The following is a 144,179-nucleotide window of genomic DNA, read 5'->3' as shown; positions in this document are numbered from 1 at the left end:
TTCTTTTATAACAATTCTAGAATAGAAAATAAGTATTTCTACTTCAAAAATCCTACAAACAAAGATAAAAAGGTGCAATGAAACAACATCCCAAATAATTATGTCATGAGATATCTTGAAAAAAGTCTTTTCATTCATTCTATATAGTGGCTAAAATAACTTCTTCTCAACCCTCTATCTGGAGAGGTGGAATTAGATCCACCAATATTCCTAATCCAAAAATGATGGAACTATGCAACATGAAACAAACTCCATCCTTTGTGCTAGCATCATAACATATTATGTAACAACAGAAGAGGTAAAATCCATATTACAATGTCAAAATGCATTGTCACTTCCCACCCCATCCCTTGCTGGAGACATTACTGTTCAGATACCTCAGCACATAACTGTGGCTAATGTTCCAGAGATTACTTATTTGATTCACATACCTACTAATCAAGCCTTCAGCAATTGCCAAATGAAAGTTCACATAATTGCTTTCCCTCTCATTAGTGTCAACGTGAAAGACTTTTATTGAGAAGAAAATGCCACAGATGCTGGAACTCCTCACCCTGAACATTATGAGTCAGCAGATTAGGAAATAGCATATAAATTCTTTTTTTTCTATTTGGAATTGCTTTCTTGGCATTTCATGAGAGTTTATTTTACAATTCCAACTGTTATAAAACTGTGAATTATTTTTTTAAGAAAAGAAAGTAAACACACACTTCTCAAGAATGTACACAATATTGAATATCTGAGCCTTGAAGGCCATCCAAAAAGCATGTAGGGTCACAGCAACATGAATTGGGGGGAGGGAATTCTCTTCTAAAGGGTAGGCACAGTGAGAGAAAAGACATTCTCCTAAGTCCACTGTTTAAATGAAGTGAAGCAAAACAGATTCACTCTGTCTGATCCTTTTGCAATCAGTTGTTGTACAAATAACCAAGCCCTGCACCATGAATGGCTTTATAGGCTTTATAGGTCAAACCTTGAATTTCACCAGGACTACCAATTCATAAGCAGCAGTGTTATATCAATATATTAACATATGCCCATATTTATTGATGCCACTGCATTCTGGATCAACTGTAATTCCCAAGTGGCCTTTAAGGACAGCCCCTGTAGACCATAATGTGAAATGCAAATGAGAGAAAATCAAGTTGTAAAGCTAAAATTGGGGTGCAAGTTGGATTTGACAAAGACCGTCTAAGTCGCAGTGACTACCCGCTCTCTGAAAGGAGTCATGTGTCCAAGCAGACTCTCTGAGTCTGTCTGGGCAATGTGACCTGATCCAGAATCAAAGATGGAAATTCCCTGGTTCTAGGTTGATCCCAAATCACATTCATTCTTGCTAAGGTTGAAACTGAGCTTACTCTCACTAAAACCCCACAGCCTTCAGACACCAAGTTAGAGCTTGGTGCCATCATCAGGCTTGGATTTTGCAGCAAACTCCAAGACCAATAAACACAGACCAAGACTCCCAACCAATCAGGATGAAGAAAAAACCATTCTGGCACAGCAGTAGGCTGCCCCAAATTAAAACTGAAACGGCTGTGAAAGTCGGACTCACAGACGAACACAATATAGAAGCCTGATGATGGCAGATGAGATTCTGTCGAAACGTTGTTCGGGTATTTTCCCACGTCATTATAGTTGTGCTTTTAAAGTTGTAGCAACGTTTCGGCAGAATCTCATCTGCCATCATCAGGCTTCTGTATTGTGTTCATCTGTAAGTCAGACTTTCACAACCGTTTCTATTTTAAATTTGGGGCTAGCCTACTGCTGTGCCAGAATGTTTTTTTCTTCATCCTGATTGGTTGGGAGTCTTGGTCTGTGTTTATTGGTCTTGGAGTTTGCTGTGTTCTGCTTGATTGGTGTTTCTAATATCTTCTGTCTGTTTTGTGGCTTTTTTTGTCTTGATTGGCTGGCAACATTGAGTTTCCTGTATTGGAGGCTTTTCGTGCAGCTTGATTCCGAGTAAATGGACGGCTATCATTTATTAGGAAGCTAGGTTTCATCTGGGTGCCTGGTTGGGGTGTGTTTGAGCTGGAGGTATCAGGGGAGATCTGTTTGTGCCCAGGTGTTTGCCTGGCTTGTGGTATGGAGATTTTTTTTTGTTTGTGAGTGAAGGCTTCTAAATAATTGACAGTCTGGTGGAATCATCTCTTCTATTCATGCTTTCAGGTCTTTTTTAAATCTCTATGGCTTATTTTCAATCTCTATTGACCTGGAAAACTAAGGCATATATGAAGTCCCCTGTGCATCATGCCCTGCCACATACATTGGACAGATCAATACATTGGACAGACCAATAGAAGAATAAGTACCCACCTAGATGAACACAAAAATGCCGTAAAAATGCTGGAACACACTTCCTCACTAGTCCAACACATGAAAGCAACAGGTCATAGCATCAACTTCAATGGCACCCAAACCCTAGTCACTATAGAAAACCCCATATATTTTCTTAAGTTTTCACGGGTACTTACATGTATGGTATTCAGCTTTGTTCGGGTATTTTCCCACGTCATTATAGTTGTGCTTTTAAAGTTGTAGCAACGTTTCGGCAGAATGATGAACACAATTCAGAAGCCTGATGATGGCAGATGAGATTCTGCCGAAACGTTGCTCCACACCACAAGCCAGGCAAACACCTGGGCACAAACAGATCCCCCCTGATACCTCCAGCTCAAACACCAGGCACCCAGATGAAACCCAGCTTCCTAACTAATGATAGCCATCCATTTACCCGAAGCCAAGCTGCACTAAAGGCCTCCAATAAAGTAACACAATGCTGCCAGCCAATCAAGATACAAAAAGAGCCAAAAAACAAACAGAAGATATTAGAGACACCAATCAAGCAGAACACAGCAAACTCCGAGACCAATAAACACAGACCAAGACTCCCAACCAATCAGGATGAAGAAAAAAACATTCTGGCACAGCAATAGGCTGCCCCAAATTTAAATCTGAAACCACTGTAAAAGTCTGACTCACAGACGGACACAATGCAGAATCCTGATGATGGCAGATGAGATTCTGCTGAAACGTTGCTACAACTTTAAAAGAACAACTACAATGACGTGGGAAAATACCCGAACAAAGCCGAAGGCATATATATATATATATATGGCATTCAGCTTTGTTGGTATTTTCCCATCATCATACACACACACTGTATTTGCCGGCGTATAAGATGACTTTTTGCCCTGAAAAACATGCCTCCAAGTGGGGGTCGTCTTATACGCCGGTAAATACGTTGTTGTCACTTGGTGCAAGAGCGACGGGGTGGAGCTCCGCAACTTGCGAAGCCCCTTCAAGCCCAGCCGGAGTCTCTTCCTCCTCCTCCCCCCAACCCACCCTCCGCCCGGCTCGGGCGCTATGCGGAGGCCAATCTGGAGGTGGGGTGGGGGGTGGAGCGGGAGGGTCTCTGGCGGGGCCGCTTCTCGCCCAGCCAGCCCGAGCCGCGTAATGGCCCGGGAGTGGGGAGAGAAGGTGGTGGGGGTGGACTGTGGCGCCCCTCCTTCTGGGCAGTGGGGCGGGGGCGGCAATTTGCTCCTCCCGCTTCTCCCTCCCTCTTTGAAAGACTGGGAGGGCTGTGCTTGGGGCGGGGGTGTCCTCGGGAAGTTCCTGATGGGACCCCGCTGGGCAGGGCCACCCGGGTCCCGAGCTGCCGCTTAAGAGAGAAAGATCCGCCTCCCCGGCACCGAGCTGCCACCCAGCGCCGCGTCTCCCGGCCAGCGCGCATTTGCAACTTGGGAACCGGCCAAGCGACTTTAAAACTGAGCGGAGGCCAGAGATAGCCGGAATTACCCTCCACACCACACACACACACACACACACACACACACACAGAGAGAGTTGGCAGCTGTCCATCCCCCACCCTTGGAGTCCCGATGGCATGCACGCGGGGGCTGTCACAAAGAAAGGGAGAGGAATTGAGTGCCAGCCTGAGAAAGGCGAAGCTGCCTGTCTAAAGCATTTTGGTGGCTTTGTAAGTTTGGGGGAAAGGGGCGGGGGTGTCAATCAAGAATTATATCCAGAATACCCCAAGTGTTACAATTTACCGTATTTGCCGGCGTATGAGATGACTTTTTTGCCCTGAAAAACATGCCTCCAAGTAGGGGGGGGTCATCTTATATGGCGTGTATATAACAAACTCTATATTTTGAGTGGAAATGTTGGGGGCTCGTCTTATACGCCCAGTCGTCTTATACGCTGGCAAATATGGTATATGTTGTGGCTCCGAGTCCTGAGTCTGCATTCTTAGAGGAAGAGGACTCAGAAGATGAGGAGGTGGAATTGGGAATGCCTTCCTCCCCAGGACCTTCCTCTTCGGCAATGCCTTCCTCCCCAGGACCTTCCTCTTCGGCAATGCCTTCCTCCCCAGGACCTTCCTCTTCGGCAATGCCTTCCTCCTTGATTATGCCTCAGGTTTTGGCAGATAACCGAGAGGGACAGCCTGAGGCTAATCAGAAGGAGGAGGGCATATTGGAGCAGCCTTTGACAGAGAATCAAGCAGAGGAATGCTGGCTCGATGCTAGGCAGCGTCGCAGGAAAAAGTGTGAGCTGCAACGCAGGAGACGTGGACGAATCAGAGACTGAGCTGAGTTAGTGACACACCCCACAGGGAATAAAAGTGGGTGTGTTTTCTCTAGGAACTCTGTACGGGACAAAGTGTGAATTTTACTGTGGAGCTTCGATGTATCTTGTTTCCTGAAAGCGTTCGTGACTAATGTTTCTGTTATCTTGTCAGACTTGGCAGGCATCATGTGTGATACTGCCAAGAACATTGCCTGCTGCTAAGAATTAACTCTGTAAATACTGAATCTTCTTGCCTGCTTGTATTTGGTTGGAGTTTTGGACTTGTCATCTTCTTTGTAAAAGTGAGACATAACATTTTTGTCCTGTACCCCACACGTAAACCATCTTTTGACCAAGATGGATCAGCAGCAGCAGCAGCAATTTCACCAACAGCTGCAGAATGAAAACCAAGCTTTGCAACAACAGGTGGCCCAGCTGACTAATCAACTTGCTCTGCTGCAGGCTCATGCTGCTCCTCCTGCCCCTCCCCATCGGAAATGCCTGGTGGCTGTGCCGGATAAGTTTTCTGGGCACCCTGAGATGTTCCCGGCTTTCATGGGACAGTGCCAATTGTTTATGGCTCTGAGGCCGGAGGATTTCCCAGATGACCGGGCTGGGGTGGGTTTTGTAATAAGCCTCCTTTCGGGCTCGGCTGCCAGATGGGCCACTCCTTTGTTACTCCAGAACAGCCCTTTGTTAACGGATTATCAGGGGTTTTGGGAACACATGCGCCACATGTATGAGGACCCCATATGGGTGCAGACGGCAGCCAGATGTCTGAAGGAACTTCGCCAAGGGAATCGCCCCCTGCAGGAATTCATTTCGGAATTTCGACTGATATGTCTGGATTCCAATTGGAACGATGCAGCCTTGATGGATGCTTTTCAGGATGGCCTGTCGGATGAGCTGCAGGATGAGTTGGTTCGAGTGGAACCGGCCCCCACCCTCGACGCTCTGGTGGTGCAGTGCTTGTGCATCGACGCCTGACTTCAACGGCACAAGACTTGAAGCACCGTCCAGGAGCAGCCATCCACATCTCTGCCACAGTGCCGTGTGCAACCAGTGCCTCGGGTAACCCAATGTGTCGTGGCAATGGATGAGGAGCCAATGGAGTTGGGAGCGGTCAGACTTCGCCTGACGGCCCAGGAGCGAACACGGAGATTCCAAGGAGGTTTGTGTTTGTATTGTGGGGGGCCAGGACATTTTACTATTTCTTGTCCTATAAAGCACAGGGGGGTTCGCACGCCTGTGCCGGAATCTTGGCCTGACCAGTCAGGGAACCAAGGCAGGCCCGACCTAAGGGAAACCCTAGGCTGGGCACGTATCAAACACCCACCTGAAGTAGCGGAGGTTGACTCTGGGCCCCCTCGGCATCTGCTTCTTGACACTTGGGTTTTCTTGGCAACCCAGTCGAAAGGGATTCCCGCGATTGCGCTGGTGGACTCGGGGGCCACGACTAACTTTATGGACTGGGCCTTCGCGGCCCATTTTGATGTCCCCTTCGTTCTGGTAGACCCTCCGATGAGGGTCGAGACTATTGATGGGTGGGAACTTCTTGCTGGACCCATTCAATTCGCTTCCCAGCCTTTGCGCCTGGTCATTGGAGACCATGAGGAGGCAATCCGTTTTTATGTTACTGCGGACCTCCATTTCCCATTAGTCCTCGGCATGGCCTGGCTTCGGATTCATTATCCTCAGGTGGCATGGTCGCGGAACGCCATTTCTTTTCTGAGTTTGCAGTGCATAGACCATTTATGCCACACCTGTGCTGGCCAGGACATCGCCACCTCTGCCGTCTCCATACCTCCTGAACTGTCGGACTTCTCAGATGTGTTTAGTGAGATGGAGGCGGACCGGTTACCCCCGCATTGGTCCTATGATTGCCCGGTGGACTTTCTGCCCAATGTACCACTGCCCAAGGGATGTTTGTATTCTATGTCCGAGCCCGAGCTGGCTGCCCTACATGACTTTTTGGACAAGAACTTGGCCCAAGGGTTCATCCGGCCATCGTTGTCCCCTCTCTCAGCTCCCGTTCTTTTCATCAAGAAGATGGGAGACTTATGCTTGTGCTGCGATTACCGCTGGTTGAATGCCATTACAGTGCGGAATAGCTACCCCTTGCCGCTCATTCCGGAGTTGTTGGAGAGGTTGCGGGAGGCCACTGTTTTCACCAAGCTCGATCTTTGAGGGGCCTACAACCTGGAGTGGATGCGAGAGGGGGACGAATGGAAGATGGCATTTGCACCCGGTACGGCCATTTTGAGTACACCGTGATGCCGTTTGGGTTGACCAACGCCCCCGCGGTCTTCCAGCACCTGATGAACGACGTGTTTCGGGACATGTTAGATTGGTTCGTGGTGGTGTATCTGGGCGATATTATGATTTATTCCAGGTTCAGGGACAGCCACCTTCAACACGTTCGTCTGGTCTTGCAACATCTTCGGGAGCATCAACTCTATGCGAAGCTGGAGAAATGCCTCTTCTTCCAGACTTCCATAGAGTTCCTGGGACATATCATCTCTCCCGAAGGCATCGCCATGGACCCGCATAAAGTGGAGGCCTTGTGTAGTTGGGAACCCCCTTGTCGCGTGAAGGATGTTCAACATCTCTTGGGGTTCGCTAACTATTACTGGACCTTCATCCCAGGTTTTGCCAAGCTGACGGGTCCAATAACCCAGCTCCTTCGAAAGAAGGTCCCGTTCCAGTGGAGGCCCCCGCAGCAACAGGCTTTTGAGGCCCTCCAGAAGGCCTTCATTGCAGAACCTGTCCTGAGGCATCCTGATCCGCATCGTCCTTTTGTGGTGGAGACGGATGCATCCAACATGGCTATTGGGGCTGTGTTGTTGCAAGCCCTGGCGGATAGCGCAACTCTTTTTCCCTGCGCTTACTATTCCCGGAAACTCACTCCCTTCCGAACGCAATTACACCATCTGGGAAAACGAGTTGCTGGCTATCAAGGCTGCGTTTGAGACTTGGCGACATCATCTTGAGGGGGCCCAACACAAGGTGGAGGTCTGGATGGACCATCGGAATTTGGAACATTTATCCACGGCGAGAAAGTTGAATCAGCGGCAGATCCGGTGGTCGTTGTTTTTTGCCCAGTTCAACTTTTCTGTGACCTATATTCCCAGTGGTCACAATGGGAGGGCGGATGCCCTGTCTTGCAAACCTGAGTACCTTTGCCCCAAGGACCCCCTTCCTCCATGTACGGTGCTGCCAGCAGAATCTTTGGCCGTAATTCCAGGAACTGGTGGATTTGCGGACTCAGGTACAAGAGGTGCAGCGCCTAGACGCTTGGTCACAGCAGAGGATGGGGGAGGTTGGACCCGACTCCCCATGGACTTCGGAGGAGGGTTTACTCAAGTATCGGGGCTGGTTGTATGTGCCCACGGGGCTGCTTCGAGCCCTTATTATGACTCAGTGTCACAACAACCCTGCAGCCGGTCATTTTGGGGGTTTTAAGACCCTTCATCTTGTCACGCTGACTTTTTGGTGGCCTCGAGTCTGGCATGATGTCCACGCTTATGTCACATCCTGTGTACCATGCAGGCAAGTGAAAGTCACGACGGGTGTGCCTCCTGGTCTTCTTCAATCTCTGCCGACTCCAGAAAGACCATGGGGAGTGATTTCCATGGACTTCTTGACTCATTTGCCATCTTCATCAGGATTTATGACTGTACTTGTGGTGGTCGACATGTTAACCAAAATGGCCCACTTTATTCCATGTCGTAAATTGCCTTCGGCCTGTACTACTGCCTGGTTGTTCTTGCAGTATGTGTTTCGTCTCCATGGTCTGCCGGACAAGGTAGTTTCGGATCGCGGTGTCCAATTTACTGCTCAATTTTGGAAGAGCCTGATGACCGCATTGCAGGCGCAGGTGTGCTTATCGTCGGCGCACCATCCAGAGACTGATGATGGGATGGAGAAGGTGATTTGCATTCTCGAACAATATTTACGGTGTTTTGTCAACCAATGACAGAACAATTGGGTTGCTTATCTCCCTCTGGAGGAGTTTGCCTTCAACAACTCCCAGCACACCTCCACCCAAATGACACCTTTTTATGTGAATATGGGCTTCCATCCACGGCTTTTTCCATTGATGCTCTTAGATTCCCCGGTTCCTGAGATGCAGGAATTGTTCGACGAACATAATACAGAAGCCTGATGATGGCAGATGAGATTCTGCCGAAACGTTGCTACAACTTTAAAAGGACAACTATAATGACATGGGAAAATACCCGAACAAAGCTGAATACCATACATGTAAGTACCTGCGAAAGCTTAAGAAAACATATATATCTGTGTATATATGTATAACAATAGTAAATGGAATAATTATTCTAGTACAGCTCTGCCATTAATATTAATAACAATCTTTTACATTTCTATTTCTTTTAACAAACATTACCTAGTAACATCAGTTGTCTTTCACTTTAATCATCTATATTTCATATTTTACTTATTACTTTCTTTAAATAAAAAACAAAACAATAGGTATTAATAGTAATCAATGAAATTATTATTCTTATTCAAATTCATCTTGTCAACTGATAAAAATCTTCCATGTTTCTTTTCATTTTTTTAAACTTTCTTTTTAAATCATTGAGAGCCTTATTCTCTTTACAAACAAATATTCCATTACACATCAATACAAATGTTTTCTATCACTTTAATAATCTAAACATATTTTCTAACCCTTTCTAACCCGATGAAAAATCGATACATTGTCAGAAAGCAACAGAAAAGAGAAACACAACAGAGAGAGAAGATTAAGAGAGTGGGATTTGAGAGGTGGGGGGGGGTAAAAAGATTAGAACTGATAAGAAAGGAAGAGGAAAAGGAAAGAGAAGTCATAAAGGTTTAAAACAAGATGCTAAAAAACAGATTTTTTTCAGAGATAAAGGGTAAGAGTTATTAAAAAAATATATGATTTTGCAAAAGTACATAAGATTGTATTGTAGATATTAGCATTTGAAATTGAGTTAGAAAATTGAATTATTATATGAGCTAATAATGCACTAAAGGGAATGTATAAAATGTTTAAGAGTTAACGATAGAGTTTAATATTTTATCAAATATTGTTTTTATTATATTATAAACTCAATTTCTTTTCTATTTTTGTTTTATTATTCTAAAATGTATTACTTAGAATGTACCAAGCAAAATCAGTGTGGAAAGTATGTACTATTTCAAGTGTTAAATTTAGGGGAAAGATAGAAAGTTGTCACGGTTCAACCAGTGATTACAGGAGAAATATTGTATTAGAAAGAAAAGATAAATAGATGATTGAAAGAGAATGGACAAAGGATACAAGTATAATTATTATTTAAATTGAGACGAAATAAACATGATAGAATTAAGAGAGTTAATAGAGGAGAGAAAATATATAGAAAATACAGAATGCTAAATAAGATATGAAATAGTACACTAAGCGAGCATGAATTTGATTTGTGTCTGTACAAAAAGAGGTAACCAGAGTAAGCCGCTTTCCAAAAAGGAGTTTTATGTATTTATGTTTTGTGTTTTGTTTGTCTATGTCGGAATTAATCAAATTTTAGAAGAATGTAAGAAGAACATTGGAAGAGAATAATGAAATTGTAAATAAGACAGATGGACATAAAGAATATATATAATCCAAGGCAAAAGAAATATAATTGAATAGTAGAAGGAAAGGGATAAAGAGAAGTTGGGATAAGATATGAAGTTGAATAGATAAGATAAATATATATATTAAATTCTGTTTGTATGGAAATGTGATAATTTGGAATTATTCTGTCTTTAAATAAGATGTCTTATTGGTTTTTCAGAAAAGATGCCTTATGTTATTACATTCTACGTTTAGTTTGTTTATGTATTGTCTTTGTAAAAAATTAATAAAATTTGTTTTTAAAAATAATAATAATAATCTAAACATATTTTATAACCCTTTTCTTTTTCTAATATAACAATGCTATCCCATGCACCCTTGCAGAATCCTCTCCTTAAGTTAAATCTTAACCATTGTCTCTGTGTCTTTTAAATAGGTTTATACCTTTAATTCTTGTACGCTTTTCCTGCACCTTTATATCTTGTTTCTGTCCTTTGTAGCTTCTTTTCCTTTCCCTCTTCCCTCTCTTCTTCTCCCTCCCCTTTTTATTCCTTTTTCTATCTGATTCTCCCTTCTGTGATCCTCCCTTCTGCTTCTTCCTGATGTTAAGATTGCTTTTCAAATTACTCTTTTTTTTGGTTGTTACTTCAAATGCTTCAGTTTTTAACCTTTCTCCCCTTTCCCTTTTTTACCCCGCTTAAAGTTGCTTGGTCATTAAAGATGGCTTCTTCTTTATCCCGCCCTTCTTGTTCTGCCAGCGTTTCTTGTTGTTTTTCATAGTTTAAAATCTCCATTTCTAAAGATTGAAATACGAAGCCAAAAAATCCTCTTCCCTCTTGTGCTTCTTCTTTTTGTTCTTTAAGTCTCATTTTTAACTCTTCAAGGAGTGATGCCATTAAAAAAAAATTAAACAACCCCCAATTGATTTTATTTTGTTTCATTAGGGTCCTCCATACAAAGTTCCAGGAATCATCCAATAATCCAAAACTGTTTCTTGATTCTTTTCTCACTTTCTCTTTCCAAGGGCTTTGTTATCTTGTTACAAAGTTTCAGCTACAATGTATCTTTTGCAAACCTTGTTAAAATTCCACTATAGATTTTTTTAAGTTCCAGGTGGTCTCCTCCATTTTCCAGATTCCTTCTCTTGTTTCCTTTTTCCCTCCTCTGCTTTCTTTCTTTTTTTAAGAAAAATTTTAAATTATCCAAGAATCTTTATCCCTTTGACACTTTATTTTCAGCTAGAAATAGCCTATTAATGTCAAAGTGGATTAGTATCAATTTCTTATTCGAATCTCTTCTTCTTAACATTCCAAGTCAATTAAAACTGTCAATGTGAGAGGAAAAAAAGCCAATTCTGTTTCCTTTCCCTTTCTCTTTCGCTGCTTAAGGTCATTTTTAGGAATACTATTAGTCTTTAAAATTCAGGTTCCAGGTACCTTAAATAGATGTTCTCCATTCAACCCGGTCAGTCAAACTTTCTCCTTTAAACTTCCTCCTGCACAATCTTGTCCAGTCAGGTTCTTCTTTGAGGTGGCCATTTCTGACCACCGCTGCAACTGCCTTTGGGAAAAGGAGTAATGGCCAGCCAAGGAGGGGAGATGTGGCTCTCCTCAACCCCGCTGATGGCTCCCCTTTCTTCACCACCTCTATGGGGTGGCTTCAGCCCGAATCCGGGCGGCTCGGGGTACTCCAGCAGTGAGCAGGGATCAAAATCGCGCACGATCACGGATTTCGGTCCATCACCGAAGAAGCTGAATTGGAAGTGGAATTGAGGATGATTTGATGCTTATGTAATTTAATAGTTAAATATAGGTTAAATATATTACCTATGTGTTTTACTTCTAATCTGTTTCAAATGTTTAAAATCCAAACTACTGTACTACTATGTCAGTCTAAAGAATGATCACAGAATTATAACAAAATAATGTGATACATCCAATTCTCAAATTTCTGTTCAAACAAAATTGTATTCTCAATAACCCCACATCTTCTAATTTACATTGAACAAGATGTTTAGATATTTTTATTCATTAAAAGCTTCATGATATTGTGTCCTATTTCATTACATTGCATTATCTGTCCTCAATAACCAAAATAATGTCAGTATGAACAATTGCTGAATTTAACTTTAGGTCATATTATTAAAAATTGATTCAAATATACAACATAAAAGGGAAAAAAGACCAATAATATACCAAGTAACCCATAAAATGAGAAGTAATTTTTAAAAAGAATGGGAAATGCCACCATGTGATAATTTTTGTATCTCAAATTATTGTAAAATGATTCCAAATGAAATTAAATCAGAAATTATATATCTGTAGAAGGCATAGAAAATGGCTAGAAAGGCAGGAAGAAGAACAAATATCAAGGTACTCAGATAAGAGGGGATCTGAGCCTGGGCCCAGAAAATGAGAAACACATCAGACAAATCCTTCCCTATTTCATATGAAAATAAAGAGAGTGAGAGGCAAAGTACATTCAGACTTGCAATATTTTCTTACTTTAGTGGTTACAACTAAACAGTCTTGACCTATATGGCCTACTCTACAAGTTGGACTGATGCTATCTGAATATCTCTTTATGGTTAATTTATATCAAGTCTATAAAGTCAAATAACTTTGTAAATAATTGAAAAAAGTATGCTTTGCTTTGGAGTCAGGCAGCACTAATCTGCAAAGTAATTTCCAATTTTCCACTAATAGAGGTATACATACAAACTCATACAGATAGGAGGGAGAGAGAGATCATACTTTGCAGATAGCTATTTTTTTTTAATAAAATGTAACATTAAATGGCATGCTTTTCCTTTATTAAAATTTGGATGGAATATCAGTATGTTTTTTTAACTGCAAGAATGAAAAGAGTAAAATTAAGATCTATTTTTTAATGTAACGTAAAGACATATTTTAAATAGATGTTTACCATGGACTTCTCAACATATTTTCATGGAATATGGGCTCCCTCCGGTGGAGAAGTTAACACCCACAGAATTGCACAGCAGTTCACTTTAAAACTGCGTAATGTAATGAAGACATTGTAAGACATCTTTTCTGAAATGCTCTGAATTCAAAGAATAATACTGCATTGGTTATTTTAATTCAATAAAAGAATATATTTCGCTCAAGAGCTATTTACATCCAGCAGTTTATGGAACCTGATACTAGTAGGCAGAGCATGCTTTTGTAGGTTGTTTGTGTGGAAAGACTGTGTGTTCCTTTCAGGAGATTTGCCTACATGCTTTCTTTTTTTAATTTGAATGGTTTCTGAAATGTTTGCTACCCATATGTCCAATTGAAGAGAATTTAGGTAGCTCAGGGATGTACTGTGGAACTCTCCCTAGCTTAGTGGTTTGCTTGCAGACATTTCGTTACTTGACTAGGTAACATTATCAGTGCTAATGAATGCGGGATTTGCCCCTGATGCTCTCTGCATTAAAACATTTCTGACTAATCAACATACTACAGCACAACCAATCCAAGCTATGAAAAGGACAACACTGCCATACATCAAAAACATCTCAGAAACAACAAAAAACTATTACGATTTCATAGTATCACTGTATCATAGTAGCACACAAACCAATTAAAGCCATTTAATACATCCTAGTAGCCCAAGAAGAAGAAAAATAGTCATCTACAATATACAATGTAAGGACTGCAACAGCTATTATTTAAGATAGATGGCAGAAGACTAACTTATTGGTGGTCCATGAACACCAACCAGTAATCAGCAGACCCAAAGAAAACTACTTAATCTCAAAATCTCTCAATCTAGAATTGACCAGAGTTTCAACTAAGAAACTGTAAGCATCCCAAACCAAGCTAAATCAAAAAACGCTTGGGAGTTCTGGAAGCTTGGCATTCAGACAATTTGCCATTAATAGACATATAGGGATATATCACATGTATACACCATTCAAAAGAACAATGAAAAGGCTAAAAAGGAAAAAAAAAAAAAGGCCAGATCACATGCCTTCCAGAAACCAAAATTCAGATAAGCAGGGATAAACACCAGGTAACACTAGGTAACAATGAAGTACTAAGGAGAAAACCAGATAAAGTTTTTCCACCACCAACCTTGGCAGATAAAGCTGCTATATAAAAACAAGTAACAAATTTCACACTCAGTCACACTGATAGTATTACCTAGTCGAGTAATGAAACCTTGGCATAATTTTAATTTAATAGGATATGTTTATTACAATGTTCTTTGTTAATAACTCACTTTGTATAAATGTATGAAAAGGCTTCAGTGTTACATTTTCAGGCTAATTAAGTTTTTTAAATGTGATGTGCATTATGATTTGAATTCAAGAGCTCAGTTCTACACATTGTGCTGTATTTATAAAGTAGCATTTTCAGAAAAATATCTAATTTGGACTGAAATATCAGAATATACATAATATATCTGAGATTCCTAAATATTTCCTGGTAATTGAACAGTACACATGTAGGTAACATGTCTTTTGATTACAATTTCTGTTGTTAAATGAGATATTTGTTAAGTGAATTTTGCACCACTTTATGACCTTTCTTGCCATAGATTATTAAATGAATCATTGCAGTTGTTAAGTTATTAACAAAGTTGTTAAGTGAATCTTGTTTCCTCATGGATGTTGCTTGGTAGAAGGTCACAAAAGGTGATCATATGACCCTGGGACAACACAACCATCATAAATATGGACCAATTGCCAAGCATCTGAATTTTGATCATGTGACCATGGGGATCTGCAACAGTCATAAATATAAAAAAAATGTCATGTCATTTTTTAGTGCTGTTGTAACTTTGAATTGAATGAACTGATGAAAGTCTAGGACTACCTGTATTATGTTTATAGAATTACGTAATTGATGCCATTTAATTCCTTCCTTTAAATTACACCTTGTTTTTAAACAATCATAAGAACTGTTGTTATTCTGTATATGTAATCAATGCAGAGTACAATGTGTGAACAAAGCATAAATTTTTGTTAGCAATGGCTCCATTTTAGGCCACTGTATTTTCTAAAAGCTCTTTGCTAATGCTGGAATTTAGTCATCAATTTTCTAGCAACTAATATTTAATTAAGAACATGGGACACATCCCCATTTCTAGGTTATTCCAGCATAATTACAACCATCTATACTTTCTGAAGGGCAGTAATGCATGACTCTTACCCCAATAACAAACTACAGCTCTACCTATATCGTTAATTTTTATCTGAAAATCTGTGATTTTTAAAATCTTGTGCTATCTTAGCAGTGCTGTCTACTTTGTCCCTCTTCAATTTCTTGCAAGAAAACTCCTCCAGTCCAATTGACAACTGTAATAGAAATGCCTCCTCTTCTCTTGTCATTTTTAACTATCCTCTTTTTCCTTTTTGTCCAAGTTCACCAGCAGAAAGAAAAGAAGGATAAATCTTCATGGATTGGACAATGCCACTATAGATTTTTTTTAAAAATAATAATAATAATAATCAGATGAAAATGATATCAATTCTGCAATTTTCCCTAATTCAAGAAAACCTCCTCGGTTCTCACCCTCCTCAGGCTATAAAAGGAGGGAAGTCAATTAGATGATTAGTATCAGCTTTATAGGAATCCTGATTAGTTCTAACATCTTTCTCTGCACACAATACATATTTATGAACATGAAATACCCTTATACCGCTATCTTCACTGAAGATTTAGATCAAGAAACATGTCTCTTTTTCTAGAAACTATGTCAATTTAATATTCTCATTAATTAGACCTGGTCTTTGACAAACAGGAGGAACACACAAGTTCTAAGGAAATAACATTTGTTTCAAGTACAGAGGTATCTGACTAGATAAGAAGTGACAGGTACATACCTATGAACTGTATAATGTTAAACTTCACCTAAATCAGCAGATCTATAAATAGATGTGACAGAATATTCTCTTGCTCATATAATTCCACAGTTGTTTCATATTCATACAAGTTTGTGGATAAGCTTCAGTATGATATTTTCTGTGTTTTACTTTTCTTTGCCCTGGGGCTTCTTATATCCCATTCCAAATTAAACTGTCCTCAAGTCGTCAGTTCTTCAAACAAATTCAAAGACTTCACTTACTCAGACCTAGACAACCTGCAAATATAACTATAATTCCCAGCGTCCTTTTATACTGGAAAAGAAACTGTGTGTTAAGAAATTCTTTTATGTTCTTAAATGCCTTGGAAGTTCAATAAACTTCAGAACAGAATGATGTTATGCTCTGCATCATGCTGTATTCTTTTATGTTCTCTTGAGAGTGTGAAAGAAATATCTAAGTTGGCAATCTAAAGGCAGCATCAGAGCAGAAATACAATTAGAATAGGCAGAAGGAGGGGTAGGAATAAGAGAGATTGCTAATCAAATAAGTAGAGAGAAAGCTGGTAAACAATATGGTATGAAATAGAAAAGAAAGAAAAGGCAGTGCTTATTGATATAAGAAACTGGTGAGAGGAAACATGAATAACTTTTTCTGTTTCTATCATTTTAACATGCATTGGCTCAGTTGCTCTCTTGTTTGTTTTCTGGGGAATTAAAAGATGTACATTTTATTTGTTTAGAGTGGTGACATCGGATCCAGCTGCATATTTTAGGAGAAAAGTTAAAATTAATTCTGTTTAGAAAGCACCTAACTTTTCCTTTAGATTTAAAATTTAAATTGCCCCAATTAGCATTAATGTCTTTCTAATTCTTCTGTTGCTAAGGAACACTGCCATAGGAGATGTTAAAATTACCTGCTATTAAGGTAATCAAGGAAGCTAAAGCTGGACAAAAGAATCAAACCTATTAAATCCTATAAATACTTAACCAAATGCAAATGCGCATGCCAAATGTTGTGGAATCTTTTTTATTTTATTTTTTATTTATTTTGATTTGTCAATCACTTACAAGATAATAGGTATAAGTATATACATAGTTATGGATACATGAAATGGGTATATATAAGAAAAATAAAAGAAACAATAGGACAGGGATGGTAGGCACATTGGTGTGCTTAGGCACTCCCCCTACAGACCTCTTAGGAAAGGGGTGAGGTCAATAGTAGACAGTCTAAGTTTAAAGTTTTGGGGGTTTGGGGAAGAAACCACAGAGTCAGGTAGAGTATTCCAGACATTGACCACTCTGTTGCTGAAGTTGTATTTCCTGCAATCAAGTTTGGTGCTTGAGTTTGTATCTATTGTGTGCTCTTGTGTTGTTATGGTTGAAGCTGAAGTATTCATTGACAGGTAAGTCATTGCAATGTATGATTTTATATACCATACTTAGATCGGACTGAAGACAGTATAATTCAAGGTTTTCTAGGTCTAGAATTTCAAGTCTGGTGGCATAAGGTATTCTACAATGAGTAGAGGAGTGGAGAACTCTTCTTGTGAAATATTTCTGGACTTTCTCAACTGTGCTAATATCAGATACGTAATATGGGTTCCAGACTTGTATTCGAGTATTGGTCTAGCAAATGTTTTGCTCTAGTTAGTAGTGTAATATTACCAGAGAAAAAGCTACATAAGATTAGGTTAACAACTCTTAACGCCTTTTTGGCTATGTAGTTACAGTGGGCTCTAGCATTTAGATCATTAGAGATGAGTATTCCAAGGTCCTTTACAGAGCTTGGATCATCAACAAGGTCTTGACTATTCAGCTTGTATTTTATTTTCTGATTTTTTTTGCCAATATGTAAGACAGAGCAATTATTTGTTGAGATTTGAAGTTGCCATTTGTTTGACCATTCTGATACATAGTCAAGATCTTTTTGAAGGGTAGCAGTATTGTCTGGGGTATTGAACAGCTTTACATCATCAGTGAAGAGAACGCAGTTGCTCTTTAAAAAAAATTTTTTTTATTGGTTTTTAAAACAAACATAAACAAACAAAACATAAAAACATCAAATCATCTTCCATATATGTACATACAGTGTGCCGGTTGGTTTACAAATTGTTTTGTGCTTCCATTTCATAGTCTTCAATTATAATTACGTTGTATATAATCTTCTATTTTCAATCAATATATTAAATACATTAATATCATTATTAATCAATCATTTGACTATACTTTTATTCATTCATGTTTTCCAAAATGATCATATTTTACTTAATTTGTTTTATAACAATTCGTATCATCATCCCTGATCTATCCTAGAATCATTTTGTAGATATAATTAGAAAAGAATACATCTTTATATATTTATTATTTTCTAAAAGTCTACATAATTCATTACTGTATTTTATTGTCTAACCATTGATAGAATAGATCCCAAATTTTGTAAAATTGTTTATCCTCTTGTTCTCTAATTTCAAATGTCAATGTACTCATTTCAGCACATTCCAATATTTTCTTAATGATTTCCTCCTGTATTTTCTTAATGATTTCCTCTTGTATTTTCTCATTTTTCCAGTTTTTGGCAAATACAATCCTAGCCGCAGTCAATACATTTACAATCAGGTATTTCAAGTCTTTACTATATATTTCAGGTAAAATTCCCAATAAAAATATCTCTGGTTTCAAATCTATATGCTTTTTTGTCATTTTTTCCAACCACGTGTGGATTTTAGTCCAGTATTTTTTAGCATCCGCACAAGTCCACCACATATGGTAATATGAGCCGGGTATCTGATGACATTTCCAGCATTTTTTGGATTTATTCTTGAACATTCTTACTATTCTTGTCGGGGGAAAGTGCCACCTGTAAAACATCTTATATAAATTTCCTTTATATGCTGTTGACATTGTCATTTTATAATTTTGAGACCACAATTTTTGCCATTTCTCTAAATCAATCCCATATCCAAAATTCTTCCCCCAAGCAATCATAATTTCTTTAACTTGTTCTTCCCCTAGTTTAATTTCCAATAAATAACCATACAATTTTTTAATCACCTTTTCATCAGTACCTGTCAAAATCTTATCTAAGTCAGTCAATTTATTATAAAATCCTTCTGTTTTGAGATCTTCATCATACCTTGAATGTATTTGCGCATATGAAAACCAATTCATCTTTATACCTTGTTCCTCTAGTTTTTGTATAGATTTAAGTTCACCCTTTTCATTCAATATTTCACCATATCTAACTGTTTGTTCCTTTTTGTATATTATAGGATAAGAAAATGCTTCAATAGTCGATAACCAGACTGGAATTTTCAAATAACATTGTCTTTTAATCTTCTCCCAATTTAACCACAGAGACTCCCATATATAATGTCTTCTAAAGTACCCCTGTGTTTTAGTTCCTTTACACCATAAAAAAGCATGCCACCCCAACAACAGGTCATGTCCTTCTAATGTCAACAATCTAGTATTTCTAGATGTTATCCATTCCTTAACCCACATCAAATTTGTAGCTTGGTAATACAACTCCCAATTAGGCAAACCAAATCCTCCTCTTATTCTTGAATACCCCGGATTCTTCTTGGCAATCAGAAGGGACATGAGCAGTAAGATATTGAAGATACTTAACACTTAACTGGGAGAGCATGGAACGTCATTTGCCTAAATTTGATTCAGTAATGTAACATTTCCTGAAGAAGTAATTGAGACATCTGTGCTAATTTTTCTGGTCCCTAACCTTCTCTTTCTTGGGAAACTTGTTGAGGAGACAGTAGCAAATCATTTAGATAATCGTAGAAAAACTAAAGCATTTTTAATAACATTGTCAAGTTTGTTCATAAAACAGAAAATTGTCATTTTTTTTGTATGATCTTGTCAGAATCTTGAGAAATGCATCCTTGTCAGTCATATTGGACCTCTGATAAATATTTGATACCATTAACCATTGTATATTTATAGCTTTTATACAAGAATTGGGAGCTGAATGCCATGTTATGATGGTTCAGATCCTGTTTGAGTGGGTGGTCACAGTCAGGGATCATATATAAAGTGCTCAAACCCATGTATACTGCAGAATATAGTTCTTCTTAGTTCACTATTCTTTTTCATTCTTTATACCGTAATACTTATATCAAACTGCTGAAAAGTTTGGGTGAATTGTCAATAATATGCCAGTTATACAGTGCGCTATAACTGGGTCAAAGTAGAGGTGCCATAGGAAGTATTAATTTGTTGCCTGGAGATTATGAGGCAAGGCAAAATAAGATTATAATATAACCAAGAAAGAATTGCTACTTATCCATAAATGCCTGAGCACAATAATATTTTCACCTCTGCTAATGACTTTAGACAGGGATTCATTTTCCCTAAGGGAAGATGCTTGTGATTTGTGTGTCTTCTCGGGCTTGAAGACTTCTAGGATCTGAATCTGCCAGAATTGAGAGCTCAACTCAAAAACTGTCAAATTATAACAATACTAATATTAAAAATCACTGCACTTGTTAGCAGTAGGATTCTGGACTGGTTATCATCCCTAAACCCTATGCATTGGTATATATCAAGCAATACTTTGCAGAATGGAATCTACTATCCACTTGGAGAATGCAGAGAGGGTCTGTTGAGAATTCCTGCTTTTTGAGAAAATCATGTGCAAGGAGTAGGAAATTGATCCCAATATTCCCTAAATAGCTCCTATCTTGCTTGTGTGTAGGAAACTCTTCCATTGAGCCCTTCATTCTAGCTGATTATTTATTGCTATCAGAGAGAGTATGGTTTATGCTGGCATTTGCATTGATTTTCCCCAATGTCAGGCTTATTGTTTTGATTTAACTTTATGCTCAATGCTTTTATAAATTGGAACAGATTATATATAGTTTAAGTACATGCTGGAGTAATAAGGAATGTGCAACTATTAAGATGTTAAGGGAAACCATTCTGAGAGGATCATTTTAACCTGTGGGGACCCTCATAGGGAAAATAATTTTATCTGTCAGTGGCTCCTTAAAGAAGCACAGTAACTAATCATAGTAGCTGTGTGGTTCTAAGAAAATATGTATCTGAATTTATTTGTTCAAATTATGTGATCATCCACTCACCTGGCAGAATTAAGACATTAAGAATTAATGTGAAATATCAATGAAACAAACCTGAAAAAAATCTATTTGTGAACAATAATGTTTAACATTGAATACTTAAATTGAAAATAAAGCATTTGGGGTTCAATGTATTGAAGACATTGCTATTTTCCTTTTAAAGATGTCAGTCTTCAGTATAAAATTAACAAATTCTTCTAATACAATTAAATATGCATGCACACAAAAGAGGATCTCTCTATTATATAGTTTCTCTATTAATTTAATGTTAACTTCTTAACTGTTTGGCTTTTGACATTGAGTTTAAAAATCTTAATTCATGGGTATTGCTACTGTGGACTTTTCCCCTTATGATCATGGTATCATTCATAACTCACATTTCATAATGATACACCTGTTAAGATTTTTCCCATCAGTGGTTGTTGAAATTAGACTTGCTATTGCATTATTTCTATTCTCAAGCACATTAATTCAAGTCCAGAAATAATCAGTTTGCATTATATGACCTTTCGTGCAATTTGAACAGATTTAAAGCTTGGTTGCTTCTCTTAGTCTCATGATTGTAAGACAGCTTCTAAGCATTTAGCTAATATTACTATACACAATCACTGCTTATATATGTGTGTGTTTGTCTTCGTATTTCATAAAATTGTGATAATAAACTTATTAAAAATATGTCATAACTTATCCAAGGCAACTCACTATCACAAATGTTACACAATACCCATTATAAATACAAATGAAAGTAAACTTCATGTTAATGCTTAATCACAAGATAGTTTTAAAAATTACATTATTGCCCAACTTAGGCAAACTAGGTAAAATTAGGTTGAATAAATATATTTTACAATTGTATAATCCTACATTATCTTTTCTAAGAATACATGTAAGTATTCTTAGCATCATGTTTTTTCATTATTCCTTATATGTAGGAATAAGTATTCTTAGTATCATGTTTTTTCATTATTCCTCATATGCACTGATAAAGGTTGTACCATTAAATAAAGATACAGTTTAAAATTTCCTAATTGGACTGAGCCTCTACCAAACAATATTATATTAATAATAATACTATTCTGGTCTCTAATACAAAATCCCATTACGGGAAAATCTAATTGCAATTTACTGTAAATGTATTTCCACAGAAAGTTACATTTAATGTGAAACACCCAAAAAGTAAAAAAAAATGTTTATTTTAAAATCTGCTTTAAAATTTACAAATTTATTTTTGTAAAAGTAAAATTTATAAAGGAATACTCTATTTATATTTTGATGAATGCATTATTTCATAATTTAACAGAAACAAGTGCAGTTTTTCAGTTAGGAAACAAAAGTTAAATGCACAGGTATGGGATGTAGGGCTTCTGAGTTGTAATGATACAAATATGAAATGGCAATAAGAGTTGATTAGAAACTAAATTAACAATGTGATGTTACTGCAATAATTACCAATGCAATATTAATAGTTTGCTATCCAAAGGACCCTTCAAATGAAGAAGAGAAAGAATTAAGTACTGATTCTCACACAAGAATTATGATTAGATAGAAAATACAATCAATGTTAGCTTGCTGATGAAACATTTTTAATTTTAACATCCTTTTGCCAAAGATCAATGAAGATTAATACTATGATTAAAAGAGCAAGCTATATTTTAATTTTCTAATTCAGAAACAAAAAATTATAAAACATCCTTACATCTAAAAATATCCAAGTTACCCAGGAGCTTGCCCTTCCTGAAACCATCATCTGTGAACTATCCTTAAATATCACAATTCGATTCTTACTATGTTACAGAGCACCTGATTATGACATCGAACATGTAAACAAGCTAAATACATTACTAACATGGGCTGCATCCTGCCCATACCCTTTTATCCTTCTTGGTGATTTCAATCTACCTCATATTGACTGGACCCTAAATGATTGTACAACTGAAATCATACACACAACCTTCTACAATGCTATTACAAATCTGGGACTGGAACAACTAGTAATCAACAACACTAGACTAAACAACTGCCTCGATATCATCTTCTGCAACAGTTTGAATTTAATTTACGGAATACAAACTAAAGAACCCTTTTCCAGTAGTGACCACAATATGATTGACTTTTGTCTCAACATACGTCCACACAAAAATCACCACAATGATGCAATCCCCTATTGTAACTTCAAAAAGGCAACTATGATCTTATAGACAACGATCTCTCATCCCTTGATTGGCAATCTCTATTCACTGGATGCAATACCGTTGAAGACCATTACAACATATTTTTACTTGAAGTCAAAAGAGTCATCAAACTATATGTTCCAACAACAACTCCCAAAACAAAACAAAAAGCAGATTACCCATATCAATAAGGAAACTTCAATCCAAAAAGAGATCACTCTGGCGGAAAAACAAATCTGTTGCCAATTTCAAAAACCGATACAAAAATTTATGCCACCAGATAAAGACCGAATGCACCAATTATCACATTAAACAAGCACCAATTCCACCCGTGCTTTTTACAATTTTGTAAACAACAAACTAAAAGACTCAAGGTCCATCCCTCCCTTGATAGGACCTGATGGTAAAGACTGCAACGACGACACCATTAAAGCCAACGTCTTTAACACATTCTTCGCTCAGTATTTGTAAACAGCAATGGATCATGCCCAGTATTTCCTAGCCGTACCACAGATAACAACAATGATCTAATACATATCGATTTCACAGAAGACAATGTTGAAAAATCACTACGCAATCTAAAACCATCTCTATCTATTGGACCGGATGGAATATGTGCCTACTTCTTAAGAAAGCTATCCACTGCCATAGCCAAACCTCTAAGCATAATCTTTGAAAAATCTTTCAGGACCAGCTCCTTGCCTAACCTATGGTCACAAGCCACAGTCATCCCCATCTTCAAAAAGGGAGACCCAAGCCTAGTTGAAAATTACAGGCCAATCTCCTTATGCTGCGTCACCTGTAAAGTCATGGAATCAATTATTAACCAATCCATCATCCTCCACTTAGAGACAAACAACCTACTCTCCAATAAACAATTTGGTTTCAGAAAAAAACTATCCTGTAATCTGCAACTCTTACACTGCAAAAACATATGGACGACACAACTCGACCAGGGCAAAGCAATAGACGCAATCTACATAGACTTCTGTAAAGCCTTTGATTCAGTGGTACACGACAAACTACTCCTAAAAATAAAATCCTATGGTATCTCTGGACAACTGAATAACTGGATAGAAGCATTCCTGTCAAACAGACAACAAATGGTCAAAATCGAGGCGTCCTATCAAATCCAGTACCTGTCAATAGTGGTGTCCCCCAGGGCAGTGTTCTAGGACCAACTCTCTTCATACTCTACATAAACGACCTCTGTGATCATATTAAGAGCAATTGCGTTCTCTTCGCTGATGATGTAAAGCTGTTCAATACCACAGACAATACTGCTACCCTACAAAAAGATCTTGACTATGTATCTGAATGGTCAAACAAATGGCAACTTCAAATCTCAACAAATAAATGCTCTGTCTTACATATTGGCAAAAAAATCAGAAAATAAAATACAAGCTGAATAGTCAAGATCTTGTTGATGACCCAAGCTCTGTAAAGGACCTTGGAATACTCTACCTCTAATGATCTAAGTGCTAGAGCCCACTGCAACTACATAGCCAAAAAGGCATTAAGAGTTGTTAACCTAATCCTACGTAGCTTTTTCTCTGGTAATATCACACTACTAACCAGAGCATATAAAACATTTGCTAGACCAATACTCGAATACAGTTCATCAGTCTGGAACCCTCATTATGTATCTGATATTAGCACAATTGAGAAAGTCCAGAAATATTTCACAAGAAGAATTCTCCACTCTTCTACTCGTTGTAGAATACCTTATGCCACCAGACTTGAAATTCTAGAACTAGAAAACCTTGAATTACGCCGTCTTCGGTCTGACTTAAGCATGGTATATAAAATCATACATTGCAATGTCCTACCTGTCAATGAATACTTCAGCTTCAACCATAACAACACAAGAGCACACAATAGATACAAACTCAAAGTAAACCGCACCAAACTTGATTGCAGGAAATACGACTTCAGCAATAGAGTGGTCAATGTCTGGAATACTCTACCCGACTCTGTAGTCTCTTCCCAAACCCCAAAAACTTTAACCTTAGACTGTCTACTATTGACCTCACCCCTTTCCTAAGAGGTCTGTAGGGGCGTGCATAAGCGCACCAACGTGCCTACCGTCCCTGTCCTATTGTTTCTCTTATTCTTTTATTTTTCTTATATGTACCCATTTCATGTATTCACAACTATGTATACACTTATACTTATTATCTTGTAAACAATTGGCAAATCAAATAAATAAATAAATAAATAAATCTTATATTGTTTTATTTTATCATGATGAACTATAAAAATATTTTAAAAACAACCAAAGAAGGAAAAATATTAAAAATTTCATGATCTTACACTTTTTATTATAATAGATACAAGTTATCTCAAGAGCAGTCTAATTTCTGATAATGAAAAGAAAACCAGCAATGAAAATCTTGTTAAGTATCTTATGACATGGAAACTATTACAGAAAAAAGCTGGAGAAAATTTCCTAAGCCTGTATTTACTGATTATTTTACAAAGAAAACCCCCAAACCACTAGGATGACACTGAGAAATGACAAACCTAAATAAGCCACTAACAATTGGCAATACAGTCTCAGATAGTCATTCAGAAAAAATATTCAATTTTGTCCAAAATAATACAACGATGTGCAATATAACACTGTAGATTCTGCCAGAGATAATAGCTTATGACATGTTATCATCATAGTTATGCGGACAGAAGTAATGAACGTAGTAAAATTCATTCCCCCCACTGTGAATGCCTGGCTTCAGTCTCTTAAACACTCATCTTTCTTCTGTCTGCCTAGCTTTGTAAACTTGATTTTCTTGTGTGCTTACTCTGGAGGAAGTTCCACTTAAAAGATATTTAAGGCACATAAGAACTGCAATTATGCATTGCAATACAATTTTCCTTATTAATTCCCATACAGCTCAATAGGATTTGTATTAAATAGGTATACACAGCATCATTAAAGACACCTCTTGAGAATATCCATTTGTACACACACTAGGGTGGGATTCAGCCGGTTCGGGCGAACTGAATGTTAATTTTACATCCAGTTTGACGAACCAGTAGTTCTGAAGACCAGCTGGCACTACCCCACCCCACCACTCCCAGGAGTCCCCATGCACCTGATTCTGGTTTCCAGGTAAGTGCAGAGTGGCTTCCTAGACCCAAAACATGGTGGGGGGTGCGGTGGCACCCCATGCCCCATTTTGACTCTCTTGAGGCTCTGGGGAGGCTTGCTAGGCCCAAAATGGAAAGAAAGAGAGAGAGAGAGAGAGAGAGAGAGAGAGAGAGAGAGAGAGAGAGAGAGAGAGAGAGAAGAAAGAAAGAAAGAAAGAAAGAAAGAAAGAAAGAAAGAAAGAAAGAAAGAAAGAAAGAAAGAAAGAAAGAAAGAAAGAGGAAAGGAGGCAGGGATTGGAGAAAGAAAGGGAGGGAAAGGAGAAAGAAAGAAAGAAAGAAAGAAAGAAAGAAAGAAAGAAAGAAAGAAAGAAAGAAAGAAAGAAAGAAAGAAAGAAAGAAGAGAAAGAAAGAAAGAAGAAAGAAAGAAAGAAAGAAAGAAAGAAAGAAAGAAAGAAAGAAAGAAAGAAAGAAAGAAAGAAAGAAAGAAAGAAAGAGGAAGGCAAGGGAGAAAGGAAAAGAAAGAAAGAGGGAGTGAGGGAAGGGAGAAAGAAAGAAAGGGAAGGAAGGAAGGAAGGAAGGAAGGAAGGAAGGAAGGAAGGAAGGAAGGAAGGAAGGAAGGAAGGAAGAAGGAGGGGAGAATGAAAGAAAGAGGGAGGGAGGGAGGAAAGGGAGAAAGAAAGGAAAGGAAGATAGAAAGAAATAGAGAGGGAGCGGGAAAAGAAAGAGAAAGAAATAAAGTGGGGAAGGAACAAAGAAAGAAAGGGAGGGAAGGGAGAAAGGGAAGGCAAGGGAAAGTGAATGAGATATGAATGGATGGATGGATGGATGGATGGATGGATGGATAGAGGGAGGGAGGGACAGAAAATAAAAAGGAAGGAAGGACCACAAATCCTGGCACTAGACGCAGCTTCAGAGAATGCTTTGAAACAGCACAGCAATCCAGGGCTGGAGAACCTCAAAGGTCATCTAGTCCAACTCCCTGCTCCAAGAACATTGTTAAAGTGAGTTTCTCTCTTTTAGCCCACCCAGTCACATGACCACCTAGCATGCTCATCCAGTCACATGACTACTTAGCCAAGCCCGCCAAGCCAAGCCCACCAAGCCATGCCCACAGAACCGGTTGTTTAAAAAATTGAATCCTACCCTCTGACACACATATATGCTATCTATAGCAGGAAAATAAAGACAGAAGAGCTCACCGTGAATTACAAATACTATGGAAGTTGGGAGGCAGACAGGGGTTGGGTTTAGTGCATATGCATATGGCAAGGAAAAAACAATTAACAAACAAATGAGTAGTGATAGCTAGATGCATACTCAGGGAATTTTTTCCCTTAGTCCCTCATAGAGAGACTATTTACCCTCCTCCCCTCTGCCACCATGGACCCTTATTGTGACAGTATTCAATCAAGTCCCAATGGAACTGTAAGTAACCCAGGTTGAAAAATTCTGATATGGAGACTGAATTAGGATCAAATCACATGCAGAAAAAGTGAATGGTTAAGATGAAAGGAAAGATCAGGAGAATTGTAGTTGACTTGCACTGATGTAATCATTAAATAGGAAACAGTGATAATTTTGAAAAATAAATACAAAATTATGAATCAGTATAGGGACATGTAAACTAGATTTTCTATAATCATACTCATTTTCATGTTCTTTTCTGTACTTTTGATCCTGGCTAATTAAAAGTTTTTTCTTACATTGCCACTAGAGCAAGCAGACGGTTGTTATTCCTAGTTTTTAACAATATTATATGAGAAAGGCCACTTGATCTTTTGTATGTATGTTTATATTTATATTTCTTTTCATATCATTTTTTAGTTTTATGTAAAATTGTATGTCTGTAGAATCAACTCAAAGCCGACACCATAGCAGAATAATTTCTATTAACTATGGCTCACAATTAGTAAACTTAGAGATAATTCTTTCCAAATATGTTCAGGTTTTAAAGCCATTTGTGTTGACTAGTCTTCTAATCCAGGGGTCCCCAACCACCGGTCCGCGGACCGGTACCGGTCCGTGGAACAAGTCCTACCGGGCAGCTGGCTTGCTGGGCGCCGCCATCTTGTTTTGATGAAAAAGTGCTTCCGGTGAGCTTTTCCGGTAGAAAGCTCACCGGAAGCACTTTTCATCAAAACAAGATGGCGCGCCTCAGCTGATGTCGTACCGGGCGCGCCATAAAAAAGGTTGGGGATACCGGGCCGCGGCGTAAAAAAGGTTGGGGATCACTGTTCTAATCCATATTATTGGTATAGAGGCAGATATCATTCAAAGAAAAATCCCTTTCTTTCAGTCTAAGACAAAAGAGAATGATTGCTATATTATATCCAGTTTGCATAAATGTATACAATAGCACATAAGAAGTATAAAAGTGTATAAAATGCACATAAGACATTAATCAGAGAATAATCAGAGAAGCCATAGAGATAGAAAAACGCCCACACAGCATGAATAAAAGAGATGACACCTCCCGCTTACCAGCCATTTGGAAACCCGCCCTCATGAACAGACGAGTACCCAACATGATAAATGACACCAGACCCACACCCATGAGGGCCACACAAGATGCCACCACCACAATTCCACGTAAAAATCAGACTCACACCCACACAGAAGATGAGACACGACCACAGACCAGAAGCCGCACTGCAGCTGCATCACTACCCACTTCAAACTCCTCTGAACCATACATGAAGCGAACTGACCCCTCACCATGAAGATGTGGCACGACCACGAACTCGAAGCCAAACGAACACAGACCCAGACCCCAAACTCAAAGCCATATTAAAAACCCAAAATGCTACATCACAGCCACCCGCTCAGGACATCACATCAGAAAACTCAAGAAATTACACCTCAAGAACTCAAGAAGTCACAACACAGCAAATGACCCAGGATATCACAGCACAAGACCAAGGATACCACAGCAATAAATCTCACAAGGTCATCACACAACCCATTACCCAAGCTGTTACTACACAGGAGGCTAATCGAAAAGAGATCAAAACACAAACGACCCAGGAGATTACAACGCAAGACCCAGGATACCACAACAAAAGAACTCACAAGCCCATCACACAACCCATTACCCAAGCCGTTAAAACACAAGAGACTAACGACCCAGGAGATGACAGCACAAGATCCAGGATATCTCTACAACAAAAGGCCATTACACAGCCCATTATACCAACATCAACTCCATCAACCAATCAAGAGGCTGCAGCACAGCCAACCAGCCCAGCACACCATCCCCCACCACTTGTATATATAGAGAGATGGCAGCTCCGGTCACACACTGCTTGCACTGGCACTAAGCCGAAAGCACCAGCCTGAAGATGGCGAGTGGGACCTCGCCAAGCGTTGCCTAGATACTTTGAATCTTACGCGGGAGAAAACCTGAATAACCAAAGATCCACATACAAATACCGCAGAACCTCAGAAAACAAATATATATATATATATATATATATATATATATATATATATATATATATATATATATATATATATATATATATATATATATATATATATATATATATATATAACATATAAGATATATATAACATTTAAGATATATATATTCTTAAAATATTCTATCATTAATCAATTCTATCATTAATATTAGTTACAATCTTAACGTCTTTAACATTTCTTTTCAATTGAATATCATAGTTCCTTGGGAACACTTATAAACTTTCCATAATTAATTCTTTTTTTTTTCCATATTTCTCTTCACTTATATTTTTATAAATCATTAATAATAATTAAAATATTCCCATCCTTTCCTAATTTCATTCTCTCATTCTCTTTATTTCATTTATTTATTAACAAACATTCCACTGCATTACAATAAGTATTTTATCCATCATTTTAATCATACATTGTTTCATATTTTCTAAAATTATTTCTATTTCTAATATAACAATACTATCTTATGTACCTTTGCAGAATCCCTTTTTCAATTAAATTTTCACCTGTAATCTCTAAATAGGCTTATACTTTCAATCCTTATACATTTTCCCTGTTTCTCTATATCTTGTTTCTGTCTTTTATAACTTCTTTTCCTTTCCTTCTTCCCCCTCTTCTTTTCCCTTCCATTTTTACTTATTTTATTTATTTATTTATTTATTTGATTTGCCAATTGTTTACAAGATAATAAGTATAAGTGTATACATAGTTGTGAATACATGAAATGGGTACATATAAGAAAAATAAAAGAAGAATAAGAGAAACAATAGCCTTGTCTCTCTACTTCTAATTCTCTCTTCTGTAATCCTCTCTTCTGTTGCTTCCTAATATTGTAATTATTTTTCAAACTATTCTTTTTTATAGTTTTTTCAAATCTTAAACTTTTCACTCTCTTTCCCCCTTTTCCTTCCCCCCACATAAAATTACTTGACCTTCTTGTTCTACAAGCGTTTCTTGTTGTTTCTCATAGTTCCAAATCTTCATTTCTAAAAATTGAAATACGAAGCCAAAAGAACCTCTTCTTCCTTTTGCATCTTCTTTTGTTTTTTAAGTTCCATTTTCAGTTCTTCTAAAAGTGATGCCATTTTAAACAACCACCCAATTGATTTTAGTCATTTAAATCCTTTAGCCAAAAATCCAAAAATTGCTAAGTAATCCAAATAATCCAAAGCTGTTTCTTCTTGTTTCTTTTTTCCAGTTTCTCTTCCTGGGGTTCTATTATTTTGTTACAAAGTTTCAGTTAGAATGTATCTTTTAGGAATCTTGTTAAAGTGTCACTGTAGGTTCCTTTTAGTTCCAGGCAGTCTCCTCCATTTTTCCAGATCCTGCCCTTTCGTTCTTTCCTTTTCTCTCCTTTCCTGGTTTAAAGATTTTTGAGTATCCAAAAGTCTTTATTATCCCTTCGACATTTTATTTTCAGCTTAAAAGCCTATTGATGTCAAAGTGGATTTTTGTCAATTTCTTACTTCAATCTCTTAGCTGTCATTATAAGGAAGGGAAGAAAAAAAACACCAAATCCTTACCCTTCCCTCTCTCCTTCGCTGCTTCAAAATCTTCTTTGGGAACAATGTTATTTTTTATAGTTCAAATTCCAGGGTACCCTACATTGTTGCTTTTTCAGTTCAACCTGGTCAACCAAAACTTTCTCTTCTTATCTTCCTCCTGCACATTATTTTCCGGTCGAGTTCTTCTAAGAGATGGCCATTTCTGACCACTGCTGCAACCCCCTTCAGGAAAGGGAGTAATGGCCAGCTGAGGAGGAGAGATGTGGCTCTCCTTGACCCTGCTGGTGGTCTCCCCCCTCTTCACCACCTCCACAGGATGGCTTAGCCCTGAATCCAGCCGGCTTGGGGCACTCCGGTGGCGAGCACAGATCGAAACCGCGCACGATCGCGGATTTCGGCCCGTCGCCGAAGAAGCTCAAACCAGAAGCCACTGCTAGAATAATTTAATCAAATGTTTTGGTTGCCTACATATTCTAGAAGTTCACCAGGCATTCAATTGAGCTATTTATTAGTAGCTGGAAATTCTGAATGGTGCTGAATATTTTGAATCAATATCAGAATGCTTGCAACATATGAATAATATTGCTCAATGTCACTATATCATATACAGGTTCTTACAGACAACTACTTCTGCAGCCTTGATCCTCATGAAAAAATATCCCTGAAATTAGAACATTGGGAAAAACTATGGGGAAAAAAACTATACATTAACAATTTCAGCAGCCTAGAAAGAAAATTTGTATAAAATGTTTTATCATTGGCATTTACCCCAGCTAGATTGGCAGAAATGTTCCCAAAAAGATCTGTAGACTGTTGGAAATGTAAACACAGCCAAGCACATTTTTTCATATGTGATGGTCTTGTCCAGAGGCTAGGAAATACTGAACCAAAATAAGAAAATAACTGGAGGAAATCACAAGTCAACGAATTGAGTTAAAACCCAAACTATTTCTACTAGGGATAATAAGAGGAAACTATAGTAAGAAAAATCAATATATTCTATTGCAGATAATGACTGCAGCCAAAATTGCATATTCACAATACTGGAAACAGGACAGCATGCCCTCTGAAGGAATGGTGACAAAAAAGGTGTTAGATTGTGCGGAGATGGACAGGCTAACATTAGAATTAAAAGAAAGAGGGGGAAACAGAATATTATTTGGTCTGGGACATGTGATATAAATGGTTAGAAAATAGAAATAAAGATTTAATATAAAGGTAATTTAACAGATATATTAAATTTAATGGCAATGTATATAGTTAAAGGAAGAAAAAGAAATGTAATTGATATGTATATATAGGTATTATTGATGCTGGAGTGCTGTAAAGATTGTAAATGATGAAATATGTTTAATAAAAATATTTATAAAAAAGAAAAGAAAAAAATCTCCCTAAAAATCATTCCCACTTTTTTTCCCTTCATGTTGCAATGAATAAAAGACCTACAACCACAAGGATATATTTCCAAGAAGTGACATCATTATTATCTCTCAACTAGACTTCCATAATACATCCTAGCTCCATTCATGCCAAGACTGTCCTATAAAAATGCATGTGTTGATTACTAGCAAAAGTCTGAAATTCTACATCCAGGCAGCTGAACTTGAATTCATTGTCATAAACTAACTTTTTTAAAAAATAGTGACTAAAATGTTTGATTATGGGAATGCGATAGACATAATTCCTTTGATATTATTAAAGCATTCAACTAAAATTCTCATGAGATTAGGTAGAAAATACTAATTTGGGCCGGACCCATGCTATCATTAGATGAAAAAGTGGATTGCTTTGATTATTGAAACACATTCTACATGAAATTGCCCTTAAAGACCATCCAAAAGTTTCTGGTCCAGAAATAATGGGCATACACTATGCCCACATAACATTCTGCTGTGCTAGTTGTCAATTTGGGTTTGATTCAAGGCATTGGTTGAGTATACCAGAGAGCTATATCTGGCATAGGGCCTAATTACATAAAGCATTGCCTTGTTTGCCAACTCAGCTGGTTCTTTTTTAATAGGTTTGATGCACTGGGATTTCTTTAATCAAGCAATTACTCCAACCTCACCTCACCTATCCACCCATCCCACACATATATTGTTTTGTTGTTCTTTTTCATGCTGTGAGCCATCCAGGGTCTATGTGAGTTAAGTATTGTCTAATTCAAAGTTACAAATAGCAATATCTATCTTTTAATAAAAGGCAACACTGCTCTGGTGTTATTCGTAAGTGATGTAACATATGGATCAAGACCATTTATTGAACTCCAGTATTATACTAGTTAGTCTAATGTCAGCCCCCATCCATCTTGAATCAGATTTGGAGCTGCCACAAGGGAGGATAGGTAACCATGGAATGAAAGTAAAGTGAGAAGGGAGGATAGCCACAACAACATTCTTTTGTCAGAGTCACTGGAGTATGGAGGGGAGTGACTGAACTTGGTAAGAGTTCAGAATGAAAGTGGAGACTGTGACTTGAGGGTCACCAGAAAAGAGTGCTGGGTATGAGTTTAATATAGCAGGGAAAAATGCGAGAATTCAGATTTGGGTTTTCCCAGATGTGCCAATATAACGTCTCTAATAAATTCTTTCTTGGATGGACTCTAGGTGCTGAATTGAGATGGAGAGTTTGGTTGGAACACTGACATCTAAAATGTTCTTACCAATGTGCAGCATTCACATCTGTCTTTTAAAAAACCCTTTTGAAACATAATACATTTGAAAAAGCTTTGTACAAAGCTAAGTTTTGCTATTTGTATAGATCTGCTTGTGCTTCACTAACTTTTGAATTTATTTCAGTCAACTTCATTATACACTTGCTCTCAGTTGAAGTATTTCCACTCATATTCTCTTTATCAAGACATTTTCAGGAAACAATTACTATCTTCTTTTTGTATGTGAATTTTTAAGGCTTAAGGTTAGATTTACTAAGTGTGCATTATGCAAAAGCTTGGCAACTTGATCATAATGAGCATGTTAGATTAACATGATCAAGGAATTAAAACTTGAAAAAAATATTTTTATTATAAAAACTTTTATTTAAAAAATTCACAGCACTGAAAAATTTAAACGTTCTTCACAAAATAATAACCACTATTATTTTGTAAATGGTTATTATTTGTATTTGTAAAAAAAATCATAGAATTTATTTAAGAGTTAGGTAGGACCTTGAAAATATTCCAGTTTAAGATCCATTCAAGGCAGGAATCCACAAGTAGTCCTCCATTTACAATGACTATTTAATGACTATTCAAAGTTATAACACACACATACACAAACAAACACACACACACAAATTACTTATAACCTGTCTTTGAAGATATGACTACCATTCCTTCCTGCTGTTATGCAATTGCATTTTGGTCACTTGGCAAGCAGCTCAGATTTACAACTGGTTACAGTGTCTCAGAGTCATGTGGCCACAATGCAGGACAGTTTTGCCAATTTCTGGTGGTTTTCTTTTTTTCTCCTTTTTTTTTTGCTGTTTTCTGGTTATAAAAACAGTTGTAAAATCAAATCTGATCATGTGGTGCCTTGACTTACAGCCTTGATTTACATTCAAATTCTGGGCTCCATTATGATTGTAAGACAAGGGCTACTTATATTGCATCAACTAGACAAATGACCACCTGGCTTCTGTTTAAATAGTCCAATAAAGGAGTCCAGTCTGTTACATTGTTGAATGGTTTTTTAATCATTTGGAACTTTTTCTCTAATGTCCCATAACCCTGTGATGTAGGCTGACAATGAATTAGAACCTAGATTTCCATGCTTGTAGTCCAATATCTTAACAATAACAGCCTGCAGGCTCACTAGTGTTTTTATTATTTTTATTATAAGATTTATGTCACAGTGCTTGCACATCAGGAAATCACATTCAATTCCCTTTCCATTGCATTAAAAGATACAATTAACACAGCATGTTTAATTCAATTGGCATGGCAGGAAAGAGTATCATGCAAACATAATAACTCAATCAGTGGTGGAATAATAAGGACTAGTTTTAGTGAAAAAGAGCTCCAGAGCTATTTTGAGTAAATGGTATAATAGGCAGACCTGTTATATCATTTAGCTCAATCATTTTGGTGGCCTGGTTATCAAGATTATGCTTATATTTTATTTAAAATAGAAATAGTTTAATTATTTTAATTATTGAAACTTCTGCAAAATGACTGAGACAGATCACTCAATCTCAGCCGAACAACCAAGTCTTTTCCAGGCTAGACATGTGTTCCTTCTTTGTTTCTGCAGCCATAACCTTCACCTTACCAGATGTGAAATCTCTTTCTTTTCTTTTTCCATTTAAGCCTCAGCTCCTTTCAGCTCCTCCAATCCCAGTCAAGAGTTGTGCTTTACAACTGTCCTGCAGCCGTTTCCCTTGGCTTTTGGGCATATACTACCAACCAATCTCTTCTTGGTGCCCATTTTCCTATTTCAGAAGACAGGAGAAGGCCTGATAAACAAGATGCTGCAAGGTGAAAAAAACTCAGTTTCTGTCCTTCCACCGCTTTTCTTACTCCTAATTATTTGTCCTTTTCTCCTGCTACAGAGATAGAAAACATGTCACAAGTTATTGGCTTCCTAAACTCTTTCTTAACTTCTTTAAACTATTTTTCCTAAGTTTCCCTTCTTTACCTGATTCTTCCTGCTCATGGTTTTCCATCAGTATTTCTGCTTATCCTCTTTAGTCTAAGCCGTATCTCTGCTTATCCTCTACTATTTTTGTACCTGAAGAAAACCTGCCATTTTATAATATTGTGCTTAAATGTGTTCACTTTTTTCTGTGTGCAGCTTTTCTAGGCTACCTTACTACCAAAGAATTCTGAATAACAAATAGAAAAACAATAACAATACAATTCAAACCAAATAATTAATACAAAAGGAGATCTTATAGTAGGGTTCAAGAAAAGTCAAAATAGTCCCCGCAAGCACACAAAGTATGTCTTTTTATGTATGTTGCTTTGCTTTCATGTGGATTTCATTTGTATTGTTCCTTCTAGCCTTTACAATTTGGACAACCTGTGGCTTCCAGGATATCTCCAAATCAGCCCTTCAAAGAACACATGGTCTGGTTCAGTTCTTATTAAGGTATGGATTATTATCAGCAGGGCCTCATTGAAGGTATTCATTTCTCTTTCCTTTCAGTCATTTCTTTATTTTTATTGCTTTGGCAAATCACCCAATTTAATTTATTTATTTTATTTCCAAAGCCACCATCTCAAGAAGCACTCTAGCCCATTTCTTCTGACTGGAATAACATTTTATCTCTTCTTTCCTCCTTTACTCATCAGTTACTTTTCCATATCTCTGAGATTCCTATTTCTACAACAAAAGCATTTTGTTGTACCATAGAGGTGCATGAAATTAATATTCAATTATTGCAGTTTTATATACTTAGTTTTCTTTAAAATATGGATTGTGGTATAGGAAACTATGCAAAATACTTCATCGAGATTAATGCAAAATAGCTTTCAATTAAAACTAATCTTAAAAAAACACAACTAATCTGTCTTTTAAATGTTTTGCAAATTAAGGTAAATATCTATATACACACACACACATATAGACACAAATACATTCTTATATTTGACATAAAAATAGATATAGTTTCATAGCTAGGGAAAAGGAAATAATAATGTAGATATAAAATATAGGGTATAGAGACAGAATAGCAATAAAAATAAATATAATTATATGACAAGCAACTTCTGTTATCAACAGTATTATGTTGTGCAAGACTCCTGTTACTGTACTGTCTTGCTGAAGAATTATTAGAAATATAAACCAATTTAAATATTGTTTCAATTTCATCAAATATTATTTTTTTTCAAAAACCAGAAGGAAACTGCCATTTTTCTGCAAACTAAAAAAAATTCAGCTCCATAATTTGTATTTGCTATCAGTTCCAGTGATTAACCAAGGAAATATTTAATATATGAGTAAAGATTTATTCAGTTAATAATACTGATTAATTAATTGAAGCTTGTAATCCTAGTTTTCAACTGAACAGCGTGTGGCTTATTACTGCATAACTTAAATGCATGAATCTGTAGACCAGTTCATATTTAATAATTTCAGTATTGTGTAATATTTTATTTCAGTCAGACTATGCTGATTTTCAGTTTGCTTCAGTTCAGAATAATCTGGAAATATTTACATTGATTTAAAGGCACCACTTGACCTGAAGTTTATTTTAAGAAAGTAGTTGACCTTATTACAGAACTGCATTGCAGTATTGAATATACCAATAGACATGCCAAAGTCAAATAAACAATTAACACATCATTCAGAAAAATCTCTTATCTCATGTGTCTACATTTATAACTTCTTAGTGACCATAGCAGAACCCCTAAGAATAATATATGAGATATCATTCAGAACCAGCTCCTTACCAAACCTATGGTCTTTAGCAATGGTCATCCCATCTTCAAAAAAGGTGACCCCTGCCTGGTTGAAAACTACAGACCAATCTCATTGTGTTGTGTCACGTGCAAAGTTATGGAATCAATTATTAATCAATGTATTACCTTCCACTTAGAGTCAAACAACTTATTCTCCAACAAACAATTTGGTTTCAGAAAAAAAAATGCCTGCAATTTGCAACTTCTACACTGCAAAAATATATGGATTACATCACTTGACCAGAGCAAAGCAATAGATGTAATTTATATAGACTTCTGCAAAGCCTTTGACTCAGTGGTACATAACAAACTACTATTAAAAATTAACATTTTACGGCATTTCCAGATCCCTTCATAAGTGGATTACTGCCTTCCTGTCAAGCAGACAACAATGCTAAAAATAGGAAATGCCTTATCAAACCTGCACCAGTTAACAGCAATGTCCCCCAAGGGAGCATTCTAGGACCCACACTCTTTACACTCTATATAAATGACCTTTTTGATCACCTTATAAGTAACTGCATCCTCTTCACTGATAATGTAAAAATATTCAACACCACTGACAATGCTACCATCCTTCAAAGCGACCTTGATTATGTGTCTGAATGGTCAAACAGTTGGCAACTCTAAATCTTGACCAACAAATGCTCTGTCCTACACATTGGCAAAAAAATAATAATACACCAAATACAAGCTAGGCGGATATGACCTCGTTGACAACCTTCAGTCTGTCAAAGTCCTTGGAGTTGTCATATCAAATGACCTAAGCACCAGAGTTCACTGCAGCAACATTGCAAAAATAGCTTTAAGAGTTGTAAATCTGATCTTACGAAGCTTCTCCTCTGGTAATACTGATTTGCAAACTAGGGCATACACAACCTTTGCTAGACCAATACTTGATACAGCTCTGCTGCCTGGAATCTGCACTGTATATCAGACATTAATACAATTGAGCAAGTCCAGAAGTATTTTACCAGAAGAGTACTACACTCCTCTGTTTGCAACAGAATACCACCAGACTTGAGATTCTAGGCTTAGACAACCTTGAACTATGCCGGCTAAGATTGGACTTAAGTACATAAAATCATAGGTTACAATGTCTTACCAGTTAATGAATATTTCAGCTTTAACCACAACAACACAAGAGCACAAAACAGATAGAAACTTAATATAAACCATTCCAAACTTCATTGCAGGAAGTACGATTTCAGCAACAGAGTGGTCAATATCTGGAACTCACTACCTGATTCTGTTGTAACATGCTCAAAGTCCCACTCCTTTACCCTCAAATTAACCTCTATTGACCTCACCCCATTCCTAAGAGATCTGTAAGGGGCGTGCATAAGCGCACAATCCTACCATATCTGTCCTATTGTCCCCAATTATAAGTTCCTATTTAATGTATTTAAACTTATGTTTATTCTTATTTTTATTATATTGTGTTTGACAAAATAAATAAATAAATAAACAAATAAATAAATAAACAAACAATATGTATAATCTGTGCAAAACACTCTTCACTCATCATACTTGCTTCTATTGCTGCCAAAGCAGCATTTCCAGTTTTAACCAAGGTTTTGCCAAACCAAATGTCAGTTCCTCCACTCATTATGACAAATTGCTTTACACATATTTTACCAAAGCAGCATTGATTATAATAAATACAAAATAGATTTTTATTTTAGGAATATATAAAACTTTATTTTTGATATTACTAAAAAATGGAAAAAATATTTTACTGTGATCTCAATGCAACATGATTATTACAAATGTTTAAGTGCATGACTCACCTCTACAATAATATAGATACCTTTAAAATATGTTTTCTTCTGATAAATTAGAATTTAAGAATTAGAATTAGAATTCTTATTGGCCAAGTGTGATTAGACACACAAGGAATTTGATTCCAGTACGAAAGCTCTCAATGTACATACAACAATACTGATAACAACAAAGTTATAGTCACATCATAAGGATATAGATAATAGGGAAGGTGAGAATAATAATGGTGATACTGCCTTTTTAGATAGTGTGACAATGTTGTGGGAATTAGTTGTTTAGTGATGGCATGGGGGTTTAAACAATTTAAATGAAATTGTTAGGTATTTATATAATACGAAAATAAGGTAAAATGCAACAGCAAATTATAAATTTTAAATTCTTTTCGTGAAACTAGAAAAAAAATCAACTGTCATCACATAACATATGTTGATATCTTTATTACATTATACCGAAAATAAATAAAGTAGCTAAATGAAGTAGTGAAATGCCCAGCATACTTCTGATCATAGCGTATATATCTGATCAAATTCATGCATCTAAGACTTACAACAGACAGTGGAAAATATTTCTATTATTATATTACTATTTTATTGATTATTTTATTTTATACATAATTTTATAAATACAATTTTACCATATTATATTTATTATTTATATTATTTTGTAATATTGTATGGTTATGTATGAATATCTGATGTATGTTGACTCTAATCTCAAGCAAATTATTCCTGTTTCAGAGACCACAGATTGAAAAGGAAATGAGAAAGTAATTATCAATCTGAACAGTAAACATTGTGAAAGAATAGTAGGGGAAAGGGGTGAAGCAGTAAGTATTGTGTTTATGCTTAAAGAATGTAAGAAATCTAATACTTATTTCTTCCAGTAATAGTACTAAACATTCATGGACATGATTTTCCACATTTTTATGGTTAGATTTCTATGGTTTTAGCAGACATATAACAAACAGCAAATTTTTCTGGATGAAGAAGCTGAGATTTTTTAAAAAGTGGTGCAGCTGTCCAGTAACAAAGTAAAAGCAAAGTTGCTGTAGCAAGATAAAAGTGAAATTGCTTTGACTATTGTAAAATTGCATTGTAGTTGATTTTGCATCTGACAGTGAAAAAAACTAATACATGTACTAGTATGAATCAGCAAAACTAATATGTTAATCAATTAATGCAGTGACAGCTCACCAAAAGCAAAGTGCTGATTTAAGACTTCGGCCCAGAAAGAATTGACACCACATCGATATACTATAAAAAAAAGTTAGATTTGCCAGCACTGACATAAAAAGGCTTGATTGCTACATTATCTATTGATTAGTGTGTTTAAAATATCAAAATCTCAGTCAAGGCTAAAAAATAAACAGAGACTTACAAAATGTCATTCTTAGCAGCACCTTTCTCTCTAATTTCTGACATGCTATATGCAGGGAAAAATATTGTATGCAGTTTTTCCCTAACCAAGTAAAAATTGTGCAATATAATATAAGGATTACATATGAGAAAACAGATCCAAAATGTGAAATACACATTGAAAGGAATGTACTGGAACAGTCTTGGAAGCAAAAGGTTTGGTACACGAACAGTGGTATATTCCTTGTTGTGTGCCACCTTATTCTCTTATAACCTCTTCCTATTCAAGAAATATAAATACAAACACGTCATCCCCATCTTCCAAAAAGGAAACCCCAAATACGCTCTAGATATGATAAAAAATTCCAAAACAGAAGGTTTCTATGATAAACTGACTGATTTAGATAAGATCTTGACAGATACTGATGAAAAGGTGATTAAAAAATTGTATGGATATTTATTAGAAATTAAGTTAGAAAAGAACAAGTTAAAGATTGCTTGGGGGAAAAACTGATTTAGAGAAATGGCAAAAATTGTGGTCCCAAAATTATAAAATGACAATGTCAACAGCATATAAAAAAAATTGTATAAGATGTTTTACAGGTGATATCTACCCCCAACAAAAATAGCAAGAATGTTCAAGAACAAATCTGAAAAATGTTGAAATGTCATCAGATACCCGGTTCATATTACCATATGTGGTGGACGTGTGTGGAGGCTAAAAGATATTGGAGTAAAATCCACACATGGTTGGAAAAAATGACAAAAAAACACATAGACTTGAAACCAGAGATATTTTTATTGGGAATTTTACCTGAAATATACAGTAAGGAATTGAAATATTTGATTGTAAATGTATTAACAGCAGCTAGAATTGTATTTGCCAAAAACTGGAAAAATGAGAAAATACCAACGCAGGAGGAAGTTATTAAGAAAATAATGGAATGTGCTGAAATGAGTAGATTGACATTTGAAATTAGAGAACAAGAAGATAAACAATTTTATAAGATTTGGGATTTATTTTATCAATGGTTAGACAATAAAATATGGTAATGAAATATCTAGAATTTTAGAATATAAAGAATATATAAAGATGTATTATCTTTATCATAATCATAATATAATTATGGGATAGAGTTGTCATAAAATAAATCAATTAAAATATGGATTATCTTGCATAACATGAACGAATAATAGTATAGTCAAATGATTGATTAACAATTATATCAATGTATTTAGGAATATTTGATAGATAACATGAGAACATATACAAGTAATTGTAAGTGATGACTATGAAGTGGATGCACAAAACAATCTGTAAACCAACCGACACACAGTATGTACATAAGTGGAAGATGGCTTGATGTTTTTATGTTGTGTTTGTGTATGTTCGTCTAAAAAATAATAAAACTTTTTTTTTAAAAAAAGGAGACCCCAGCTTAGTTGAAAACTACAGACCAATATCTTTATGCTGTGTCACCTGTAAAGTCATGGAATTAATTATTAACCAATCCATTATCCTCCACTTAGAGACAAACAACCTACTCTCTAATAAACAATTTGGTTTCAGGAAAAAACTATCCTGTAATCTGCAACTCTTACACTGCAATATACATTGATTTTACAGAAGATAATGTTGAAAAAGCACTACGCAATCTAAAACCATCTCTATCTATTGAACCAGATGGAATATGTGCCTACTTCTTAAAAATACAATCCACTGCCATAGCCGAACCTCTAAGCATAATCTTTGAAAAATCTTTCAGATCAAGCTCCTTGCCAAAACTATGGTCACAAGCCACAGCCATCCCCATCTTCAAAAAGGGAGACCCCAGCCTAGTTGAAAATTACAGACCAATCTCTTTATGCTGCGTCACCTGTAAAGTCATGGAATCAATTATTAACCAATCCATTATCCTCCACTTAGAGACAAACAACCTACTCTCTAATAAACAATTTGGTTTCAGGAAAAAACTATCCTGTAATCTGCAACTCTTACACTGCAAAAACATATGGACTACACAACTCGATCAGGGCAAAGCAATAGATGTAATTTACTTCTGTAAAGCTTTTGATTCAGTGGTACATGACAAACTACTCCTAAAACTAAAATCTTATTACCATTATCTCTAGATACCTGCATAACTGGATAGAAGTATTCCTGTCAAACAAACAACAAATGGTCAAAATTGGGAGTGTCCTATCAAATTCTGTACCTGTCAACAGTGGTGTCGCCCAAGGCACTGTTCCAGGACCAACTCTCTTCATACTCTACATAAATGACCTCTGTGATCATATTAAGAGCAACTGCGTTCTCTTCACTGATGATGTAAAGCTATTCAACACCATAGACAATACTGCTACCCTTCAAAAAGACCTCAACTATGTATCAGAATGGTCAAACAAATGGCAATTTCAAATCTCAACAAATAAATGCTCTGCCTTACATATTGGCAAAAGAAAAATCAGAAAATAAAATACAAGCTGAATAGTCAAGACCTTGATGATGATCCAAACTCTGTCAAGGACCTTGGAGTACTCATCTCTAATGATCTAAGAACTAGAGCCCACTTTAACTATATAGCCAAAAAGGCATTAAGAGTTGTTAACCTAATCCTACATAGCTTTTTCTCAGGTAATATCACACTACTAACTAGAGCATACAAAACATTTGCTAGACCAATACTTGAATACAGCTCATCAGTCTGGAACCCACATTATGTATCTGATATTAATACAGTTGAGAAAGTTCAGAAATATTTCACAAGAGTTCTCCACTCCTCTACTCATTGCAGAATACCTTATGCCACCAGACTTGAAATTCTAGACCTAGAAAACCTAGAACTATGCCGCCTTCGGTCCAATCTAAGTTTAGTACATAAAATTATATATTGCAATGTCCTACCTGTCAACTTCACTTCAACTTCATACAAACTCAATGTAAACAGCACCAAACTTGATTGCAGGAAATACGACTTCAGCAACAGAGTGGTCAATGTCTGGAATACTCTACCTGACTCTGTGGTTTCTTCCCCAAACCCCAAAAACTTTAACCTTAGACTGTCTACTGTTGACCTCACCCCTTTCCTAAGAGGTCTGTAGGGGGCGTGCACAAGTGCACAAATGTGCCTACCATGAAGATTCAATGTTTCCTGGAATGTCTTATAAAATTCCACTGGCAAACCGTCCGGACCGGGTGCTTTCCCAATGTTTTGCTTTTTTAAGCTTCTGTTAATTCCATCATTGTTGTATTACTTTCTACTTTCTATATTGTTTCAATATCTTTGGGTATCTGGGGCAAATTTGCTTCCTGTAAGTATTGTTGAATTCTTTCTTCCTGAACATTCCCTTGATGGTACAGTTTTCCATAGTAATCTTGAATGATTTTTTTCTTCTCCGCATTTCCATAGCATACATGTCCTTGTTCATTTATCAATTGATTTATTCTTCTCGAGTCTCTTTCCTTTCTCAATTTATATGCTAGCCATCTACCTGGTTTGTTTGCATCTTCAAAATAGTTCTGCTTAGCATTTTTAATTTTTTGTGCTGTTTCTTCTTTTTCCATTAGCCCCATTTTATGCTTAGTTATGTCCATTTTAATTTTAATGTCCTTTTTTGTGGAAATTTCTGTAGTTCTTTTTCCAACTTCTTGAAGTCATCTCCAATATTTTTGCGACAGATTTGATAAAATGTGAAAATTTACAATTATCACTGATTGGGAGAATATCTACAATTAAGATGAATGTATTGCCTAGAATCTTATACTTATTCCAGACAATTCCAATCAGATTAGGGAAAGAATTTTTTGAAGATTTAAACAAAATAGTGCTAAAATACATTTGGCAGGGGAAGAAAGCGAGAATAAAACTTAAATTGCTACAAGATGCAAGAATAAGAGGAGGATTTGTCCAATTGGGAATTATACTACCAAGCGACGAGTCTGATGTGGATAACACTAAGGAACATTTGGTATGATTGGTTAAAGAAATATATTTATTCCAGATAATTCCAATTAGATTAGGAAAATAATTTTTTGAAGATCTAAATAAAATAGTGCTAAAATACATTTGGCAGAGGAAGAAAGAGAGAATAAAAGGATATTGTCTGTTTTTAAATGTATCATTTTCTTTTTTTTTCTTTCTCTTTCTTTTTCTCTTTCTTTCGAGTTAAAACGGTTCGAAAGTTGCTGGGAAGTTGCTCGGATTTCCGGGGCTTCCAGGCTTAAACTTTGCTCGGGCGGCACTTTAAAAAGCCTGCTCCCAGCACCAGAGCAACTTCCCAGCAACTTTAACTGCGGGCACTTGCGCTCGCCTGAGCCGCACGGCAGCCCGCTCCAAGCAGCCCGCCCCGCCCGCCGGGCGGAACCCTTCCGCCTCGGGCGGGAAGACGCTCCCGCCTGCAAACTTTGAAGCCCTGGAAGCCCCGAAACCTGAGCAACTTCCCAGCAACTCGGCTTCCTTTAACTCGGGCACTCGCGCCTGGCCCTAAGCCGCGCAGCGGAGGGGAAGCCCGGCGGACGGGTGGGCGGACTGCTTGGAGGAGGCTCGGGCTTCCTCCGCCAGGCACGAGCGCCTGCGAGTTAAAAGAAAGCGAAAGTTGCTGGGAAGTTGCTTGAACTCGGGGCTTCCAGGCTTAAACTTTGCAAAGACAAAGTTTGCAGGCTGGAGCATCTTCCCGCCGAGGAGCAGGAAGGTTCGCCCAGCGGGCGGGCGGGCTGCTTAAACTTTGCTTTTGGGCAGCACTTTAAAAGCCTGCTCCCAGCACCCGAGCAACTTCCCAGCAACTTTCGGCTTCCTTTTAACTTGCGGGCGCCGCGCCTGGCCCCGAGCTGCGTGGCAGAGGGAAGCCCAGCGGGCGGGCGGGCTGCTTGGAGGAGGCGATCCGGCGGTGCTCCGGCAGCAGCAACAGGCAGTTTTGCCCGGGCTCCGCTCAGGTTTCCGGCTGGGGCTGTCAGGAGTTGCTACCGCCGGCGCAGCTCCGTGAGGCTCCAGTCCCGCGTTGCCTTGGGAAGGAAAAGGCAAAACCAGGAGACGCTGAGCCTGAGCCTCCGGTGCCGCTGCTCCCGTTGCAAAGCACCGCCGCGGCTCTTCCTTTTGCCTTCCTTCCCGAGGCAACGCGGGACTGGAGCCGCGCGGAGCTGCGCGCCAGCGGTAGCAACTCCTGACTCAGGGGCCTCCGAGAGGAGGGAAGGGAGGAGAAGGGGGGAAGGGTGGGGGGCGATTCCCAAAAAATCTTGTGCTGACCCGGCCCGTCTGTCAAATTTTAAAAGTCAATGCGGCCCCCGAGCCAAAAAGTTTGCCCACCCCTGCCCTAGAGCATTTTACTTTCTTACAAGTTAACTCCAACAATTGACTGGCTTTTTCACAGAGGGGCAAAGCCTTTCTGAAACAATACTTGCCTGATCTAGGAGCTTCTAGGCTCTTTATCTTTACTGTTTATATATTGTAATAGTTAAATGTTTAAGTAGCATTTCTGGTGGTTCACATTCAGTGGCATAATCTTTTATCATTTTTCCTTTCTTCATTTTAGCCAGCTGAGAACTAAGCACTAAAAAAAAAAAAGGATTAAAGCATTTCATTTGTCTGGTCACCTGAGAAAAAAGGTCACCTCAACTGATTGAAGAAATAATGAAACATTACAATATTACACTTATATTTTTTTATTTTTAAAAAGCCCTCAGTTACATGAGGAAAGTTACCTAGGTAGTTGAAAAAGAAATGTTTTTTTTTAAATATACATGCTGGGTTTCGAACTGGCAATCTTTTACCTAGCAGGTAAAATTCTTAGCCATTGTTCTACTTCAATATTAACAAATCAACACCTAGATTTCATTACAGTGCAAAGCAGCTGGAAACAAAATAAATTTTATTTTAAAGGTGGTATTCTGTATGTGTGTTTGTGTGTGTGTGTATGTGTGTGTGTGTCTATACTTTATAAGATTGTATATTTTATTTTATTTTGTGTACTTATATTATCACACTTCTTTGTAGGTGTGCACCCGCATATGTATAAACACACACACACACACACACACACACACACACACACACACAAACACACACTTTAATTCATACATATAAAGATATATAGTATATGTCCTGGAAAACCCACTCACAGAAAGGAATTCATTTATTGTGCAATAAGCACCATTTTATAGAAACAAAAATGTTCGCATTGTGCAAAGAGGTACTTTCCATATATAGGCATAAAGCACCTCTTTTTCATCAAAACAGCAACTACAATGTATTTGCAAGTCTTGTATGACTGCTTTGGAAGTTGTTCCTCACTGCTTTTTCATTATTTGTGCATTCATATTCACATTCCAACAGAGCCAGCTGGAAGGAGCTTCTGAAGGAGTTACACAAGCTTTCCAAACAAAATAGCTTCTTTAAATATTATAAAAGAGAGGCTTTGTCAATGCTTCCATCATTGTGAGGCACCTCTTTCAAAAAGTTTGAACAGTCTTAAATGATATTACACTTTTAAAATAAAACAATATAATGAGCCTTTCTAAGTACGAATATATTTTAAAATGTTATATTTCATTAAAGAAAATTAAATGAAGTTATGACTCAATGTACATCAGTTTGTCCCAATTACATCTTGCTCTCTGCAGATACGGATTTATCCATTCAACCCACCTATGGAGCACCTGGATTCATCTCCAGCTATCACATTTTTTAACCTGTTGGATGTTATAAACCAAGCAAAAAAATTCTGAGGCATAAAGATGGATTGCTTGACTCTTCCAAACCCCCAGTGGTCCACAACCTTTGTGGCTTGGCGGCCCAGCTGGGGAGGAAGAACTGGACTGCAGAGCTGTGGGGTGGAGGCACACGTGCAAGCAGCTCAACTTGTGTGAGTGATACTGTGGCATGCACATGCAGCTTGACTTTCACAAGTTGAGCTGTGTGCTCATGTGCACAAGTGCTGGCCCATTGCTCACACAAATTGAGCGGTGATCACACGTATACACACCAATCCACTCTTTGGATAGCCCAGTTCTATGTAGGCTGCAGCTCAGAGGTGGGCCATGGCAGAGGTGGTATTTAGCAGGTTCTGACCAATTCTGGAGAACTGGTAGTGGAAATTTTGAGTAGTTCGGAGAACCAAAAAATGCCACTTCTGACTGGCCCCGCCCTCATCTATTCTCTGCCTCCCATTGAGTCCCAGCTGATTGGCTGGGTCTTCTTTGGTTGCCCTGCATAGGAGAACGGAGCTGGAAAGCAGGTTAGTGGGGTGAGGAGGGAATGGAGATTTTACAATATCCTTCCCCTGCCATGCCCACCAAGCCATACCATGCCATGCCCATCAAGCCATGCCCACAAAACCAGTAGTAAAAAAAATTGAATCCCACCTCTGGGCGGTGGCCCAGGGGTTGGGGATCCCTGGTTTAATCATATTCCCTAGTACAGTGTTCACTAACCAGTGGTCCGTGGCCCACAGGTGGTCCACGAGAAAGTTTTGGTGGCTCACAGAGAAATGTCACCCCCAGAGCAGTCCCCCAAAGCAATTAATCCAGGCTGTGAGGGAACACAAGGCGCCAACCACCTTGCCCGTGGGAAGCCTCCCCGCCCACTCACTCCTTACCTGGCAAGCTTGCCTACTAATTTGCTATTTTTCCTTTGTTTTTCCCGACCATCAGCTGTTCTGCTGTGCCAGGAGATTTAGATTAGCTAGAAATTAGAAAACCTTTGGATTTCTTGCTTTCTAGCTAATCTAAAAGCAGAGCCAAACCTTCCTTAGGACTGAAGCTTCTATTATTCAGTGCAGACTCAGGTAGCTGATGGCAGAAAGATAGATCTCTGAATGAATCTGTGATTCTGTGAGCAACTCAATCTGCCTGCCTGCTTTGCCTGATTTTGGGTAAAAGTTGCTCTTTTTTTATAAAAAAATCAATATTTACATACATGGTGTGTTGTGAGTTAATTTTATGAATTTGCTTTCAAGGAAATTTTATGTGACACACTCAGGTAGCCGATAGTAGAAAGATAGATCTCTGAGTGAATCTGTGATTCTGTGAGCAACTCAATCTGCCTGCCTGCTTTGCCTGATTTTGGACTCTTTTTTTAATAAAAAATTCAATATTTACATAAATATTTATAATATTTACATACAAGCCATGACCAGCCAGTCACATGACCACCAAGCCACACCCACAAATTAGGCCATGCCCACAGATCTGGCTGTTAAGAAATTTGAATCCTACCCCTGCCTCTACAAACTGTGTTTGTATGTATGTATGTATGTGGGGGGGGGAGGGGAGAGAGGTTAGATAAGATTTCTCTTTCTCTCTCTCCCACCAACATCAGCAAGCCACCATCAGTCAAAATTCATATTAGTGGTCCCCAGGATTTAAAATTATGAATTTGGTGGTCCCTGAGGTCCAAAACGTTGTCAACCCCTGCCCTAGCAAACTTCAGAAACTGAAAATCATGCAATATATAAGAAACTAATAAAAGGGGGAACAGCCAGATTAGTATCTTTTTCTTTGATATATTAATATGAAATTTGAAGAGGAACTATATTTTATATAAAAGGGCTTTTAAAACTATGATCCCTTGGTTACCATATCAAGATATTTTTAAAATTTTGACTACCTATGTAAAATGAACAAAGCCTTTCACAATGTAGAAACATCCAGAACTGTTGATTTGAAAAACTTTCTTTTTATATTACAGTTATGAATAATTGAACTTCTACTGTAAATGTTAAGGAAATAGATTAAATATTTATTCATTCTAGACCTATATTCAGTAGTATAGCTGATTTGACTCACAAGAATTTTGCAAGCCCTTGGGAACAGAATTAAGTGTCTTATTCCCAATCAACAGATCCAGACAAAGCAGTACAGCAATCAAACATTTTCCATCACTTATATATTCTATGCCTAACAACATATATGCAGCCTTATACTTGGACAAATACCTGCAGCTCCCGTGACATATAGTTTTTTTTTCAAAGTACTAAAATATACTTGTGAATGCATAAAATAAGAACAAATTAAATTTGTATTTCTAAATATTCATCCATTGCTAAATGTTCCAAGAAGGCATACAAGGAATTCAAACTCGGTTTCTTTTTTGGTAGATTTTCAGACTCATTCCTAAACTGGACAACCAGCTAAATATGAACCAGCGGTGTGCAGCAGCAGCCAAAAAAGCTAATGCAACCCTAAGTTGCATTAACAGAGGGATACAATCAAGATCAAGTGATATAATTATACCACTCTATAAAGCCTTAGTAAGACCACACCTAGAGTACTGCATCCAGTTTTGGTTTGTAACTCCTTGCTCACTGCATATGCCAAATGCTTTTTATTTTGCTTTATTATGGATTAGTTCACTTTATTACTATGGTAAATAAATTATTTCATATTAAGGACAACAGAACACCAAATTTCATTTTATAAACTTGTTAAGATTCTTTTAAATAAGTTAAGCAGCCACTTGTTAGAAAGCAGATAGATTTTTCTCTTGTTTCAGAGTGTTAAGTCTGCTAACTTAATAGAACATATCTGCAAATCTGCAAAAAAATTAACTGAGGTTAGAAGGTAAAATTCAATAAATTAATTGTTAATAAAACTACCTGCCTGCTGTTAGCAAGCCTTCTGTATGATTGGAAATATAAACTCATACTACTTTTACCGATTAAAATTATAAGATAATCAAAACTTTTATTATTTTTCATATTAAAGTAGGAAAGATAGGAAAAATGTATACCACAGCAGCAAAATGTCTATGCTACATTGCATCATAATTTACACAGTTTTTGGTCATGACTTAGTACTCAAGTTTACATTTTTTCTAAAGGATAAAGTGAACTTAAAACAGAGGCTTTGTATTAGAAAAAAATTGAATGTGATCTAAATCAAAGATTTACTGTAAGAAAATCAACACAGAACATTTTTTCATGAGCATTTTATAGTATATAAAAGCCTGGAGATATAAAGTAGATTATTATCATAATCATACATGGCTTAAAATAATAATTAAAGGTCAATGCATAACAAACTGAAATTTCTCTTCCCTCTGGCCATATAAAACTAAATACCCATATAAAATCGAACACAAGTAGAGAACAAAAAAAATGGAAGTAGAACATGTCAATTCATCTTCCCCTGAATTGGTTCATATAACTGGTTTGTTATAAATGAATATTAACATTCTACCTTCCCTTACACCTTCTTGTTTCACCTCACCTATTACAATAAACATATTCAAAATTATTTGGGGTCTTACTTTGGAATTAATTGAGCAAAAAGCAGATTTTTTTTAGAAATCGTTGTTTGAGGAAAATTATTTTGTACATAACACTGGTTTAGCAAAAATAACAGAAGCACTTCAGTATTTTGTAGTACCCTTACTGTTCAAATCTAGCTAATATAAAACTGCAGAGATCATTTTTTTCAGCATAAGAATAATATAAATACTTTTCTACATCACTATATTGAGCATTTAAGTGCATTATCATTGAGCTCCTATTGTGGACTAGATTTGTTATTACCAAGGTTTTCCAAAATGGATATTAGTTCCTCACTAGCCAGGATAAACATTAAGAACCTCAAAATCTAGATTCTCTGTTTGCTGAGTATAGAAGTCTACTATCTTTGTGATGTATGAATAATTGACTGACTAAACAAAGAGACATAAAAACAAATAGATCAATAGTTCACTTGTTAACTTGGTTAAAGAATTGAATATTTCCCTCATTTCATTAAGGAATCAATTGAAACTTTGGAACCCCAAGATCTAATTCCAAGATATAATCACTAACATATTTCACTATATATTTCACTATATATATTATAAGATATAATCACTCATATATTTGATTAAGATTTTAAATTGCTTTCCATGCTATTAAATTGAAAAATTATATATTTTAAAAATGGAACCTATTGAAGTGCATTATATATATTCATAAATAAATATGCAGATTTAATACAAAAAAAAAATGAGAAAATTGCTATCTGAAATGATATAGATAAAAAATCTACACCATAATCTCAAGTATTACTAGATAGTGTTTTTAGCAGTATCACAATAATGTCATTTGCATTTGTGCCAAATTTAAAAAAAAAGAGAGTAAGAATATTTTCAAACAATCTAACTAAAACTTGGCCATACTTTCCTTTTAGTTAGTTATAAATATTATTTAACTTTTAACTGAACACAATTGCAGATATTCCTGTCCAAGATGAGCAATCAGCTTGCTAGTTAAGTAGATTTTTGAAAGAACACTCATCCACTTATTCTTACCTCAGCCAATATCTTGCCAAGGCAAAAAGCTAAGTGTTGGCCAAGCATAAATCCCCTCTACCAACTGTCAGGATATAGTATGGTATCTAAATGAAAGTGATCTTTTTCCATCTTCTATTTCATTTAATTCCAAAAGTATGTGAAGACCTGCAAGAGTTTAATTGATTGTCTTTTGTCAACCCTTTCAGAACCCTGTGTATTAATATGCAGTAGGTTTTATCAGTAAATTAAGTTGAAAAATAAGTAGAAATGCTACCTCTTTTCCAAGTGATTAGTAATTTTTAGTTACTAAAAATTAAATGTATATATTTAAAGATATATACATTTGTTGAGCAAAATCAAGATTATTACCACAGCCTTGCAAAAATGTGGTAGGGGCAAGGATAAGATGCAAAGACTGCAAAAGTTAATATCACACACACAAAAAAACACTTTTAACTACAGATAAGAATACTCACAAAGTGTTGTGGTGATTCAGTTGCTCTTTGCTCCTTTGCTTCAATAGAAATTTCAAATGCAATGTGTGATGACCCAGGGTGGGATACAAAATAAACACAGAAACAAAAAACAGGTGAAGCCCCTTTTATTCCTTTACTTTGCTTCCAAGCTCCAAATACCCTTGACTGAAGACAAAAAAACTCCCACACAAGCAGTTAAAGAAGGAGGAAATGCCATTTAAATTATAAAGAGTAAAAAGTGGGGGGGGGGGAGAAAAGGAGGGAAAGAGAGTGAAAGGTTTAAGATTAGAAAAAACAACCAAAAAGAAGAAGAACAATTTGAAAGATAAGCATAATATTAGAAATCAACAGAAGAGGGGATTACAGATGAGAGAGTTAGAAGTAGAGAGACGAGGGGGTAAAAAGGGGAGGGAGAAGAAGAGGGGGAAGAAGGCAAGGAAAAGAAGTTGTAAAAGACAGAAACAAGAATTGGAGAAACAGGGAAAAGATATAAGGATTGTAACCATAAGTTTGTTTAGAGATAATGAGTGAAAATTTAATTGTAAAAGGGATTCTGCAAAGGTACATATGATAGTTTTTTTATATTACAAATAGAAATAACTTTAGAAAATATGATGATGGATAAAATATTTATTGTAATGCAGTGGGATGTTTGTTAATAAATAAATGAATTAAAATGATTGAGAGAATTAAAAGGGAACATTTTTAATTATTAGTAATGATTTATAAAAATATAAGTGAGAAATATGGGGGGGAAAAGAATTAACTATGGAAAGTTTATAAGTGTTCCCAAGGAAGTATGATATTCAATTGAAAAGAAATGTTAAAGATGTTAAGATGGATATTAATGATAGAATTGAATTGGAATGGAATGTGTTTTATTTACATATATATATAATATTTTCTTTTTAAGAGTAGAGTGTCTATTTTAAGAATGTACCAAGCAGAATTCAATTGGAAGTTACGTATTATATTGAATGCTATAATATTAAAGCTATACATTGAAGCTTAAATAAGAGCTTGAATGGATAAAATTAAAGGATATAAAGGTGTCATACTCTAATTGGTAACTACAGGGAAATATTTGTTTAATAAGAAAAGATAATGTGAAATTGTAACAGGACAGACAAAAGTATAAAGATAATGATTTGAATTGAGATAATCAAAACAAAGTTGAGAAAATTAGAAGAGGGGAAAAACTATGTAGAAAATATAAAATGGCAATAAGATATGGAATAGAATATAAAAATGAGCATGAAATTGAGTTTTGTGTCTGTATGAAGAAGTGATAACCTGGGGCCATCCTATTTTCAAAAAAGATGTTTTGTTTGTATTTTGTTTTTGTGAAAACCCAAATAAAATTTTCAAAAAAAAAAAAGAAGAAGAAGAACTGGTACAGGTTTTAACCAAAGCATGCCAGTAAATCAGAATGACAGAATAGCCAATATCAATAGCACTTAGACATATACACCACTTCACAGTGATATACAATCCTCTGTAAGCACTTTACAGAGTCAGCATATTGGTCCCAACAATCTGAGTTCTCATTTTACCCACCTTAGAAGGATGGAACCCTGAGTCAACCTTGAGCCTGATGAGTCAACCGTGAGCCTCTCTAACAAACAATTTGGTTTCAGAAAAAAAAATCCTGTAATCTGCAACTCCTACACTGCAAAAACATATGGACTACACAACTCAATCAGGGCAAAGCAATAGATGCTATTTACACAGACTTCTGTAAAGCCTTTGATTCAGTGATATATGACAAACTACTTTTAAAACTAAAATCTTATGGTATCTCTGGACACCTGCATAACTGGATAGCTGCATTTCTGTCAAATAGGCAACAAATGGTCAAAATAGAAAGCACCCTATCAAATCCCCTACCTGTCAACAGTGATGTCCCCAAGGCAGCGTTAAAGTGATGTCCCTAAGGCAGCGTTATAATCAATGCTGTCCCCAAGGCAGCGTTATAAACTCTCTTTATACTTTACATAAATGACCTTTGTGATCATATTTAAAGTAACTGCATTCTTTTTGGTGATGATGTAAAACTATTCAACACCACTGACAATACTGCTACCTTCAAAAAGATTTCGATTATATGTCAGAATGGTTAAACAAGTGGCAACTTCAAATCTCAACAAACAAATGCTCTGTCTTACATATTGGCAAAAAAAAACAAAAACCAGAAAATAAAATACAAGCTGAATGACCACGACCTTGTAGATGACCCTCACTATGTCAAGGACCTTGGAATACTCATCTCTCTTTTTTTTTTTTAAAACAAGTTTTATTAATTTCAAAAACAAACAAATCATCATCAACCATTACATATTTGAACCTTTTTCCATTATAAATTTTACAAGTCAGATAAAACCTTATCTTATACAATACAATTCTATTTTAAACCATTTCTAAATGAACATAAAAACATCTCTTGTCCTCTATTTCTTTCTGACTTGATTATTGTCATTTTCTTTCTATGCTTCTAAAAGGTTTCACCAATACTTCTCAAAAACATAAACAGACACAAACAAACATATAAAAAATCTTTTAGTAAAGTAACTTGGCCCCCGGTACCTCTCTTTATATGGGCTTTAATTATATTCATGCTCATCTTACAGATCATTACCTATTTTATTTACCATTCTGTATCTTCTATATATACTTCTCCACACATTTCACTCTTCATAATTCTATCTTATTCAATCCATCTTAATTTAAATCATTATATTTGTATCTTTTGCCCATCCTTTATTATCCCTCTATCTCATTCCTTATACTGAAAAAAAAAAAAAAAAGAATTTCTCCTGAAATCTCTAATCAGAGTATGATGCCTTTCTATCCTCTCCCTAAATATTAGATTAACATTTAAAATGACACCTAATATCCAATCTGATTCTGCTTGGTACATTCTATCTATTAATTTTTACTTTTAATAACAATAAAAACAGAGTAATAAATCGGAAATGTTTAAATACATAGTATCCTCCTAAATACGTAGTTAAATAATAAATCTAAATAATAAATCTTATAACATTCTGATTGCCTTTCCCTTCAATATTTTATTACATTTTAAAAATCAATCATTATTAAACATTTCAACATTTTAACTTCTTATTAACTCTTAAACCATTCTAATTTTCTATTTCTAATACAAATATTACAATACCGTCTTATGTACCTTGCAAAATCTTTTTTAAGAAAATTTATACTTTACCCTTTATCCCTGAAAAAGATTCCTCTTTTCCCATCCAATTTTAAAACTTTGTGGCTTTTCTCCGCCTTTCCCCTTTCTTTCTTCCCCCACCCGATCTTCCTACCCCCCTTCTTCTAACCTCTGTCTTGCTGGCATCCCTTCTCTGTTGTATTCCCTTTTTCTCTTGTTTGCTATCATTATATTTATTTTGCATCATATTTTTCTCTTTCTTAAATGTTTTTTAGATCTTAAGTCCTTCATTTTCCTCGCTTTCTTCCTTCCTTCTTCCTTAGGTAAATTTTGGGATTCATTAAAGATGGTGTCTTCGTCTTCTTCTTGTTGTAGTTCCATCTGTCGCATTGTCTGTTCATAGTTAACCAGCGCCATTTCTAAAAATAGAAAAGCTTTTTCCATACCATCTTTACAGGCTGCTTTTGTTTGCTCATATTCATCCTTCAGTTCCTCAAGGAGAAAGCCATTATAAATCTTTTCTTTTCTTTTTTCCCTCTTTCTTCTTACTCCAACCAAAATATTCCAAAAGAAAAGTAAGACAATCCCAAAGTCCACAATCCTCAATCAATCCAAGCCAAGCCAAAATTCCCACTTTCTCTTCCAGGGGTAGTATCAGACAAAGGAAAAAGAAAATCCAAATCTGTGTTTTGAAGCCTTATTAAAAAAAATTTCTGTCTCCAAATCCTTAAGGCATCTCCTCCAACAAAATCCAGCCAGATAAATATATTTTTTGTCCTCTCCCTTCCGACTTATCCCATAAAGCTAGTTTTACCTGAAAAAAACAGGTTTCTCAATATCCGTTTGTTAATTCCGTCGGGAGGGAGAGTAAACTTTCCTTTCAGCACCTCAGAATTGCCGCTTACTTTCTCTTATGGAAAGAATCATCCAAAAAGCCATCACTTCCAGGAATTAAATTAAATATATCTCAGAGTCCTGGATCGACCAAGAAGACTTTCACTTTTAAAAACTTTCTCCTCTTCCTCCTGCGCATACTTGCCCAGCTGCCGGCTTCTTTGTGGCGGCCATTACAGACCGCCGCTACGCCGTCTTGGTAAAAGGAGGTTCTGCCGGCCAGGAGGGGGTCTGCAATACCCCCAAACCCTTTTCCGGATCCCCCTACCTTCAGCTGCCCCTGCAGGCAGCCTTGCTCCGCACCCTTTCGGATCGGAGCCTTAAACGGCTAGCGCGGCAGGGATCGCGCAGCTTCGCGAATCCCTACCGCTCGCAAAGCCGACAAACCGGAAACTCCCGGAATACTCATCTCTAATGATCTAAGTGCTAGAGCCAACTGCAACTACATAGCCAAAAAGGCATTAAGAATTGTTAACCTAATCCTGCATAGCTTTTTCTCCAGTAATATTGTACTACTAACTAGAGCATATAAAACATTTGCTAACCAATTCTCAAATACAGCTCATCTATCTGGAACCCATATTCCTTATCAGATATTAATACAGTCAAGAAAATCTAGAGATATTTCACGAGAAGAATCCTCCACTTCTCTACTCGCAACAGAATACCTTATGCCACCAGACTTGAAATTTTAGGCTTACCTAAAACTATAGCACCTTCGGTACAACCTAAGCGTAGTACATAAAATTATCTATTGCAATGTCCTACCCATCAATGACTACTTCAGCCTCAGTCAAAACTCTACAGGAGCACACAATTGATGCAAACTCAAACTAAACCGCAGCAAACTCAATTGCAGGAAATATGACTTCAGCAACAGAGTGATCAATGTCTGGAACAGACTACCTAACTCTGTGGTTTCGTCCTCAAACCCCCCAAAATTTAACCTTAGACTGTCTGCTGTTGACCTCACCCCTTTTCTAAGAGGTTTGTAAGGGGTGTGCATAAGCGTACCAATGTGCCTACCGTCCCTATCCTAATTTTCCTTTTTATTCATATCCATTTCATATAATCATGTTTATACTTATACATGATATCTAATACATGCTTGACAAATAAATAAAAATAAGGATTCAAATTTCCAAATTGCAGGTAGCTGACAGTCAGCAGAAGTAGACTTACTGCATTCTAACCATTGCGCCATCACGGCTCTTCCAATAGATTGGAAGAGATCAATCTATCATAGCAAGGACATAACATAGCATATGTACCATCATGCAATAATGATATATGCCCGTGATGTTGAACTTATGGCATGCATGTCAGATGTGGCATGCAAAACCATGTCTCCGGGCTTTCAAGCTGTCACCCATTGCTCTTCCAGGTTCCAGCTGTCACTCGTTGCTCTTCTGGGTTCCAGCTGGTCTTCACGTGCACAGGAGCACTGGAAACCGGAAAAGCAGCTGCCAGGTGTGCATACGTGCACCGGGAAGATGTCTTTCACACATGCATAGGGTGAGCAGGGGGTTGCAGGTACATGTGCAGGCGAGTGGGAGGGGGTCACATCACACGTATTGCATTATGGGTGCAGGCATTCACACTTTCGCATGCACACACACATGCACTTTCAGCACACAATGACAAAAAGGTTAGCCATCACTGGTCTCTACTTACAGAATCATACAAGTTTTCCCTATGGTACTCTATAGAAGCAAACACCAGATTTTCAGAAAGCAGGAATTTTGCTTTTAAACTTTGGTGTTGGAGAAGACTGTTGAGAATACTAGGATATCTAGAAAAGCTAACATACAGATCCTACAACAATAACAACAATACCATCTAGAGTTTTCAGCCAAGGGAAACATAGATGTATTCAAATTACAATATTTTGGACATATTGTATAAAGACCCAGCTCAAGATGCAAAGCTATCTTGAGAAATCTATAATGTTGGGAAATGTGGAAGAAAAAGGATGAATAGCAGCAAGGTGAATGGACTCAATTATACAAAAAATTCCACCTAATGCCTGGATTCAGATAGGAATATACATGATTTACGTATCAAACATTTTAGTTTGACTCATATTTTGTGAACCCAGTCATTATAGATTATAAATCATAGTTTATTGCTTAGAGTATTTTTTTTTACCTCAGCTCATTATGAATAGTCAATAAACTGCACTTAAACTGTTTTATCCTTCTATGTTAACTTAATCAATTATAGTTAATAACAATGAGGAAAAATTACTTTGATCCTTTATGACCCTCCTGGGAGAAAAGAAAAGAGGGAACCAATCAGTCCAAGAAGAAATAAGACAGGAATCTTGAAAGGAAAATAAAATGTTTTCTTCTTGTCAAAAGAAAATGAATTGTGCTTAAAAAGTAAAGCAAAGTATATGCAGTATATGCATGGAGCACATGGAGAGATAAATGACACAAAATATGTCACAACATAAATCTGGCAACTTACTTGCATTCCAAAGTTAAAGGCCGAACTTTGCATCTCAGTATCATGCCATCACATGCATTTTTACTAACAGAAATATGTATCAAATACATATACTGTACAAATAGCATAGACAATTATATAAAACTCATTCGTTTCCCCATTAAGTATGTTCCATACTTGAAATGTTTTGCAAATGTTTAGTGGAATATTTGTGGGCATGGCTTAGTTGGTGGGCATGGCTTGGTGGTCATGTTATTGGCTGGGTGTGGCCAACTCAATATCACTCACATCGAGGCATGCATCTCCTTGCCTGGCCTCTCAAGACTGTGGGGATGCTGCAACAGTTGTAAGTGTGAAAAATGCTCATGTCACTTTTTTCAATGCCATTGTAACTTTGAATGGTCACTCCACACAAGCAAAGTGCCAGCAAAGGAGGGGGGAAAAAAACTCCAGAGAAGTTCCTGAGACAGGAAGTCTAGTCCTGCCAGGAATGTAATAAGGGTTAACAGAGAGGCAATTTCTGTAAACAAAACCAGAATGTTTTCTTCCTGCCTTCCTTACAGAATTAGGCCAGTAATTTCTTCTAACAACCAGCTCTCTGAACTGCTTAGAATGTTAACAACCGGTTCTAGCGAATAGGTGCGAACTGGTAGAATCCCACCCCTGGCGCTTTCCCTGCACTAATTCTCCATACAGGAGATCTTTCAGAATCCAACCATCAGCCATCCTCATGACATGCCCAAACCAGCATAGATGTCACCGTTTCAATAGTGTATATATGCTAGAAATTCCAGCACATTCCAAGATTGCACTATTTGGAACTTTGTCATGCCAGGTGATGCCAAGAGTACATTGGAGACAGCGCGTATGAAAGGTGTTCAACTTTCTCTCATGCCATGTGTAAAGGGTCCAAGATAATCTTGTAAATATGATTGTGCTTGTCTTCTTCTTTGCTATAGTTCAATGTTTTAGGAAGGTGCACGTCTAACCCACTTCCAAATGTTATCTAGATGTTTGGCATTAAAATATGCACTTTTAAAAATTTTCCTTAAGAGCCATATCTGTCTTACAGATTTATTTTTTACATCACTCAAAAGTGCTACTATTCTTAAATTTCAATTTTTAAAACATTTGCTTATGGTATACTTTTCCCAATTTTTGGAAATCTACAGTTTAGTTTATGCCTGGTTTCTAACATAAAAGCACCTATCCATTTCCCAAATGACCTCAGGGAAGCAAATTTAATGAAATATTCCTTCTGAGTTGTTTCCTGGAACTGAAGCAAAAACAGGGCCAGCAGTTTTTAAGTCACCCTGAAAAATATTCACTGAATTTTGTAAAATGTGTAATACTATTCTGTTTGAAAAATGATAAATACACTTACCCTGCAAACTTGCAATATTAACTGTGCTTACAAAGTAGCATTATGAAAAACAATAAATGCTGAATGCAACTTTCTTTTTTTTAAATATGAGCATTGTCATATTCAAGGTCATTGCATAAGAGAGCCTGATCTTTAGTTTAAAGTTGAAACAGCTGAATATTTGGGATAGTTCTTGCTCAGATATTAAGTCTGGTTGTTCTAATTATTTGATAATTAGAAATTTTACAATGGCAGGGATGTATCTTTTGGAGACATATGCAATGCATTTAAAACCAAGAATAAAAATTATCTGCTTTTTGCATACATTATAATTTAGCAAATGAGAAAGCAAAATATTACATAGCTTGTTTGGGTAGTGGGCATTGAACAAAACAATCAACACACACAGCACACACAACACACATACACGGGGAGGAGGGATTTTCTTATCTATTGCCTATAATCATGCAGAGCCATCTCTCTGGGCACACAAGCCATCGCCTCAGCTCAGCTCTGCCATGCATGAGCATACACATGCTTCCTGCTGGCCTGCTAGTCTTTGGGTCTCTGTCGCGCATGTGCAGGTGGTAGGGTATGCGCGGGAGTTGTGTGCGCATGGGGTGGGTGCACACATGGGGTCAAACACACAGGTATGGGGGTAGGGCACATATGTGGGAGCCACGCGCACATGCACACAAGGATGGGGCGCACACCCAGGGATTGCACAGGCATGCGAGGGCCGGGCACATGCATGTTGGTCATGTACACATGCACAGGAGGCATGGGGGAATGCATGCATGCATGGCAAAAGGGTGCATTTGTGGGATGTGCATGTATGCTTTGGGCATTTGGTGTTGAAAAGGTTAGTCATCACTGGTCTATAACTTTGCAGTTTGAAATTTAATTAATTTAACCATATTAATTTTAGAAAACTTTATTTATTTTACGTTATCTTTTATATTTAGCTTTTATAAGTAGAAAAATGGGTTGCTAGAATTATAAGCATACTTCTGTGCAACTTGATCTGCACAGTACTCTAATATTCATTAAAATGGAAATTCCTTAAGTATAATTAGTTCATGATGGCTGCCGCAGTTCTCTATGCCTGGAGAACATGACCTTTGCAATGATAATAATGTTATTTTCTACTAATGATTTTCAAAATGCTTTTGCTTTCTACTAAGGGTACAGCAGAGCCATATTGTGCAGATGGTACAAATACCTAGATATCTGTTTTTCTGCTCTAATTTTCCTTTTCTTTCTCAATTGAAAATTCTTTGTTCATGTGTATATCCAATACAATGCCCATATAATAAGTTTAATTTCAAGCCCAGTTCATTTCAAACCTATTTACATGTTCAATAGCACTGTCCATGGTGAATATCTCTATTTACTTCTGGAGTCCCTGCTATATTATCTTATTCTTTTTCTGGAATAATTTCTGGTTCTAAAATAAAATATTGGAATCTATGTTATTGTTCATACACAACACATACATGCATACATACATGCATGCATATTCCTGATAAATTTTGATTAATTGAACTACAAGATATTGACCAGGTTGTTCTATTTCTTATATCTTACATCTTATTGCTCATATCTTATTGCTCATATCTTACATTATATCCACGTATTACAGTGAGTTTTAGCTGCTTATTATAATTATAATTATCTAACCAATACAAGTAAATATTGTCCAAGGTTGGGGAAAAATGGGTCTGGTAAAATATTAAAAGTTGATAGTAATATCTAATAGTGAATTTTATTTTGCATTTTTATAAAAAATATTCAAAGTTACAATGGCATTGAAAAAAGTGACATGAGCATTTTTCACACTTACAACTGTTGCAGCATCCCCACAGTCTTGAGAGGCCAGGCAAGGAGATGCATGCCTCGATGTGAGTGATATTGAGTTGGCCACACCCAGCCAATAACATGACCACCAAGCCATGCCCACCAACTGAGCCATGCCCACAAAACCGGTTGTTAAAAAATTTGAATCCCACCCCTGGAAAGCGCCCTAGAGGGAAACCACCATTGTGATATAAGGATATCTGCAAGAGGGATCTAAAGGCCTTGGGAATGGACATCAACAGGTGAGAAATCTTTATCTCTGATTGTTCAGCTAGGAGGCTAAAGATGTAGCATGGCCTTCTTCAATTCGAAGAGACACTTGTTCAGCAGGCTGAGGCAAAGAAGTAATCCCAGAACCAGTGAAATCCAGGGGCCTAAAACAGCATCCAGTGTAGCTAAAAAGGACAATTCGTGAGTGGCAATCCCTTCCACACTGAGGACAGATACTGTATTATTAAAGGTATCAGCTTGAGCAGAGCTGGAAATGGACATTTCAATATATTGTATACACACACACACACACACACACACACACACACACATCCTGTAACTTCACCTTCCACTCTGAAAATATCACTGTTGATGTATGAAGAGAAAAAGGGTTTGCATGCTTCTACCTGGGTTTTATGACTTAAAATCTTGCTACCCAAGTCTTTGGGTCTGCATTGAATACTGTATACTGTTTATATCTTAGAATAATAAAATATTTGATTTCTTTTACTAGTAGAAGCTATGAAGTTTTACGTTAACTTAAACTTCTAGACAAGTTTGAAATAGTATCTCACTTCAACTATATGGTTGCGGTGTAGTTCATATTTAAAAAGGTAAAAAGTTGTCAAATCCCTTTCCAAACTTTGTAGCTCCATGTAAATTCAGTGAAAAAAAATACTACGTAAGCTCCTTCTATTGTAATAAAAAAATGTTAATTTCTATTGTCTAAAAAATGTAATATTAATCATTTACCTATAATAGAACTAATTTTTCTAATTTGGTAGATTACATTGTATTACATTGATAAGTTATCAAAAATATCAATCAAGACATCAGGCTACTTCTCTCCTCAAAAGTAGACTATAGCAAACTTATACCTTATAGATGTAAACACAATAGAATATACTTAAAAGCTCACCAAAACTGTTTTTTGGGTTTCCATTGTTCAGCTGTTTTAATCTTTTCTGGTGTGATTTCCCATGATAATGAATTTGTGCCTGCGCAGCAGAATTCAGTTGAATGTTGCATACATTGCATAAAGTAAAACTGGTGTGTTTCTTCTCTCTTTCTTCCTCTTCCTCACTATCTTTGGTTGTTAATTCTGCATCACTTTCATGAAAATACATTAAATCTGAAGTATAGGATATATTGTCTTGGAATGAAATCGGACTCCCAGGCTTCTTCATTGTTTCTAAAATAAACATAAGAAAGAACTATGAGTGATATGCATCCTGAATGTCAACTTGTAAAAAGCAGAAGGGCTGCATTTAAATCCACTCCATACCATCTCATGCAGTAATGAGAATTATCATATAATTGGGTTCATTGAATATTTGGAGTATGCAAGTGTGTAAAAAAGAACAGATTGTAAGGAAAAAAACTAAATGGAATGCCTTTAGCTACAGAGTAATCTGAAATGTCTTCTATACATTTTCCATCTGGAAAATGTCTGACTTGCTTTCTTTGCTCATCTCTTAAGTTTTGGTTTCCCCCAAAGTCACCTAGTGAGTTCTCATGCCCATGGCAGGATTAAAATTTATACTCTCCTAGTTTCTAGCCTGCTCAAACTAGCCTATCTTGATTTTGCTTGTAAGTCCCCTTTTTAAAATTAATGTTCAAAACTGAAACTGATAACATTTGAAACTTTTCACAAAATAATGTACTAAGAGTTAGCTTCTTCGTTACAGTTGATTCTGATATTTGCCATCATTTTAAATCATAAACATGCCTCAAATTTAAAGTAATTGTCTCAATTAAATGCCTCAGATTTAAAATAATTACATTTTAAAAATTCTGAATCCAAGAAACAAATATAAAGCATACTTAATGCCTTGTAACAAATAGAAATTCTTAAAGCAACATGTCAGGCTCTTAAAACATAATCATATGCTGCTGTAATTTCACATCTTCTGATATTGTCAAGAAATAAAAATGTCAGAATGTGGTAATTTTAAAAAATTAAACTCGAATTAAAAAATGGACTGTCTCAGTCTTGAACTGCTAATGAATTCCTGTAAATTTAGAAGCTATTTCATATCAGTATAAAGTATTGAACTGAACTTCTATTAGTTTTGAACATTTAAAATACTATGAGAAGCAATACTATTTAAAATACTATGAGAAGCAATACTATTTAAAATACTATGACAAGCAATAAAAGATTTGTCTAGGATAGTTTTAACCTGCTAAGAACATAATGACATGACATTACTTACAAAAATATAAACATCTGAAATAACTGAGACACTCCCTGAAGTTTCAAGAAACTACTCTTATTATTATCACTAAAATAATTATTACTACAGTTTTCATCCTCTCCTAGTGTTGAAAATAGTATGAAATACTGATACATCCAATTATATTTCAAGAAGATACCAATTTTTCTGGAAAAATATATGAAAGGTAAGTTGACAAGACATATATTGCTAAGTTGATAGAACACTCCCTGAGTGAAGCCACTTAAACAATCTATATGTAAAATAGTAATTTTAGCAGAGTATTCCTAAAATTATATATAAATGATGTGATTTGGGTTAGTCAACATGATGTTATCTAGAGCTTTACAGTCAGTAAAAAGAAGTTCTTCTTCCAAGAATTTACAATATAAAAAGGTTAGGGAGCAATGAAACACCTTTGCATGGGAAAGATCAGGGATCCTCCCACTAATAGCTAATAAAATATAAAAAAAGTAATGCTTACAAAATTAAAGGAAAGGAACATGGGAGAGCAAGCATTAAATAAATAAAATGAAATAATACCAGTAGCATCACAAGAGGCTATCATTTATATTTTCCAGGTTAAGTACATCTGTAGTGAAAGTATTCCCCACTAGAGAGCATGAATTTAAAATTATAAAGTACTTCTATGTATTTATAATAATTTTTTATTTATACAGATGTACACCTGTACCAACATTTTTTATCTTTTCAGTCAGTTCAAAAATCAAATCTACACAGCATAAATTACACATATATTGTGATTAACATGAGTTAAATAAAATTGTGCATAAACAGTGGTGGTTATATAGATTCACATGATTGCATTAATAAATTGCATATTGATGAGATAATATACATAATTCTAACATGATTTCAAATTCTTAATATGGATTTACCCTACACAGCAAAAAATCTATGCATTTTTACTGCAATGAAGATTTTCTCCATTTATTTTACTTCAATGAATGTTTTTTATTTTTTTACTCAAAATGTTAAAATACAAACTCCAAAAAGGGAAAAAAAGAAAATACAAAAACAAAACTAAACAAGATGAAAATGTGAAATAAAAAAGCATACATTTAAATTGTCCTCCCCAGTTGAACACTGATAAATATATTTCAAGAATATATATATATATATATATATATATATATATATATATATATATATATATATATATATATATATATATATATATATATATATATATATATATATATATTCTTAAATTTTGATTGTGGTATTTATATATATATATGGTATTCAGCTTTGTTCGGGTATTTTCCTACGTCATTATAGTTGTGCTTTTAAAGTTGTAGCAACATTTCGGCAGAATCTCATCTGCCATCATCAGGTTTCTGTATAGTGTTCGTCTGTGAGTCAGACTTTCACAGCCGTTTCTGTTTTAAATTTGGTGCTACCCTATGCTGTGCCATCCTGATTGGTTGGGAGTCTTGGTCTGTGTTTATTGGTCTTGGAGTTTGCTGTGTTCTGCTTGATTGGTGTTTCTAATATCTTCTGTCTGCTTTGTAGCTTTTTTTGTCTTGATTGGCTGGCAACATTGTGTTCCTGTATTGGAGGCTTTTAGTGCGGCTTGGCTCCAAGTAAACGGACGTCTATCATTTATTAGGAAGTTAGGTTTCATCTGGGTGCCTAGTTGGGGTATGTTTGAGCTGGAGGTATCAGGGGGGGTCTGTTTGTGCCCAGGTGTTTGCCTGGCTTGTGGTGTGGATATTTTTTTTGTTTGAGAGTGCAGGCTTCTAGATAATTGACAGTCTGGTGGAGTCATCTCTTCTATTCATGCTTTCAGGTCTTTTTTCACTCTCTATGGCTTCCCGGATAATTCTGTAGCTGGGGTTTTCTATAGTGGCTAGGATTTTGGTGCCATTGAAGTCGATGCTATGACCTGTGGCTTTCATGTGTTGGACTAGTGAGGAAGTGTGTTTCAGCTTTTTTACTGCATTTTTGTGTTCATCTAGGCAGGTACTTATTCTTCTATTGGTCTGTCCAATGTATGTGGCAGGGCATGATGCACAGGGGACTTCATATGTGCCTTGGTTTTCCAGGTCAATTTTATCTTTGGGGTTTCTAAGGATGGCTGCTATTTTTCTGTCTGTTTTGAAAGCAGTCTTGATGTGATGCCTGTGTAGTATCTTACTGATTTTGTCTGTAGTACCTCTTGTGTAGGGCAGGACAGCTCTTCCATAGGTCTGTTCATCTTCTAGATCTCCATTATGTCTCACTGTGTTTTTGTGGATCAAGCCAGTGATTTTGCTTTTGTGGAAGCTGTTGGCTGTCAGTACTTTAGTCAGGGTGCATAGTTCAGTCTTTATGTGTGTCTTGTCTGCCAGGCGTTTGGTTCTGGCAATTACTGGTTCTTTACAATTAGCAAAACGTTGCTACAACTTTAAAAGCACAACTATAATGATGTGGGAAAATACCTGAACAAAGCTGAATACCATATACGTGTGTGTGTGTGTGTGTGTGTGTGTGTGTGTGTGTGTGTGTGTGTGTGTGTGTGTAAAGTAGATAGATACCAGGTCAAATGGTTGGGTAGGATAAGCAGAATTTTAATAATTTGTTCATAATTTTTTCACAGGAGGGGAACTATTATTCAAGAACTTTTCCGGTTATTTTGGAAATTTATTTGCATGTTTGTATTAACAATATGCCATCAAGTTCAAATAGACATTTCGTGACAACACTGATAAACCTTCTCTAGAATAGATAGATCTAGTCTTAAATGCTCCTTTATATCTTAAAGTAGTGCACTCCCTCATCGTTGTAATTGAATCCATTCACTTTGCTGCTGCTTCTCTTTTCTTCCACCTTTCCCAACATTGTAGACTTCTCAAGGTAGTGGGTCTTCATATAATGTGTTCAAAATATTATCATTTGAGTCTGGTCATGCTTGAATAAGAACTCTGCATTTATTCGTTGTAGATCCATTTGTGTACTATCCTGCAGAGCAATATTATTCTCAAATTTTATTTTTTCCAATCTCAGTTATGCTTCCAATGTCCAACTTTTGCTGCTGAAGATGTCTCTGAGAAAACCACTATCTGCATATTTCTTATTTTTGTACATTTAGTTGTGGCACATCATCTTTTTCACATCTTCCATGCTAGCCTATGTGGGAATTATTATTTGTTCTTTGTGTACGTGCAAGGACAACGGGCCTTCTGGTAGTTGACTGCAACACGGAACAAGGAGCAAGGACAAACTGTTGCCATTTCTTACTCAGAATTGTAGCAAACTTAGACTTTGCAGCTTTGTATGCTTATGTGAATGAGCAGTGCATTTTGTGTGATGTAATGCGTTTGTGACAAGACGCTAACAAAATTGTTACAAGGATTGCTTCTAATAAAAGGGGGTGTCAGAGTCTGCTTTGTGCTCTCATCCCGATCTTGCATCAAGACGTCGTCTCAGTGTTTTCATTCATGAGAGACCACCACAAATGGTGACCCCGACGTGATCATCTGCGAGGTGGTACGTCTTTGGACCATCCATACTCATCAGCTGGCATAGCTTGGGTATACCTCATCCCTGATTCGGTCGCAGGCGATCGCCGTGGATCCCTCGTGAGTATGGGTGGAGGATTCTCTCAGGACCAGAAATTGCACATTGAGGAACTAAGAGAATTAACCAAATGAAATTTTTTTACCTTTAAAAAGGGGGGCGCCCTTCATGCCCCCCTCACAAAAACCTCTATTGAGGAACTCCTACAATACATTTGGCAACACTGCCCTTCTTATCCGGCTAAAGGCAGTATCAAAGCTACAGTATGGAAGGAGATTGGAAAGTACCTTCACGCAAGTCCTAGAGCCCCTTTGTCTATATTAATTGCTTGGAGGGTGGTTTTTGAGGCTCTCTCCTTTCTAGAGCAACCCCTACTTGCCCCCATTTCTGGACCCCCTCCCTATGTGAATTCTGCTGTACAACTCTTGCCCCCCGCTGTGACGCCTGTGTCTCTTAAACCGACTGCCCCCCCGGAGGCAAATGAGGTCAGTAAATCTCCCCCGACAGCTCCAGCTATGCAAGCAGCTTTTCAAACAGGACAGCTGGAGGGGGGGGGATTGACTCCATGCAATTGTTTCCCATTCAGAGGCAAGTTGATAATGCAGGAAATTTACAGGCTGTCTGGAATCCACTGCCTTTATCTCTTTTACGGGAAGTAAAGAAATCTGTGTCCAGGGTTTGCTTCACAGTCTGGGGCAAGCTCAAAAGATGATTCCACAAGATTGGAAAAATTTAATGAGAATAATTCTGAACGGGACACAATACGTGGTACTTGATGCAGAATATCAAAGAGAAGCAATTAACAGAGGAAATAATTTAGGGGGTTTGTATATACCTGATCAAATCTATGGGGCAGGGCAGTTTGCAACTGTGGAGCAGCAGGCAATAAATTTGCAGCCTTTGGTCGCGTGGGGGGAGGCAACCTTGGCAGATTTGATTAAAGCTTGTGCTGTAGTAAGTTTGCAATTTTATAACATGGAGAGCTTGGCTGTAGCTTTGCAAAAGGGTCTTAAACCTACTGGGAATTGCTTCAATTGTGGGAAGCCTGGGCATTTCAAAGCCCAATGCCGGGCCCCAGAGGGAGGTGCTGCTTTTTTTCAGAAGAGTTGGCCTTGCCTCGTTCCTCAGCTTCTATGAAAGGATTTTTGTGATTCCAGGGATTATTGATCAGGATTATACAAATATTATAAAAATTCAATTTTATTCAGATGTACCTGCTAATCTTGCAGCTAGAATGACTCACCCTCATGCCCTCCTCAAAGGAATCTCTGTGGTTCCCGATCTGCTTTATCCTTTCTCAAAACTCTCAGCCATTAACCTTTCTTTTTTTTTTTAACAAATTTTATTAATTTTTAAAGAAATACACAGAAACACAAAACATAAAAGCATAAAAAATCTCTTTTCTGAAAGTTGCTTAGTCCCGGGTCAAAACTCTTCGTACAGACACAAATTCAAATTCATATTCATTTTGCATACCATTCCATATCTTATTGGCATTTTCGGTTTTCTGCGTAGCTTCTCCTCTCTTTTAAGTTTTCTCAATTTTATTTTGTTTATCTCCTCTCAATTTGAATCATAGTGTTTGTTATTCTTTGTCTGTTCTATTTCCAGCTATCCATTTATCTTTCTTCTTTGAAGAAAAACTTCTCCTGTGCACTAAATGGAGTATGATGCCTTTATCTCTTTCCCCTATGTTTATAATACTTAATATAGAACACATAACTTGCATTGGGATTCTGTCTGGTGCGTTCTGAAATTATGCAGTATTGTCAAAACCAATACAGGTTTATTCATTAGTGTTGACAATCATTTATGTCTTAAACATTTTACCCCTTTCGGTTAGATATCATGCCTTTGTGGGAATACTTATGCTTTCCAAAATTGTTTCCCCCCCCCCCACATCCCATGTCTTAAATCATTGTTTCATTACAGTACTCCCCTTTTCTTGGCAGGGATTTCACTAGATTATACTGAGTGTTTTGTCACATTTTGAATTACATATTGTTTCCAATTTTCTATGGTTATTTCTGGATGCAGGTGTAGAAGTGCAGTCTTGTGTGCCTTTCTGGAATCCCCTTTTCAGTGGAATTTGTCCATTATCTCTGGAGAACTTTTGCTTCTTTGCATCTTGCTCCCCACCATTAAGGCTTCTCATCTCTTTCTTTCTCCCTTGCTTCTTCTTCTCCTTGTCCTCTTTACCCCCTTGTCTCTCCACCTCCCTTTTTTCCTTCCCCAACCGAAGTCACTTGTTCATCAAAGATGGCTTCTTCTTTGTCCCAGTCATCCTGTTACATAAGTACAAACCGCCATTTCTAAAAATTGGAAAAGAGTGCCAAGGACATCTTTCCCTTCTTGCTTTTCTTTTTCATATTTTTGATATACAAGTTTCAGTCCATCCACAAGTGATGCCATTGTGTAGACATCCCTCGTAAAATTACAACAATATTTAGGGGCTATTAATTGGACCCGTCCCTATTTCAGCATCACTACACACATGCTCAGCCCCTGTTTGATGCATTAAAGGGAGGAACCACTCAGGGGATAAAATTACCCTTACAGATCATCAATTAAAAATCACCCAGGACTCCAGAATGCATTAAATGTTTGTTTATTTACTCTTAACTTCCTCAATGAGTCCGGATCCCCCCATGCACGGCGGCATCCGTCATTTCGCTTCTTCGCCTCATCCTGAACCCAGACCAATGGTATATTTTTGTCAGCTTCCAGATCCTCAGTGGAAAGGTCCTGCTGAACTTATAACCTGGGGACAGGGTGCGCTGCTGTTTCCTACAACAACAACACCATCTGGGTCCCCAGATGACAAGTAAAGCCTTTTCTACCCAAACCAGCCTTGCCTACATCAGCATCATGAAGCTGCCCGCTGTATTCATCATTTGCTTCCTGGGTTTCCACATCATTCCTGCCGATCGACAGCCACCCCATCCTCCTGCGATGCCTGCATCAAAACTACTCGCATAGCGGAGCGAAAGACCCAATCCACCCATACTTTGAAGCCTGAATGCAACTCCACGACAGTCTCCCCTTGTCTGCATAACAACACTCAATATGCGCGATGTTACACTGCTGAAGGCATTCAGTGCTATGAGCCAAAGGCTGTGGGGCCCATCACCGCCTCGCTGTATGTCTATGCCTACAAAGGAGGATTCAGCTCTGACCTTGCCTCAATGTTCTCAACCAGTCAAGCAAAAAATGGGTACATAACCCATAATGTCACCGAAGGGTACCAACACTTCTGTGTGTTTTGATGCTTGCTTTGCCATCAGCAAAGGCCAAGGTCCTAACGACGCTGCAGGAGTTACCTGCGGCTCACACAGCTGGCAAAGATCTTATCTACAGGAAAAGAAATATCTCTTCCAAAAGGTGTCCGGGACTAACGTGGGGGCCACCACTGTTTACAACTATTGGTATACCCCCATATATATGCTCAATATATAGAAATTATAACCAATGAAACTGCTCTTGCTTTGAAAACACTAGCTAAAGAAAGTGCTTTGTCTAGAACATATATCATGCAAAATCGTTTGGCTTTAGATTATCTTCTTGCCAAAGAAGGAGGAGTGTGTGGAAAATTTAACCTTAGTAATTGTTGTATTGAGGTAGATGATAGTGGAAAAGTTATTCAACAAATTACTGATAGAATGATCAAGATTGCGCATGTACCTGTACAAACATGGAATGGTCTTGATTTTAGAGACATGTTTGGATCCTGGTTCCAAAAATTGCCTGGTTTGCAAGCTATTGTAGCGCTTATTGGTATGATTGCTGCGGGATGTATTATATTGCCTTGTGTATTACCTATCTTTGTACGCACTATTTCTAACAGTTTATCCCTTTTGGCTGAGAAAAAAGCCACTGCGCAGGTAATGGCTCTCTGGAATCAACAAATAACTAACCACTGCCATCCGAAGATGAGATGGGAGAGCCAACCTGTGACAATCCAGACAAGGACAAGATGTTTGTGATGGTTGAAGAAGTCACTAACGCCATGGATAACATCAGCATGCACAGCACTCTTGCCTACGCGCCTGACAAAGGCTGTTATTGGGACTAAACACTCCCTGTCTCTTAAAAAGAAAAACAGAGGAGATGTGGGAATTATTATTTGTTCTTTGTGTACGTGCAAGGACAACGGGCCTTCTGGTAGTTGACTGCAACACGGAACAAGGAGCAAGGACAAACTGTTGCCATTTCTTACTCAGAATTGTAGCAAACTTAGACTTTGCTGCTTTGTATGCTTATGTGAATGAGCAGTGCATTTTGTGTGATGTAATGCGTTTGTGACAAGACACTAACAAAATTGTTACAAGGATTGCTTCTAATAAAAGGGGGTGTCAGAGTCTGCTTTGTGCTCTCATCCCGATCTTGCTTCAAGACGTCGTCTCAGTGTTTTCATTCATGAGAGACCACCACAAGCCTACTAAGTGATGATCTGTTACTTGACTGTTGTTTCTTTTACTGTTAACAGGCAGTCCTAAATGGCAGTTGTTATTTACCACTTCAGGAACTTTATTGTCTGTTATCTGTTGTTATTTGTTTGATCTTATTTTTATTTCACCTTAGATCCATTTTTTTCTTTGACTTTCATTATTCTTTTAATGTTTTGATATTCGTTACTGGGGCTTGTAGATCATTTGTACTTTTAGCTACAAGAGTAGGGCCATCAGCATTGTGAATGTTTGGATGTTTCTTCCTCCAGTTTTAAGGACGTGCTGATTTTTCCAACTGATTTCTCTCAATATATATATTCTGCAGATAGCTTGAATAAGTAAGGGGAGATTATACAGCCTCACATCGCTCCTTTGCTAACAGGACATTAAGATGTACTGAGATTTCCAGTTTCAATTGAGTTGAATGTGTTTCTATAAACAATGAAGCACGTGACTCGTATCTTGTTCCCTTTTCTGATTTGACATGTGGGACTTTGCTGATTGATTTGAAGGCTTATTTTGCTATCATATGAAATTAGGGATATTATTTCCTCATCCTGTTAAGTATTTGATTCTTTCTTTAGTTTTAATACACAAGACTGACTTTCAGTATTTTGATCACTATGACATTCTTCAGATATCCTGAAAGTTTAGTTGTTGCTTTTTGTTGAATTTAAGTATAATCTTTCCATCATTGTTGGATTTTCTTTAAATAGGTTGCCATCCACCCATTCTCCTCTAATTTAGAGGAGAAGACAACACACAATTGATTTTTGAGGTTGTATGAGAGGATATCAAAGTATCCACCTGGGGAGGACATAGGGAAATATTGGGTGATTATATAGCCATCTCAAGGTTACAAGGGAATGTTATGACCTTATTATCTGGAATTTGCATAAAAATATCCTTCAGGATGTAGTATAATTTATAAAACTGCTGTCTATCCAAAGATTATGTTCAGTTCTCTGTCTGCACAAAAAGAATATGATTCTGTAAATGCTATTGTGGTAAATAGTTTTTACATTTTTCAATGTATAATTGGAGTACAAGGTATGCTTATAAAAATGTTTTTACAAGCAAATCAGAACTAGGATAAGAGTTAGGTTGAGAAACCACTAGGCAAAAATGATCAGCCTCAGCATCTCTCAAAAAAGAGAAATGTTTTTCCCCAGAGCCTCTCTCTTCGTTATTTTATCAAGTAACATTCCACTCCACTTATTGTACACTCATTCTATCCTCAGCAATCCATTGAGGGAGATATCAGTTTATCTTCACTGCCTTCTCCAGCACCTGAAAAGATGCAGGGGATTCCAATAATCAGCCTTGTCATAACAAGTTTTATTGAACAAGGGTTAAACACCAAAACAGACAAATTACTGTTTTTCTGGTTTCAAAAATACTTTCCTGCGTGACATTCTAGACTTATATTTAGAAGTAAGTCTATTATACTGGCAAACATCTCAAACTTTTCCTGCAAGAAGCCATGCCTGAATTTTGGCAGTCATAAGAAAACTATTTGAATTGTCAAGCTCCTAACAGTTATTCTAACAGTTTGACTTGCATACCATTAATAAAGATGATAAGTAAGTTGTTGATCAGTATCTTTTGAGAGTGTTACTATTTCTGCCTTCCCTAGCACTTTGGACCCTACATGATATTAAAAGATATGAGCATGCAATATGACTAAGATGAAATGTATGTATATACATTAAGGGGAAATATGATTATTATGAATAAATATTTGGAACAACAATTATACTATTAGCAAATGGAAGCTTTTACTTCCCACTATTTCTACATTTTTGGCAAGTACTACAAAGCTGTAATAAGATAAACAGTTCTCAGTCTTACTAATCATAACTCTCTTAGAATAGATAATAATCAACTAGAGATGTTGGGTTTTCATTTCCTGGAACAAACTCCAGAGTGATTTGAAGAAACTCAGCAAAACTAGTTTTCCCTATCATCACATGTCTACTCTGACAAAGAACATACTCTCTAAAATTCCCCTATTTTGAAAAACTAAGAAGAATAAAATGTATGCTTGATGAAAAATAATATACTCTGAAGTATTGTCAACAAAATTCCAAACTGCAATGGTAATTACCCTAACCCTAACCCTTATGTTGACAGACCTTCTCTTTTCCAATGAATGAATTAGATAATGATGCCTGTCACATTTTATATTTCCCTAACACAAATTAGCTCAAATTTGAAGACTGAAAAAGTGGAATCTGTAGAGCAGATAGAAAATCTGTTGGATATCCATCAAGCCTAGCCAAATGACCAATGGTTTGCAATGTCTAACCATCTGGAGGCCACTAATTTTGCATTTGTGGTCTGAACTCTTGAATTATGGGGGGGAACCATGGATAGAGATAGAACAAAACCCCAATTTCATTCAATAAATTTTTACATTTACATTAATGGGATTTAACATTTATATTCTCCATATATTTAATACATTCCCTGATGTCAGATTAAAAATTTTGTTGACATATTTTGTGAGGAATATGATGAAAGCAAAAGGCTTTGTGTAGCTAATGGTGCTCCAGAGCCAATGGTTTTGCAAATACTTGTTTAGATATTTTATCTGTGTTAATAAATTGAGTAAGCTGAAAACATAAACCAACGAGATTGAAAGAATTTAAAATATTGTTGTTTCTGTTTTAATTTACAATAATTTTATGCATTTTTACAAAGTAAAAATTAAGCTTTATGAAGTTATTCTTATTTTAGATTAAATAGATTTAGATTTAATACAGTATTTTCTATATTAGATCATTGGTAACTATTAAAACTATGTTTATTTATGATGTTTAATACTGGATTCCTGCATAAATAACTTTCCAAGCACTGTTGCCTTTTCCCAAGTTCATATGTAATAGGAAGACATCTCTACTGAGCTTCCTATCTCAACTAATTTTTTTTAAAGTATTCTAATTACAAAAATAAATTAAAATCTGTACTGCTGCAATGCAAAATGTCAACAATAAGAAACATCTGTTTTCAGAACTGTCTCTTATCTCTACATAAACTTTGTGGCATTTGTAGGAAATAAAACAGGTAGGCCAATGTAGGTTTGAAGTGCTGTTCTGTCTTCTGTAATATGGTATGTCAGACATTAGGACTGTGTTTGCTTTGAAAAAGTCAGAAAAGTTTTTGTGCACCTATACAAGCCTAAGCATAGCTCCTCTTTTATATTCATTAGGGCTTAAACACAATCCTGCAGAATTACTCAAGAATAATTGCCACTGAAAAACTACACTTGCTTTCAGACATACATTTAAGAGTATAACCTGACTGAGCCATATTTTGTAAAACCATAGCTGATTAAGGCAATCTTTATATCGTTAGAAATCAGTGGTCCTATCATCCCCCTATATTTTATTATCTTTCCATGGTTCAGTAATGAATTAATACAGCTTTTCCCTTATTCACAATTGTAAAAATTCGTAATGTTTTCTTCATCATGTTATGCCTGATTAATACTGAGAATGAATAACTGTATTACATTAAATGCTTTCCTCACAATTAATATTTCACAGTATTATATTAAGCTCTTTCATTAAATTCTCTCTACAGCTAATTGTTTGTGCTAAAAATAAAAATAATGTATGGGACTTATTGAAACCCTTCTGTCTTATAAAAGCATTGTATTACATTTTCTGTGCAAAACAGAAATGTTTATAATAGTTGTTGCATTAATGGAATGTTTCATTATTGAACAGGTTTTATATTAGAAGAGAAATAAATGGAAAAATGTTTCTTTTTTGGCTCAGAAATATTTTCTTAGTTAATTTTTTTTTATTTTTCAATTATCTTTTTTTTTGCTTTTTAATTTTGTTTATGTATAGTAGAATTGGAAAATAATCAGAGTCAATTAATTATTGTGGATACTTAGTGAAATAAACTTAGCAGCCACAGTCATTAATGAGGTGAATTAAGTTAGTTCTAGGCCAGTATATCAACAATGAACAATGAACCTTCCCATTTAGGTATGTGCATCTTGTATTGAAAAGAAACAAAACTGACCATTGCAGAGAAGCAACAAAGCTATCATTTCAAAGGTATGATAATTAAGTAGAATAGAAAAATCTAGTATGAAGATGAAATTGAAGAATGGGGGAAAGAGAATTAAAAATAATTTAAATTAAATATAATATAATTCTCCAGAAAGAATTGTATCCTGTCTGTACTGTCATGGAGGCTCCTTCTTGTCAAGATAAAATATGGATAAAAATATTTAAGTTGTATTAAGAAATAAATGCGTATTAAGGTATTGTTCTCTTATTCTATGATTTCTACCAATTAAGGTAGTGTAAAGCGCTACATTTTGCAGAAAGAATTACCTGGTTATCTATCAGGCATAGTTGAATCCAGTAGGATTTTAGAATAATATTTATTTGTTATTACAACATAACTATATAACTATGCTATCTCATGATTTATATCTATTATAAAGTGGAATGCTCATAATCCTATGAATGAATGAATCTATAGTACCACATATCTATTTGTCAATGTGGTATAATAATAATAAATCTTGAAAGATTGGATTGGAATAGTCCTAAGGATATCTTTTTTTTTAAATTAAATCATATGTAAGTCATTTATTAATTGCAATATTCCAGCATGACTTTAATTTTTGAATAAGAAAATCCATCAATTATTTATATTTTTGTCTCAATATGTAGTGAAAATGGAAAACAGTCTATTGGATTACATTCTTTTTTTGTTACATGACCTTTATTGTATCTCAGAAACAAGAGATAATTTGATGAACAAAAAAAATAGACACAATGGCTCTAAATGTTATAAATATAGCCATTACAAATTCAATGTGAAACAGATTTTGGTTTGCGTGAAGCATGCAATACTGCTTTGTTTAGCATCAGCATCATAAAGTGCTTCATACATAATAGAGAACATCCACGACTAATTTTTAATTTTATTTTTTTCAGTAAAGTTTAAGATCATTTTCTCTTCTTCCTAAAAATATATTATTAAGTCCTAAATCCTTCAACATCCAGTGATTATCGTCCTGCTTACAAGCATTATAAATGAAAATATCATAATAACTTTAATTATGTATGCTTTAAATTAACAGTGTTTAAAATTACGGGGGAAAATAAGGAAGTGAAAAATGTTTTTCCTTTTATGTATATAAAAATAGAAATAATTATTTGCTACACATCTGAAGATTTTACAGTCTTCTCTTTCTTTGTAAACAGAGACTAAACATGAACAAATGTCTTAGAGCTATTGTTATAATGAAGTATTATTCCTTGCTTACATTCTGTGGAGTGCTAATGCCAGCCCTGCTGAGTGTGCAAACTCCCTCAAGCTCCTTTCGCTCATCTAACCAAATCAGTAAACTCTTCCAATATGCCTCACTAAGCTTGCACTCTGTGGAAAAGTAAAGAGCTGCCTCATGAGTAAGAAATTGAGAAACAATTCTCTGAATCTGATAGAATTAAACTTTACGGTTCAAGCTCAGTAAGAATAACACATGGATGAATTCATTGCAAATAGCTTTAAAATGTTTCCCTGAAATATTGATTGAAGCAAATTTTGCTCTTAGAGTGAGCAAATAATTAGAGAACTGTAGCTCAGAGAAGCAAATCAGCTATTTATTTACTGGGAACCAGTATTATGTAATTGTTAAGGTGTTGGAAGACATGGAAGTTTCATTAAGTGGCTTGGGGACAGCTACTTTTGCTCATATAGGGTTGCTATTATGGGGAAATATAGAGCAGAGCATAATACATAAGCTCTTGTGCCAAAGGCAGGTTAGAAATCAAATAAATAAATTTATTGTCTTTTAATACAACTTTTTGGCTCATAAAGCAAATAAAACATAAAAAACAAATTTTAAGTTAAAAGGCCCAGATTACAAAGCATATTTTTAATAAAAGGAATAAAGAAATCTTCACCTTAGTCCAAAGGACCTTGGAGATTTACAACTTTTGCACTGTAAAAACATACATGCCTTGATCAAGGTAAAGTTGTTGATGCAATTTACATAGATTTTTGTAAGGCTTTTGATACAGTAGTACACGATAAACTGCTGTTGAAATTAAACTCTTAAGGCATTTCTGGATCTTTGCACAAGTGTATTGCTGTTTTCCTGTCTAATAGACTGCAGAAAGTCAAAATAGGGAACTCACTATCTAACTCTACATCAGTTCACAGTGGTGTTTCTCAAGGCAGCATTTTAGGTCCCACACTTTTTTGCTCTATATCAATGATTTATGCAATCAACTTAAAAGTAATTGCATTCTTTTTGCCAATGAAGTAAAATTATTCCATTCTACAGATAATTCTGTTGTTGTGCAAAGTGATCTCGGCTATGTGCCTGAATGATCATCTATTTGGCAAATAGGTTTTATTACATTTATTAATTTTGATTAATAAATGCCCCATCTTACATATTGATAAAGTAATCAGAATGTCAAGTTTAAGCTAGGTGGCATTGATCTAGCAGATGACCCTCACTTTGTTAAGGACCTAGGTGTACTTATCTCTGACTATCTATGCTCCAAAGTTCACTATAACAGTGTTGCTAACAAACATTAAGAGTTGTAAACTAAATTTTGTTAAGTTTTTTTTCTGGAAACATTTTATTGCTAATTAGAGCTTATAAAACCTATGCTAGACCAATCTTAGATTATAGTTGGACTGTTTGGAACCCCCACCATATATCTGACATCAGTACTGTCATGCCCCTATCAGAGTCTGAATCTGCGGGGGAAGATGAGCTGGAACAAGAAATGCCAGACATTGAGAGGGTGGCTCCATTGGCCTTGGAGGAAACTGGGAAAAGATAGAGTCAGTCCTGGCAAGGACTCTATACCTCCCAGCAGGCAAGGAGATACGGAGGCAGGAGGAAAATGAGGGACAGAGCTCAGGAAAGGAGCCAGCACCACCCCCTCCTGATCCAAGGGCTCAGTGAGTGGAGAGGAGGCGTGATCAATGCAGATGGAGCAGTCTATGTATGAGTAGAGTGCCTCGCCCATCTTCACAAGGCACACTGGGAGAAGGAGATTTAAGGAGATGCTGTGGGGAGGGGCATTTGTCGGGAACAAATGCTGAGTTTCTGAAGTGTGCATGCCGACGTTGGAACTGACCAATGTCAGTTGTATTTCGGTGGGCATTCTAGACTAATTACCTGGATCTTTTGTTCCTTGAACTCATTGATTTGCCCTTGATTTGCCAAATATCTCTGGATTTATTGCTGAGCAGCCTTGGTGCAGACAGCGCTGGGCTGGACTAAATGCAGGCAGAAGCTGCTTGAGGTTTGTGTGGCATTTTGTTATCATTCTGCTTGAGTCTTGCCAGAAACATGGGAGCATTTGGGGAACTTTGGAGCAATAAAGGTATGGTTTGAACTGCCAGCTGTTTGTGTGATCTTGTACTGTGCCCTGGGTCATCAGAAGTACAATTGAGCAAGTTCAGAAGTACTTCACAAGAAAAGCCTTGCATTCTTTTGTACACAATAGAATTCCTTATGCTACTAGGCTCGAAATTCTCAGTTTTAGAACTTAGAACGTAGAACTGCAATACTTGCGGTCAGACCTAGCTATTGCATACAAAATTATACATAGTAATGTTTTCCCTGAAAATGACTTTTTCTGTTTTAATCACAATAATAAGCACGCAAACAACCACTTTAAACTCAGTGTAAACTTGACTGTAAAAAATATGATTTCTGTAATAGAATTGTCGAAGTCTGGAGTGTCCTACCTGATTCAGTTGACTCAGCTACAAATTTTCAGTTTCAGTAACAAATTGACTTCTGTGGACCTTACTTCATACTTAAATGGTCAGTAGAGGGAGCATGCATAAGTGCACTAATGTGCCTATTGTCCCTGTCATTGTATTTTTATTTTCTTATTCTTGTTTTTGTTTGACAAATTCCAATAAATAAATAAATAAGATGACGTCAATTCTATCTTTTTGACAAATTGTTCTGTAATTAAGCTGCGACTATATAAAAAAAGCTCAGTTATGTTTGAATATCCAACACTTTTTGTCCATCAAGGATATTTGGAGCACTTTCACATGCTACCTTTCCTCACAAAACAGTGAGGACCTGTAATTATTTTCATTTCTTCTGAATTAGAAATGTTTAAAAGTACGCACAGATCACCAATTTGTATTCCATCTTACTATCTAATAGGCTGAAAAATGGCACATTTTGCACATTCCCTGAGTTGCCATATTCTGGAATTACTAGAATAACCTCATTCCTTGATGGTCCAGAAAATCTGAGAAAGAGGACTTCATTCTGCCAGGAAATTTTCATGAAGAAAAGATAGTTTCTTTTAATTTTTGCAATCAGGTATTAATAGCTGTAACCACGGGGAGAACGGAGAGAAGATACCAAACAATGTCTACAGATAAGTAATAGAAATATGAAGTTTTCAGCATAAGGAAAGTGATAGTGACAGTGAGAGGCAAAGTAGAATTGCCCTGAAACCAGGAAGCAGTGTGAAGGGACAATGCTTAAAAAGAAAGGGACACCATCAAAAAGGAACACAGATGACCAGGCCGTACAGAATTGCATCATTTCAAAACAGGAACATTTCCTTTCCCCGGTTTTAATATAGTTGCAAATAAACAGAAGCAGCTTTAGAAGGAACAAAATCTCCATTCTCAAAGCCCATGGGCATCATGTGAGCTGGTTTTAAGACAGTAGAAAAGATATTGTGTGGAAGTGAATTCTCACCTTTTATGAACCAGTTTATTTTCTTGAAACCAAGGTAGCTGAACTAGAGAAAGAAAAGTACTGATATGAACTTCTGCAACATACCAATCTCAGACTAATGGACCTTCATTTCAATATGTATGAATGGCCATTCTCCAAAAGTGACTCTGAACATTATACAAAGATTAAAATAGCAACAATAAAACATCAACTATAAGATATTACTTTTGAATATTCAGTGTTATCTCCATAAACCTATTGCAATGAACAATGGTGTATAGAGGTTAAAGCTGGAACTGGGGAAACCAGATTCAGCACAGAAGCTGACATGTGACTTCTGTTTTGTTTTGTCCCAGTCCAATCTATCTCACACCATATTTGTTGTTGGGAAAATTTGGGCATACCAAATGTTATGCATGCCTTGACTTCCTGAATGAAAGGCAGGGTGCAAATCTAGTAAGTATATAGGAAAGAGTCATTTTTTTTTCATTTTTTTGCTTCTAAGCAACCCAGTTAATTATAGCCTGAATTTACTGAATTGCCTAGCTTCATAGAACATACTAAACCATAATTGAATAAATGAATGAATGAATGAATTCTTGATTGGCCAAGTGTGATTAGACACACAAGGAATTTGTCTTGGTGCATATGCTCTCAGTGTACATAAAAAGGAAAAAATACATATGTCAAAAATACATATGTCATCATATGGTACAACACATTATAACATAATTGTAACATACTTGCTAGATATGCACAACATAGCATTGAAAATTGAGGTTTTTCCAAAGTGGCAGGTTCATGTATTTCAGAAATTCAAAAATGAAATTATAATTAATAATAAATCAAATAAATTCAATAACTAATACTAGACACTAATGATAAGGGGAATAAGCACATCAAGATGATTTGATTGGCTTTGTACAAAAAAAATTGAAAAAAACATTCTTTTTGATTGTTTTAGAAAAGATATTCCAATGAAATACTCATGAGTTATTGAAAGACATATTGCGCACTTCATTAATTAACTGAAGAAATAGCAAAGGTTTACTCCATGGCTGTGCAACATAATCTTTTGTTACATTTGCCTTTTTTCCTTTTTCCTAATGCAAATTTATAGAGATTATCTTGAAGAAATTATGCAGAAATGATTATTAAAAATTAAGGCATTCTTTTAGCCTGATAAACAGAGAAAACATTAGAATTACTGTAGGTTCCACCAGAATTCAAGAAGAGACAATGGAATGCACTATAATCTTCATCTTGCCCTCCTTTTCCAGATAGATATGCATGCCAAAGGATATTAGTTCAACAGAAAAAAGGTAAATATTCTCCAAATCAGGATTTTTAAATCTTCTGTTTGGCTGTAGTATTAAGTTTGCAGAAACTTTGTGCTTCGCTGTAGGTATAGTTTGGAAGGAGAACAGACAGAATAAATCATACAATAATTAAGCCACAAACTAGCCAACCATACTTTTGTTTACATACCCAGCCTTAGTTGAGAAAGTATCCAGCAGGATATGAAAGTGATTGTGATTGATTTTCTGTATATCTCTGGTTTCATAATTTATTCTTAAGCATTTTGCTTAAAGTGTAAAAACATGCACTATGCTTAATACAATTTAAGGAATGAAGCATTGGTCCTACTTGAATGCATCTTCTCGGGGTGCTGCGAGAGAGCCCAGGCAACTCCATCTCCAAGCTTGTCAAAACTATTAAGACCTGCCTCCGTTGCTAGGAAACCCAGCTTCGGCAAAGTCAATGAGACAGACTCCACATGTCCATATACCTTGGAAAACAAGAAAACAACCAAGGACAAGGCAAGACAAAAAAAAAACCCAAACAATTTTTCCCCTTTGCAAGACTGGATGGTCCAGACAATGGAACTGGATTTTCTCTCGGCACTCCAAGAAGACGTGTTCAGGTAGGACCAATGCCTCTTCTCCATAGTACTGCTGCGAGAGTCTAGGCAAGGGATATACCAAAGTGTAGAGTCCAATGGGAGGGCAGCCATCCGGTCCTGCGATCCCTGCTCCGATAGTACTTGCTGTAACACATGTCTGCCGAAAGCAGCATCGGCTGAAGCAAAAGAGTCCAATCTCTAATGCTTTATAAAAGGAGAGGGAGAGGACTAAGTGGCTGCTCTGCAGACCTCTTCAAGCGAGGCCTGCATGGCCCAGGCTGCCGTTGTGGCAGCATTCCTGGTAGAGTGTGTCATTACGTGGTCGAGGAAGACCCTTATATTCATAGGCTCTGGCTATATAGGACCTAATCCATCTACCCACAGTAGCCAGAGAGATCTTGTTCCCCAGACTCGCCAGTTGGAATGAGACAAAGAGTGACTCCAACTTCCTGAAGAAAGCAGTCCGCTTAATATATATTCAGAGCGGTCTTCTCACATCCAGAGTATGCCATGTCCTTTCCAACCTATGTTTCAGATTAGGACAAAAGTCTGGCAACACAACATCCTGTGCCCTGTGGAACCAGGATTTTATTTTAGATAGAAATGCAGGATCCAGTCGAAGGACCACCTTGTTCAGGTGAAAAATACAGAGGTCCTTTCGGACTGACAGAACAGACAGTTCCAAAATACGCCTTGCTGAAGTGACATATGGTCAACTGTAGACACTGGGGGTCTGGGTGGACCAGAACCCCCTGGGGAAGAGAGATCCTGCCTGGGGGAATCTTCCAGAGCTGGGCCACCAACAACCCCATGAGATCTGCAAACCAGGATCTCCTCGGACAATGCGGAGCTACAAACAACACCTAAGCCCATTCCTCCCACAATTTCCCTAACACCTTGGGAATGAGTGGCAGGGGTGGGAAGGCATACAACAGGCCCCAAGGCCATCAGCACCTTAGGGCATTGATTCCTTCTGCCCTTAGGGCTGGAAACCAGGAGTAGAACCTTGGCAGTTGAGCATTTACCGGATTGGTAAATAAGTCTGCGACTGAAATAAAGATGGATGGAGCCGCCACTCCACGTGGTCCATCTTTGTCCTGCTCAACCAGTCGGCTTGAACATTGTCCACTCCCGAGATGTGATCTGCCTTTATGGCCAGCAGATGCCATTCTTCCCAGAAGCCTAACCTCTTGGCCTCTCTCATGAGAGACCTTGAGTGAATCCCCCCTGTCAATTTATGTGGGCTTTGGCTGCAACACTGTCCATGAGGATAAGGACATGAGCCTCTTCCACACTGTTCTGGAATTGTCTGAGTGCCAGGAACACCACCCTCAATTCTAGCCAGTTGATGTTCCAACCTCTGTCTGTGTGAGTCCACTGACCTTAAGCCATTTCTGAAAGGAGGTGAGCATCCCAATTGAATAAGCTGGCATCTGTTGTTACGGTGAGGCAATGGGGCTCCCAGAACAAACACTCACTGCTCATTGCCGGGGATAACCACCAAATCAGAGACCTGATCACCTGGGGTAGGGACAGTGACTCTGACTAAGGAATGGCTCCTGCTTGCTTTCTGATATGACAGGAGGAACCATTGCAGAGCCCTGGAATGGAGCCAAACCCAGGGAACTATGTCGAGGCATGATACCATCTTCCCCAGGAGCCTTGACAAGAGGACCAAGGTCATTATTCTCTTCTTCCTTATCTGTTTTGCCATCACCTGTAAGCTCATCAGGCAGTCCTGGGAAAGAAAAACACTGCAAGAATGGGTATCTATTACTGCCCTCAGGTGCAACAGCCAGACTTTTTTTTTGATGTTTATGGAGAACCTGTGGGACTGCAGGACTTAAATGGTTTATTGCAGTTCTTCCCTGGCTTGGGGTTCTGAAGATGACTGGACTAATAAGTCGTCCAAATAACATTGCACTCTCACCGGGAGAGATCGAAGGAAGGCTGCCATGACTGCCAAAATCTTGGTGAAGACTCTTGGAGCTGATGAGAGACTGAAAGGAAAGGCTCTATATTAATAATGCTGACCCTTGTAATAAAACTGGAGGAACCGACGGTGAGGAGCCCAAATGGAAATGTGAAGGTAGGCTTCCATCAAATCGATAGAGGTGAGAAGTCACCATCCCGAGTGCTCTGAAGGGTGGAACTCAGTGACTGCATCTTGAACTTCCTGTATGCCACAAAGGTGTTGAGACGTTTAAGATCCAGGATGGCTCTCCAGTCCCCCGAGGCCTTGGGTATGATAAAGAGTTGGGAGTAAAAAAAACCATCCCCCATTTACTCTCTGGAACCACCTGATTCTGTAATATGTGTAATATAGAACCCACAGATTCCTTCAGTTATGGAAACCTGCTTTCACTTTCAGTTTTGGACTTTAGGTATTTTTTTTTTAGTTCTTAGTTGTACTCTCTTTTATTTTTAGAGATTCCAAAGTAAATCTAAACTTCGATAGAAGCTTCATCTCTACCTCAGACTATTTTTTTTCTACACAATTTATTTTGTGGCAAAGTTGTGTTTCTCCCTTCCTGTAAGATATTCTCAGCTGTATCTGCTTATGATCTCTTCATTTCCAAGGTCTCTTCCAACTCTGTTATTGTTGTTTCTTTTTTTATGAGAAGATGTAAAACCAAATCCTCTTCTCTTCCAGTGATTCTTCTCAAAATCACTATTTTCCCAGTGTAACAATTAAGTTTCAATTACTGCTTGGTGACTCACTGCAGATCATTCTTTCTGTGCCAAATTTATATTGTTTTATCCTATTCAGGTCCTTCTTTTTTTCAAACAAGGATTTCTTACAAGCCATGTGTTGCCCAAGATAGATAAGACTCCTGGCATTCCCCATCTTCCCAGCGCACTTTAAAAAATAATCAGTGAACACTTGTAGTAACACAGTTAAGATCACATTTAATTCAGTCTTCATATTATAAGGGAAGATTAATGAATTCCCGGAATCTCTTTATTGATTGTGGGATGTATTCAAATTTACCAAGCACCAAGTTGAAACCTAAGTTAAACTGAGAGTTCTAATCAGGCAGCATTTTTTACTCATTTTTTTGCTCTAAACAAGCATCAAAGCAAATACACGTAGTCATCAGGTTATGTACTTAGTAGCTTGAAGATGACAGAGGACCCTTTCAAAATTACAGCTTCTGCAGAATTACCAATCATTCACTCTTATAACTGACTACAAAGATGCTGCAGTCTGGTTTTCTTTCCCCACCCCAAATCCCACTCGATCTTGGTTTATATAACATGATGAGCCTTAAATCATGGTTTACAATTTACAGTAGCTACTTCACCCCACAAAACTGTATTTGTATAGAGTGTGAACCAAGCCAATGTTGACGCATACATAAAACTATTTTTAAAAGGAGTATTTTAGTTCATTTTATGAATGATGGCATCTTCTATTGTATTCTCAGTACATATTCCTAACATAGTTGTCTCTACTGATTCAGCATCAAAGTTATCAGGGTAACTATTTTCACATACTTAATCTGTTTGTGAAAATAAAAAACAATCTATATTGAGTCACAAAAGAAGGATAAAATTATATCTCTTATGACTTTACATATGAATTAAAATGAAAAAAAGTGTTGGAACAATTATTAAAACACAAAATTGAATACTTTAAAAGTTGAATAGCAACAATTACATCTTTCTTCCCTTTTTAAAAATATTTTTCTCATTCCCACTCCTTCCCACTAAATTATTTTAAGAAATCCTCCTCCACTTCCTGTCTCCTAATAGCACATATTTTTGACACAGCTGGATATGTAAATCATAAGGGAACATTTGGTAATGATAAAGATACTAAAATGCACAATATTTCAGTATGACAATTGCAGCTGGGTTTCAACCAAAAAACAGAATATGAAAAAAAATCTGATGAGATACTTGGATGATGCAGAATTAATTTCTCTTGCTATGAAAATAACTTTTTTTTTTTCATGAAAAAGGAAATTAAAGAGATGGGTAAGTTTCTTCCGATCATATTAAAGTGATTGAGATAAAGGCTAAGCTATACCAAAAAAACAAAACAAGAAAGATTTCTCAAGACAAATCAAATTTTTTCTCTATTCACTCAATTTATCATTCTAAAACCTTTAAAATTTAGTCAACATTTGAAATTTTTAAATACTGAAGGCAAAAATTATGAGGAAGCAATATAGTGTTCAAAGGAAGAACTGGTGGAGGAGAAAAGGTAATCATAGTAGAACAACTATTACCTGGGTGGGATCCAACCGGTGTAACTACCGGTTCAGTAATTTTACATTTTGCTGAGTGAGCGTGTATATCATCGTCATCTAGCTGCCTGGACAACTGAGCAGTGCTGCGCTCAGGTGTGCAGCAGTTGAAAAAGCACAAAGCAGCTGCAGTTGAAAAAGCACGAAATAAAGGTCAGGTAAGAGCCCAGGTGGGCAGGTGGGCCAAAACAGCAGCAGACATAGAACCGGTTCTATGTATGCTCTCTGTTTGCTGCTTTTCATAGCAACCGGTTTTACAGAAGTGGACTGAACCAGTAGAATCCCACCCCTGACTAATTTGTCTAATTGATTTTGCATGTTGAAAGTTGGCTGGGAAGGTTGCAAATGATGATCTCAGTACCCCCAGGACATTGCAACCATTGTAAATACTTGTCAATTGTCAAGCAAATTTTGATCTTGTGAGCATCAGATACTGTGAGGACTGACTGTAAAACACTTTTTTCTCAGTACCACTGCAACTTTGAATAGTCATTAAATGAACAGTTTAATAGAGGACTACCTGTACTCTAGATTTCAGCATAAACACTTTTGCATATTTAAATATCCAGGCATGTGTTTCTTTAAATCCTGGCTTTCTATGCATTGTATAAATAATGGCTGTATTAATTCTTGGGAATCTAAATGCTTGTTTATTTAAAGCTTATAATTAAAAAATCATGAGAATAATATGATAGAAGAAGTGACATGAGACAGTAACTTAAATTCATAGAACAGTACAAAAATGGAAGAAACATCCATTAACAATGATTGAGATTATGACAATTTTTTCTTCATTGATTCTTCTGAGCCTTTCAAGATTCTGCATGTTTTTGATCAACTATGTGTATAATCAGTGAGCTAAATATACCTTTTGCTACCTTCCTTTTTCAATTTCTATCTTTTAATAAATACTGTTTTCTTTAATAAAAAATACCTTAATTAAAATTTCAGAAAAAGAAAACAGACAAAAAGATAGAAAAAGACACTTCTTTCAATCCCAACAAGTATAATCAACATTAACAACTTATCTTAAAATATAATCAATCACCTCTTCATCCCATACTTCATCCCATTTTTATAAGCCCATCTCTACAATCTCATATCTCCATATTAATCAGCAAAAGTTCAGTAAGAATCATCAAAAATAACAGCATAATTTATTTACTAAACACATTTTAATGCTTCTTTTTACATTTATATCTCCATTTTTAGTTAAACAAATTCTTCATATTTCATCTTTTTAAATCTCAAGTCTAGTCCCAGTCAGAAAAACAATTAAACCACTAAACAGCCATTATTTTAATCTTGGTCAAATAATCAGATTTTATATACTTTCTTCTTTCTCTCAACAGTCTTTAAATCCTTTAAGAAAGTTCTAACATCTGCCTTCTCATAGTCTCTTTATCTCTTATATCAAAATTCTTGTCACCTTTATCAGACCACTTTTGGAACTCCATTACAGCAACTGTAGCAAATTCCTCAACAAAAGAAAACCATCCACATTGCTCTTTATAATTTGTACATCATTTTTAAAAAACATTTAAATCCACTTGTGTAGAAGAATCAGGAAAAGGAATTAAATTAATAAGGCATCAGTTTAGAGTCCTTGCATAGCCATAAAACAATTAAGCCAACTTTCACCCCCAATGCCGCTGACTTTTCCTAAGCCTACCCTGGTTAGTTGAGAAGATTCCTGTACATAACATCATTTATCAAATTATCAGTTGGAGTTTGTTCCTCTTCAATAATACCTTCTAATACCAAAATCAGTCAATCAATCTCAAAGACTTCCTACATCCATTTAGTAAATATTTCTTTTAAGGTAAGTAAGCACCAGCTGCCTTCTTATGTCCAACCTTCAAAGTCATTTTTTATAAACAAGAGAATTTTCTGAAGACAAAGGATCATTTCCATTAAGTTCAGAGTCTTAAATCAAATTCATATGAGCTCTTAATCTGTTTAAAACTTTTTAAAGCCAACAATAATAATCTGAAACAACTCTTTGCTGTATATTCCAAAAAGAAAATTGCTACAAAATTTTAAACTTGTATTTTCCTTTCTTAATAGATTAAAGAATTCATCCAGAAAAGGCAACCAGAGTTGCAGTTTTGAAGTATTTCAGTCTTTTAACAAGAAGTTTTTTTTCAAAGTAAACACTGAAGTGATTTTAAAAATTTGGTCATTTTGAGACTAGGTAAAGGCTTAATTAACATTATCTGAACTCAGAACAATCCTGTGGCTCCTGGCTTTTTGCAAGAAACTACAAATAAATCATTCACAAAAATGCCACAGCTGTCCAGAGTACATTATGAATAATTTAATATTTTTTGTTTCATTGCAGAGAAAATTTTCCACAGTCCAGATCCAGCATTGTGTCTTTCAGCATTAATGTCTCTTATTGTCCATGTAACATCAGTTCACCATTCCTCAGCAGATATAGCTCCTTCCTTCTTTCCTTTCTTCCTTCCAAGCTGTTCCACTGTTCCTTTCACTGTTCCACACAGGAAGATACATAAATGTCAAGCCCTAAATTGACATATGTGTAGCCATTTTAGTTAGGCTTAGTATATATTCTTTTTCTTACTTTTTCTGTGGCAATCATGGGGGGGAGGGTTTCAGGCTTGCCACATTCCTAAGCGGGGAGGAGTGGAGATAGAGTTGTTTAGGCTAAGTGATTCGTCTTCCCATGGGAAAATTAGCTGTCCGTGCTTAGGCCCCTTGAGGTGGAGATTTATGAGATCAAGCAACATTGAATTACTTCTATTGGATAATGTGACTTTTGGGGGTTGTATCAGATCGGGAATTACCATGGACTTTGCCAGTTTGATGTTTTCCTAAATAAAAGAAATTGCCTTGGAAGATGGAGTTTGTTCTTTTCTTTTTAAATGGATTTCATCACTTGGAAACCTGACAATAAAATTTCTTTCTATATAGATGTCTATTGTAAGAAAATAAGATTACCGGATAACTGATTTCCCATTCATGTCAACACTTTTTCCTTGACAGCAGGAACAAAATGAATTATAATTGGCTTCTTCTGTTTCTTAATTTCAAATTTAATCTAAATTTGAATTCCTGGAATTCCTGGGTGGTTTTCCTCTGAAATATTAATCAAGACCATTGATTATTTATTTGTCTGTTTATATTAACTGCCTGCTACCTATCTATATAAAACTATGCAGCTACCTATGACCTAGCTTTTTACCTCACGATATTCCCAGGATTCAATTTTACCTGGGCTTGTTAAATAACAGTGCCTGAATTTAGAAGTAATGCTAAGCCATAAAACTATTATTTTTAAACAACAGTGACTAGATTCTCATATTACAGCAAGCTATGTTGAAATAACCATTTTAACTTTCCATGAGATATGAATCCAACCAATTGGTGTAGGGTTTTGTACATAAAAATAGAGTCACGGGAGGCGGGGGGAAATGAACTCATTGATTTCTTATAGGGAGATCAACAGTTATCATAGTTTAACAATTCATATATTGTAATTCTTAAAAGACCTTATCAGGAAAGAAGAAAAACACCACATATATTGCTTAAACAATAAATCAGGGACAAATGTACAAAATTTAAAACTAGTCTTCATATAAATCAATAACAAGGACTTTATTTCACTAGGCATTTTTCTTATAGCAAGGAATCTGCAGGATGTCAAGGATTGCTACTCTTATGTATTTTGTATCTATATCTTATGTATTTTGAATATTATACAAATGTAAACATTGTATTTGAAGAGAAAGAACAATATTTTATTACAAAAAATGCTTCTACAAGAGAAGTATTTTATCACTGGTCGTTTTGGGGTCTTCCTTATGTTTTTTTTTCTAATGTGTTGAAGTGCTTATTAAACATTACTAAGAACTTTGTGTTCTATTTTTAATAAAAGTTGATATCACAATTTATCAGGACATTCCAAAAGACTTGTTTCAGTTTCCAAGGTTTACAAAAATTTTCTAAGGAACAGAATGCAGATTAAGCAACAAGAATTTTAAGCTTCCATATTAGGACAAATAAAAGTTCAACCAACAGTTCACCATTCAATAGCCATAACCCTTTGAATCTGAACAAAGAAACTTTGTTTCTTAGTTATCTATTTTACTTGAATAAGGACTTTTTTGTTATAGAAAATATAAACAAGCTAATTTCTTAAATTTCTTCCTAAATCTGTATGTCAATCAACCCAATTCTATTCAGAAAGGAACATAATTCTTTTTTTTTTTTCAGTCCTGTCATTTTACATACAAATTCCTCAGATATCTGCTTAAAATTTGCCACATGTTCATCACCAGAAGATACATTTTTATATATTATTATACTCTGTCTCAAAAAGTAATGGGTACTTTAAAGGTTTCTATATCCTGTTTATCTAAAAGGAATACTGTATAATACAGTAAATGAAAAGAAAGATTAGATGGAAAAAGTTATATATTCAAGAATTGGTATAATATCAACTATGAATACCAATTTACACTGAAATTCTAGAGCATATATGTCTAAATTTTTGGCTTGCCTGGGCCAATTGAGTGAAGATACAAAATTAGTCAATGTGTGGGGGGGTGTTGTGCGCGTGTGCATGTGCGGTGGAGAAATCCTCCATCAACAACAAATGTTACTTCTGAGAATGTGATCAGAAATATGGTTTGGCATGTTTGCAAATTTAGGCATGCTCGTTTATCTCTGGCCACTAAATAGTCTCCCACAAAATCATTTTTTATTCAGAATTTGCCCTTTAAATTAGGGCTCTGTTACAAAGTTGCTTTCATATTCATCAGCTCCTCATTTCCTACATCTGAAACCATTTTTTTCAGGCTTTTCGAGAAAGTAGAGAAGAAGGGATCATGCTTCAACAATTTTGTTTGGTGAAGAATAGTGAGTATTCTGCATGGTTTGATATTAGCACTTTTGTTGTAATGACGAGGCAGTCGAGTTGTTTGATCATGAACAACTGAATCATGATCTTTATTGGAGTATAGTCTTGTATTTATATACATTTTTAGTTATCCTCCATCATTGGTTAACTTTGGTTACTGCTTAACTTTCGTTACTGTTTAGTACAGTAATCCATACAATTAATTATCTCTAGTTAAAGTCTAACATATGTTTACTTCCCCTCTCTAATCCTCCTTTATCCATAGATTAGTGACTTTGTTTGCCTGAGTTGTATTTGCTTGGAAACATTCTTTATCTGAGGTTTGCCATCCGAGATTGGAACATTCCTGCAATTACAACTCTACACACTTAGAAATAGGATTGCTGCAGATCTTTACCATTAGAAACAGCAGGATTGCTTTACTTCACTAAAGTGCTTTGAAAATAAGGATGGATATTGAACTGGGCTGTTGATGCTTATTGGTGTAGGTAATAAGGAATGTCCTTGAGAGATAGGCAGAAGAGCTGCTATCAAAATATCAGTCAGTCAAAGAGCTGTGTCAGTAGCAGAAGTGTAGAGAAAACATTGCAGACAAGAGGTTTGTTTTTTTTAAGAAAAGGTAATTTTAAAAACTTTTAAAATATTTTTATTGAAAGTTTTAGTTACAGCAGTAAAACATAATCCAAATCAAAAAAGAAAAAAGAATGCAAAAAAAAGAAAAGAAAGAAATCCCATTTCCTTAAGAAAGCAACTTCCCACCCTCATTATGACAGATATAAACAATTACATATCTTCACCTCCTTTTAATTAACAAATATAAAATTTTCATTTCATAACTCATTTAAGCCAATAAATACTATTTTTTCTAATTTGCTTAGCAAAAACCCCAAATAGAACTCTAAAATAATAATATTAATTAACATATATAAAATTCAACATTCCACATTTCAACTCTTAACCATAAGCAAAATCCCATTTAACAGACATAAAATGGTTCTCATATTATAGTTAAAGTAGTTAAAGTAAAGTTTAACACAATGAAGAAGTGCCATTTTTTCTTTAACAAAGGAAAATATCACTCACACAAGAGTAATGGTAGGCTTAAATATCATGTTAACAAATGCACTACATATTTTTCCATTCCAAATGGCAACAATTCCAAAGAAAACCACCCCAAATAGCAAGTTAAATATTCCATATCTCAACTCTTAACTGTAAACAAATCCACATTCAGCAAATATAAAAAAAATCCCTATAACTTAATATAAACAGAAAACTGAAATGTAGCATAACAAAGAGGAATAATTTAATGTAACATAACAAAGAGGGATAATTTAAAAAAAACAAATTCACAAAAGTTTAAATAAAAAGAATGATAAATACCAAGCCCATTTAAAAGTTTAGGATTATATTTGGATACATTAGGGAAAACTGTAAGGGGGAAAGCTTAAACACTATATTAAATGTAAGCAAATCAAATGCACAACGTTTGTTTCAAATCCATATATTGGCAAATTAAAAAAAAAACCTGCCCAAAATATTAACATGTCCTATTTTAATGCTGGCTAAATTACAGTAACTGATTATGTGTTCCCTCTTTTTAAATAAAACAATTTTGTTCCAATTACTATCTGGTATTGTCAATTCTTATAGGGAGAGATAAAGATATCACTTTCCAGAGCCTAGTGTTTTTGTTTCTCTCTTTAGTCTGGATCAATCCAACTGAACATGGTTTAAAATTTTTGTTGTTAAGAAAACAATGCATTTTTCTCATTTTATTTTTGCAGGTGAAGGGTGAAAAGGTAGTGAAGCCAGCCTTCTTGGTCCCTTTTAAAGTGATGGCAGCAGCTTCTCATGTCCTCCTTCATTTTAGCCATTTGCTTTCATTATTTGCAGTAGCATCTATTTCTGCTCCTTTTGATATTTGACCGTTCTCTATTATTATTTTGACATTTCTCTATTATCATATTCTCAACAAATTTAAGATAATACCCAACATGAATATGCAAAATGTGATGCTATCAACCAAGTACCTGAATGTATAAGGTAGATTTTTAGACTATTGGTGGTAGAACAGTAGGTTTCACAGTATCAGCAAACTCACTAAGATGTAATGGAATATTTTAAGTTTTTGAGAAAAGCACCAGACTGATTTGTCATGTACTACTCAAACAACTAGTATTGCTAGGGTGCTCTCAAAAATTTAAAATATTTTATTTTTGGCAACACCTGGCTTAAAGCTTAATTTTTAATCACTATTTTTACATTTCATCTAGCTATTTTTAAAATCTCTGATCCCACATGGAAAGCACACTTTTCCATTTTTTTATATTTGGGACAATTTAGGGATGTTTTAAGGCATTGATCATTTATACAGTGCCTAAACTTTAGACTTAGTCTTTATTATATCTATTTCATTATATCAGGACTGAATTACACAAATTCAAGGATAACATAAATAACCTCATATTTTAAACAACAGAATAAATGAGAGCACTTTTACTTTAAATTCAAAAATGTTTCTGCTGGAACTGATATTAATAATAGTAATAATAACTGAATGTGAAAATAGTCTGGATATGACATTGATAGATTAACAGAAAAATGACAGCATTTTTGATAATGTATTAGAAACACACGTTGGTTATATTACTTGATTTTAAAAAGAATACTGTCCTGCATCAAAGTAACGTCTTCTCTAAACTTCTTTAAAATTGATCTGACTGATGACAGGAGGTTGTGAAATGAGATTTGGAAATATAAAGAAATAAAATGTTGGTGTCCCAGAGAAAGAATTTAGCATTATATCAAAAGTCAGAGCGTGTGCTTTTTCATGCCTTTTTTCCTTTACTTCCCACTATTTGGATGGAGCATTTCCTCTTGTCATTTCAACTATAGAAAAATCCATCTGCAACAGAAGCAAAGGTGGAGTGATATCAGAATTATACCAAAGAAAAATACAGTGTGTTTTTTATTAGAAATGGAACTGTAAGTCTGTTTGTAATCAATATCAGTTCTCAATTTGCAAAGGTATTTTGTTTCTACATTGGTTTATTTAAAAAAAAATACTGGCCATAAATTCACATTTATTTTAATTTTTTTCTTAATATAAGTGACATAATGCTTGACTTTTCCAGGTTCATGAAAAAAAATTAAGGCTATAAAAGAAAATGAGCCTAACTGTAGATTAAATACAAATTGAAGTGGAACCATTTGTTCTTTTTGTAGTATTTCCGTGTTAGCATAAACATTGATTGTTTTAGTTGTATATACCCTGTAAAGATAAAAGATTATATATTTCTTAATTTAATTGACCAGCTCTTTAGAAAGCATTTATAGACAGACTATGCAGTTATACTGACAAGCTTGCTAGAAAAAAAATGCCTTAAGCAAAAGGGGCCGGATTCCATTATTAATATGAAACAAATGTGTTAATCGACTTAATTAAAATGGAAAGAGATAGTGTTCTGTCTTTGAAAAAGAAAATTAATACAAAGCAGGCCTTGAGCTGCACAATATTATAAATATTTAAAAATATCAGAATTGTCACAAGAGAGGGTGTGATTTCTTGTTAATTTTAGGTATATACCAGTCTGTGCCCAGATATACTCATAAAAAGCTATCATTATGTATGACTATCAGAATCCTATAGCTGTCAGGGGAAGAATAATTTTTAATTTCTTGATTCAGGAATGTAACAGCAATTTCCCACAGTGTATAAACTGTTTCTCTCCTGTGCTGCTTCCAGCTGTTCTTCAAACCAATGGTAAACAATAACCGCTCAGATTGCTCTGGGTTAATCAAGAAGGCCCAGATCAGTCTGGATTTTAGCCACAGAAAGACTTAGTTAGCCTAGTTCCCATATTTATGTATGGCATGTCTAGGAAACCTAGTCAGTATACTTATATATTTATATTTAGCTCCAAAATCCTTAGAAATGAGTGTTAAGCTACCACCAATTTGCTGGCTAGATCCAGGGCATCAAAGATTTTGTGAAAGAAAATATTTCTTCATTTTAATGAAAACAGCAAGATGCCATAATAACACTGTGCCTGATAAATATACTTCAGGAACTGGAACACACATGTGTTATGATTTAGTTATATATATTAGACCACTATTAATATTCACATATAAAGTAAAATCTCCTTAATATCTGTAAATCATAGGCCTGAACAATTTGAGGAGAATTTTAATAAAGTATTTCTGCCAAAGATTAGCTGCCAATGCCTGGAGTACATGCCACATGAATTTTGTCTTTTATAACAAATTCCAATAGTTTTGTTAGTTCCAAGAATATACACCTATAGGAGCTCTGATGGCCAAGTGGTTGAAGTGCAGAATTGCAGGCAAATTCTGCCCACAGTCTTGATCCTGACGGGGCTCAAGATTGACTCAGGTTCTGAGGTTGGTAAACCATTCAGAAAATGCTATAAACCATTATAAGATAATATATAATCCTAAATATTATTGCTATTTTAAATCACAACACAATTTCTGTAAACCAAAGATCTAGAAATAAATTGTATTATAGCATTCTTTTCTAGCATCAGTTTGTAGCACTGGATAAAAAGACACTAATTCTAAACAGTTTCAGGCCACAGTTTTTATAGTAAATATAATTTCATTTACTTAAATCACACCATTGTGGCTTCCATCTTGATGACATCCCCCCATACTCTGCAAACACCCTAGCAATATTCAAAATGGGCTTACCCATTGAAAGAGAAAGGGAAAAGAATGTATACACCTCTGCTATAATCTTTTCTGTTTATGAAGCTTTGATCTAAAGCAGATCTCAGAGTAAAAACATCAAACTATTTAAAAAAAGTTTCACTAAAGAATCCTCATCACTATCACATGACTTCCCTGGTGCATGACATGAATGTGAGTCGCAGTGGCTCAGTGGTTAGGGTGCAGTACTACAGGCTATTTCTGCTGACTGCTGGCTGACTACAATTTGGCAATTCAAATCTCAGCAGGATCAAAGTTGACTCAGTCTTCCCTCCTTCTGAGGTGGATAAAACGAGGGCCCAAATTGTTGGGGGCAATAACTCTGTAAACCACTTAGAGAGGGCTGTAAAGCACTGTGAAGCGGTATATAAGTCTAAGTGCTATTGCTACTGCTATATATATAGTGCTCAAGCACATATACAAATAAATGTTAAAATAAACACACAAAACAACTCTTTCAATAAACATGCCCAATAAATTAAAGGAAAAAAACACTACTGTAAAATTACCATTTCTTATCTTTTAGAAAAAGTTTCATCTTTCTTGCAGCTTACTAATCTATTCAACTTGTACAGAATTTTCTGTTTCTTCAGAACTAAAATATATATTTGAATAATGTGATACTTCAACCCAAAAAAGATTCAGGGGAGCTTTTATTTATGCAATGCCTATTACAAACTACATAATTCACTTACTGGATTTACTATAATATAATTTTTACTCTAAAATAGCTGCATTTACACAAATTCAAAACAATGTAGAAAAGTCTAGAGATACAGTTTCCTAAAGTATTCAGAAGATTAAAAGTTATTTCATAAAATCCATAAAAATGCAATTTGGAGTCAGCTAGAAGATTGATTGGTTGAATGTAATCTTCAGAAGGTCTCAATAAAGTTTCAAGCATGATTGAATGAATTAAAATTACTAAATTCAATTGAACTCAAAATATAAAATTACTGAAAGATTTACAAATAAGGGCAGGGCACCCTTACTTACTTTGGCCACTTTATATCGGTGACAAAAAAAATTCTTCAATAATATTTTTCTCCTGCCTTGTAATTGTTTGCAAAAACAAAATAAATTCTTTTTTCTCTGTAGATAGAGGTGGCTCTTGTGGAATGTTCTTGCCACTAATTAATCCTGCAATTGTATTCCTTTGTTTCCAAGGGGGAAATTGCCAGAATGATGTGAGAATGCTGCACGCAAAATATGTGGACATTATCAATAAAAGAAAATTATGTATTATGATATGAAAGAGTAACATATTTGGATTGATGCATAGAATAAAGGTATGTAAAATATGGGAGTGGGAAATATTTGTTTATCCTATTGCAATAGTATATCCTTTCCTGTATGGTTGAATAGTGTTAAACATAAAAAGCAAATAAGATTTAAAGGCATGGGAAGGGGACGAATGAGAATTGTTGTTGTTGTTGTTGGGAGGAATCATAACTCATACAGCATATAATTTTCAGGTTCTATCTCCAGCCCATCCAAATTTAATATACAATCTAGTATGGAAACTCATAATTCTAAAAATTTCAATTCTCAAAAATTCCAAATAAAAAGTTAACTCTGAATTAAAGAAATAAAGTTCAGTACAGTTGGAGCCATGAAGTTCATGAAGGGTGGGCTGGATGAAACATTTTTTAGTATTATAAGACAACTATAAACATTAATACAAAAAATCATGTATTCACAAATAATTCCAACTAAGATATAATTTCTCACTGATCCTGTAATTGATAAAGCAGTCTTGGATTTACTGGCTGCATCTAGTTTCAAGACTGGAGGGAGGAAAGCTTTCTGATAAAAGAAAAATCACATTCTTTTTTATCCTTCATTTGTTATATCTGTGATCAAATGATGTTTTTTTAAGCATTCACAAATGTTTTTCAGGTTAGAATGTACTCTTGGATTCAAACCAATCTGACACTAAAATCCAGGAGTCTGCAATACGTTGGAAAACTGGAAAACATCTACAACAGTGACTAAATTAAACTGGAGAAATTTGCAACTTCAGCGTTTTCCTATCTTATTTCTTACTCTTTCCTCCATATGAAAAGCATTCAGATGCCACACCATTAGCAGCATGCTTATTTCCTCACAAGTGGTAGAAAAGCTGGGGTTACCAACTATTTACAGGCAAAGGAGAACACAGACAATTGGAATGGAGGACACTGCAACTGTTTAACTTTCATGGCATCTACAACAAAAATTACAGTGAAAAGTGCCAAAAATGTATTTAGGCCATTTTTATATGAAATGTATATAAAATTACTTTTTCCAGCATCAGAAAGACTGATATGTTAAATTATTTTTTGCAGCATTAGAAGGACTGATTTTTTCAATCACAGGAATGTGGTTATGAGGCAAATGTTTTCGCATTTAACCATGTAAGATCTTGCCTGAATTAATTAATTAATTAATTAATTAATTGAGATCACAGAAAAAAATTAGTGAAAGTTATTTTGGATCACAGACTCAAACCTGATACTGCCTTTAAGTTAGTTCAGTGAGGGTACTTCTCACATAGTCACTAATATTAAAATTTCTTTTCATCTTGAAAATCAGAAATCTCTACTCATTTACTTGACAAATAAGGAAACAGTTTTCTTTGGTGTCAAACCTTTTTAAGTATCCAATAGTAATCATAAACCTCTCAATATCACAACTGGGACAAAGTGCTGTAAAATTCTTAATCTTACTGGTGCCTACAGCAAAGATAAATTGATAATAGGAGACTTGAGTTCATTATTATAAATAAATGTTCTGGTTTCTCAATCAGAGAACAATACACGTTCTTTTGTGTTCAGGTTCTTGAAAAACCTGAAAACTCTTCAGTTAACTCTTAACTGAAAACCTAATACCATTCAATAGAGATCACATGGGAGACTTTTATTCATCACTTTGTGATTGGTTACATTGTTACTATTTGCAATAACAGGCTGTTACTGGTATTGACCTGATCACTGTGATAGAATGGAACACAGCTGAGGTTAACAAATGTATATAGGACAATATCAAGATTAAGGTGTGGTTGTTCCTGAATAAAATGTAAGTCTCCAACTGTCATAAGATTCCTTAAAATTCGTGCATGCAGATGCACACAAACATCTGATGTTTTTTGTGCTTGCTTCCAATATAATCGGCACTTTAACATTCTTTGCCTACAGTCTTTACCATGTCTTCAGCGTATCTCAAGAGAGATTTTACTGTTGAATGATTCTTGTAGTTATTGTCAAATACAGGATATTATTCATTATAGGCATCCTGTTTTTAGTCCTTGCAAATGTGTTTCCAATTGCTAGCAGTCAGGTTGATCTGCTGTCATTTAAACTCAGAAAGAAAATTTAAATTCTTAGATGAACCTCTGGCTTTATTAACATCTAACAAGTTCTTCATTTAATAATCTTACTATTCTACTGTTGTTTTATTATTTTATAGTATGCTGTATATTGTTATGACCTGTGGTTGAAACTATGAATTTATTTCTTACTTATTTCCAATAGTTTGAGATCCTGTTACATAAAAATAAACCATATTCCAGTTCACTGGTGGAAAGATAACATACAGTGTATGAATTGAGGCACATATGAGTGCTTAATCACAACTTGTACTAACCAAGTATTGTATCCCACTTTGTTCCCATGTATACAAATATGTTTTTTTTCCACTATAACATTCTGACAGGCATAAAATATAGCTATGACATTGGAAGACAATTATGCCTCAATCATAATTCTACAGCTTGCAGAGATTTCTATTAAATACTGAAAATGAAAACAAAAGCCACTTCATTCATCTCATTATCTTCTTGAATTTGCCAGTCACACAAACTGATAGCACAAAGTCAGAATTTTTTGCAATTTGTATATTACTTTAGTACACTCATCTGAAGATGTATGAAAGTATAAAGTGTCAACATAAAATAACAAGTGCTCTCAGGGAAAATTGCTAGATCTGTTTTCATATAAGACATTCTGAGGAGGCTAGACAGCATGTAAGTTCTTTAGGAACTTGAGGAGGAAAATATTGCCTAGAATATAAAAGACATTTTTGAAGAGTTTCTTGTTAGGAATGGATTCCACATATATATTTTTAAATAAACATTCTGGCCAGCTGCCAAAACAAACCTGACAACACTACATTATATAGATAAATGATACATGACAAGGAGCTTGTATTATGACTGCATTTGCCACAAAACAAATTTAAAAGCAATGGCAATAAAACAAACAGTTATGACCGAAAGTTATGATCCTCCAGTATGCATGTATCAATGCAACCTAATTAAAAGAAGTTTTAAATTTTTCTCCAAGAACCTTAAGAGAGTTCGTCATTATTTCCTTTCTCATTTTATCTTTACAATAGCTTTATGGAATAAGCAAAATGTAGTCAATATGAAATATAGTCATTGGTTTACATTTTAACCTCTTATTTCCAGTACAATTACCTGGAAACTAAAATAATCTAGCTCAAAAAAAAATTTGAAATGGTGGGTTTGTTTTGTTTTGCATTTTTTTACTATATAGAAGCTTTGAATTCTAGTCATGACAACTATATGTCATCTTACCATAATACTATTATTGTCTTAAAAGAAATAATCAACTAGAAGCTTTGGTAGAGTCTCTTAAAGGCAATATTATATTTTATTTATATATTTATTTGTCAAGCGATTATAAGATAACAGGTATAAGTATAAACATAGTTATGAATACATGAAATGGATACATGTAAGAAATGTATATTTAATAACAACAAATATTCCCAAATTCTATTTGCTGATATTGCTCCAGAAGACAAAATAAATAATAAAGATGAAATAATAACAATGATCTCATTGAAGAAAGTATAATCTGACCACCGCAGGTTTAGGACTAAAAAAACTCCCACAATACAGGGAGTCCTAATTTAACCACAACAATTGAGAACTGCAACTCCATTACTAAGTGACATAGTCATTTAGCAAGACATCTCATGATTGGAATGAACATATGACCTCATTCCCTTCATGGTCATTCACAGTCATTAAGCAAGATACCATGTGACTACAATTTGTGATTTTACTACTGACTTCTCTATTGATTCCAGTTGTTGGAAGCTGGCTGCAAATTTCCAGAATTTTGATTACATGACAGTGGGGATGCTGCAATGCTTCTAATAAAGTTGCTTTTTAAGCATTGTTATAATCTTTTAACAGTTATGAAATAAGGAAGTTATTAAGCAAGGACTTTCTGCATATCACTGGAGTTTTGTTTGTTTTTAAAAAGTGTAGCTGTTGCTATGAATTTAGTTAAGAAAACTAAAAATTTTGGTACATCAGGGAATTTATTTTTTTTGCTGTTAGAAATATTCAAATTGAAAATGACTTTAATACTAAATTATTTTTTTCCTTATTTAACAGAATTGCAACCTGGAATATAGGATGCATGCAGACATATTTTACTGCTCCTTCCAAGATCATAGCACCAACTTTTGGAAATAACATGACAGATTTTACTTTTCTGCTATCCTTAGAGGAAAAAAATAGGTATAGAAACTGACAAGTTAAATCTCTGTAACACAAAACCCAATTTTACTCATAAACACCTCCACCACCATAAACTCCCCAGAACCGTAACCCTAACCCTAACCTTCCTAAAATATGAAATACACAACTAATTTTTTTAACCCAAGCTCCACACATAGTTGCAAATTATGCAAATTGCAAAATGTATCCACAACAAATATATACACTAATTATAAAAATGTTGTACGGTGTATTGAAACAATCAGCAATGTCAGGGAAAGATTAGAATTTCATGATATTGGCCTAAGGAGGTTGACAGAATTTTAATATTAATTGGTAAATTAAAATCAAAGAAATCAAGACTAATAGTAGAAAGATAAATGTAATTTTATTGACCCGTTGACATGATTTTTATTGACATGTTGACATGACTTTTATTGACAAGTTGACATGACTTTTAATATTAATAGTGTTAATTAAGATCAAAGAAGTCAAGAATAATAGTCGAAAGATATGTGCAATTTTAAAGTTACAATATCAATTTATCGCTTTGGTTTGAACCATTTAAATAATAATTTCACTTAGACTGGTTAGATTAAATATTTCAGTTTTTGCAGGGAACCTTCCAAATCATTATTGTACATTAGATTTACTTAATTGAGTATGGTGTGGGAATAAAGAAATAGTCCAACATAGCCAGAGGAGGATACTGGAAAAAGTTGTTATAGATATTTGGAATCAGGATTATTCGTAAATTATGACTACCTTATTGGAATTCCAAAAATCCAGACAATTAAGAGATGACAATATTTTTTTCCCCGCTATTTTTTGTTATCCAATAGCTATTCAAACTTTTGTAACTCAGATATGGCAGCAATAAATTTAAATGGTTCTTGGAAATAAGTCTACTTAAATTCATGTACTATAATTTTTAGTGAACACATATCATATTTTATTATAAGTTATTATTAAGGCATTTAGAAAATAAACTGAAATGTAACAAATCTCAGTAACAGAATGTTCAATCATTTTAATAACAATGCTTGCTTTCACTATTTTATAAACATTGTTTCATTTTCTGTGTCATTTACAAACTCAATTTTATGTATCTGGATTTTTACAGCAAAAATGTGGTAGTCTTATTCATGTTCTAATATCAAATATTGATTTTTCCCACATAAGTTCATTTCATACAGAATTCCTAAACATAGTCATTTTTGCCTGTCTTGCAAAAGGAACCTAAAATTCAAGAAGATTATCAGGTGAATTATTTTCATGGGCTACCAATTATTTTCTGTCCCTATTATCAAATTTGAAGATTCTCTGATTATGGATAACATATGATAAAGGTAAAGGTTTCCCTGTCCAGTCATGTCCAACTCTAGCACTCTGTGTTCTTCTCTATTTCTTGGCCAAGAGACTCCAACGTTGTCCAAAGACATTTTCTATGGACATGTGGCCAGCATGGCTAGAAAACAAAGGCACACACAATGCTGTTACCTTCCACCAAAGTTGTGCTAATCTACTTGCATTTGCATGTTATTGAAGTGCTAGGTAGGCAGAGCTGGGGCAGGGATGGGAGCTTACTCCTTGCTCAGTGCTCTGGTCTGGAACCCAAAATTGTACCTATAAATCTGGCAGCTTTTCAACATCTTTAACCACTGAGCCATCACACCTCCTTATCATATAACATATATCTGAATTTATCAATTTTCAACTAGTTGTATCGCCCTCGTGAAATATAAATCTAGCATAAAAAAATGACATAATTATAAAAAGAACTAAATAAGTCCTTTATTCTTACTTCAGATAGTTTGATTTTGGCAAAACCAATTAGAGAAACGTTCCAGATTATATTAAGAAGTAAACTTAGATGAACGGGGTTTTTTTTACCCTTAATAATTGCAAAACAACTAATATATTATTGTATTTTAACCATAATGGTAACCATAACTTACCAAGCAAGGTAACCCTGTTTAAATCTCAAGGTCATGTTTTCTTAATATTGATCACTGTTAAAATATCTTCATATGTTTATTTTCATGCAATAAAAAGCTTCAAAACAACATTGCTAGATTATATATTTATATATATAAATATAAAGGTTTGTTTTCTTAAGTTTTCGCGAGACAGACGAACACAATACAGAAGCCTGATGATGGCAGATGAGATTCTGCTGAAACGTTGCTACAACTTTAAAAGAACTACAATGACGTGGGAAAATACCCGAACCAAGCCGAACACCATACATGTAAGTACCCATGAAAACTTAAGAAAACAAATATATATATATATATATATATATATATATATATATATATATATATATATATATATATATATATATATGTGTGTGTGTGTGTGTGTGTGTGTGTGTGTGTGTGTGTGTGTGTGTGTGTGTGTGTGTTTTCTGAGGTTGTGTGTGTGTGTGTGTGTGTGTGTGTGTGTGTGATTCAGCTTTGTTCGGGTATTTTCCCAAGTCATTATATATATGTTTTCTTAAGTTTTCTTAATGTTTTCTTTATATATATTTATGGATATATATATATATAACCTTTATATAATGCAAACATTCCACTTATTTTGAGTCATTTTATTTATTTATTTTCAACTTCCAATTACATTCTCTGTAAGTACACCCTACAAGACACAAATTATTATGTAAATGTATTTGCAGTTCAGGGTTGTGTTAAATAATTCCTAACAGAAATGTATTTAGCTGCAGGCTATCTTTTATAATTCTTTTAGAATTAAACAGTAATTGTTGCTATATCAATAACAGTAAAACCCTACCCAACTAATGTCAACATCACTTGGCTTGCCATTATCATTATTTCAAAGTAAATTTATGTCTCCATCTGATTCTTTGTTAGAATGGAAATGAGTCATTTTTATTGTGATGGAATTTCCAGTGTTAAAAATAAATGAGGCAGTTTTACCATGCTTTAATGTTGTATTGTATTGTATATGATATTCATTATATTAGCAAATTAATCAGTAGCATCATTAATTTAGAATGTCTGATAGGGTAGAAATACCTTGATTGTGAAAATACTTTAAAAAAAATATTTGGATGTTAAAAAACTAGATTGTAAAGAAACTTATTTAAAATAGAATTTCTCCTTGTCTACCACTCAAACATATTTTTGTAAGACAATTATCAGCATCGAAATAAATACATTGTGCTTCCTTGATTTAATTTAATATATATGCACATGTAACATTGAAGGCTATAATCATTCCTTATTTCAAGTGATTTGAACAAGATACTATAAGGAACCAAGTTTCAGATAAATAAAGTTAATATACATGCATAAATGCAAAGTATAGTGTACAATTTATATTCCAAGGTTAGGAAGATTTATCAACTTTTTCTACTGAAATGGCAGCCTTATGGATCCTGAGTGAATACCGACACAATAGTGCAACCATTTTGCTCAATATTCTTGAATCATTTTTTATTGACATCTATGTATACATGCACACATTCCTCACACATATGGACATTTAAATGCATACACAAAGTGTGATATTTGAAGTTTAAAAACAAGAGAAGGAAATTTAAAATACAAGAAGGACAGCAGTGTCCGGCAATATACAGTAGCCGCCAAAAAAGCGAATACAATCCTGGGTTGTATAAACAGAGGCACAGAATCAAGATCACATGAAGTACTAGTACCACTTCATAAAAACCTTAGTAAGCCCATACCTGGAATACGGCAATCAATTTTAGTCACCATACTACAAAAAAGATGTTGAGACCTTTGAAAAAAGTTCAGAGAAGAGCAACGAAGATGGTCAAAGGAATGGAGACTAAAACATATGAAAACAGCTGCAGGATTTGGGTTTGGCTAGTCTAAAAAAAAAAAGAAGAATTAGGGATGACATGATATCAGTATTCCAGTATTTGAGGGGCTGCCATAAAGAAGAGGGAATCAAATTATTCGACAAAGCATCAGAGGGAAGGACAAGAAACAATGATTAGAAACTAACTAAAGAGAGAAGCAACCTGGAATTAAGGAGAAACTTCCTAACAGTGAGAACAATTAACCAGTGAAATAGCTTGACTTCAGAAATAGTAGGCACTCCATCTTTAGAGGTTTTTAAGAACTAGATAGCCACTTATCTGAAATAGTATAGGTTCTCCTGCTTAAGCAAGGAGCTGGACTAGAAGACATCTAAGCAGGGGTGGGATTCAAATTTTTTAACAACCAGTTCTGTGGGCATGGCTTAGTTCAGGGGTGGGCAAACTACGGCCCGTGGGCCACATCCGGCCCATTGGTCTTTTTAATCCGGCCCGCCGAAGATTGGTACAGAATTAAGGTTTGATGTGAATGATTGAATGATTGCATTCATTTGATTTTGACTTGTAATGACAGGCATTTCGACACCAGGTGGCGGCCCGTCTGTCAAATTTTAAAAGTCAATGAGGCCCCCGAGCCAAAAAGTTTGCCCACCCCTGGCTTAGTTGGTGGGCATAGCTTGGTGGTCATGTGACTGGCTGGGCATGGCCAACTCAATATTACTCACATCAAGGCACGCATCTCCTTGCCTGGCCTCTCATGACTATTGGGATGCTGCAACAGTCATAAGTGTGAAAAATGGCCATAAGTCACTTTTTTCAGTGCCATTGTAACTTTGAATGGTCACTCCACACAAGCAAAGTGCCAGCAAAGGAGGGGGAAAAAATTCCAGAGAAGTTCCTGAGACAGAAAGTCTAGTCCTGTCAGGAATGTAATAAGGGTTAACAGAGAGGCAATTTCTGTAAACAAAACCAGAATGTTTTCTTCCTGCCTTCCTTACAGAATTAGGCCAGTAATTTCTTCTAACAACCAGCTCTCTGAACTGCTTAGAATGTTAACAACTGGTTCTAGAGAATAGGTGCGAACCTGTAGAATCCCACCCCTGCATCTAAGGTCCCTTCCGGCTCTATTCTATTCTAAATTGAAACTTATGGTTTGATGCCATTGCCAATGAAAATAACCATTTTAAGCCAATGACTTTTTTTCTCCCAAGATAAAAGGCCAATGAGCTTCTATTGCAGCTAACCAATTTGCTAGTCTACAAGCTGAAAGCTTTGATGATGGGATGTGAATGAAGAGAAAATACCTGAGATATGGCTGCTGGGAGAAAAGCAGGATAAGAATCAGAGGGAAAAGACAAAAGGAACATATTCAAGTGAATATAGTATAAATGGAGTGTTTCATTCAATTTGGTGATAACTATGTTACTAATCAAAAAGAAAAACTGCATAATAAATTGGATATTAATTATAAAATAAAGACCTAGTGAGTGGCTTCTATGAAATTAAAAAAACACTAAATATTAATAAAACTTTATTAATCAAACAGAATAAAGCACCTGCAATTTGTAAGTGAAAAAATTAATTATTGAAGCTTATGAGTTGCAAAGGATGCTTTGATTACTTTGGGACTTTTCCCCTCTTCAGACTCCTGTAATCAAGCTAATTATTACACGCAAAAGCTCCTATAAGGAGAACTCTATACTTAACAAAATAAACCTCATGCACCAGTGCTTATTAATTATAACAGTTCCTGAAAACTCTGTCGCAATCTAATACTTCATTACTTGAGGAAATATTTATTATTTTGATTTTTAAAACTAATTTGGCTTTGAAGTTCTTGTCCTTATATGAGCCAATTGTCATCTACATAATGCTTTAGCTGTATTTTAGCTTTAGCTTTAATTTACACATATTTTCTTCTATCAAAAAAGCTGATCAAGTCTATGCTGGTTTTGATAGACAAGAGAGGAATTGCTATTTTAAGCTGTCAGCCCAAAACTAATGAACTCTTCTGCCATCAAAAAGGCATCATTAGTAAAAACTATTCCATAATATTTGAATATGCAGTTGGCTGGAACTACAACTATAAAATCAACAATATACACTGCTCAAAAAAATAAAGGGAACACTTAAACAACACAATGTAACTCCAAGTCAATCACACTTCTGTGAAATCAAACTGTCCACTTAGGTAGCAACACTGATTGACAATCAATTTCACATGCTGTTGTGCAAATAGAATAGACAACAGGTGGAAAGCATAGGCAGTTAGCAAGACATCCCCAATAAAGGAGTGGTTCTGCAGGTGGTGACCACAGACCACTTTCTGGCTGATGGTTTGGTCACTTTTGAATGCTGGCGGTGCTTTCACTTTAGTGGTAGAATGAGACGGAGTCTACAACCCACACAAGTGGCTCAGGTAGTACAGCTCATCCAGGATGGCACATCAATGCGAGCTGTGGCAAGAAGGTTTGCTGTGTCTGTCAGCGTAGTGTCCAGAGCATGGAGGCACTACCAAGAGACAGGCCAATACATCAGGAGAGGTGGAGGAGGCCATAGGAGGGCAACAACCCAGCATCAGCACCGCTACCTCCACCTTTGTGCAAGGAGGGACAGGAGGAGCACTGCCACAGCCCTGCAAAATGACTTCCAGCGGGCCACAAATGTGCATGTGGCTGCTCAAATGATCAAAACCAGACTCCATGAGGGTGGTATGAGGGCTCGACATCCACAGGTGGGGGTTATGCTCACAGCCCACACTGTGCAGGACGTTTGGCATTTGCCAGAGAACACCAAGATGGGCAAATTTGCCACTGGTGCCCTTTGCTCTTCACAGATGAAAGCAGGTTCACACTGAGCACATGTGACAGACGTGACAGGGTCTGGAGACACCGTGGAGAACGTTCTCCTGCCTTCAACATCCTCCAGCATGACCAGTTTGGCAGTGGGTCAGTAATGGTGTGGGGTGGCATTTCTTTAGGGGGCCGCACAGCCTTCCATGTGCTCGCCAGAGGTAGCCTGACTGCCATTAAGTACTAGGATGAGATCCTCATACCCCTTGTGAGACCATATGCTGGTGCGGTTGGCCCTGGGTTCCTCCTAATGCAAGACAATGCTAGACCTCATGTGGCTGGAGTGTGTCAGCAGTTCCTGTAAGACGAAGGCATTGATGCTATAGACTGGCCCGCCCGTTCCCCAGACCTGAATCCAATTGAGCACATCTGGGACATCATGTCTCGCTCCATCCACCAACATCACGTTGCACCACAGACTGTCCAGGAGTTGGGGAATGCTTTAGTCCAGGTGTGGGAGAAGATCCCTCAGGAGACCATCCGCCACCTCATCAGGAGCATGCCCAGGCGTTGTAGGGAGATCATACAGGCACATGGAGGCCACACACACTACTGGGCCTCATTTTGACTTGTTTTAAGGACATTTCATCAAAGTCGGATCAGCCTGTAGTGTTTTTTTCCACTTTAATTTTGAGTGTAACTCCAAATCCAGATCTCCATGGGTTGCTAAATTTGATTTCCATTGATAATTTTTGTGTATTTTTGTTGTCAGCACATTCAACTATGTAATGAACAAAGTATTTAATAAGAATATTTCATTCGAGAGTTTCCGGTTTGTCGGCTTCGCGGCGGTAGGGATTGCGGCTGCGCGATCCTGCCGCGCTAGCCGTTTTGGGGCTCCGACCCGGACGGGTGCGGAGCAAGGCTGCCCTGCAGGGGTAGCTGAAGGTAAGGGGGATCCGGAGGAAGGGTTTGGGCGGCAGAACCCCCTTTTACCAGGACGGTGCAGCGGCGGTCCGTAATGGCCACCACAAAGAAGTCGGCAGCCGGGCAAGTATGCGCAGGAGGAAGAAGAGAAAGTTATTAAAAGTGAAAGTTATTCTTGGTCAACCCAGGGCTTTGAGATTTATCTAATTTAATTCCTGGAAAAGATGGTTTTTTGATGATTTTTTCCACAAGAGAAAAAAGCGGCAATTTTGAGGTGCTGAAAGGAAAGTTTACTCTCCCTCCCGACAGAATTAAGCCGGAAGGGAGAGGACAAAGAAAATATATAAATCTGGATCTTGTTGGAGGAGATGCCTTAAAGAATTGAGGACAGAAACATAATTTTAAAAAGGCTTTAAAATACAGATTTGGACTCTCTTTTTTTTTGTTTGATACCACCCCTGGAAGAGGAAGGGGGAATTTGGCTTGCTTGGATTTATTGAGGATTGTGGACTTTGGGATTGTTTTACCTTTCTCTCTGAATATCTGGTCGGTGTAAGAAGAAAGAGGAATAAAGAAAAGAAAAGATTTATTTATAATGGCTTTTCCTTCTGAGGACCTGAGGGATGAATATGAGCAAACAAAAGCAGCCTGCAAAGATGGTATGGAAAAAGCTTTTCTATTTCTAGAAATGGCGCTGGTTAATTACCAAAAGACAATGAAACAGATGGAAACAGAAGAACAACAACAAGAAAAAGATGAAGACGCCATCTTTATTGAATCTCAAAACTTATCTAAGAAAGAAGGAAGGAAGAGAGCAAGGAAAATGAAGGACTTAAGATCTAAAAAAATATTTGAGAAAGAGAAAAATATGATGCAAAGTAAATATAATGATAGCAAACAAGAGGAAAAGGGAACACAACAGAGAAGGGATCCCAGCAAGGCAGAGGTTAGAAGAAGAAGGGGGGGTAGGAAGATTTGGTGGGGGAAGAAAGAAAGGGGAAAGGCGGAGAAAAGCCTCAAAGTTTTAAAATTGGATGGGAGAAGAGGAATTTTTTTTAGGGACAAAGGATGAAATATAAACTTCTGTAAAAAAGATTCTGCTAGGTACAGAAGATGGTATTGTAACATTTATATTTGAAATAGTAAATTAGAATGGTTTAAGATTTAATAAGAAATTAAAATGTTGAAGTTTTTAATAATGATTTATTTTTAAAATGTAATAAAATATTGAAGGAAAGGAGGATACAATGTATTTAAACATTTTTTGTGGATAGAATGTACCAAGCAGAACCGAATTGGGTATTTGTTATGTTGAATGTTAATTTTACTAACTTAGGGGGAGGATAGAAAGGCATCATACTCTGATTAGTGATCTCAGGAGAATTTTTTTTTTTATTATAAGAAGAGATAGAGGGATAATGAATGGGCAAAAGATATAAATATAATGATTTAATTAAGATGGATTAAATAAGATAGAATTGTGAAGAGTGAAATGCGCTGCCCATACAAAGAGAGGTAACTGGGGCCAAGGTACTTTACTAAAAGATTTTTTATATGTTTGTTTGTGTTTGTTTGTGTTTTATGAGAATATTGGGGAAATTTTTGTGGAAATACAGAAAAGATTTAAATTTGTAATGATTTGTTTGTTGTTGAAATTAATAAAACTTGTTTTAAAAAAAAAAGAATATTTCATTCATTCAGATCTAGGATGTCTTATTTTTGTGTTCCCTTTATTTTTTTTAAGCAGTGTATTTTAGTCAATGTGACTTCTACATTAGCTATTTAACTGCATAAGAAAGTAGTCTTTGATTTTACCTGCCTTATTGAAATTATTGTCCATTATTGTGGTAACAAAATTTTATAAGGATCATACTTCTCTATGCAATATAGATTTCTTGAGAGGATGTTCAGTCCTGTATGATTTCTGATATGGCACATTTCATTATTTCATTTGTACTCCACTCTACTTAGAGCTGCTTCTTTGGATATACTCATGGTTCTTTCAGTGCATGATTAAGCTCTGTAATGTGAACAGAACTGTGTGAAAGCACTCCACAAAAATCAGATTGGGCAGGAACAGTTAGAATAGACAATGCTTGCCTTCAATCCTAATTCTGAATAAAGAACCAACATCCATGACACAGGTAAGTCCAGTATTCGTTCCTTGTCATGTCATATATTATTTTCTATTTATATTTATTTATATTCCTTTAACAGTTCAAGACAATCCCAAAACACAACAAAAAGGCAAAAAGACATAGTAAAAGGATAAAACCATGTCAAAATGTAATGGAAGGCTCTGTTTCTAATGTCCATCATACTTAAAGATAATGAGATACTGAAATTAAAGATATAATGGAATTAAATTGAAATTAAAAATGAAATTAAAAAAAATTATAAACTGCTGTGTGCATGTTACATTTATATTACATTTTATGTTTCACAAGTTTTAAAATATTGAATTAGCAAAAACATTGTCAAATAAAGAAATAGAAAACTTTTCAAAAAAAATTTTGAAAGTCATATGTTATCAAATTGTAAGTAAACATGGCAACATTATTTTTAATCGTATTTTATTACATTATTAGTACTTCTCTTAATGCCAAGTATTTGGTTTCAGGAAGCATACACATATTTTATAACACCCTCCCCAGGCAAGTATTGTTTTTCTTCAATAAAAAGATTGGCATTCATGGACAAGGAGGCAAATGATAACACATGGATGATGGTGAAATCATATAAAAATTGTGACTTACCATGTTTCCCTGAAAATAAGACCCTGTCTTATATATTTTTTTCCAAAAAGGCACCAGGTGCCTATTTTGGTGGGATGTCATCCATTCACTAACCTCACTTGTGCATATCGCCCCGGCCTCCTTTTCGCTGTCAGAGGCCTTCAGGAACTTCTGCTGCCAGCATGGCTTTCCTGAGGTCTCTGCATCTGATAACAGAGCTCTGGATCAATCCAAATCTTTATTATCAGCTACAGAGGCCTTCAGGAAAGCCTTGCCAGCCTTGCTGGCTGCAGAATAAATGGGCCAGCAAGGCAGGTGTCAGGGTGTGCGAAGCCTGGCTATAACTGTCTGAAGGTAAGTAGTAGGGCAGCTCCACTCCCCCAATCCCCACCCTAGCTTAATTTTTATCCATGCACTCTGGAGTGGGTGGGGTCTTAATCAGGGCTTATTTTGAGGGTAGGGCTTATTTTTGGGCGCATGTGTAAAATCAAGCTAGGACTTACTTTCGAGGTAGGTCATATTTTCAGGAAAACAGGGTATATATGGTATCAGAAATTCTGATGCAAAAGTATAATTGCAGTATTTGTATGATTATATCATCATACAGATATTCTGACTGACCATTGTGAGTTGCTGTATATACTGTTGTATATTTGCATTATTTTATGGAAGCATATACATTATTAATATTGTAAAAGTCATTGGGAGTTGGGAAGCATACATTTTTAATAAATTATTATTATTTTATGCCACCAAGTTTTAGCACCTTCTGATTTATAAAGCTTAAAAAATAAAGCTCAGACAATTAGAAATCAGGGCTACAGAAAGACTTCAGATCACTTTGTGTCATTAATACTAATAAAACATTGTTTAGCTTGTCATGCTTAATGAATTTATCATTCAATAGTCTAACATAGAAAAGATTTAAACAGCTGAAATTGATTTAAAAAGAAATCTACAGGCAAATTAGATTTTTATAATGGAATCTGATAATTTAACTAAAAAACAGGATGAATAGATGTTTTAGATAAAAATGTATATAATATAGATACAGATATAGATATAGCTATCCATATGTGGTTGCCTGTTTCTTTGTTCATAGAGAAAAAATATAATTAAATTGCAACACTAATACTTGGGATGATGAATATCCAAGTCAACTTAAGACATGTAGTTTGAGGTTGTTTATTGCAGAACAAAGGCAATTATTATCTAAGGGGCAATGATATATCACCTGTATGTATTGAAGGTGTTTGTCAAGCCTGGAATGAAAGCAAAAGGAATTAGCTCACAAGTCTTTTCTGTGAAAGGTAAGATCAATAATTTATGTGAACTAGTTAATGAAGATTCCAAAACACAGGATGAGCACTGGAGAAACAAAGAGGCAAAACAACAGTGCCAAGGAAATGGTTAAAATATATCCCTTATCTTCTTTAATGTATCTGTAGGTCAGGTTTGTTTATATCCATCTGTCTGTCTATCTTTTTAACTCTCTAGCAATCATGTTATTTCATTATTAAATCTTTATCTTCACAATGAGTAAACAACAAAGTAATATACTGAGTGGAAAGACAATTCATATAGATTGTGATATTTTATTATTTATATGAGAAATATAATTATTTTAAGGCTTTTATTTCCCAGTGGTTTAGTCTACCTGATTGATTTCATTATCATTGAATTACTTAACAGTATTAAAATAACTATGGAGAAACACTGGCAAATGCTTAGACATGAGACTAAATTTAAAACATCTGCTGAACTTTATAAAGAATTGGTGAAATATGACTCAGAAGTGAAATGTTAAAGATTATGAGTGCAGTTTTAAACATAGTAATAGATACATATTAATTGTATTTTCTTTTAAATAACATTAATTTTACACCATATTGTATTATTCATAGAGAATATAAGAATATTCTATTGTAATAATCTTTCACTATTATATTAATCCTAATTGCTAACATGGATTGTCCTTTTTTTAATTGCTAAAAATGTAACTATCAGAATTATTCTTAGTGAATACTTTAAATAAAATATATAAACAAATGCAAAATAAAACATGAAAAAAGAATAAAATAATATAACACAGATTAATAAAACAAGGATTTAAAAATAACATGGAGACTGTAGCTGTCTGCCTTATCTTTATTAGTTCTAAATAGACTAAAATATCGTACACCATCACATTAAAAAAGACCTATTTAAACTGTAGTTGAAAGTGAATATGGTCAGCACAATATTAACCATGAAATTTATCATAAAATTACACTTATTTATTCTGGATGGTGTACATTAAAAAATAATATTGTAAAAAAGCTCTATATCTATTTATTTATTTGTTACTTATTTATTTTTATTTATCAAATCATCAAATTTATTTCCTATCCATCTTGCAGTTCAAAGAGGCTATTATTATGAATAAAGTCTGATTTAGGTATTTCATACAACTGAATTAAAAATTCTATGCAGAATTTGGATATGGTAACAATCCAAGTATTAGATAAAAATTGAAAAATTGAAAATTTCCAGTTTGAATTTAAATCTGTGTGAAATTTAAAGTAATAATGCAATTATTCTAAATTATTCTTTATATAGGACCTTCAAAACTGCCCGTGGTGGTGCTAGTGGTTAGAATGCAGTATTGCAGGCTAACTCTGCCCACATCCAGGAGTTCAATTCTGACCATTTTAAGGTTGACTCAACCGTCCATCTTTCCAAGCTTGGTAAAAAGAGAACCCAGCCTGTTGGGAGCAATATGCTGATATTGTAAGCCATATGCTGATATTGTAAGCCACTCAAGAACAATCCATATTAGTACTCAGGGAGTCCTGTAAAGCACTATGGAGTGGTTTAAAAGTCTAAGTGCTATTGCTATTTCTACCACAGCATGCTAAAATTAGTGGCCTTTGGAGTTTGGGGGACAGTTATATGCTATATATATTTCACTGCTTTGAAATGAGAAGTGACTGCTTAATAAAATATCCTTAGGAAGAGTGATTTTGTTGGGTTTCCAGGTTTTGATACATTGTTTAAATACACTAAGTGCACACACTTTTGCCACATCATTAAGAGTACTGTGGTGGCACTGTAGTTAGAATGCAATACTGCCAGCTGCCTACAATTTGGTAGTTTGATCTCACCAGGTTCAAGGTTGACTCAGCCTTCCATCCTTCCTAGGTCACCAAAATGAGGATTCAGATTGTTGGGGGCAATATCCTGATACTGTAAACTACTTAGAAAGGGCTGTAAAACACTGTGAAGCGGTATATAAATGCTATTGCTATTTCTTCCCTGGAGAAGCCAAGATACTAAAGTACTTGTGAAATGATCCTAAACCATACTATTCGTAATTGTCCTCTATAAGAAACTCAAACTTGTGGGGGGGAAATGGTAATTTTAACCAATGTGTTATAATGAAAATGCATGCATCTGTTTTGACTTTAGATAATCCTGCCTCCTTTTTCCAGAAGAATAAAAGAAGAGTAAGATCCCAGCTGACCACCAAAGCATAGTTGTGTACAAGCCTTAGCTAAATATGGCTTTAGTACTGCTGGAATATATTCTCTGGATAAATAAAATAAATATGGCTTAAAATAAACAGGCTCCAGACCTGTATAGCTGACAACTTTATCATCCTAAAGATGGAGGAGGAACTAGAGGGTCAGTTATAGTGGACTTGATATTTAGTAATAGGGATGAAGTGATTGAGGGAGTGGAAGTTGTAGGAACAGTGGAAGAGAAAGGGCGTTGGTACTTACCTGATACGCCCGTTCTCTGTGAGCTGTGAAGAGCATCCAGAAGTGGGAGGTGCTTCAGTCTCTTCTGGAAAGGCTGGGCTTAAAACTCCGGGATGCTCCTCCTCCTCCATGGGACACCTCCTCAGCGTCCCCAAGTTTTGCAAAGATTGAGTGCCAAAGTCCAGGACTCATCACCTAATCTAGATCCCTGACTGTAAGGGAACCCCACCAGATAGAAAGAAATGGGTGGGACTGGATGCTCTTTACAGCTCACAGAGAACGGGCGTATCAGGTAAGTACCAACGCCCTTTCTCCCATGAGCTGTTCAGAGCATCCAGAAGTGGGACATACCAAAGCTTGGCCTGTCCTTAGGGAGGGACTCCGTCTGGATCGAAATCCACTCCTAAACTCTGTGGACCCTCTGCAGGACTCTTCTGCCAAATGAAGCATCCGCTGAGGCATAGACATCAATTTTATAATTTCTGACAAAGGGAGATGGTGAAGCCCAAGTTGCCACTCTGCAAATTTCGTCTATGGAAGCCCATGCGGCCCATGCTGCTGATGTTGCCACACTCCTTGTTGAGTGGGCTGCAATGCCCTTAGGAACTGAGATGGACTGGCATTCATAACTTTTAGCTATGGTGGCTCTCAACCATCTACCAATGGTCGTCGATGACACCTTTTGCCCTAAAGTGGATGGGTTGAAGGATAGGAATAGGGCCTCAGATTTTTGAAATGCCGCCGTGCGGTCTAGATAGATGCTTAAGGCCCTTCAAACATCAAGTCGATGCCATTGATGCTCCAGTCTATGAGATGGTTTCGGACAAAAATTTGGAAGCACCAACTCCTGTGCTCTGTGGAAGGCTGAATTTACCTTAGGAGTGAACGATGGATCCAATCAGAGAATCACTCTGTCCGCATGAAACACGCACAGGCCCTTTCTCATTGATAATGCCGCCAATTCGGAAATCCTCCTTGCTGATGTGATTGCAATTAGGAAGGCCACCTTATATGTCAGGAATTTAAGACTATCAGTTCTTAAAGGCTCGAATGGGCCAGTTATAAGTGCGTTTAACACCTTGTTGAGGTCCCAGGTGGGATAGCGGTGAATTACAGGAGGTCGTAAGTTTGCACCACCCTTAAGAAAGCTGCGGACATGTGGATGGTGCGCTATGGACCAGAGGTCACCCCAGGCTATCACCGAGGCTAAAGCTGCCACCTGTCTGTGTAAAGTATTTGGAGATAGGCCCTTGGTCAACCCCTCCTGTAAAAAGGCCAATAATTGTCATATTGATGGGGCAGTTGGGTCGATCTTAGACCCCTGGCACCAGCGACAGAAGGCGGACCACATGGCCTCATATATACAATTTGTTGAGGACAGGCTGGATGCTTGAATGGTGGCAATAGCATCCTCTGAAACCTGTTGGGCCCTTAAATGGCTCCGCTCAACCTCCATATGGTTAGACTGACCCATTGTGGGTTCAGGTGAAGTATCGGCCCTTGGGAGAGGAAAACCTTCGATGGTGGAATTTTCCAAGGTTGTTCTCTCGACAGGTCCTGTAAGTCTGCGAACCACGTTCACCTGGACCCGTAAGGGGTGACCAATATCAATTCCGCTCATTCCTCCAATAACTTCTGGATCAACCTGGGTATTACCGGGAGTGGAGGAAATGCATATAGAAGTTCGGGAGGCCACTGACAACGCAGGGCATTGACGGCCTCTGCCCCTGAGTCAGGTACCTTGAAATATACTGGGGCAATTGGGCGTTGAGAGGAGAGGCAAATAGATCGATCACCGGTTGCCCAAACCTCCGCACTGCTTCCTGGAAGACAGACAGGTGTAGGTGCCACTCTTCCTGATCTATCACGGCCCTGTTGAGCCAGTCCGCTTGTGTGTTTAAGGCCCCTGCTATGTGTTCTGCCTTGAGTGACAACAGATTGGCCTCGGCCCACTTGAACAACTTGGCCATCTCCAGCATCCGAAGTTTGGAATGGGTACCCCCCCTGTCTGTTTACGTGGGCCTTGGTTGTGATATTGTCTGACACGACCAGAACGTGGCATGATTGGAAAAGGGGTAGAAGCTGCGTAAGGCCAGGTGAACTGCTCACAGCTCCAACAGGTTGATGCTTTGTGATTGTTCGGAAATAGTCCAAATTCCCTGTGCAGTGTGGAATTGGAAGTGAGCTCCCCATCCTACCAGGCTGGCATCGGTTGTGATCATTGCCCTGTAAGGTTCCTTGAAAGGACACCCCTTGTTTATCATTTTTTCTGACCACCAGCGGAGTGATTGGTACCTTTATCTGGACATTGGAAGTGGCTCTTCTGGGTCGCTGGAAAGGTAGCAGGAACCATTGCAGCTCTCTAGAATGGAATCGAGCCCAAGGCACAATGGAAATACAAGAAATAGGTTTCCCTAACAGTTGAGACAGCACTGCCAGGGAAACCCTCTTTAAGGCTCTGATCTTTCTGGCCAAAGACTGTATACTGTTTAACCTGTCCTGAGAGAGAAAGACCTTGCCCTCCATGGTATCTATCACTGCCCCTAAATGAACTAACCTAGTTGGGATCAAATGGCTTTTATCCCAATTTATGGAAAAGCCATGACCCTGAAGGGTCTCCAGAGTAATCTTGGTATCCAATTTTGCTTGATGTCTGGAAGATGACAAAATTAAAATATCATCCAGATAACATTGTAAGCGAATAGATTTGATCCTGAGTGAGGCAACCAAAGCCGCGAGGACCTTGGTAAAAGTCCTAGGGGCCGAAGCCAGACCGAATGGTAGGGCAATATATTCGTAGTGCCAATCACAATAGCAGAATCTAAGATATTTGTAGTGAGCAGGTCTAATTGGTATATGTAGATAAGCCTCTGTGAGATCTATAGAGGTCAGGACATCGTTCTCTCTGATGCTGAGCAGAATGGACTGGAGAGTAGTCATCTTGAATTTTCGATAAACCAATGATCTGTTCAGACATTTGAGGTCCAGAATTGCCCTCCAGCCCCCCAAAGTCTTTGGGACCACAAACAATAGAGAGTAACAGCCGTGACCCCGCTGTTAAGATGGGACCTCTCTAATGGTCCGAATATGTAGAAGATGATTGATAGCCTCCTGCATTAACTTTATCATCATTAATGGGGTCTGTGGACCTAGGGCTCCAAATGAAAAAGTTCGGGGGGGGGGGGAGAATTGAAACTCTAGCGCCAAACAAAACCTAATAGTGTCCTTGACCCATGCATCAGAGGTGGAGCTGTCCCATTGATCAGTAAACAATTTTAGCCGCCCTCCAATGGGAACTGCTGTCAAGGACTCACTTGGGGCGATGAAAAAATTGGCCTCCAGTGCCTCTGGGGTTTCTTCTGTTTTGGCCTCCCCACTGACCTCTATCAGAAGATTCAGACCTATCCTGTCTAAAACTGGGTCTGTAGCCTGATGTTCTCTGAGATCTGGGAATGTATGGGCCTTGATAGTAGGGCCGAAAGGAACCCCTTTGAAACGACTGGGGCATTCTGTTTTCAGACCTCCGAAAGAGAGGGGAAAGCACTTTTTTCTTGTTTCTATTCTCTATAAGGAGGGGCTCCAAGACACTGCCAAATAATTTATCCCCCGATATTGGGGCTGATGCCAACTTGCATTTATGCTTGGTATCCACCTGCCAATGTCTGAGTCATAGAAGTCTCCGTGCTGATACGTGAGATGCTATGGCCCTAGATGAGAATTTGACTGCATTAAATGTGGCGTCGGCGGAGAATTCTGCTGCTGCAATAATTTTAGCTATGTCCTGATGGGCTCTGACATTTGATGCCGGCAATATACCCCTCGTGGAAGAGCCATCGTAGGGAGGACCGTGTAAAAAAGGACGCCGCTGTAGCTGCCCTAATGGCCCAGGCATCAGAAATGTGCGCCCTACGGAGTGCCAACTGTGCTCTCCTTTCTTCCGGTCTCAGGGCTTCCTCGGCCTCGTTGGGAAAGGTTGAAGAAGAGGCCAGTGCCACAATGGGCTCATCCACCTCCAGCGTTTTGAGAAAATTTGAAAACTCTGGTGCCAAATTATAATATTGTTTATCGTACCCTGTTGGGGCTGGGTATGATGCTGCTGATGCCCATTGATTTTGTACTAATTCAGCAAACATACGAGGGACAGGAATAGTTTCCGCCTCATTAGCCGGTTGTGAGAATATTAGATCCTCGGATTCGTCCTGAGACCCTGTTGACAATGGATGAGGGTTTGATGTGCCTAGTTTAGCGGTGTTCTTTGCCTTGAACAGTACGGATTTAAAGAGGTGCGGGTGAAAAAGGCCAGAAAAGGTAGGTTGGTCCGGAATGAGGCCTTCATCGTCCGACATTCCCCGTTCTAGTGGGTCAGCCTCTGACAACCCCAAGTCCATCTGATGGATCAACCCCACCTCCATGGGAACATCCTGATCCTCAAATTCTACCTCTTCCCGAAGGCCCTGGGCTGGTATGTTAGGAATATTGGGGAATACATGAGTTTGATGTTGTCCCATATGCGCAAAGGATCGAACGGACAGGGATCCCGCATCCGAAGTGGCCAAGAAGTGTCTGGTCCTGATGGATTGCTGAACTCCAGCCGCAATGCCCCTTTGAATCGCCATCTCCATCCATTGCCTCATTTCGATGGGGATAGTCTCAGGTAATCCCTCCTCCTGTCTTAGGCTGGCGACCGTAGGGGTGAAGGTTGCCTCTGGGATTAGCCGGGCAGTGCTCATTGGAGGAGATGTGCCTATGGAAGGTTGTCCAGAAACAGCCTGCCTGGCCTGGGTGGATAAGTCCTAGGACCCCAACAATGGACTTGGGTCCTGATCAGATTGTTGTGTCATAGCCATCTTGTCTGCCTCCCTGGCTCGTTTCTGCAATTGCCTTTCCAAAGCTAGGTGCCGTCTATGGGCATCCTTATCCGCCGCCTTAGAGGCCTTTTTGGGGCCCATTGGCTGATCTCGGGACTTATTTGTCTTGGAGCGGAAAGCATTGTCACTTTCCATTGTGGATGACTGATTCTCTTGCCTCTGACTTTAATTTTTAATTAATTTTTTTAAATTATTATTATTATTATTAGTAGTATTAGTATTTGTACTTTGGGGTGATGCCTTCCCCTGTGGTTGAAAGTAGAACGCTCCTCCAGGAGAGTAAGTATATATATGTATGTATGTATGTATGTATGTATGTATGCATGCATGCATGCATGTATGTATGGCATTCAGCTTTGTTCGGGTATTTTCCCACGTCGTTGTAGTTGTGCTTTTAAAGTTGTAGCAACATTTCAGCAGAATCTCATTCTGCGGCGTTGCTACAACTTTAAAGCACAACAATGACATGGGAAATACTGAAAAAGTGAATGTCCATACATGAAGTACCCACAAAAACTTATATATATGTTTTCTTAAGTTTTCATGGGTACTTACATGTATGGTATTCAGCTTTGTTCGGGTATTTTCCCACGTCATAGTAGTTGTGCTTTTAAAGTTGTAGCGACGTTTCGGCAGAATCTCATCTGCCATCATCAGGCTTCTGTATAGTGTTCAACCGTGAGTCAGGCTTTTACAGGCTTTTATATATATATATATATATATACCCATATACATATACATGTGCCTATATCTATATGTAAAACTGTGCATATGGTAAACAGTATCTAAGGGTCCCCAACAAGGGAAACCCCCAAGCGCTCCAAGCGAGAACTTTCTGGATCCCTGGTCCCCAACAAGGGAAACCAGCTATACAGGATCTGAGGTGGATTCTTTCCTTTCAAAACGAAACATCCCGCTGTTTAAAATGGCACTTGCGGCTTCACTCCAAAGAAATGATCCAAAGGCAATTGCAAGGAAATTCCTGTTTAATGACTAGCCTGCTTATCCAACATCAGCCAGACAAGGGAAAGCTAAACCCAGGGAGAACGAAGTGGGAAGGTACTGCCCCAGTCCCCAAGAAGGGAAACCAGTGGGGAATGGCGCCTGTGATATTTAGGCACGAACTTGAGCCAGCTGTTGAAAAAGGTGGGAAGCCAGAATCTCCGCTGCTAATGTCTGAGAAGTCTAACGAGCCGCTGCTGCTGAGGCTTTAACTTGCGAGTTAAATGCTCCTGTCAGACGAAACAGCAAGGTGAAGTGAGCCGCAGCTGCGAGCGCTCCGCTACGATCACAGAGAAGACGATCGGAAAGTTAGATAAGGTAATTGCCTGAGGCGGTTGCCTCAGGCTGCCTGCGGAGTGGCAGGCTCCGCTAGTTACAAAGAAACTGTTTTTAAACTGATCGAGACAAGCTAATAGAGGCACAAGCCTGAAAAAAGCCAAATTAAATGGGGAAGATTTTTACAAGCTGAAATAACCCAAGAGCAAACCTGAATCAGAAAACCGTTCCAGTCAGGGAGTGCACAACCTCTTACCACGAAGGCTAAGCTAAAACTGGGGGACACTGAGGAGGTGTCTCGTGGAGGAGGAGGAGCATCCCGGAGTTTTAAGCCCAGCCTTTCCAGAAGAGACTGAAGCACCTCCCACTTCTGGATGCTCTGAACAGCTCATGGAAGAATGACAATGTCATACTAGAATCCACCATAATGCAGGCAAGAGTAATTGAAGAAATGAATATTCTTGGTATGAACCATCAGTCAGCTACATAACAGTAACAACATCTACTAGTTTAACTGACAAAAACATTATGAAACATATATGTTTTGATAGCTTTATTAAAATCAAGACATATTATTCCACAATATTTTCTATTCTATGATAGTAACATTGACAATAAGGGAGTTGTCATTAAAATGGAATAACATTCTTGACAAATATAGCATATATTAAATATTTGTATAACTATTCCAAAGGCCTACATTTTAAATTTTGGCATGATTTGATTTGCAAATATGAATATTTACCAACTTTTATGCAAGGCATTTTTATTTATAACAATCACATATGTATTTTCCACCCTAATAATTACTTAATCTAAATTTTAAAAGTTATAGTTGTATGGCATCTATTATTATCTTTTTGGGCTTCACTTTTAACCTTTGTTATCTCCACGATAGTAGGATTTGAGTAATTCAATTTTTTCAAACCAAAATACTATTCCTTTCTTCTCCTTTTGCTTTTAAGTTAGCTGTGAATTAAAGCATCATTGTCCCCTTATGTGGTATTTTATGTGGTATTTATTCACTATCATATTCAGCATACCTGTTAGGTGACTTACACTCCTAACGTTCTGCACCTTACAGATACAACATAACTCATTTGTAGAACGAAGAGGGCAAACATTACAAGCCATGGCTCGCACTGTTATCTGATTCAGATTTGCCTGAAACACTGTGGGGTGAAGCCATAATGTGTAGCACCCATGTATTAAACAATGTAGTTAACACAACAACTGGAGAATTGCCATTCACTCGTTGGCATGGCAGAAAACCAAATTTAAGTTACCTACACACATTTGGAGCTCCAGCATGGGTGCATATTCCCTCACAAGTAAGACTGAAAGGGCAACATAGAGCTAAGAAGTTATTTTTTGTAGATTACGGGGCCAACCATAGATCGTTTAGATTTTGGGATCAAGGCACAGCTCATGTTTATTGTAGCACTAGTGCAAAATTTCTCGAGCACATTGGGTGGGATAAACTGGAACAGGAATCCAGCAATGATATTATTATTGACACCCAAATAGTCCCTAAAGATGAATTAAGTAAACCTTGAATAGCCATTAAAGAGGAAGAACAGGAAGAAGTAGTAAAACAGGCACAGGAGGAGCTAGAAGAACAGGAGCAGGTGGAACAGGTGAGTCCACCAGTAAGCCCTGTATTACTGAGATGTTCAACCCGAGTAACACAACCACCTGATAGATATTAGGCTAGTGTTGTATGCCAAGTGAATACAGTTCCAAGTAACTATAGTGAACTAAAACTGTATTCTGCTAAGGATCAGGCTGCTTGGCAGGAAGCAATGGATAAGGAACTGGAATCCTTAGAAAAGTTGGAGGTATACGAAAATGTTAGGTTACCACCAGGTAAACATGCCATAGGGTGTTAATGGATTTATAAGCTAAAGACAGCTATAGATGGGACTGTTACCCATAAAGCCAGGTTAGTAGCACAATGATTCAATCAGACGACTATGATGAGGTGTTTGCACCTAGTCTGAAGGCTACTACATTAAGAGCAGCATTAGTGTGGGCAGCTAAGGAGAAATACATTATAAATCATTTGGATGTAGAGGCGGCATATCTGCATGCACCATTGCAACACACTATTAATTTAAAGAAACCTTTAGGTATCAAAAATGATAATACAACTGATTGCTGGAGATTGAAAAAAAGTCTTTATGGCTTACAATCAAGATATGAGTGGAACCAGTGTGTAGTTAAAGAATTAACTAGGATAGGTTTTGTAGCTGGCATGGCTGATCCATGACATAGCATTAATCACCAAAACTGAAAAAGAAACTACTGAGATAATTTCACTATTGGAAAAGAAATTTAAGATAAAACAGTTAGGAGAAATCAAACAATATCTTGGTTTAAAGATAGATAGATAGATAGAATTAGGGGAGGATAAAAGATCTCACAGGCAGATAAAATTAACCAATTACTAAAAAGTTTTAAAATGGAACTTTGGAAACCGGCTAAGACACCAATGAGCCAGGAGTTTAGCCATAGTAATGTTCCAAATCCTATTTTTGATAAGAACATTTATCAGTCCTTGATTGGTAGTTTATCTTATCTCAGTAATTGGTCAAGGCCAGATATGGCATAGTGTTAATCAATTAGCGAGATTTAACGCTGAGCCGACTGAAAGGCACTGGCAAGCTGCTAAGCATGTGTTAAGATATCTGAAACAAACAATGCATTATGCATTGTATTTGGAGCCTGAAGATGAACTGAGTTTAACTGCATATGCTGATGCAAGTTTTGCTGCAGACATAAATACACGAAAATCTACATCGGGTACTGTAGTATTATTGGGAAAGGTGTTGATTGGATGGAGGTGTATTAGACAGAAACATTTAAGTTTATCAACAATGGAGGCTGAATTCTCATGTTTGTCTTTATTATGTACAGATTTAGTTTGTTATAAGCAACTATTGATTGACATGGGAATTGATATAACAGATTCTATTGTTGTTTATGAAGATAATCAATCAGCAATACAGACAGCTTCAAATATTGCTGTTAAGACAGGAACAAAACACAGAGATTTAAGATATTTAAATGTGAGACAATGTGTGCAAAGTAAAATGATTAAGCTGGAATACTGTATGTCAGAAAACAATATAGCAGATCATTTTACAAAGGCTCTATAAAGCATAAGGCTTGCTGCGAGGATTATGAACTTAGGTTGTATATATTGTCCTACCCAAAAGGGGAGAATGTTAGGAATGTAAGTCACCTAACAGTTATTTGGGTTGGAAAATATATAAACCAGGATAAACATTTTAATACTATGTCTTTAAGAGAATACTAAAATTGTAATTGGGTGTGGTTCTGCAAATGGCCATAAGATGGAGCCAGAAACCTGGGTTGTTTAGTCTCAGTGAGTCTCTGTTTCTTCTGTTGGAGAGAGTTGTCGTTCCTCCTAATGACTGTTACTGATCATTGATGTAAGTCTGTTACTGAACTTTTTTTGATACTGGACTTTGATATTTGGATTATCCATGAACTGAACACTGACTGCTTTACCTGCGAATGACTTGGACTGCTTATCTTGGACTGTGCTTAAACATTTATTGGAAGTAAAAACCTACATTTACTGTACAGTGTATCTGTGTACTGTGTGTGTATTATTCAACATTACTCTCACTACGTCTCCCTGTATGTGCTCATTCTCCTAACAGGGAATTACCTCAACAATACCCAGCAAGCAATAATGAAGAAAAATGGATATCATATTCCATGCCAGAGGTTCATTTAAGAATCTATATTCCCCAGGAAATATAGAGAAGTTAAGATGTATGCTTATATAAGATTTTTGTAACCATTATTTTCCAACAATATGCATTTCCCTTGGATCTCTCCAAGGTACTTAATGTCTTTGATCATTTTCATTTCAATCTTTGAATAGACACAATTTTCTCAATTTTAAAACACTTTGCTCCAGCTATTTTATTCAAAGCCTCTTACTTTCTTTTTCCAGATGCAAGAAAGCCTGCCAGGAAAGATAAATTATCCCAGATTTAAGTGAGGAATTATCCTTGCCAAAAATGTAAAAAAAAAGAAAGAAAGTTTATCCAAATGTAAAGTCTTTTCCTTCAGTGGCTCAAAACAACTCAAAGAAAAGTCTAACTCAAATATATCTGAGAAATTAAAATGATTAAAATCACCAAGATTCCAATTAATTATGGTAGCTACATGGTGAAATAAATATAGTGTTTGTGCAGACATTCTAAATTCAGTTAATTGATAACTTGATTCAGTTTTATAACACAGCAAGTCTGAATGAAAGATAAAGGCCTGAAATTATGAAAGAGATTCGAATCCTGGAGCATTCAGGATGGATTGAAAATGTTACTAGATAAAACACACTCAAAACATAAAAACATATTCCAGCAAAATATTGAAAATACCGTATATACTCGAGTATAAGCCGAGTTTTTCAGCCCATTTTTTGTGCTGAAAAAACCCCCCTCGGCTTATACTCGAGTCAGATTCCCCTCTGAAAAAAAATGGTGTGGAGCTCCGGAGCTGGGCAGGCACTTCCCTGCTTCCGTGTTTCCTTTGCAACTTTTAAGCATGGGGGTAATCGGAAGCAGAAAACTTCTTGCATGAGGATATATTTTTTCTTTTTTTAACTGTTTTTAGGGGGGGGGAAAGACCCACCGTCATGTGAGAATGCTCAGACACGAAATCTATCCGCCCAAAAATAAGTGTGTGTGTGTGTGGGGGGAATTTTAACAGAGGGAAGATGTAGGGAGAAGGCAAAGCGACGGAAGATCCTTCAGGGGAAACTGAGGGGGAGACTCACTCTTGGTCCAGATGAGCCCCCTTCCCGCCCCTAAGGAAGCAGAGGCAGCCAGCAAGGGCAGGCAAGCCCCACTTCACGGACTCCGTCCGTCCTCGCTCCCACCCACCCACCCACCCAAAGCCATGAAGTCCCCCAATCGCGCAGCCCAGAATTGCCCTCCCTCAGGGGCAGCAACGATCCCGGTTTTTCCCGAGACAAGAAGCTCCGCTGTGCAATGAAAGCGCCCTGGCTCTAGGCTCGCGGGCTCAGAAAACAACGCGAGCCGAGCTGGCTTCGGCTCTGCTCAGCTTCTCCAACATCCGGCGCCGCCCTGTTCTATGTGCCAGGCCCGGCAAGTCCGAGCAGCCAGCGCGTGGAGCAGGGCGGCGCCAGAGATCATTGGCTGCCTCTTTCGCAGCACGGGAGGCCTCCCCCAGCTGGCCAGCTGTTCTCCTCCTTCTCTGCCTGTTTGTTCTGTGTGGCCGAAGAGGAGGAGACCGGCCGGCTGGTTGGGGAGGCTTTCTGCGCCAAGGAGGCGGCTGCTGGTCTCCGGCTTTGCTCCGCTTCTCCGATGGTCCAGCGCCGCCATGTTCTTTACTTGGGCAGCCAGGCGCCCGCAGCGGCGCCCACGGCGGCAACAGGCAGTTCCGCCCAGGCTCCGCTCAGGTGTCCGGCTGGGGCTGTCGGGAGTTGCTGCCGCCGGTGCGGCCCCAGTCCCACGTCCCTCAGGAAGGGAAAGGCAAAAAGAACCTGCCGTTAAAAGCGCTGCCGCGGCTCTTCCTTTTTGCCTTTCCCTTTCCGAGGCGACGCGGGACTGGGGCCGCACTGGCGGCAGTAACTCCCGACAGCCCCAGCCGGACACTCTGAGCGGAGCCCGGGCGGGCGGGCAGTGCGAGCGGAGCCGGGCGGGCGGGCGGTGCGAGCGGAGCCCGGGCGGGCGGGCGGTGCGAGCGGAGCCCGGGCGGGCGGGCGGTGAGCGGAGCCCGGGCGGGCGGGCGGTGCGAGCGGAGGCCGCTGAGCGGCAGGAAAAGGGAGCTGGGCAGCGATTTCTTGGTGCGCGGTGGGGGGTCTCTTTTGGCCGGCCCCGATTTTTTTTTCAGAGGGGAATATCATGCCTGGGAGGAGAGCAGCTGGCCAGCCGGGGGAGGCATCCCGTGCTGCGAAAGAGGCAGCCAACGATCTCCAGCGCCGCCCTGCTCCACGCACTGGCTGCTCGGACTTGCCGGGCCCGGCACATAGAACAGGGCGGCGCCGGATGTTGGAGAAGCCGAGCGGAGCCGAAGCCACCTCGGCTCGCGTTGTTTTCTGAGCCCATGAGCCTAGAGCCAGGGCGCTTTCATTGCACAGCGGAGCTTCTTGTCTCGGGAAAAACCGGGCGTCCTTGCTGCCCCCTGAGGGGAGGGCAATTCTGGGCTGCGCGATTGGGGGACTTCGTGGCTTTGGGTGGGTGGGTGGGTGGGAGCGAGGACGGACGGAGTCTGTGAAGTGGGGCTTGCCTGCCCTTGCTGGCTGCCTCTGCTTCCTTAGGGGTGGGGAAGGGGCTCATCTGGACCAAGGGTGAGTCTCCCCCTCAGTTTCCCCTGAAGGATCTTCCGTCGCTTTTGCCTTCTCCCTACATCTCCGCTCAGGTGTCCAGCTGGGGCTGTCGGGAGTTGCTGCCACCGGTGCGGCTCCGGTCCTGCGTTGCCTTGGGAAGGGTGGGGCAAAACCAGGAGCTGCTGAGCCTGAGCCTCCGGTGCCGCTGCTGCCGTTGCAAAGCGCTGCCGCAGCTCTTCCTTTTTGCCTTTCCCTTCCCGAGGCGACGCGGGACTGGGGCCGCGCCGGCGGTAGCGACTCCTGACTCAGGGGGCCTCCGAGGGGAGGGGAAGAGAGTGACTCCTGCCTCCCGCTGTCATCATCATCTTCTTCTTTTGGGTTAGCGAATCAATTAAACCTTTCATGATAGTGAGATCGTTTCCCAAATTAATTATTTTTATTTGTGAAATTTACCAGTAGCTGCTGCATTTCCCACCCTCAGCTTATACTCGAGTCAATAAGTTTTCCCAGTTTTTTGTGGTAAAATTGGGTGCCTCGGCTTATATTCAGGTCGACTTATACTCGAGTATATACGGTAAACTAATTATTTATTACAAAAATTTAGATTTCATTATATTCCTCACTGAAGCTATATTTTCATAATTTCAAACCACTGATTTTCCACTGATATTATTGTGTAGTTGTAATCATGGATTTCTAAATTAACATTGACATTATTCCTCCTAAAAAAATTTTTTTAAAGATCCAGGGATTAACAGAACTACTCCCATCAACACATGGTTTCTTACTTGGTGTTGGGAAGATTACTGTCATTAATAAATTGCTAATCTTTACAATTGTTTGATTTCTGATTGTGGGAGCAATACTGTATTCAAAGATGAAAGATAGACAAAAAATTAATTTTATTGTAAGGTATGCAGATTGAAAAAGGTTCAATTGGTGCAGGGCTTAAAGTTCATATCCACTTTGAACTACATAATCTCACATTGGGAGCCATCATTCTTTCTCAGTTCAAACTACCTCAGAGAGTTAGTGTGAGAAGAAAGGAATGGCAGAATGAATACTATATATGCCACCCTGAACTCATGAATAAAAGATGGGATATAAATCTAATAATAAGTAAGTGTGAAGAGCCAGTTTGGTATAGACTCTCAAGTTAAAAGCCAGGAGATCACAAATTTTACTCCCACCTTGACAAAAAAATCATCTGAATAATATTGGACTAGTGACTTTCTCTCAATACTTGGAAGGAGGCAATGGCAAATCATTTCTGAAAAACCTTATATATACTTGAAGAGTCATTGGTGTTCTCTGAACTTGGTTGTTTGGTTCAGATATTTCATTACCCAAACTAGGCAACATCATCAGTGCTAGTAGGTAGTAGGATTTGCTCTCAATTTATATTCCAGTGGTTTGCCCTCTAATGTTGGTGGGAATGGTTTTGATTGTTTTTTGGTTGGACTGTTTACTGTTAGCTTGTTTGACAATTCCTTGATTGGGGTATTGTTTACTTCTTGATTGATGCTTTAATATTAATTTGGTGTTAATATGTTGTTGATGGTTTTGTGTATGTTGTCTAATTCATTCTTTTTTATTATGATGAAGATGTCATCTATATACCTGGATACACAATTTGGGTTGTATTTATGGGAGTTTTATCTATTTCAGATATTGCATTACAACCTCTGCCATAAGTCTTCAAAGCAGTGGTCCCATAGATGTATCTTTGATTTGTTCATAGGTTTTTCCATCCGTTGAAAGTATATGGTTAGAAAAAGTTGATCACATCCATGATCCTGGGGGTTTCAATCTTTGTATATTAGTTTAAGTTGAATGTGCTGTGAAGCAAAGATCTCATAATTTTTTTAGCCAATTCCCAATCTATGGATATGAAAAGTGCTGGGACATCCAATGAGACTATGATTTCATCCTCATCTATTGTCACTTCTTTGTTTCTTTGAAGGCAATGTAGTAAGGAGTTGATGGAGTATTTGCTTTACCTTGTGAGGTGTCTAAACTTTTTTGTTACTCCTTTTGTGATGTTGTAGGTAGTAGTTCCCAATAATGATACAAATGGATAGAGACATATGTCAGGCTTGTGCATTTTGGGCATCCATAGAAGTGGAGAGGATGGGTACATTGCTTCTCATCCACCACAGTTCCTGTCAGCTGGTGCTCCATTCAAAATCCAAGAAAGAAATACTTAGACTCCATTAATCAGAGAAAAGATATCTTTTACTGGAAATCAAGCGGTAGCAACAAAAGAATTCTGAATCTGAGAAAATGGGCGCGTAAAAAAAGCAACGTTCCCACCCCCAATAGTCCAATTGGCTCATCAAATTAAAAGTTGTGTATATCATCATGTGGGCATCTCCAGGTGGTGATGAGGCCTCTGTCCGTTGACCTTGACATATTTTGATAAAGAGTTGCAGCTGCGCATAGCATAGGATAGAAGCCTAAGCAAGAATCTACACCCCCCCCCCAGCTTATATAGTTCTGTTTTGTAACACCTCCAGCTCACTTCCCATAACCAAATCCCCCCTCCTCCCCCGTTACTTATGACAGCTGAAAGATGCAAAGCAAAGGGAGAAAATCTTGAAGGTTGACAGTTCCTCTTTAGTAATTTGGTCTTTCTTGGTGTTCCTGATCTGCTTGTCCAGTTTTTGTGTTTGGCTGATGTTCACTGGGATTTAAGTTTGTCTTTTGATAATTCTCCTCAAACTTCATATAATTATTTTGTTGTGAGATGGAAGCAAATAAATTTAATAATGAATACATAAAAATAAAAAATAAAAGTATTTCACTGTTGTGATCCATTCATAATAACAATGGTTCAGCCTTTGTCTGTTGATAGGTTGATGGTAGTCTGGTTTTTCCTTTTTTTTTTTTTTAGATTTCTGAAGGGTGCTCTAACCTTAGTTGTCAGTTCTTGTATTTTACTGGCGTGTGATATGATAGTTTGTCTGATGTTTTCTTGGATGTCTCTGGAAAGTCCTATGGTTTTAAATGCTACTTATAAAGCTGCAAAGAATTCCAGCTGATTGGCATCATCTGTGTTATAGTTGAGGTCTGTCTGTAGACTATTGTGTTCTGCAGTGGATAATGGACAGATGGACATGTTGACCATCCTTTCAGGCTTCTTTGACAAGTTTTGTTTGAAGTTTGGTTTTCCTTTTTCCTGCATGTCTCTGGGAAGTACTCATGATGATGGTGGCCAGTTTCTAGTTATAGGGTATACTTTCAACGATATGTACATTCATTGTAAATGTAAGTAAGACATCTACAGTATATCCACAAAATATAGTTGATATAGGTAAATCAGCCTAATGCTTGTTTATACAAAACAAGTACACAAATGAAGTTGAATATACATGTCCCAGGATAATGTGGCAGGATCCAATCTGGGTCGATCACCGGGACCAGAGCTTTTGTCTTCCAAGCTTTCAGATTCGTGTTGGAGCCCATTTTCAGGGAAGTTTTCTCTAGCAGACTATGTGCTATTCTGTATGTGATATTTATAGTGCCTGTTGTAAGTGTTGTAAACAGCACTCTGCTAGAGAGAGGTTCCCTAAAAATGGGCTCCAACTTGAGTCTGAAAGCTTGACCCAGGTTAGATCCAGTATAACAAGTACAAGTGCAGATTCCATGTACATACATAAGAAGTCTATTTACTTCTAAAAATATGGATCAATCCAAAAGTATTTTACAAAATAAATATTTGTTGGCCATATATAATCATTATATTGATTAGTAGTCATTCAAATTAAAGGTGAAAATTATGAGTTTGTGTATAAATTGTATTGATATGAGAATATGTGCATATAAAATTATATATATATATTCATATGGTCATTTTTTTCTAAACACTAACATATATATGAAATTGTATATTATTTGGTTTTCTTCTGAAATGGATGATTTTTCCTGAGATTCTATTCTATACAGGAAAGTTCAACTTCCCAAAAGCCAAAAGGAATTGTTATATCTATTTTAAAATACTGATAGCAAATGACATATATTAACCAACTGCATAATGCAGACTTTGAACAGCAAAGAAAACTAATGGATGAATAGCATAAAATATGAGGCATATTAATATTGAGATTGTACTGATCTACAGGTATACCAGAAACATGCATAATGATACATTTTTATTATAAAGAAAATCAGATTCTTATGAGGTTCAATATACAAAGCAGATTAATTAATAGTAGTAAAGTAGTAAAGACTTCACAAAGGACTATTGCTTCAGAACCAAAAGAACAATATTGCACATTTAAAGCAGTTAGTCCCCTTTAACAATTTGAACAAAGCAGTTAAAAGATTTAACAGCAGTAGATGCAAGCATTTGTATTGACTTGTCAGTACCAAACTACAATAACATGGTTAAAAAAATCAACATAGAGCATAAAGTCCAGCAAGAGCATTAATTAGACATATAACATGTGTGAACAGGTGTCACTGTTGATGTTCACACATGTTTTTGTCTAATTAACACTCTTGCTGGATTTTATGTTCTATGTTGATTTTCAACCGTGTTATTGTAGTTTGGTACTGATTAGTCAATATGAAATGCTATGTTCAGATTTATTTATTTATTATTTATTAGGATATATTGCCACCTATTCACACATGGCAACTCAAATTGGCTTACAAGAATATAAAGCATCATATAAAAACAATAAAATATTACACATGCTGTTTGTTAAAATAAATGTAGAAATATGCAATTTCCTAGTCTCATTTTTTTCTTCCTATTTTGCTGGCTTTAAACATTTCTACATACATCATTTCATATTTCTCTTTATCATTCAATAAACAATAATCCTTTTAATAAACAAATCTGTTTATAGTTTTATTTTTAATGCTACCAGGACAATAATTATTGACTTATAGGACAAATAGGCATCATTTTTCTTTTGTCTTCCCTGTAGGCCAACAAATATGTTTAAAATAAAGAATGCAAAGAAAGCATTCTTAACCAAAGCCCACTTTTATTTTGATCTATATTAGAAATTGAAGTGTTTACGTTAAGTTGAATATTAAAAATAATAAGCTAAAAATAATAACAGTGCACATTATTTTTAATTCATTGCTCGATGCAAAAGCACTGATTTGAAGATCAAAGGATTTAGGCATTTAGTGTCTACTGCAGTAGTTCATAATATTCTTTTATTAGCATGTGGATTAGCATGGCTTTTATTTCAATGAGACAATTCAATGAGACAAGTGAGGTTGGAAGCACTGACTCTATTTGTCTATCATGCTAGATCATTTTATTCATAGTCTTTGAACAAGCCATAGCTTCATTTCATATGCTGTTTACCATGATTGTTCAAAAATGATGGCTGGATTGAAACAACATTCAGGGCAAAATCAGACAAGTGAGTTTATGATTTAACATGTCCAAATTCAGCTTTAGTACAGGCATTCATGTACTCTTAGATCTTAGAGTTCCGAGTAGTGGCTACTCAAATGACTAGTATAGCACCCAATTGGTTCAATAACAGCATCTGTAACTGATACTGTTTCCTGCAACTTCAATTTTAATTAGAAATCTAAACCATTATAATTAGGAAACAGATAGGCATTTAATTGCTTTTAAAAACCCGTATTTTATTCTTTTTTCCAATTAAGAACTTACGGTGATGCTTAGTTCTAAACAAAAATACTTAGCAGAGAAAGCAAAACCTACAATCATGACAGATCTATGAAAAAAAATATTATGCAAAATAGCATTTCAGAGCCTTTCTATGCTAGCAGGATTGGCAGGTTTTTGCACTAAATGTTATATATCATAAATTTAGAAGATATAAAGCACACAATATAAAGCACAGATGGAAGAAGAAATATTTTAAACTGGTTTTGTATATATTCACATTTTTGTAGGGAAGAGAATCTCATTTTTTTTATTAGTAGATTTTTATGATGCCCAGCTTGCCATTGTTGAGAATCCAAAATTGTCTGAGTATAATAAAGTTAAAACATCTTATTAAGGAATTTAACATTGGATTCTATATATCTAAATTTAAATATTTAAATTAAAATATGAAAAATAGTATTTTCATGGTTGAAAATATTAAAATATGTTTTTGAAGGACTATTTTATTAGTCAATAAAATATACTATCACTTATTACACTTCAATATTTTTAGTTAGTTTTAGGACTCTAAGGATTATTGTTACAATTTTCGATTCTTCTTTATAATGAAACTTGTTTTGATTAAATGAGGACACTAAATGGACACTAGATGGCCAAGGTACAGTTTTCTGTATGCATTTGCTATTACTGGCATTAAGTACAATTTGATAATTCTAGAATAAGCATTTCAAAATTTGCATTTCATGTATTAATCCTTGGAATTCTTACTTGGAAATAACATTCCACTCTTATTTGGAAGTAACATTTGTTAGTTTTATTTCCAAAAATATATTAATTGACAGAACCAAGTGTCACATTGGATAAGAAATTGATGTTGCATTTGGAAAGGACAATCTTCATGTAGCAAAGGACAGAAATTCCTTGCATCAAGCACTCATAGGAACTTATGTACATAGGAGAGGGAAGTTTGGTGAGAAAAAGAATAGCTGTGGTTTTTTTACATAAAATATTGCCTTGGAAATAAATATCAAGGGTTCCTAAAAGTCTACATTATAAGAAAGCTTCCAAGCTTCTTAGTTTCATAAAGACAAATGTTACTAATGTTACCCCAAATATTTAAAACAGGCTAGATATTATAAGTACTTCTATCTTCTTTCCATAATTGTCCTTGTAAGTGATTGAAGCATCTAAGCTTCTTCTGCCAATCTCCACCTGATAAAATAAATTTGACCATAATTTCAATCCTGCAAGTGGCAGTGTCAGAAACAGTGGTAGGGTACAAAAGCAGCAGAACAGAGAAACTGAACACACACACACACACACACACACAGAGAGAGAGAGAGAGAGAGAGAGAGAGAGACTCCTTGCAACATATAGCTGTCATGTTATAGTATTAGCCAGGATGTCAAATTGATAAAGGAGGACAAAAAGAAAATAATTTCTCCCCTTCCTTTTATTATCTTGTCACAAACATCTGCAAGATAAGGGAAAGAATTGGAAGAAAATCTAGAAGAGAAACTTAAATAGAACAATAAACTTTGATGATCCAAACTCTGTCAAGGATTTTGGAGTACTCATCTCTAATGACCTAAGTGCTAGAGCCCACTGTAACTACATAGCCAAAAAGGCGTTAAGAGTTGTTAACCTAATCTTACGTAGCTTTTTCTCTGGTAATATCACACTACTAACTAGAGCATACATAACATTTGCTGGACCAATACTCGAATTCAGCTCATCAGTCTAGAACCCACATTACGTATCTGATATTAACACAGTTGAGAAAGTCCAGAAATATTTCACAAGAGGAGTTCTCCGCTCCTCTACTCGTTGCAGAATACCTTATGCCACCAGACTCGAAATGCTAGACCCAGAAAACCTAGAACTATGCCGCCTTCAGTCCGATCTAAGTATAGTACATAAAATCATACATTGCAATGTCCTACCTGTCAATGAATACTTCAGCTTCAACCATAACAACACAAGAGCACGCAATAGATACAAACTCAAGGTTAATTGCACCAAACTTGATTACAGGAAATACGACTTCAGCAACAGAGTGGTCAATGTCTGGAATACTCTACCTGACTCTGTGGTTTCTTCCCCAAACCCCCAAAACTTTAACCTTAGACTGTCTACTATTGACCTCACCCCTTTCCTAAGAGATCTGTAGGGGGCGTGCATAAGCACTCCAAAGTGCCTACCATCCCTGTCCTATTGTTTCTTTTATATATATTTTTATTTTTCTTATATGTATCCATGTATTCATAACTATGTTTTTACTTATACCTATTATCTTGTAAGCAATTGACAAATACAAATAAATAAAAATAAAATGAAATAAAAAAGGGTGGCACCCAAGGAGGTCATATTCTGAATATTCATGTTGATACAAACAAATCTTAAGTAGTTTTTTTTAAGGTCAGATCTTGCCAGGTTAATTAAAATAAATAATAATGTATTATTTATTTCAAACAAAATATGTTTGAAACAAATAATGTATCCCACTTACCTGTATTTTTATATTTATTTTAACAAATAAAAAATATAAACTGACAGGGAGTAAGCTATATTGGGCCCAGTGAAAAATACTTTAAAGTAAGCCTGCATATGATTTTATTGATAGGCATGCATCTTAATTTTAATATCTCAGAAGTTCCTTGCTGAAGCAAATTTAAATCAATTTTATATGACTTCATATTTATGGGATTATTGTTGATTTTGCAATTGCGACGTAAAATTTCATATTGTGTAATCATTCCTTCTTAGATGGCTTCTGGAATGGAAAAATTTAACTGCCATGAACACATTAATAGTAGCAACAGTAATAAATAAATTTTGCATTTTCTATGTACTTAAAACTATGTCCTTCTATGTACTTAAAACTATGTACTTAAAACAGAGAGCTGATATAATGAGATCCAGAAGTATCCAACTAAAATTATATCTTAGCCAATGGCATAATTCCTTGGGTTGCATAAGTATGCTTGAAATAATTTAGTATTAAGTGTTTCTGATGTTACCAGGCATTGAGCTTGATTCAAAAATTTGCCTTTAAAATATATCTGTTAATAGGAAGCTGGATGAAAGATATTGTTGTCTAATTAAATGACTGATCAACAGATCTAATGTAATAAAATATAACACGTTAATAGTGATTGGGTAATCATAACATTGCAAAACATAATTCCCCTGTAGTCTTGTTCACAACATGATTTTCTTGACTACTTTTCATATTGGTGGGTTGTTGTTGTTTTTGGAAAGGAATTTGGTTAAAGAGTATGCTTGCATGATGAAGTAAAAATGTTACTCTTTACAAAGCAGAGTTTGCCCATTTTTGAAGAGTCCTCAACTTTAGGATCAAGTATCATCAATATAAGCAGTATAACATGGCAAAAGAAGCTAATGGGAAATGAGCTCAACATTAATGGGAGATACTTAAAAAGATCTACAACTAAAAGCCCACCTGCAATTAATTCTAATGGAAAAAAATAGAAGATAGCAAAAGAAACCTATTTAGGATTATGGAAAGGAGGACAGATCACCATGGAACAGTGATCTAAATCAACAAAGTTCGAGAAAGTTGCTAAGGGCTTCAAGAGCTTTACTATCCAGTACTGTCCAGTACTATCTAGTATGCTGTCTAATAATCTATTCTCCACCTCAAACAAATTGCCCAGGTTTATTTTTATAACCAAGTTTGGAAAATGGACCAAAAGAATTTTCTTCTAAAAATATGTTAATAACCTACCTACAATTTCCCACACCCTATTAAGAAACTAAACATTTTTATTTCTATAACTTATTTTGTGTGTATAACCAACTATTGAGTGGAGCAGCAATATGTACAGCTGAAATAACTGGGATGACAACCAATTAATTATGAAAGCAATTATTCACCATGTCCTGGTTTTGGTTTTTATTTAAAAAGCTAAACAACTTCACACAAGGATGCCTGAGAAAATGGTTTAGGTATCATACTGAGATCAGCAACATTTATATTACAGAATATGTCAGGATCCACAGATGCTTTTCTCTTTAGCACCTGCAGTCTGGAATACTTCCCCACTAAAGTTCATAAGAGCCTACAAAAATATGAATCATCCACATTATTGTAAGCCCTACACATATTGGAGACCTACACATATTGTTTGAATGATTGTTCCAAGAGTTTATGATTTCTTTTACTTTTGCAAGGAGATACTACTGTCAGTAAAGAAGGAGTTATTTGTTGCAAAGTTGAATGGAAAGCCTTATTCCATTCTTGCCTAGAGGCCCTGCTGAAGATTAGGGAGGGAGGGGACATATGTAAAAACATGAATGAATGTGCATATTTGCAAATTAGATAGCCAGCAGTATGGTCCCTGGGACCAAAAAGTTTGCACACTGTCCTATGATGGTCTACATTTTTAAGTAAGACTAGGAAGAGATACTGCTTAGATAAGATGCTTTATTCCTTTACATAAGCTGCAGGGTAACAAGTTTGCTGCTCTGATCTCAGATTGATAATTATTTCCTGTTTTTGCCTTAAGTAAGCACCCAGTCTCTGCAATCACTTATTTTCTCTAATATATAATCTTACCTTACTGATGCCTAATCTAAGCAATTGGAGGGGGGATGGATAGAGAAAACCATCTCTCCAACATAGTAAATAACTAGACTTAATTAATCAATCCTGATTTATTTTAATTGTTCTTGTACATTCATGTTCTGTGGTAGTGTAGTAGTGGATCCACACATTATAACCAGTAATATCCTCCTGGTTAGAATTTTGCATGGTCACTTAAATGTAAATCCTATTAAACAGTAACATGTGTATTAATATGCACTACTTTATGCCAAAAGGACATGGTTTCTGAGTTTATTACAAAAAGGAGAAAAACAAATGCAAAACCACTATTTCTATTAATATGAGTGATCTATCATTTTCAGTCTTGAGCCATACAACTGTGATTTAGTTATATACGAAACCATTATCCATTCTAAAAATTTAGTGCAGTTTGATTGCATAAATATGTTTATTGCATAACATATTAAATATGAAAAAATATTAAAATGCAGTTATCTGTATTAAAAGATTCTTTCTATTTTGGTAAGTAACAATAATGAAAGATGATATGTGTCTTTATTTTAGTATGCCTGTGCTGGATAACATTTGTGCAGAGTTATTTCCTCAGATTAATTACTTAATGCTGGATCCCATACCATATTTTGCGAAAATAAGACCTATCCTAAAAATGGTGTAGTTGTGGGATCAGCAATGTGTGTAAAGCACCAAGCTTGGCCTAGACGCAACTCAGCCCCTTAATCATGGCCTCACAGATCGGCTGAGCCAGCAAAGTCCAGAAGCTGCATCTCGTTCTTTCTTTCCAAGGGCCTGGAGGTGTTTTTGGTGCACTTTTGCTAGCCCTGCCCCTGCCCATGGCATCAGGCAACCTCACCACTGAGAGCCCCTCTCTTCCACAGTTCACCTTGTGGCTCTGGAGCAGGGGGCAACCACAGTTTGTGCTCCACCAGGCCTGGAGCTTGGGTTTTGGTCAGGCAGTTGCAACGATGAAGCAGAAGGCAGGATCATCTGTTTCCTCTGTGTCTCTGCCTGCTCTTGGTGCTACTGCGCATCAGAATTGCCTGCCTTCATTAAACCAGGTGTCAATCTGGCCTACCATATCTTGGCTTGACTGCAGCCACAACGGGTCAGGAGGCTATGTGGTGTGTCAGGATCACCTTCCCCACTTGCCTCTGCCCAGCTGCTGGATCTGCTGCACCTGCTGCTGCTGACTTCGTGGGGGTTCTTTGCCCCCTGGCCATGCTGCTGTCAGCCATCCTGCTAGACTGCTCCTGCCTGGCACGGGGCAAGTTGCATCTATCACCTTCAGAACACTTCCTCCCACTGCCAGCCTGCCAGGGTCCTTTCAAAACCTGAGCTCCAGTGTCCCAGCAGCAACAGGGCAAATAGGCAGGGCAGACAGAGGCCAGGAAGCGCTGAAGGCTTGGCCTGTTATGGCCATAGGCAAGCGGATGGTGGGACAGAGAGGATCGGGCCAGCAGGAGCAGTGCTCCCACTCCCATCAGTCTCTACACTCGCTGCCTCCTGTACATGAAAAAGACACTCCCCCAAAATAAGCCCTAGTGATTATTTTCAAGCCTCAAAAATATAAAACTAGGTCTTATTTTTGGGGAAACACAGCATATTTTATACAAACTATAGCATTATGGGAGAATCACAATAACAACAGATAGGAGGCAGATGGAGGAGTAGCTCAAGAAGAATAGGGGGAGGAGGAAGGGAGGAGGAAGAGGAAAGTAATCTGAAAATTACAGAGTTAGAATTTAGGAGATATTTACATTTAACTCTAGTGTTAGCCATGACTGGTTGACTATGGATCAGTCATTCTTTCTAAGCTTAGCCTCCAAGGCTGTTCTGGGGAAAACCTGAGGAAGGAATGATATCTATAATTGATTGAGTGGCTCCATGATTTAGAGAGAACAAAACATCAAGAATGTCATTAAACTCTGGAGCCCAAAACTTCCCAATAATATGCCTGCACTGATATGTGCATTATTTTACATTCTGGAAGGAAAAGAAGGATTTAAGTTACATACAGATATAAAGTTAAATTTCTTTTGTGTTTTTTTTTCTAATTCTACTTTAATAAGTATGGTGCTTTTTTTTTTTTTTTTTTGCTTTTTTGTATGCCTTTAAATCAACTGCCTTAGACAAGTCATTGTAGTTTTCTTGGCAAGATTTCAGAAGTGGTTTACTTAGAGCTGAGAGAAAATGACTGGTTCAAGGTCACTCATCCAGCTTTCTACCTAAGGGAGAACTAGAATTCAGTCTTCTGGTTTCTCGTCCATACCTTTACCATTACATCAAACTGGCTCTCTAATGTTAATCTGGTACCTGAAGTCTTATTGTAAAACAAAGAATATAAGATAGTAAAACATCATAACATAATCCTATTGTGAGAGTTTGTTGTTATATCCTTTGTTTTAGAATTCCTCAGTCTATCAATGAAATGTTGGAAGAATTGTAGAAAAGGGACTCTATCCATTGATGTCAGCAGAGTAAGTGACTCAGAATAGAACAGAATAGGATCACATTTGGTATAGTGGAAGACTCTGCAAAAGAAAGACTTAATTTGGAAACAGACCAAATCTTCTAGGGATTGTGGAGGAAAAATAATACACACACACACACACACACACACACACAAATCCCTACGGTATCCCTTTGGGAGAAGCAGTTGGGAAGCATGTGGAAAGTTACTAACTCCTCCATTTTAAATGTTTCCTCTCACCTCACTTTCTTCTCAGTCATTGAGTCTATTTTTACCAAATTGATAAGAATTCAAGGAACCTTAACCTGCATATTTTCCTTGCTTCTTTTTTCAACAGTACTATTTGTTTGTTTTCTATTTGTTAATAAGAAGAAGCCCATTTCCAAACAAGAATGCTGGTTACCTGTTTTAACCACACATTTTGGATACAGAATATTTGTAAATTTGTATACAAATTGACTGCTAATCAGCTGATTTTCCCCCCTCCCCAGATAATGGCTGATAAAGTCTAACAGATTTTATACACCGTGACTCTGCCCTGAGAGTGTCAGAACAAATGGGAAAGCGTCACTTAACTCTGGTACAGCAAAGGATGCTGACCTCAATCCCTGATACTCTTTCTTGTTATTAATCTAGCTCAACAATTCACAAGTAGATTAAAATTAATTCTTCCATTCATAATGCTATATTTTCCTTCTCAGGTTCTGAAGATTTTTTTTGCATTTATCACTTGCCAATGAAATTTACTTTCAATCCATAACAAAATATGGTGGAATATTTCTTACTTCTTATAATATGGGAAAGAGGAAATGTTTTCCAACTATTTAAGAACAGCCAATTAAATATGAGTGCTGCTGATAGATAACCTGGAGTTTCTAAGTGCTCTTACCATAAAGAATTGGCTGAACTTATTTCAATAGTTCACAGCCCTGCTTCATATGTAAGAAATCATACAAGGTCTTTAAAAAAAAAAAATCTTTGCAGTATGCATCGAATGTGTTTGCTAGAATTGCAAAAGAAAAGGATCAAATTAAAAAAACAAGGTTTCTAGATAGATTGAAGGTCCATATTACTTTTCATATTAGATACGAAGTGTTCATTAAAAGTTTTGAAACGTAAATAATTAAAGAGAAGGGGATTAAAAGAAAAGAAAAAAGTGAACGCAATGAAACAATATTAAATTATAAGCAGGACGACTCTGGGAAGCCTTTGATCTCAAAGAGGTCTCCCTAAACATCTGGAAAGAAGTAACCTTATTACTCGAGCCAGAGAGCCGCTCCATTGGTGGCTGTCATTTGAAGGTGGAAGATACATTATTTTGCCTCTTGCCTTGCCAACGGACGCGACAACTCCAAAAGGGGATCCTGATTTCGGAAACTTTGCCCTGATCGGCCAATCTAGTATCCTTCGCCATTCCCCTCTGTGCCTTCCCCAAAGGCGGCTACACATTGCAAAATCCTGCCTGAACAAGGCTGCCTATTTATCCATTAATGGCTGTCCTTCTCCCGCTTTGAGAGGTGTGGAGTCCTGGCAGGAGAAGGAGGCATTTTCCTCACTTCAAACCCGGAATAAATGAATCAATGGGGCACCGGGGCTCCCTTGCTTACCACTTCTAGCCTGAGATTTGGCTCCGAATAGTTTCTCTCTCCTGCTACCAAGCGAGCTCTTCATCCTATGAAAGGCTCTCACTGCGCGCCCAATCAGCCGTTCTTAGCCAGCCATCGGCGGCCAGGAGAGAGCTGCCAGAGTGGGTCTGAGGAGAGGAACAGAAAGTCAACGAGAAGAAACGGCGGACTGGTGAGAAGAGCCCCTAGGTTCTCGGCAGCTTCCCTTCAGTAAGACTTTTTTTTTTTTCCTTTTTCTTCTAGCGCCAATTTTTTTGGCGGCCAGTAATTCTTCTACCCCTCAGGAAGAGACTTTGATGCCGCGTGCGAGGAAATAGCAATAACCAACACCGACTAAAATTAGAGAGAGACTCGATGTCGTGCCGAGGGAAAGCGGGCGCGTGGCGTGGGCTAGAGAGGAAATTAATGAATGTCGCCACGCGATGAGAGAGAAAGAGAGCGCAACACGCGAGGGCTGACTAATGTTGAGGAAATGTGGCGACAGGGTCAATAAATAAGGAAACGCTTCTGGAACTCAGAATTTGGCTCAAGAGACTCTTCCCAAATCTAGCTTCCTTCAAATATGTTGGACTTCAATTCTTTTTGTTCTCCCCAGCCAGTCGTTTGTCTTGCTCTGAGATGTGATGCATAGAGATAGTATTACTTTGTTATGCAAATTACAAAACAAAGCTTCTGAGAAGAATTTATAAAGAGGGCAGGTTTATCAGCAGGTAAAAAGGAGTGGGTGGGTGGGGGGTC

At 36.8% G+C, this 144,179-nt stretch overlaps 1 long non-coding RNA gene across 1 annotated transcript; it reads right to left on the bottom strand.

Moving 5' to 3' along the window:
• Window positions 1–63,451: 63,451 nt before the first annotated feature.
• On the bottom strand, window positions 63,452–143,752 carry LOC148128802 (uncharacterized). Its single transcript, XR_015746004.1, has 3 exons — window positions 143,424–143,752; window positions 87,538–87,681; window positions 63,452–63,695 (listed from the first exon to the last, which is right to left on the bottom strand). It is a non-coding gene; the product is annotated as an uncharacterized LOC148128802 (long non-coding RNA).
• Between the last annotated feature and the right edge of the window lie 427 nt (window positions 143,753–144,179).

This window comes from Notechis scutatus, chromosome Z, assembly GCF_049901735.1.
Source record: "Notechis scutatus isolate UNSWTSFEM ecotype Mainland chromosome Z, rNotScu1.2, whole genome shotgun sequence".
Taxonomy (NCBI): domain Eukaryota; kingdom Metazoa; phylum Chordata; class Lepidosauria; order Squamata; family Elapidae; genus Notechis; species Notechis scutatus.
This window is presented reverse-complemented; position numbering and strand designations above follow the sequence as displayed.